Source organism: Plecotus auritus, assembly GCF_963455305.1.
Source record: "Plecotus auritus genome assembly, chromosome: 3".
Taxonomy (NCBI): domain Eukaryota; kingdom Metazoa; phylum Chordata; class Mammalia; order Chiroptera; family Vespertilionidae; genus Plecotus; species Plecotus auritus.
The window spans coordinates 26,385,856-26,530,034 of NC_137772.1; the positions used below are offsets into that span (position 1 = coordinate 26,385,856).

The 144,179-nt window shown below is 40.0% G+C and overlaps 2 protein-coding genes across 4 annotated transcripts; both read left to right on the plus strand.

The window, feature by feature from the left end:
* Positions 1-650: 650 nt before the first annotated feature.
* Positions 651-18,521, plus strand: IDO1 (indoleamine 2,3-dioxygenase 1; the record flags this gene model as incomplete). The annotated part of the gene is made up of 10 exons (XM_080659021.1): positions 651-746; positions 7,387-7,482; positions 7,596-7,712; positions 10,256-10,374; positions 11,379-11,393; positions 13,614-13,713; positions 14,265-14,382; positions 15,931-15,982; positions 16,438-16,586; positions 18,169-18,521. 10 exons carry the CDS (start codon positions 651-653, stop codon positions 18,519-18,521), a joined length of 1,215 nt encoding a protein of 404 aa, XP_080515147.1.
* A 13,096-nt stretch (positions 18,522-31,617) lies between these two features.
* On the plus strand, positions 31,618-82,398 carry IDO2 (indoleamine 2,3-dioxygenase 2). 3 transcript variants are annotated; one of them, XM_080662748.1, is made up of 9 exons: positions 31,643-31,865; positions 50,863-50,958; positions 58,560-58,679; positions 61,841-61,959; positions 66,837-66,936; positions 68,662-68,779; positions 73,611-73,662; positions 79,906-80,054; positions 81,305-82,398. In XM_080662748.1, the coding sequence occupies exons 1-9, from the start codon at positions 31,767-31,769 to the stop codon at positions 81,658-81,660; spliced, it is 1,209 nt and encodes a 402-aa protein (XP_080518874.1). In that variant the 5' UTR covers positions 31,643-31,766; the 3' UTR covers positions 81,661-82,398. The 3 variants fall into 3 exon arrangements, with proteins under 3 accessions (XP_080518875.1, XP_080518876.1, XP_080518874.1); XM_080662749.1 differs by lacking the exon at positions 58,560-58,679 and having other exon boundaries at positions 31,618-31,865; XM_080662750.1 differs by lacking the exons at positions 61,841-61,959; positions 66,837-66,936 and having other exon boundaries at positions 31,618-31,865.
* Positions 82,399-144,179: the final 61,781 nt, after the last annotated feature.

Genomic DNA, 144,179 nt, shown 5'->3' on the forward strand with positions numbered 1-144,179 from the left:
AGGAATATGGAGAAGGAAAAACATTATCATTGTGAACACAGATCAAAGACTGGGTAAGAAAAATGGAAAGGTAAAGAGGTACTATCTTTTTAAGTTTTTCATGTGCTACCATTTTTTTCCTGCTTCAGAATCATTAATAGTTCAGTATATTTCATGGCTTCTGAAACAAGACACTAATATGTTCAAAGAACCCTGATAGGCTAAAATAAAGCCAATGACAATAATAACTAAGTGATAGTTTAGGACTTTAGACTTGGTCCTATTTATCATTTTAATTCAGAAATTTAAAAGATTCCATAAAATAAAAATGTTTTCTTCTGGTTATCAATTTTCATGACTTTTTTAAAATTTCAATTATGTCCATTCTGACTTCCCCTATGGCAGTAAACAGATGATATTCCCAGTGATAAAGATTTGACATGATATAAATGTTTAGTTTATATTGTGAACAGTGATGCTTTTGTGATCTTATTGTTTATCAAGTTGCAAATAAAGAGAATGGAAAATGAAACTATTCCTCCAAAAGTGGAAGTAATTTCCTACTGCCTACATGAAGTGTTGTGGTCAAGAGCTATGGCAACCTCTGTAATAAATAGATGCTCTGAGACTTCTCCACAGACTAAGGGAGGCTGGAGAAGTAGACTGCAAGAATGGCACATGAAGCACCTCCTATGGAAAACTTTTTGGAAAATCTTGAAGACTATCATATAGATGAAGATGTGGGCTTTGCTCTACCAAATCCACTGGTAAGAGAGGGTACTGAATTATGGCGAAAACATTTTCTTATTATTACTTACCTGGGCAAACTAATTTCTATTTAAAAAAATGTGGATTAGTAATTTATACTGAACAAATGGATAAAGCAGAGTTTTAAAAATGGGTCTTACTTGACTTTCTTAAGATTTTCAACCTAGAAATTTAGTCTTAGATGTACTACTTATCTTACACAGATACAGAGGGTGATGAGATAAGGAAACAGTAGAAGTATTTTGGTTTAATACAATTGGGTTTTGAGAGTGCATTTTGAAAAAAAACAACACACAGTAATGACTGATTCATGAGTCAAAGGAATCCCTTTTCTTAGCTGATATACCTTAAATTGTACAAAGTGTATGTTTATGCTTTGATTAGGTTTCTGAGATGGCGCATCTAACAAATGTGTTGCATTAATATTACTTATTGTTACTAAGCATAAGAGTCAAAGGAGTCAGATCTAGCTTTTAAAAAAATGTTGTTTTGTCTGCACAGACTCATAAAGAGCAGGCAAATAGGTCTGTGTGGGGGTGAGGAGTTTGGGGTTGAGAAGGTTGAACCAAAAAGGAAAAGAGAGAGAGAGAGAGAGAGAGAGAGAGAGAAAGAGAGAGAGAGAGAGAGAGAGAGAGAGAGAGAGAGAGAGAGAGAGAGAGAGAGAGGACAACTCATCAACATAGACAACAATGTGGTGACTGAGGGGGTAGAAGGGGATGGGTGAAGGTGGAAGAGGGCATAGAGGGGATAAATGGTGATGGAAAAAATAAAATAAAAAATTTAAAAAGTTTTGTGTACAAAGTGAAATGCAGGTCATGTTTACCTTAACAACTACATTTCCCGAATTTGTGTTCCAAATACTGCCATGAAAACTATCTTATCATCAATATTTTTATTGTCAAATATTTATGTAACATTTTAAAGCAAGTTACAAATATTGATTTTTCCATCTTCATAACCGTCCTAAAATGTATGTTGTTATTAACCTGATGAAAAATGGAAGCTGTGCATAATTTAGGTAATTATCCAAACTCAGAGCTAGCAATGGCAGGGATAGGATGTGAGCCTAATCCCTCTGGCTCCAGAGTCCATGATCTGAAAACCATCATACTCTGTTGACTCTCTTAAGAGAAGAGATAACTAAGCATGCTTCCCTTCCTCACCCCCACTCTTGGATTTAACAAGACAGTGAGATTCTAGGAGAGTATTTCTAGGAACCAGTTACATGTTGCTACAATAATGTATGACAATATGTTCCTGTTTGTGGCTCAAATAGAGTCCACGCTTTAGAAAGCACCTTTAAATGCAACGAACACATTTTTAGTCAGAGCTTCTAATATAATTGTACTTGGAAAAAATATCCCATAAATTTCTTGTATAATACAGGCAAATCAAGAGCAAATTCTTCCTCCCAGTCCATTTTTTCTTCTTCAGATTATTAAGTTAATTTAAGAATACGAAGTATGGCTTTTAATTTTATTGCTAAAGACATCTAGTTTATATTTACAAATGAATTCTAGTCAGACTTGCCCCCTCCCCATACAAGCATACACAAATTACCAGATTGTACTTGGGCCCTAATCCAGGCAGGCTGGCTGGCCAAACTCTTGCCATCTCCTCCTCCCAAGAAGCCCAGCCCCGATTTTATCAATGGTAAAATTTTAAAAAAAATATTTTTCAGAATCTATAAAACCTCATATTTAGCCCCTCTCACCTCCCACAAAGAGTCAGTTCTCTTAAAAAATAAAACAATCACACTAATTATAGAGACCTCCACAACTGATTCCAAGGGTTAAAGCAAAACCCCAAACAAAGGCGAAACAAAACTCTTCCTGAGCTACTTGAAAAATAATGCTGCTACATGAGATGCTTAGGAAGTTAGATTCAATGATCTGAAACATACACCCAAACATTAAGCGTTGCTTTATGTTCTTTACTGAAGATATTTTCTGCAAATAATAAGCTCAAAAATTTCATTACATCTCTTCTAATCAATAAGCTTCCTATTTCAAGTGAAAATAATGTCTACTAATTCCCTGTGGATACAAAATACATTCTCTAATCTAGCATAATTGAATGGTCCTCCTGTTATATTTCATTTATTTGGATCATGCCATTTAGGCATCCTATGAGTCAGAAGTATATTATTGATAGAATTTTACATTTGTTGAAATTTCTATGAAATATTACACTAATCATGATATGTAACAAAACATGAATTTCTGTTATCTGGAGAAAAATAACAACCAATAATTTTGGTGTGCTATGCAAGGAAACACACAACAAAAATATATATGAATACTAAAAACATGAGAGCACAGCATTTTTGTGGTTAGGGAGGAGAATTCAGAGTAAACGAGAGAGTTGACTCACTAGCAAATATACTGTATAGATCTTTCTTTTCTAAAAATCTGTTCTAACAGATTAGGATTCTCCAATAGTCTGCAGCCCCTGAAATTGTTTGAATTTTATGGTATACTAGGGATCTTGTGCATGAATTTGTGCACCTTGAAAGGAGCTGTGGGCCATGAGGCTGAGGGGGCCACAGGGGTGAGTCTTGGCCCATCTTCTGTGGCCCCACCCAGCCCCTCCTGCTGAAGCCTGCCTGCCAGTGTCCATGCTCCCACCACCGCCGATCCCACGTGCTGATGGCACCAGTGCCGCTCATACCCACTGACAGTGTGGAGCATTTGGGTCATTGCCAGCAGTGGGTGCGAATGGCAGTTGCTGCCCTGATGACCCTGCAGAAGCAGGGGGAGGTGGAGAAGCCCTCAGGGGTAATTGAGACTGGCACCAGGCAACAGCAGTGGTTGCAAGTGGCAGCAATGGTGCTGGCTGCAGGTGTGGCAGGGCTGGCACCCGCAGTGGGTGTGAGCAGGGGCTCCAGTTCCAGCAGTGGGTGTGAGAGGCAGCTGCCAGCCCCGATCGCCCCTCAGGAGCAAGAGGAGGTGGAGAAGCCCTGAGGGGCGATCGGGGCCGGCAGCCGCTGCTCATACTCACTGATGTCACTGAGCAATAAGGGCTGGTGCCAGGTGTTAGCAACAGTGCGAGCAGCGGCTCTGGTGCCAGCAGTGAGTGCGAGTAGGGCTGGCACTGGCAGCAGGTGAGAGCGCTGGGTGGGACCATGGCACATGGGACCAAAGACTTTTCAGTAACCACCAGAGATTCGCCCTGATGACAGTGACCGGCACCCCACCTTGGTCTGGCACCCCCACTCACCTGCTCCACCATCCCACCACAGCTGATGTCTGTCATGTTAATGCCATGTTAATCACTCTGCTGCCTGCTGCCAATGCCTGCCATGCTCCACGCATGCCCCCTGGTGGTCAGCACATGTCATAGTGACCGGTTGTTTGGTATATTTGCATATTAGTCTTTAATTTATAGGACTAGAGTCCCAGTGCACAAATTCGTGCACAGGTGGGGTCCGGCCGGCCCAGTCCCAATCAGGGTGGATTGGGGCTGGGCCTGTTGGGAGCAGGAGATGGCAAGAGGTTGGCCAGCTGGCCTGCCTGGATTAGGGCCCAATCAGGGCCCCCTATCAGGGCTGGGCCAGCTGGGGGAAGAGGCTGCAGGCAATTGGCCAGCAAGCCGTACCCCCTAATGGGGTAAATGGGGAGTGCCAATACAGGGCCAGCAGCCTTTGGGAGGGGCCATGAGTGGTTGGCCAGCTGTCCCTGTCCCTGATTGAGGTGAGGGGCCAATATAGGGTGGGGCTAGCCTGGGGAGGGGCTGCGGGCGGATCAAGATGGTGGGGGCCCATCGGGGGCATGGCTGGCCAGAGGGAGGGGAGGGAGGGGGTGTTTGGCCAGCAGGCCCAGCTCTTGATCAGGGTGGGAGAGTCCGATCAGGGGCAGGCCGGCAGAGGGGAGGGTCCACGAGGTTGGCCGCTGCCCGCCCCCACCCTGATTGAGCCAGTTCACCAGCCACAGTGGGCATCATAGCGACTGGTTGTTAGGTCGTTATGGCCAAGAGGTGCTCCATGCACCTCCTGGTGACCATTCGTTTGGTTGTTTTGGTTGTGACACCTCTTGGCCTTTTATTATTATGACTAGAGGCCCAGTGCATGAAATTCATGCACGGGGGTATGTGTCCCTCAGCCCAGCCTGCACCCTCTCCAATCTGGGACCCCTTGAGGGATGTCCGACTGCCTGTTTAGGCCCTACTGGGATTGGGACTAAACGGGCAGTTGGACATCCCTCTCACAATCCAGGACTGCTGGCTCCCAACTGCTTGCCTGCCTGCCTGATTGCCCCTAACCACTTCTGCCTGCCAGCCTGAACACCCCCTAACCACTCCCCTGACAGCCTGATTGATTCCTAACTGCTCCCCTGCCAGCCTGATTGCCCCTAACTGCCCTCCCCTGCAGGCCTGGTCACCCCCCAACTGCCCTCCCTTGCTGGCCATCTTGTGGTGGCCATCTTATGACCACATGGGGGTGGCCATCTTGTGACCACATGGGTCAGCCATCTTGTGACCGCATGGGTGGGGTCATCCTGTGACCACATGAGGGAGGCCATCTTTTAGCCAAATGGGAGCGGCCATCTTATGACCACATGGAGTGGCCATCTTGTGACCACATGGGGGCAGCCATCTTGTGCAAGGATGTGATGTTCAATTTGCATATTACCTCTTTATTATATAGGGCTAGAGACCTGGTGCATGAAATTCATGCACGGGGGTTGGGGGGTCCCTAAGGCCGGCCTATGCCCTCTCACAGTCTGGGAGACCTGTAATCGATCACCCCACAGAGGGAGGCATCACCCACCCACTGCAGTGCCGCTGGTCAGGTAGCCTGGGCCTCCCTTTTTGAGGTGATCATGGAGCTCCCCAATTGATTGCCCTGCCAGCCAGTGGCCTGGGCCTCCTTCTGTGGGGTGATCATGGGGCAATGGTGGGGCCCCCCAACCAATTGCATCACACTCTCCTTGGCTGGCCTGGCACCAGTAGGTCGTCTGGATGGTTGTTCCACTGTTCAGCCATTCAGTTAATTTGCATATTATGTTTTTATTATTATAGATTTGTCTTGTTTTATAACTCATTTATAATATTAACTTTATTTTGCAGCTCAAAAAGTCACCCATGTTAGTTTGACTTTATCTCTTGATATGTACTCCATCCCCAGAGGTCAGCACTGGTTACACAAAGGGCATGTCTAGAAGTAGCTTAATGAAGAAGAGATAGGATCAGGGCATATGGGGAGTTGTCTGAGGATCTGAAACTCATTTTAGAGTGTTTCCTAGGTCTTTTGCTTCTGTTTCTCTTAAAATGAGATTATAAATATGATAAGATTCAAGGAGACACTTCCATTTGGGTTTTATTTGAACTTTTTGAGCAAAAAATGAGCCTTTCATGAACCAAAGCAGGATATATATGTCATTTCCTATGTGTCCAATACTGTGAAAAGTCCTGTAGGAAATATAGATTTAACAGCATGATAAGACCCTTTCCATCATGTAGTAAGATATAAAAAGTGCATGGGCTGTTGAAAGATAGAAACAAGCTTTAATCATAATAAACTCTATAAACAAAACAAGTTAGTAAACTGCCCAAGCTTTCCATATTTATGACATTGAGACAATAATGTTTTGGGTCACTACAATAATTAAACGAGAAATTACTGAGTGAAGTGCCTAGTCTACTACTGATACTGAATAAATCTCATTTTTCTTCTATTTAAAAAAAAAAAAACTTAAAATCTAGCTGAATAGAAAACAATATCAGTTATTAAAACACTAGAGGCCTGGTGCATGAAATTCGTGCATGGGGGTGTGTGTCCCTCAGCCCAGCCTGCACCCTCTCCAATCTGGGACCCTTCAAGGGATGTCTGGTGGGATCGGGCCTAAACGGGCAGTTGGACATCCATCTCACAATCCAGGACTGCTGGCTCTCAATGGGCAGTCGGACATCCCTCTCACAATCCAGGACTGCTGGCTCTCAATGGGCAGTCGGACATCCCTCTCACAATCCAGGACTGCTGGCTCCCAACTGCCTACCTGCCTGTCTGCCTGCCTAATTGCCTCTAACCACTTCTGCCTACCAGCCTGATCACCTCCTAACCACTGCCCTGCCAGCCTGATTGATGCCTAACTGCTCCCCTGCCAGCCCGATTGCCCCTAACTGCCCTCCCCTGATGGCCTGGTCACACCTAACTGCCCTCCCCTGCCAGCCTGGTTGCCCCTAACTGCCCTCCCCTGATGGCCTGGTCCCTCCCAACTGCCCTCCCCTGCTGGCCTGATCGCTCACAATTGCCCTCCCGTGCTGGCCATCTTGTGGTGGCCATCTTGTGTGTTGGAATGATGGTCAATTTGCATATTACCTCTTTATTATATAGGATTACTTAAAATGGAAAAGGTATATAATACATAGGGTTCATAATTGGGAATATGAGTGTAAACTGCAGTAGTCAGGAAGCTTTTAGAGGAACTTTGGAGGTGACCTTTGAAAAAGAGGCAAATGAGAGTGCTTGAGAGAAGAGGGGGGAATGCAGAGAAGGTGCTGGTAGAGCTAAACAGGCAAGTGTGTGTTGGGGCTTCATTGAGTGGAACTGATTTAGAATCAAGACAGACTATCAATGGGAGACAAAACTATTTTATAATAATTTCCACTGGTGAAAAATGTCCTATTTTTTTTTTAAAGGAGGAACTACCTTACCCTTATGATGCCTGGATTTCCATTGTTAAAAATCTTCCTGTCCTGATTGAGAATGGTGAACTACGTGAAAAAGTTGAGAAGGTTTGAGTAACTATTACATTGGCCATCTTTCTTATAACTTAATATTTTTGTTTGTTTTTGGAGATATAGTATCATCCATGTTGATTTGAGTCAACTTCTTCATTTATTTTCAGTTACCAATGCTCAGCATCATTGACCTCCAAGGACACAAGTTGCAGCGCCTCGCACATCTGGCCCTGGGGTATATCACCATGGCATATGTGTGGGGCCGAGGTGATGATGTCTGTAAGGTGTGGAGATTTTATATTTCTTTTACTACATGAAAAATTTACATCCAATTTACATTTTTATATGATGTAAAAAACATTCAAAAACTATTATAACTGCATTTTGTGAAGCTTGAAAAATAGAAAAAGAGGTAAAAAAATTATTCACTTACTTTGTAATTTCAACTGTGATCATTATTGAATTTTTAGTGTTTTACTAGTTATAAAAGAGTTGTTTCATTCTATGCAAATACATATATATCCTGCTTCTTTCTCTTAACTTATATTGTAAGCATTATTTTTAGTTACTATACTATCATACTAGTCATCATTTGAAATCACTTTATAATTTTTCATTAAGTTTATGAACTTTATTTATTGAATCTGGTATTGAAAAATATTTTACTTGTTTTTAGTGTTTACCACTGTAATGTGATTCTATAGTCAATACATTACTTTTGGGAGATATAAAAATTATATGGCTATTCTTAGTTAATGCTAAAATGCTATCTTGCATCTTTCAACAACTAATTCAAATTCCTCTTTCTTGAAGCATTTCATGATCATATCAACCTCACCAGTGCACGAATTTGTGCATAAGGCCTCTAGTTATATATAAAAAAGTATCCATAATGCAGCATCAATAATACAGTGCAGCATATTCTAGGTACAGAAGTATGAGAGTCCAGAGGAGTTAAATTAGAGGTTGATAAGATCATGAAATGCTTCAAGAAAGTGGAATTTGAATTAATTCTTGAAAGATTGGGTAAAGCTTATCCAAAGAGAAGGAGAGCAGAAAAGAAAGTGAGACTAGAAAAAAATGTGTAGACCAAAATGTACATAGCAGAATAAAAAAATAAATAAATTTACCAGGCTGGAGATCAGAATTATAAAATAAAACATAGAAATGTATTTTATAATGTATCCAGTTTTTGTGTGTCATATTATGTTGAAATAGATATTAGGAGCTGGCAATAAAAAATACATAAAAATATTTTAAAAATTTAGGTAAAGAAATTGTAGGAAGGAAAAAGTAAATGGACAAAAAATAAGCTACATCAATATAAAGCCCATTTTTGCTGGAGAATTGGCAAGAAATTATCAATTGAGTTTCTTAGCAGTTATCTGAGTGTCTATAATAGATTAGAATGTGTTTGAACATTTCCTTTCTTTTTCCTAAGTCATTTCAAATTAATTATTTGGTTAAATGTTTCCCCCTTTGTTCCCTTTTGATCTTTTCTCTAATTCAGAGAGGGACATGATTTATTTCCTTTTGAAATATGTGAAAAGCACTTGCCAAACAGAATGTTTCAGTTCTCAGTGGCACAAGGTCTGCAAAGGGAAGCGCACATCCAATTGTTCTTTTAATAGTCAATAATTCGATTCTAACATTTTTGTTATTTTCATCAAATCATCATTTCCAGATGTGTTAAGCTAATCTGATGCCACTTGAATTATAGCTCCCATGATTTTCACAGAACTGTGGAGTGGGCTACATAGTCATACCACCTTCTACTACTGAAGTCCCACCACCCACTGTGCCAGATGGGCCACATATTCCTGTCCTTTGCCTGTTAGATATGCTTATTCCAACCATAGGCTGCTGATGATAAGCATGACTGTAATTATTACATGGGGCCATCTAATTATTAAAGTTGATAAGAAGTCAGGCAGACAAAAGATAAAATATCAGCTTCATGACTAATACAGTAGTTGGAGAATGTGGCTTGAGCATGTGGCAACCATGGACCTGCTGAGTGCACTTACCCATCAGGATCACCCCCATGGAGATAGGAGCTTTTTACTATGTGGCCCAAAACAGAGCAGAATTCTGCAAGTAACGGGTTCAGGAAAAGAAGAGTTGAGGGGAAAAGGAGGGTGAGCTGTAGTTTCACTCCCAAACTCAGCACTTAAATAAGCTTCTGAGGAAGGGTGAGTGAAAGAGCTGAGAGATGCCAAGAATATCACTCCAGTTGACATATTTTGCATGGAAATATTAAACAAATGTAATTCCTCCAACCAACACAGGTAAGTATTCAAGACCAAGCATTAATGCCACTCTATGGGGAGTTTTTCTGAGAAATCATCCAGTAGAGGGTTTCTGTCAGCACTGTGCTCTAAGAGTCTTCTTACACTTTCAGTATGTATGATATCCAAATGCCTTAATTACAAATAACTTTGAACTTCTTTGAGACAATTAATTATCTTTGTATTGTGGATGGATAAAGAGTACCTTGCACAGAGTAGTTGCCAAACTGATATTCATGGGATAGATAAATGAATGAATGCAAATAACTCACAGGGTCATTAGACAGTCAAGGATACAGCCATTGTTCTCCTTGCCTTCTACCTATGTTTTTCTCTATGGTTAGATTATGACCACATCAATGCAAATCTAAAACCCAAACTTTTGACAGTTAACTGGGACTAAGTTATGAAATGAAGAAGAGAAATTACATTTGTTTGTTTTCAAAGTGCCATTCTATATAATAGCTCATATTTGGCACTCAGGAAGCAGAAGAAAAGGTAAGGCACTTCAAAGTCTACACTAAACATGCTTTATTTAGGTCCTGCCAAGCAATATTGCTGTCCCTTACTGCAACCTCTCTGAGAAGCTGGGATTGCCTCCCATCCTAGTTTATGCAGACTGTGTCTTGGCAAACTGGAAGAAAAAGGATCCCAGTGGGTATGTAAACAGTGATTATATTAAAAGCGAAAGGAGCACATGCTATTTAGATCAAAAGGGGGTTAGTCATTGGTTTAATTTTTGGCAATACAGCTTTCTTCTCTGTTTGGGGGTAAGGGTGCTTTGGTGTATCTATAACCACAAATGTATTATACATATATAAGAGAGAGGTATATAATTAACATACAATGAAATGCACAAATCCCAGGTGTTCAGTTTGATGAGTCTATTATAATCACTTATGTAACCCTAAAAAAGATACAGAATATTTCTATCACCTCGGGAAATCCCTTTGTGACTCTTTCCTTTCAATTCCCTCCTCCAACCCCAGTAAATATATTCTGATTTGTCATATCAGAAGTTAGTTTCCATTGCATTCTATAGTGATGAGATCATAGAATATGCAGTCTTTGTGTCTAGATTCTCTTGATTAACATGTTTCTGAGATTCTACAAATTTAATTTTTAACCATCAAGTTGAGTTTAAGAGTCAACATCTTCAGTGGTAGAAATGGCAAAGTCTGGGTTTCTTAGAGCAGCCTGCTCAGAATTTAGGCCCTTCCTAACCATTTAGTGTTGGGATCTGTTACAATAAAGGGATAAGAGAATTGTGGTACCTCATGGGTCTGTGTGTATATCTACAAAACAATATTTTACTCATGGGAATGGTCCAAAATGAAAGGACTTGATCTAGGAACTATTTTATTAGTTAAAACTAGTTTGACTATTTACATGTATTACATATTTAATTTTAGTTTTCTTATAAAATCCTAACATAAGTGTTTTTAATGACTACTTGAAAAATATAAAAATCGGATTTTTTATCTGACTATGTCTTACCTTTAGTAGTACAATTAAATCTAATAACAATAGTTTTATAATAGACATTAATTTTAATACTAGTAGTATTAAGTCTAATAACAATAACTTGAAACCATTTGATTTTTAAATTGGTTTTCTTTCTCTCTTCTGATTGGTCCATTGCTTTATTGCTGCTTTCATAAGGCCCATGACTTATGAGTAAGTATTTGATTCTTATTTTAGTCTAAGAATTATTTGTTATTTAAAGTGAATATAGGTTTATCAATATATTCCAAATGTATTTTTTAAAGGTCAATTTAATTCAGGCAAAAAGTAATTCAAGTAATTGTTTAAAGAGCAAATAATCAAAGTCCTGAATTATATCTATGACTGTGGTGTGACTGGCTGTTTGATATTATAGCTATAGATATATATGAAAGTAATACTTGCATATATATATATATATATATATATATATATGTAATTAATAGGCCTAAATACAAAATGCACATACATCTCTGTACCTATGACTTAATGAACTCATTGGCCAAAAACATTAAGCTGTTCTTTTTAACCAAATCCTTGCTTTATTTTTATCTATATACTAAGCAAAGGCTAATAGCTAGGGAAATAAGGTAACTGTCATAGATATAAGCATGCCCTGATGAATGGGGAGGAAAGGAGACATGTGAAAATTATGTAAATTGGTGTATGATTAAGAGAAGAGGTAAGAAGATAAAGTACTGGAAGCTCCAACCAAATAAAAGTGATGAAGGAGGAATCTCTATATTTAGTTATTTAAGCTGAGCCCTCAAAAATAAGTAAGAATTAGCTAGAAGGGAAAAAATAATGAGAGTGCTCATAGTGGAGGATAAAACAAGAGTGAGGATAAAGTAAGTGTATCCTATATAATAAAAGCCTATATGCTAAGTGTCCAGTCGTCCGGTCATCCATTCAACCAATCAAAGTATAATATGCTAATGATATGCTAAGTGTTCAACTGCTCACTATGATGTGTACTGACCACCAGGGGGCAGACTCTCCGACTGGTAAATTAGCTTGCTACTGGGGGTCTGGCCAATCGGGACTGAGCGAGATGGGCCAGACATGCCCTGGATCCCTTCTGCATCCCTCCCCAGCCCCGATTGTGCACCAGTGGGGTCCCTCTGCCTAGCCTGCACCCTCTCACAATCCAGGACCCCTCTGGGGATGTCAGAGAGCCAGTTTCAGCCTGATACCGCAGGCCAGGCAGAGTGTCCCCACTGGTGCATGAATTCGTGCACCGGGCCTCTAGTAATTTGTATAATTTGTTAACCAGTGTCACCCCAATCCTATCTAATAAAAGGGTAATATGCAAATTAACCATCATTCTGTCACAAAGATGGTAGCGCCCATAGCCACAAGATGGCGGCACCCATTCCTCTCAGCCTTACTGTAGTCCCCCCTGGCCGCGGATGGGCCCCTGGGCAGCAGAGAGCCTCTGGGCAGCAGGCACGGAGCAGCCAGGCCCTGCAGAGAGCTACTGGAGCATGGATTCGTGCACAGGGCTACTAGTAAATTTAATAAAAAGGAAAAAGTCTGGCACATTATCAGAACTGAAGGAAAGCTGGTGTTACTGATAAATGACTGGTGAAAGTAATAGTATGAGAAAGAAATGAAGAAATAAACTTTAAAAAAAGATTATTTGGATTTTTGGCTAGCATAAGAGGTTTAAACAATATCTTAAAGTAAATGGGAAGCTAAAGAATGTTTTTAAGTGAGAGGATATTATCAGTCTTATTTTACAGATGAGAACACTAATGCAGAAACAGAAGGAATATCAATGCTCAAAGTAACACAGCAAGCTACAGAGTGGTCTAGCTTCAGAGATCATGAATTTAACCACCATGAAACTCATGGATATACAGATACTGAGACCTGTTTATACCAATACAAAACTTCAATCAGAAAGAAAATAGGGTCTATTCAGTTATTTGAATTTGTCAGTCGATTCCTTTGTATGGCATATAAACCACTGAAAAATTGAATCAGATTCACAGATAAAAATATGGATATGAATGTAGTTATTTAAGCACAAAGACTACTTCTTAAAATTAGACTGCACAGATATCTCTGTAAACCCCGAGGTTGTGTATGTACACATGCATGTGAAAAATTAATGCAATAACATAAATGGTCTTGGAATTTCTAGTTCCAAGTTCTAGAATGGCATTTCAAGTCCCAGCTTAATCTTCTGTTAATGATATGATCTTAGACAGTGGACTTAACATTAATATTCCTGACTACATATTGGAGATAGTAAAATCTATAATACTTATCTCACAAGATTATTTTGAAAATAAAACAAGACAAGTAAGAATGTTTAAAAACTAGAAAGTAGTCAACAAATATATCCATATTCTTGCTACACCCTTGACTTTTTGGATTGATTTTTTTTAGGAACATGGACATTCTGTTTTCATTTCCTGGTGGGGATTGCGGTAAAGGATTCTTTCTGATTTCTCTATTGGTGGAAATAGAAGCTGCTTCTGCAATAAAAGTATGTCAATCACCCTGGAAAAATTTGTATCTTAATTCATATAAGAAGAGAAATCATTTAATAACTGAACTCTTTAATGTATGCATAAAGTGACTTTATCCTGATTAAACATAATATTTGATTATTTAATTTGAGGTAAAGGATCATCTGGCAGTAACAAATATTTTATTTATTTTTTGTGCACTGTGTAAAATATAAAATGTAGGAGCCATATATTTAAAATCAAATTTGAAACCCCAATAAAAGGAATATTTTCAATGCAACTTACATGGGAACTATACCACTTAGTGACATAAATCTAATGACTATAACTATTAGAAATAGAAATAGAAAGATATAAAACTCTATAAACTTATCTCTAAATAACAAATTCAGAAAGAGAAGACCATGCTTAAGGATATATAAGGAAATTAGTCAAACAATTAGAGAGTACTAAGCTCAAGAAAGAAGTGCAAAATCCCAAGTTTAATATAGGGATTAAGACTTAGGAGGATTTTATTCCATGCTGCTGTTTAATGCTAGAAAATCTTAAGTGTTTGTCTTTTTTTAAGGTCATTCCAACTATATTCAAGGCAGTACAGAATCAGGACCGAGATACTTTGCAAAAGGGACTGGGTGACATAACTACTTGTCTGTACAGAGCCCTTGAAGTGTTTCAGCAAATCCATAGTAAGTATTCCATGCAATGTGATGTTGTAGGCCTCCTACAAATGTTTCTTATTATCTAAGATATAGAGTTGTTGACAAAGTGGAAACAAAAACACTCTCACGTAGTGAGTGTGCTTTCATTTTGTTGTATCTCACTAAATCTTTATATTTTCCAACTGGTAGCTTTTATTATGCTCATAATATAGAGAAGGGAATCTAAATTCAGAGAAACAAGATAAATGATCTAATATTACATAGGTAGTAAATACTGTAGCCAGAATTTCAAGCTGCATCTAATTTTAAAATCTTTTTAATGTTTTTATTTATTTCAGAGAGAAAAAAGGGAGAGGGATAGAGAGATAGAAACATCAATGATGAGAGAGAATCATTGATTGGCTGGCTCCTGTATGCCCCCTACTAGGGGTCCAGCCTGCAACCAGGGCATGTGCCCTGATGGGAAATTGAACGGTAGCCTCCTGGTTCATTGGTTGACGCTCAAACACTGAGCCACACTGGCTGGGCCAAACTGTATTTAACTCAAAGAACCATTCTTACCTCTCATTAAAAACCTTGGAGAAAGTTGTCAAGGGTTCAGGCTGCTTTAAATTCTGAAAGACTTATCTTCTGCTTGATAGGAACTATATACAAATTCTGCTCTTTCACAAATTAAGTAAGAAACAACAAAGAAAACCATTGAACTCAAAAGTAATTGCAAAATTAATGGCTACAAAACAATAATGACCAAAAAAGTATGTAAGCATACTTTACAAAAGGAAATTTGCGCTACTGGGAGGCCTTAGCAAATATGTTATTGTGTCACTGGGATTTGAGTTATTGCTGAGTGGTCCTTGATGAGAAGACTGAGCCTCAAATCAGAGATATTAGCTGTCCTGGCTGGTTTGGCTCAGTGGATAGAGTGTCAGCCTATGAACTGAAGTGTCCCAGGTTTGATTCCAGCCAAGGGCACATGCCCTGATTGCGGACTTGATCCCCAGTCTGGGGTGTCCAGGAAGCAGCCTATCAATGATTCTTTCTCATCATTGATGTTTCTATCTCTCTCCCTCTCCCTGCCTCTCTGAAATCAATAAAAAATATATTTTTAAAAAATCAGAGACATTAGCAAGCTTTGTGTATGTGTATGGGAGGGGAGATAGGGATGTGGTCCGTAGGACTGTTGGGATTTTTGTTTCTTATTTTCTTTGTGCTGAGATCTGTTTGTTTATTTATGGAAGTAATTTATCTGTTGTGTTAGTAAGCACATGAAGTAGCCTTAAAGAAATGCTGACAGTTTAATTGATCTGAGGGTGAGTGGTAGGTGGATCCAGGCTTTTGTATACAAACTGTATGCTAGCCCTGTGGTAGGACCCATTCAGGAGGCACAAGAGATGAGTGGGCCTCACCTGGGAGAGGGCAAGTGAGTGAGAGGTTGTCCTCAGGGGCTTTCTCTACAAACACTGACATGCCTTTCCTGCAGCCTCTGTTAAAATTTACTGTCAGGTGTTTAAAGTATCTTCATTTACGCTTAGAACTCTGATGCTACTTAACTAAACACATTCTATCTTTTTACAGAGTATGTGGACCCAGACCTGTTTTTCAATGTTCTTCGCATATACTTGTCTGGGTAGGTAGCTTTATGCTTGAATTTTTTTTTTCTTATATAATTAACACAAAAATACATAAGTACCCACTGATGGTTCCCACTATCCATTGTGTTTAGAAAACATCTTTTTAATATCCTAAAATATGTGTTGTAGACAAAGAATAGACTATTGTCTCTGTTAATACTTGCCTAGGTATATGCTGGAGTATGGGCAGAAAAGCTAGTCATTTTAAAGAGAGAGGAATGATCTTTGCTAGTGCAAAGGTAGGTTCCATTCATAGAATACTCAGGCCAAATTTGTTCAAAACCATGTTATTTATTATTCTCACAGATGCGCATGGGTGGAAAGGGGAATATGGAAGAAGAAGATTGAAATCTATCTGGTGTCACCTTCCATTCTTCCTCTATTGGAAGACTTCATATCTAAAAATTTGGCAGTTAATCAAAATAATGATTTTCTTTCCTTCCTGACCTAGCTGGAAAGGCAATGCCCAGCTGCCAGAGGGGTTACTGTATGAAGGCGTCTGGGACACCCCAAAAATGTTCGCTGGGGGTAGTGCAGCCCAAAGCAGCATCTTTCAGTGCTTTGATGTTCTGTTGGGCATCCAGCATAGTTCTGATGAAGGTGAGTAGAAAATTACAAATAATTATCATCTCTTATATTAATAAAATAGTTTTTTAATATCTAAAAAATTACCTTCTCATCAACATCTTACCTGAGCTTATCTGTTACTCTTAGGAAAATCAGTAAAGTAGAGTTTGTGTTACCATCATCCCATTTCACAGATGAAGAAGCAGAAAGTTAAAGAGGATAAGTGACTGGCTCCCTGTTAAAAAGCTACAAAGTACTGAAGCCAAAACTCAAACCCAACTTTATCATCCTCTTGATCTTAACATTTAAACATATATTTATAAAGCTTAATTGACTATGGTAAAACCTATATCACAGGTTCTGAAAATGTACAATCAGATTCAGAAAGAGAAAGTCACCTGCAAATGAGATAGGACTGTGAGTAGAAATTGGGGAGGTGGAGTCTTCAGTGATAAGAAGAGGATTAACATTACTCTTATTCAGCCATCCTGCTGCCCCAGCAATCCAGGGGCAATGCAACCCAAGTAAGAAGATAAGTCACATTCATTACGCTCCTTCTAAGGACCTAAAAGAAGGACTTCTTTCTACTTTTCTCTTTTTTCCTAATATTATATTTAATAGGGCTAGGTCAGTGGTTGGCAAACTCATTAGTCAACAGAGCAAAATATCAACAGTACAATGATTGAAATTTCTTTTGAGAGCCGAAAACCGACTTCTGCGCATGGGCCACGAAGTTTCAATCGCCCGCACGTGGTATTTTGTGGAAGAGCCACACTCAAGGGGCCAGAGAGCTGTATGTGGCTCGTGAGCCGTGGTTTGCCGAACACTGGGCTAGGTGAAAATATGCTTTTTTTTCTTAGTTCATTCACTTATTTAAAATTATCCTTTAAACTTTCTTGGACTTGGTTTCATAATCTGTCAAGTACAAATTATATATATGATATAGGCAGTATTATATATATATATAGGCAGTATTATATATATATATATATATATATATGTGTGTGTGTATATATATATATATAATACTGCCTATATCATTGACATCTTCAAAGGATCAAATAGACTAGGAAAGTGGAAAAGGAAGCACACACAAAAATCAATATTATGAAAGAACTAGAGGCCCAGGGCACGGAATTTCTTGCACGGGTAGGGACCCTAGGCCTGGCCGGCAATCTGGACCAATTGGGGCCTTCTGGCTGCTGGCCAGGGCCTTTCTTCCAGCTGCCAGCCTTGGCCTTCCTTTGTTCCGTGCCGCCCCCTGCAGGTCAGTGCACATCATAGCGAGTGATCAAACTCCCAGTCTCCCAGTCAAACTCCTGAGGGGACACTCTGCATATTAGCCTTTTATATATATATATATATATATATATATATATATATATATATATGAGTGTAGCTCATGAGGCTTTCAAAATTAAGTATATTTTACAATAACTGCCATTACTGGTAAGAAGACTAACAGCTTTCTAGCAGGATGGTTATAAACTCATTGTCTTATGCCACACAGTTGGCCTGTGATCTTCCACCCGCTGTGACCTCCCTCTGTCCTTCCTCCTTGGATTGTGGAAAGCTTCAGTTTCTCTACTAACTCATCTTTCATTTGTTCCTTCAGCATCATCTGCTGAATTCCTCCAGGAAATGCGAACATACATGCCACCAGCTCACCAGAAATTTCTTCACTCATTAGAGTCAAAACCTTCAGTTCGTGATTTCGTCCTTTCAGAAGGGGATGATAATCTACAGGCAATTTATAATAAGTGTGTGGATGCTATGGCTTCCCTGAGAAATTACCATTTGACAATAGTAACTAAATATATTGTGATTCCTGCAAACCTGTCCAAAAAATCCCAACCATCTGAAGAGCCATCAGAAGCAGTAAATAAAGGAACTGGGGGTACTAATGTCATGAAATTTCTAAAGTCTGTAAGAAATACAACTAAGGCTGCCCTGTTGCAGGAAATGTAATCTACCCAAGCAAGAGTACATTTTGTCAAGACAAAGTATGTCTGTATGTACTAATGCTACTCATTTTATCAGACCCACAGATCAATATGTAGAAACGTCTTGATACTACATTATAAAAAATTTCAAAATAGTTTTTCTGATGTCTATGAATTCCTTACATAAAAATAATAAAAAGCAATTATATTAGAAGTGTTATGATCTATGTAATTAGAATATAATAATAAAAATTATGCATAATAAAATGTCTAAAAGTTGATTTATTCATAACTGCAATTAAATATTGCTCCAAATGAGACCTACTCCACACTGCTACCCATCAAACAGGGCACTTTCCATTTAGTAATATCACAACTTTTCATATTTACCTGTTTACTCATCTACAGTCTCATTACAATATAAGCTTCATGATACCAGGGACATTCTTGTTTATCAGACCCAGGCATCTCTAGTTCTTAATAGATACATAACAGATATATTAGATGAATATTTAAAAGATTGAGTGAATATGTGAATAAATCAATATGTGCTAATAAGAAGACACATTTGGAATTTTTCCTAGGAGGTCAGAGTTACCAGGCACTCACACTCTGCCATGAAGTTATTTAATAATGGAATCTGAGAAAGGTAAGGCTGGAGAGAGACTCAAAAATCATATGAGCCAAACTTCTTTTAAAGATGACAAAGTTGAGGCTCAGAAAACTGAAGTAACTTACTTAGGGTCACACAATTGTTATAAATGAGAGAATAACTTTACTTTTTTGATAACTCTCCTTTTTCATTTAACTTGGAGTAAACTAGGTTAGAGAAGAAGGGAATTTTGGAAGGGAGAGGGGGAGGAAATGACTTAGTAGGATTTCATGAGGTAGTAGATGGTTAGCCAGAAATTGGGTATTCTGTTAAATATGAAAAGAGGACCAAGTCAAGATTGTACAGGTGCAAGATTTACATGCACTTTCAATTTATAGAATGCCCAGCTCTGCGGAGATGGGTTGAGTATACCCAAGTAAATTTGATGAAGGAAATGTCATCATGTATTTCTAAAGTCAAACATACAAAAATTTTCTTAACATTGTTTCTCAAATACACCCTAACCCAAGGGTGTATTTCCTGCTTGCAGCAAAATTTCACTTGATCCCCTAGAAAATACACCAAGTGTCAATGGTATATGGTACACATTTTCTTCTTTACTTTCCAATCAATATTTCTGAAATGAGCACATATAAGTTTATAATGAAAAGTATGTGTGCTTTTATACATACATACCAAATATATATGTGAGTGTAATTTTTAAGGGATCACCAGAAAGATCACCATGTCTTAGAGTTTGGTGCTGTTCCAAAGCACTTAAACTGAAAGTCAGGAAACCAAGATCTGGGGTCCATTTAGGACATCCATCATGTTCATGACCTTAGGCAACACTTTATATTTCTGTAAAATGATTATAAAAATACTTCCTCTGCCTCATTCACAAGGTAACTGTGTGGACAGAATGAAATATAGTACTAAAGTGCTGGAAACTATAAAGTCGTACTAGAATATAACTAAGTAAATTACTAAGGATAATTTATTGGCTCCAAGTCAAGATTTTTTTTCTGTCCTTTTTCTACTTTGTTTACTCTGACTTCGCAGCCACATGTCACAGGACTACACATCAGGAGTTTCTCCTCCAGAGCTGGTTTTACCTAATTAGCATTGAATCACCTTGATTCACAGAGCATCTTTGGTCCCCTTAGCAAGATCCTGAATTATATCTATAACGTTTAGCAAATCACATCTATCTGATGTGGGTAGAGGAAGGGGGAAGCGAGGAGCACTGTCACGGACACTGCACTGATGCTATGTAGGTGATGAACAGACTGAAGCCTCGCTTCAAGTTCTCCACAGAAAGTGTACACACTTGTTCTCTTCTATCTGTCCAAATAAGAGGCACTAAGACTCCAAACACACTCAAAGATCCAGAGAACAAACTGATGGTTTCCAGATGGTTGGGAGGTGTGGGTGAAAAAGGTGAAGGGATTCAGAAGCACAAATTGCCAGTTACAAAATAGTCACATGGATGCAAAGTACAGAATAGGGAATATAGTCAATACTACTGTAGTAACTATGTATTTTGCCAGGTGGATGTTGCAAGAAATCCACCACCACTAGCAACCAGGGGAGGTGAGGACCTCTCCTCTCCATGAACAATTTCATATATCTAAACTTTACTTTTTAATCTATAAATTAATAGTGATCTATAATAATAAAAGCATAATATGCTAATTAGACCCTTTTCGGAAGTCCTTCAGTCCTTCCCTCCTTCCGGATGAAGCTGTGGCTGCAAGGGAAGCCCGGGTCCCAGGTGCCAGAGGGAAGCCAGTGCCAGCAGCTAAGGGAAGGAAGGCCTACACTTGCACAAATTGCGTGCTCGGGCCGCTAGTAGTTAATAATTACTTAATTTTTCTCTGTACCTCTTACTATTCTAAAACTTTCATATATACATCAATTCACTTACTCTTTTCAATGAGCCTATAAGTACTAGTTAATTTTAAGGAAATTGAGACCTGATGGAGTTCAGTAGCTTTCAAAAGCTACACAGCTAGAATATGGTAAAAGATTAAACCCAAGTAATCTGACTCTGGAATATGTCAAACCGCTACAAAATATAACCTTCCCTGAAAGAAAAAATTTCCTCACAAGTGAATTCTGCTCCTTTTTAATACTTGATTTCTTGGGCACCCCCGCCAAATTTCCAACTCCTTCATGACTTCTTATTGTGTTGTAGTAGCAAGAGAGTAGTGGAGGTGGGGTGGTAAAAAGACCTATATTTGTTCCCATTATTGTTGTGTGAGGCAACCAGCCCAAGCCTTTATTTTCTAATTTTTTATTGAATTTATTGGGGTGAATTGTTTAATAAAATTATACAGGTTTTGGGGTACAATTCTATAATATGTCATCTGTATATTATATTGTGTATTTAGCACCCTCCAAGTAAAGTTCCTTTCATCATAATGTATCCCCCCTTTACCCTGTCCTACTTCCCCTCACCATCCTTTTCCTCAGGTAATCAACATATTGTTGTCTATCTATAAGGGTATTTTTTTTTATTTTTACTTAATCCCTTCACTTTTTTCACCCAGACCTCCAATCCTCACTCCCCTCTGATAGCTGTCAGTTTGTTCCCTGTATCTATGAGTCTGTTTCCATTTTCTTTGTTAGTTTATTTTGTTCATTAGATTCCATACATAAGTAAAATTATATGGTAATTGTTTTTCTTTGACTGGCTTATTTTCACTTAGAATAATACTCTCCAGATTCATCCATACTGTCACAAAGAGTAAAATGTTCTTCTTTTTTATGGCTGAGTAGTATTTCATTGTGTAAATGCACCCACAACTTCTTTATCTATTAATCAACTGATGGGCACTTGGGCTGCTTCTAACTCTATGCACCCCTATGTTTATTGCAGTCCAAGCTTTTCAGAATGGGAGCTCAGAGGCGTAATCCTGACCTTTATGATGGCCCAAAGGTATTTTGGAGGGTGTGCTTCTGCCATGAGAGCTGTAGCCATGCAAGATGTGCCTGGTGGAAGCTGAGCCTGAGGGGAGCTGAACTTGATAGGAACAGAGCTAGTGCTTGGAATATGGTGACTTGCATGGGATAGAAGATGGGATATTTAAAAGTTTAAAATCTCCTCAATAAAATATCATCTGCTGATGTCTACAGAGCTGGTTTGGAAGTTACTGTCAAAATAAAAGATAAGAAAGTTGCAATAGTATAGAATGTCCAACAAGAGGTGAAAATGCATTGCCAATTGGAATATCCTTCTACTTTGGAGCTTTATAACTATTTTGAAGACAGGAGTTATGTGTATCTAGTATTAGAAATGTACCATAATAGAAAAAAAACCACAGATATCTAAACAACAGAATGAAAGCCTTCTTAAAAAGCAAAGCTTAAAATTTCATTCACCAGATCATCACAAGAATGTTGTATCTTTATTTTCATAATATATATTATGCCAGGAACTCACCTCCTACTTATGTGAACATTAAGATGGTTAATGTTGGGCTAGCAACTCAATTGAAAATGCTACATAAAATAGCACTGTACTTTATATGGAACTCCTAGTTCCACTTTCCCCAGAAATTGCAACTCAAAGTGCACATGGACTTAGATACTGTTAGGTCTATGGGCTGTATGCTTCATATATCACTTATTGGGAGGCCACCTTTTGACACTGACATAGTCAAAAACACATTAAATAAAGTGGTATTTTATATTTTGAAATGCTAACCTTATTTTTTCCAAATAAAGCAGAATGTGTGGAGCCACCATTGGGTTATCAGAAATGTACAGTGTAAACCATTATATCTCCTTTAATTGTTCACAGGTAAAAATCCATCAGACTGATAACCCAAAGGTCAGTAGTGAACATACTTCATTCAGAGGAGGTGTGTACAAAGTTTTTAAAAGAGTTATTCATATATCTAGTGATTAAAATGTGATTACTATTCCCTATTCAAATGATAGAAAAGATTTTACTTTGTTGATGGGCAGTGCTCACCTACTAGCAACATCAGTGCCATTTACCAGAAAAGTATTAGAAGAAATTGAACTGTACTTCCCAGTTTGTTCAGCGTGTAAGATCTAAGTCTCTAAAAAAAATCATCTATTTTACAGGGTACTGTAAATGCATTTTGATTGAAAATTATCCTGGTATTGATTTCGAAATTTGGTTTTATGATGGGGCAAAAATACCCCAAAGAGAATATTCAAGTCAGATGACTGAAAAAATTGTGAAATTTTATACCTTCATAGGAGAAAGTAAAGTTAATAGCTTGAAAGAGGATATAAAGATATGTTTGATCCATGCTAACAAGAGTTATTTCATCTGTTTAGCACTGGAATCTATAATTTGAGGAGAGGAAAAAATTATGTGCAGACAAAAACCTGTGTCAGATGTTTACTGCAACTTTATTGATAGTTGCCAAAATTTGGAACCAACCAAGACACCCTTCAATAGGTTAATGTCTAAACTTAGGTACATCCTGCCAATGCAATATTATTCAGTGCTAAAAGAAATGAGTGATCTGGCCATGAAAAGACATGGAGACATGTAACATACATACTACTAAGAAAAGAAATCCATCTGAAAAAACTACATACTATATGATTCCAACTGTATGATATTTTTAAAAAGGCAAAACCATGGAGTTAGTAAAAAGTTCAGTGATTGTCAGGGGTTAAGAGAGAGGGAGTAAAGAATAGATAAAGCACAGAGGATTTTAAGGGTAGTTAAACTATTCTGTATGGCACTATAATAGTGGATACATGTTATTATAAAACTAGAAGCCCGATGCATGAAGATCCGTGCTAGAATGTGCTTTCCTTCCCCTGGCTGCCAGCACCACCTTTCCACACTGGCCCAGCCCCTTTCGGCTCAGACCTGGGAGCCACCTCTTTCTGCTCCAGCCCCGCCTTCCCATGCTGCCCAGAGGCCCTGAGAGACCGGGGGTGGGGCAGAATGCCTGGGTCCCACCCGCCCCCATCACTCAGCGCCTGTGTATGCAAATTAACCACCATCTTTGTTGTGTTAATTTACGTATCACTCCTGATTGACTGGTGGCATAGAGGAGGTACGGTCAATTTACATGTTTGTCTATTATTAGGTAAGATTTCCAAAACTCATATAAGAAACAACACCAAAAGTGAACTCTGTAAATGATGGACTTTGATGATTATGAGCTGTCATTGTTGGCTCATCAATTCTAACAAGTGCACTGCTCTGGAGTGGCAAGCTGTGCTTATGTGGGGCAAAAGATTTATGGGAACTCTCTGTACTCTCTGCTCAATTTTGCTGTGTACCTAAATATTCCAAAAAATAAAGTCTACTAAAAACAAAACTGCTATGTGACCTTGGATAATTCACTTAACCTCTCTTGTCCATTTTTGCATATCTAAAATGATCAGAGGTAAATAAATAATTTTAAGTGCCTTCTAACTCTACAAGCCAATCATATATGTGATCTGCAAATTGATCCATAAAATAAATTAATAGACTAGATTAATCTAATAAATATTGTAAACAAAATATCAACATATGTTTAAATGTAGAATAACATTACTTTCAAATCATAAAGACAATAATTTTTATGTAATAACTAATTTTATCTATTTATATATTTTAGAAGTTTTCAGTCAATGGCATTGTTTCCTATGCCATTGTTTCGACTTACAGGAAGTTGAAACAGAAACTATTTTTCTTATCTTGTGGTGACTTTCAACGTGATGGAGGCAGGGTAAATGAGAAGTGGGAAATACCAGAATAACCTGGTATTTGAAGAATATAGATGCAAAACCATCTAATTCTCCAAAGGCAGTGAAAGCCTGCTGCATTGACCCTGTAAAGAGCTCCAATGATCATGCTAATACAGCCACCTCTCACCTATCCATTTCTATTTGAGAATCACTAATTTAGGCCATTGCTCAAACCCACCTATCTGCTGAATTAACTTGTAGGGAATTCTCTCACAACTCTATTTTCATAGATTTATTGTATTCTTCTCTAGTATATGTTTCTTCTGCTCTTTTATAGTAATTATGGCTCTCTCTGTGTGTGTATGTGTATCTTATTTCACTTGCTAATTTTTCAGTTCCCTATAGATAAGATATATGGCCCTTTCATTTTTACATAGTAACACTTAGCAATGTATTTAAATTATTGGCTGTTAAAAGAATATATAAACACCATGTTGACTCAGAGTATTATTTCATGGGGTTAGACCTAATCCTATAAGCATCCAAACCTTTACCCTAATTACTCATTTGTTCAGTAACTATTTAATAAGAAAACATATTATGCAAGTTCCTTAGTTAGAAAGATTAATGCCACCAATCCTACCTTCAAGGAGCTCACTAATGGGCAATTGCACAAATTAGTTATCTCAATACAATCTAATAAGGGCTATCTACAATAATAAAAGAGAAATATGTAAATTGACAGTCACTTTGTGACACCCACCAGCCAATCAGAAGTGAGTATGCAAATTAGTGGGACAAAGATGGCAGTGGCCACGGAGCCAGTCAGAGCAAGCAGAAGGCTTGGGTTGCCCCTGGCAATGGAGGAAGACAAGCTTCTTGCCCATCCGGGCCAGCCGCCAAAGGAGGGCCTGTGGGCGGCAGCCACGGAGCCGGCCCAGGCACGCGAAAGGCTTGGGTCTTCCCAGTCCACCCTGGCCACCACTGAAGGAGGGGTCTGTGGGCGGCAGCCACAGAGCCAGCCTGGGCATGCAGGAGGCTTGGGTCACCATCGCCCAGGCCGGCCGCTGAGGGATGGGCCTGCAAACAGCCCTCAGCCCCTTACCCAGGCTGGCCAGTCACCCCAGTGGGGACCTCCACCCTGAAGGGGGTGTAGCCAGCCTGAAAATGACCCTCAGCCCCTTATGCAGGCTGGATATGCCCCCACGGGGTGAGGGTACCCACTGGGGGCCATGGCTAGCCTTCAAACAGCCATCAGCCCCTCACCCAGACTGGCCAGGCACCCCAGTGGGGACCTCCACCCTGAAGGGGGTGTGGCCATCCTGCAAACTGCCCCAGCTCCTCACCCAGGCTGGCACTGTCCCCAGTTGGGACCCCCACACCAATGGGGGTGTGGCCGGCCTGCAAACCACCACAGGCCCCTTGCCCAGGCCTCCCTGCCTCCCCAAGGGAACCCCCACCCTGATCTGGGATGCCTTCAGGTCAAACCAGCCAGCCGCCACCCATGCATGAGGCCTCTATCTATACTAATAAAAGGATAATATGCTAATTAGACTGGAAGACCTTCCAGGAGACCTTCCGGACATTCTTCTGGACAAAGCCATGGTGGCAGGGCCAAGGTAGAGGCAGTTAGGGGCCAAGAGGGGAGGGCAGTTGTGGGTGATCAGGCCAGGATGGGATGGCAGTTTTGGGTGATCAGGCTGGTAGGGGGCCGTTGGGGGTGAGCAGGATGGCAGGGGGGGTAGTTGGGGGTGATCAGGCTGGCAAGAAGGCAGTTGGGGACGAGCGGGCCAGCAAGTAGAGTAGTTAGGGGCAATCAGGCAGTTAGGAGCCAGCAGTCCCAGATTATGAGAGGGATGTTGGACTGCCGGTTTAGGCCCAACGGGATCGGGCCTATACCAGCCATTGATCATCCCTTGAGGGGTTCCCAGATTGGAGAGGCTGAAGGCCAGGCTGAGGGACACCCCCCGCCATGCACAAATTTTGTGCACCGAGCCACTAGTGTAAGTATAAACAGGAGCACAGGACCAAACAACAATAGTCCCTAACCAAGACTACAGGACAGCAGAGGGAGCATGGGTTTTCCATGGACAAAACAGGAAAGCAGAGGGTGGTACTAGAAAATGTTGTAGCAATAGTAAACATGCCTAGATGAGGTACTATATGAAATAAGTAAATTTGTATATTTGCAAGTGGAACAATGTTGAAACATTTCAGGAAGAAAAAGAAGGATGTACAAAGAATAGAGGCATGAACAAGATTATTTGAGGAAGTATACATTGCTTAACACAACTGAAGCATGAAAGAATTAAGAACTGTAGGTTGATAAGGCTAAACTGTAATTGATTTCCAAAGCCATGCATTGAAGTAGTTTCAAATTATCCTGACAACAAAGGGACAGGTTTTAAACAAAGAAATAACTTTATTATATTTGCATACTTGAATAATATTTAAATGAAGGGCTGACCCTTGTAAATAAATATTTAAATGGCTCTGGCAATAGTTCAAAAAAAATACAGGGATGGGGTAAAATGGGGAGTAATAATAAAGGCAGGGCAATAAGTTTGAAAGTTGTACAAGTAATTCATGTCTAAAATGATTGACAAATATGAGATTAGATTTGAGGCAGAGGGATCAGTTAGAAATGTATTATGATATAACACTTTAATGGTAAATGGCATTGGCTTGAAAACAATGGCACTGGGATTGGAAATAAAGGGAAACATGCAAAATATTAAGGCAGTAAGACTGGCAAAATTGGTATTCTATTGGGTGTGATGCAGAATTGACTTCCAGGTCTCTAATTGGTCAACTGTGGCAACAGAGGTGCTAGGGCCAGCTTCATGGATATTCAACCTGTGCAGTCACATGGGGTCTTATATGCAGAAGGGCCCCATACTTGGCTTAATGCTCTACTGTAAGTGTCTTGAAATCCTTAATAATTTTGAGCAAGGTACTTATTTTCATTCTTCACTGGACCCCCTTAAATTATAGTGCTGATTCTGAGAGATACTATTCACCAGGACGTAGAATAGATGAGGAAAATGAGTTTTGTTCTTATGGAAAAAAAAAATGATAAGGACAGATTTGACTTTTCACTAGGTTGTGGGCTCTCTGCTAGACCTTCAGCTAGTTGCTATAGGTTTTATATGCCTTTGCCTCTGTTTTTATGTAAAGTATCTAGTATATGCTTGATACGTTATGATATTTTATATGAAACCTCCATAAAGCAGTCAAGTGAAGATGAAAGGAGAGATTCAACTGAAAACAATGTTGGGATTCATCAGCCTGGTGATGATGGCTGATGTCTTGGAGTAGATGAGATAACTCAGGGACAGGGAGCGAAGTGAAAAGAGAAGGAAGTCAGGACCTGAATTATGGAGATTACTAACAGTATAAACTGTAACCAGAAAAATGGGAGATAATATCCAAATAAGGCAAGTCATGGTTCAAATGGTTAAGAGCAATGACTTCAAAGTCAGATTTTCTGTGTTCCAGTCCTGACTCCAAAAAGTATGATGTTAGATTTTTACTTAACTTTTCCAACCTGCAGTTTCCTCAAATAAACTATGGAAATAATAATAGTACCTAACTCACAGGGTTGCTCTGAGGGTTAAATGAGACATTCCATGGAAGATGCTTATAATAGGATGTAGTACAGAAGAAAAATCAGTGAGTGTTAACTATTAGTTTTTTTTTCTTATTATTTTTAAGAACATACAACAAGGAGTAGATATCATAGGAGAAGACAAGAGGAGAATAAAGGGTTTAAAAGAAAAAGAAGTAGGTCAATAGCCAGATACCTGAATAATTAATCAAGGAACAGACTAGAAAGTCCCATTGAATTTATGAACAAAGAAGCGATTAATGAGCTGTACAAGAGTCCCAGTGTACCAGTACTGTGAGGGCTGATTGTTTTTGATATTTCAGAGTTTGGACTTTAACAACTTGAAACTAAATCTATGTATATCTGATGTTGCTACCAGTAAACATAAAATGATATCCTGTCTCTCTTCTTAATTCTGTTTGATCCATTTTTAAAAGGCCCCAATGCCCAGTCTGAGAGGAACAGGCCCTTGTTGTGTACTGATACTACTGTGATTTATGGGAAAGCTGAGACTCCAACCCCTATTGCGAAGAGAGGAAGTACCTGGGCACAATTATGTTTGGACAACTTCCTCTTGGTAAATAAGAAAGATGCAAAGCAGCCCTATCCGGTTTGGCTCAGTGGATAGAGCGTCGGCCTGCAGACTGAAGGGTCCCAGGTTCGATTCTGATCAAGGGCATGTACCTTGGTTGCGGGCACATTCCCAGTAGGGAGTGTGCAAGAGGCAGCTGATAATGTTTCTCTCTCATTGATATTTCTAACTCTCTATCCCTCTCTCTTCCACTCTGTAAAAAACGCAATAAAAAAATTAAAAAAAAAAAAAGAAAAAGAAAGATGCAAAGCAGAGCTTCATGGAGAGTGAGGCATCTGCTTTCCTTACTGCAGGGGCTGGGCTTAAAGTGGACCACAGAGACCAGCACAAAATTCTACCTAGCATTAAGACCCCAGTTCTTATAGAGTCCACAATAAGACTCTGACTGATTGTTCCTTTAACAAACATTTATTGAGCTCCAGACACTAGACTTGCTACTAAAGGAAAATGCAAAATTGCATTAGATGTAGGTTCTACAAGGAGCTTACAATCCAACAGAAAAGATGAGACAAATACATTAGTAACAATCAAGCCAGGTAGAACTTGAAATGTGACATGAAAGAAGTCCAAGGTGATGGTAGAATTTTTCACAGCAAGAAAGGTGTTTGGGTGGTCAGATGATGGACATTCTTGAACACCAGGCAAGGAAATTTGAACTTTATTTATTTTACAGGAGCTCTTCAAAGATTTAGTGGCAGGACCTGAGATGTACACTGACCAACAAGTACCATGAGTCTAAACCTAGGGAACAAGAAAAATAAAGATTGAATATGCTGACTTGGGGACCTGGAAACAAAATTGATAGTTAATATCAGATAGAAGCCCAGAAGCATACTGAAGTTGAGAAGTGTAGTTATAATTACACTGCAAATATTTATATATCCAAGGCTGAAATAGAACAAGGAGTCAGTGATTGAAACAGAAAAGATGTAGTCAGAATGGTAGGAGAGAAAATCTAAAAAAAACAACACACATTTAAAAAGAATTTCTAGAATGAGAAAAATAGCCCTTACTGTTATCTATAACATGTTACACTTATGCTTTCTCATTTATTCATCACAAAGTGTCTTGGATAAATATTACTATTTCCTACAGATGTGGAAACAAAGGCTCAGTATTAAAATTTTCACTCTTGTCTCCCACTTGTTGAAAAGTCACATAGCTAATGGGTAACAGAGTAGGGATTCTTACTGAGGTAGGTCTGGCTGAGTAAACAGTGGGAAGGTTCTGGGCTCAGAGGCAACAAGTCAGAATTCTAGTCCAATTCTGATGTGAACTCCAGGATGACATTTGCCTAGTCAGTTTACTTCCATAAATCTCAGGTTTTTCATATGTTTAATGAGGGTGTTCAACTAGATCATTTATTCTATAATGATCCTTTCAGTTCTGATATTTTATGATTCTATGCTTTTATAATGTTACAGTAATTTCTTGAGAGCGTGTAGAGAAGTAGATGAAACATGATGATTAGCATAAATAAAAATAACTGGGTCATCTTTTAATCAGAGATATTAGGAAAGTAGAAAAAGATTTAAACATACAAAATTTGAGAAATTCTATTTAGCATGCATAAGAAACTGAATTTGTAGACTGGTTGGATATTGGGCTGAGTGGAAGTAAAAATTGAAAATGGCTGTTAGGTGTCTGATGAAACATGAATCACTATATTTGACAAACAACCCTCAGAGCTAAGCCCTTCATGGGAACTGTTAAATGAATTGTTGGAGTACTTCTTACTCTTAGCTTTTATATTTACTTTAAAGAAGGGGAGGACAGAGAAGATGTGGATAAATTAACTTCCAAATAAATTTGTTTACGAACTATGACCTAGGTTCAAGGTCATAGGCAGAGTCTTCAGAATTCTCACAGTGCAGATCAGAGGCCGGAGCTTACCACTCCATATTGCAGTAAATTCAAACCCTGATGGCATCATTGATTAACAGCCTGGTGGCCTGATTTAGTAAATAGAGCAATGGCTTGGAAATCAAGATAAGTCAACTCTAGTCTTCATTCTGCTGTCAACTAGTGGTGTGACAATAGTTAGGGTTATTCACATGATTATGCCTCAGTTTGGATCTGGTGGAACCTACTTCATAGGTAAAATCATCCATCTTAGTGATAGATTCTCAAAAGATACTTGATAAAATTTGAGAGTTAACGCAAATGATCTGTTCAGTGTTCAGGCTCTTCTCAAGTTTTTAGTATCCATTATATCACTTGTTAAATGTGCTCAAAGATCTTTAAAAATTATGAACTATTACTTTTTAAAGTAAATCAAACAAATTATAATCTTAGAATATATTGTTCAAACTACATATGAAACACTTCTGGGATTTTGATACTCATTGAGTCCTCCTTCCTACCCTAATTCACCACCAGTCACTGAAATATCTACATGTAACTACCTTCTGGTTTACTCCTTTGGAATAAAGGCCCCATTGTCAAGGTTAATTGTGGATCAGATTCCTATAAGGGTATTTGGAATCAGCAATAACCAACTTGTCTCTGGGTTTAAAACCAATATTAACGTCTGTGAATAAAAAGGAGCAATCTTTTCTGAAGTGCTTTTGTTTGCATATTTGTTTTAATAAACAATCTTTAATTATTTACTCAGCCTTGTGTCAGAGAAAGTCCATGGCAGTCTGGATTTCAGCCTCAGGTCAAGGTTCTCCCCTGCTGCTGGGACACTAAGCAACTAACAGAAATGAAAATGCTCTTTCGAAGCTCTCTTAACCTGGGTCTTTGATATATTTGAAGCAGTTGTCTCTTCAGTAGCAGCTTCGGTGCAGATACTTCAAACAAAATTATGGAACTTCAAAGACAGAATTTAAAGACAACATCGTCATTATCTTTAGGACGATTTCACATTTCTGAAGACTGTGGTTTTCTTCTTCCAAAACCTCTGGTAAGCATAGAGCCTTTGATCAGGTCAGAATGTATTGACTGACATGCTGGTTTGTTCGTTTGTGTGATTGACTTATGTAGTTATTAAGAGAGATACAACACAAATACCAAGTTGTTGACTTGGGGAAAATGCTACAAATAATGCAAACCATAATTCCCATCAAAAGAAAAGTGATAGCTCCAGCATAGGAATGTTTTAATGCCATTTTTTTTTTTTTTTTTTTTTTGGTAATAGAATGTTGGTTCAATAAACTTATGAGAAAATCTAGAAGTTATCAAAAAAGATAGAACTTAGGTAGAGATCAATTATATGGACAAACCAATTTATCTTGACTTTCTAGTGGGACAGAAAAGAGAACACAAAAAACTTGGAGTGTTTTCAGGGCTGACAGAAGGGATTAGATATTTACAGAGAAGAGGAAGAAACTGTTGAGAAAGAACAGTACTTACTTGTTAATTCTACTTAAGGTTCAATGGGTATGTAATTCTATTTTATTGGTTAACCCTTTTCAACACTGCTTCCTCTTTGAACGTGGTCTGAGGCCTGCAGTGCTAAAACTAAGAAGTCATAGAATTCACAACCAGCAACTTTTACATTTGGGCCAGCTGAAGTCTAAAGGAGGTTGGTTTGCTCAAAGTCATATTAGTGACAAAAGCAGAACTAGTACTCAGGACTCTTGACATATTTTTTTCTACTACATCGTAGATAAGGGGCAAGACCACTCAGTTAAACTCGGGATCTGATATTACTATCATTGCAGTAACTTATTAGATCCATGTTTTTTCTTCCATAGGCCTAAATTGCCATTTAACTGTATTTAAGAATGGTCTATAAGTTAATAAGCTTTTATTGAACACCTACTGTGACACTTATTTACTTCTGAGTGTTATTAGAGGAATACAGATGAAGATAACATCCATTCACTAGTCCTAAAAGCTCTGTTGTAGAACTGTTAGTTGTGAGACCAAGTGGCAAATCTGTGAGTAACTTGAGCATTAAAAATAATAACTTCAGAGTGTTATGCAGTGTAGGATTGTAGCCCTGAGTACTGGATTATACTTTTTGACACTGCCACTAGGATCACCAAAAGTCTCCATTTATTTGAAACTGAGGGGACTCCAAAGATGTGGGATTTTACATGTTAGACCAGGAAAGCCCTGGGCAAACCAGAATGCATCAGTCACCCTAACTTGCCCTTACAAACTCTTGGCCCCATCAGTGAATCATAAGTATTGCCTGCCCCCCAATTCCATTTCTATTGGATGGAGATCCAGTGCCATCCCCACTTACTGGATTGCTATGGAGCCTGAAAGCACTTTGATAAATGCAGTGTAAGGACTAAGAAGCCATTTATCCTGATCCTCAGTCCACTGCTCCTTAAGAACTCCATTCTGTGTGTGTAAGTTGACTCAGAAATATTCCCATTATACCTAGTTCATAAGGAGGAAAGAGCCCAGAGGCAAACAAGCTCTTTTGGGGATTAAATATTTAAACTGAGCTAAGGAAAAAATATTACAAACATTGAGGAGGGCAACAATTATTGAGTTCCTCTCTTCGTTGTTTCTACTTTGTAAATTTAAAAAAATGAGAAACAATAACAACATCAAGTGTTGTCCTGAGTCAGACCATAATTGTCCTGTGATCTGGTTGATGGAGACCCCTTAGTAGAAATTTCCATTATTGTGCTCCTATAAAAATTCCCTGGCAAACTGGGTCTACTTTATTACAGTCATAGGCCAGATAGCAAAAAGTGTAGTTGTTTGTTTCAGTTTTCGTTTTCTCTCATTTGTGTGAGAAGTTTAAATATCTCCCTTTCTGGGAAGAGGTGTGGGAAGTAAGAATCCACTCTGGGTTGCTCTGCGGATGAGGAGAGACTGTTATCAGCCTCTCTGGGCAGCAGTACTGTTGCAACAGATCAGAAGGGAATATATCAGTCACCAACTTAGCCAAGGGCACGAATAAGCTTTGCTTTCCTTTCATTTAAAGCAAGTGATGGGAAGGCTGTTCCTCTAAGTCAGCTGGTTCAAAGATGCTCATTAATCAAACTTAATGTAAATATTCACTTCAAAGTCTCTCTGAAAAAGAGCACAGTCAAGCTAATGAATAAGCAAATATTCTAGCTTTGGGGAGAAGGGGCTGACTTGGTTTCAAATGCTCTACTCCACTATTTCCATAAACGCTTAAACATTTCCGGGGTCCAACATTTCAGTTTGGAAAATATATACACCTCAGACTCATGGCCATAAATATGACACAAAATCTTTGCCAGATTGTGTGTGTGCGTGTGTGTGTGTGTGTGTGTGTGTGTGTGTTTGGTTTGATTGGGGGGGGGGTGTCATTTTTCTTTAGATATAAAGAATCTGAGGAAATTAGCTTGGCAGTAAAGGAGGGACGAAGTTAATTATAGTGGAAGGTAAGATTGGAGTAGAACTGAGAGACCTTGAAAATTAGCCTCAAGAATTTGGATGTCATACATCTGGTAAATGACATGATGCAACTGGCATTTGAATATTTTTCTAGAAGAATGTTAAGTGCAGGGCAGATTAGAGCAGCAGTTCCTGGATTGCATACCACAATGGCTCAGGGAGCTTTAAAAAATACTGATGCCAGCCCTGGCAGGATAGCTCAGTTGTAAGAGTGTTGTCCCCATAAAGCCGAGGTTGCTGTTTGATCCTCAGTCAGGGCATATACAAGAATCAACCAGTGAATGCACAGATAAGTGGAACAACAAAAACTGATTTCTCTCTCTCTCTCTCTCCCTCCTCTCTCTTCCTTTCCCCCTATGAATATCAATCAATAACAAAAATTTTAAGAAAATACTGATGTCAGAGCCCCAACCTGAACAGTTAATTCAGAATCTCTAGTCTAAGTAGCTCAGTATTTGAAAAGCACGGAATAAATAGAGGACAGTGCAGGTCCAGGTCCAGATGAGAAAGGAAACAGAGGAAAGGACTTTCAAATGTGCCACAGAGCAGAAGAAAAGGACTGGTGCCAATAGTCCTGGGGATGTGGGAAACTTTATTCTTTATAGTGATCATGCAATCATTTAGGAAAAATAAATACATACATACTCTCCTGTAAAATTCAAGACACTTGATAGAAGCAATGGACTCCTGCTGCTTAAAAGGACGAGTAGCAAAATAATTGCCACAGGAGGCTATGGTTTCCAGATAGAAGATATACGTAGGAAGAATTCAGATACTTCCCTGAAAAATTGTCACCTCTGCTAGGATCTGGGGCTTGCCTGATCGTGTTGACTAGGAATTTGAGGCAATGATGGTCATATAGTAGCGATAGAGACAGAAAGATCAAACTTCACAGCAGTTAATGTTAATCCATTAAAATGTGTTTGCAGTGAAGGAGATTGGATGCCAAAATTTAAGAACCAAGAAAGGTGAATAGAGTGAAAGGGGAAACAGACAGAATAAGGAGAAGCGGGAGGAGGGACAGACGAGATAGTTTGCTAGAAACCAGAATTTTAAACAATGAAGCAACTTAGAGTTTCTCAAACAGAATATCTAAGCTGTAGAGAAACTTGAAACAACATGGGGAGAGGTGAGCAGGCAGACCCTAAGCTTAAAGGATGAAAACATTAGGCGTAGGAAAATAGACATCATTTCAGTCCAAATGAGGCTCAGGAAGTGTATTCGTTTCTTTGGGCCATTGTAAGAGGAGGCCAGAATTTTGGTGGCCTGAAACTATGGAAATTTATTCTCTCAGAGTTCTGGAGGTCAAAGGTCTGAAATCAGGGTGTCCCCAGACCCATTCTCCCTCCAAAGGCTCTCGGGGAGAGTCCTTCCCTCCTCTTTCGTCTTCCCGTGGCTCTTGTGGTAGAATGACTCCGTTCTCTTGCCTCCATCTTCACATGGCCGTGGCTGTGTCTGTCTTCTCCCCTCTTTCTGTCTTCCCTTTTAAGGACACTTGTCATAGGATCCACCCTAACCCAGGATGATCTCATCTCTTGATCATTAAATTACATCAGCAAAGACCCTTTTTCCAAAAAAAGTTACATTCACAGTTTCTAAGTGGACATATCTTTGGATGGGGTCATCATTCAACCCACTACAGGGAGTGAGGTAAAAAGATAGAGATAGAGAGAGGGAGGGAGCTGGAGAAGTAAAACATTGTTTTGCCCTGAGATTTCCCAAACCTGACCATACAGGCATGGGAAGGTGAAAGACCATGAAAAGTGAGGGTGCAAAATATAAAACAGTCAAGGAGACCCATGGCACAGTTCGATATCATTGGCTGGTTTTGTCAGCACAACGTTAACCCATGTTCTCCAGCATGACTTGGATATGCTGAAGAAAATTCATATCCTAAGCTGTAAAATTATAGCTTTAAGATCAGAGGAAACTCATAATATGAGACACAGTATGGGCAAAGGTAGGCAAGTAAGTTAGCCCACTTGAGCTCAAGTGCAGCCTTGTTTTTATATGTGACCACAGTAAGTATGTGACCACAGTTAAATGGGAAGGAGTATTCTCTCCTGCATAAATTCAAACAGATGAACTAGAATCATGTTTCTGAAAGTGTGGCCTGTGGAGTGGGAGGAGGGAAGAGGAGCAAAGACATTCTTGAGAGTGCATACATACTACGAAATTCAGTGTTTTTATTTTCTGACTAGATATAAAAACAGATTCTTATGGTGCAGTGATAACTTGCAATTGAAAGACACTTTTGTATGATTTTAGTGTTTATTTTTCAACTGAAGTCTTTTGATCCTTGGGAAATTATTCTTAGAGATTTATGAGCATTTTTTCTTTAAGACAATTTTATACATTACTCTAGTTGAGAAGTAGTAGATAGTCAACATGACAAATTCTTATTAATAGCAGAGGTAGAGTTCATAATGGTTATACTGGTTTCAGTTTCAATTCCAGGTAAATCTCTTTATCAGTTTTATAACGATCAAATCATATTTACTCTCTTTGACCTTATTTTCCTTATGTGAGAATAATACTGTATGGACATGTTATGAGCAATGAAGTAAGAAATCAATAAAAGTTAGATAGGGCGGAAGCCCCTTATAACTCTTACATGCTGGTTTGAGTCTAAAACAAAGTACCAGGCTAGCTCCAGCCCTGGGTCTTATTGACCACAGGGTAAATTAGGACCCTACAGCCCAGATTTCCTAAGCCATGACCTATTTGAAGTAGACTATTATATCTCATTTCATACCAATATATATATATGTGCCAATATATATCACACTATGTGTCTTAATTTGATTTTGTAACGTATAATTATTGTAAATATTACCAAATGCTTTTTTAAAAATCTTTATTGTTCAGATTTACAGATGTTCCTCTTTTTTCCCCCATAGCTCCCCTCCACCCGGTTCCCACCCCACTCCAGGCCTTCCCCTCCCCCGGCCCCCCACTGACCTCATCCATAGGTGTAAGCTCTTTGATCTCTTCCAGCACCCCACACATCCCCTTCCCCCCAAGAATTGTCAGTCTGCTCCCTTTCCATGCCCCTGATTCTATTACATTCCTCATTTTGTTCTGTTCATCAGGTTTTTCATTCATTTAATTTTTAGATTCACTTGTTGATAGATATGTATTTGTTGTCACTTTGTTGTTCATAATTTTTTTATCTTTACCTTTTTCTTCTTCTTCCTCTTCTTAGAGAATACCCTTCAGCATTTCATATAATACTGGTTTGGTGGTGATGAACTCCTTTAGCTTTTTCTTGTCTGTGAAGCTCTTTATCTGACCTTCAATTCTAAATGATAGCTTTGGTGGGTAGAGTAATCTTGGTTGTAGATTCTTGCTATTCATCATTTTGTATATTTCTTGCCACTTCCTTCTGGCCTGCATAGTTTCTGTTGAGAAATCAGCTGACAGTCGTATGGGTACTTCCTTGTAGGTAACTAACTGTTTTTCTCTTTGATGCTTTTCAGATTCTCTCTTTGTCTTTTGCCCTTGGCATTTTAATTATGATGTGTCTTGATGTGGTCCCCTTTGGATTTCTCTTGTTTGGAGTTCTCTGTGCTTCCTGGATGTGTAAGTCTATTTCTTTCACCAGGTAGGGGAAGTTTTCTGTCATTATTTCTTCAAGTAGGTTTTCAATATCTTGCTCTCTCTCTTCTTCTGGCACCCCCAAAATTTGGATGTTGGTATGCTTGAAGTTGTCCCAGAGGCTCCTTACACTATCTTCATATTTTTGGATTCTTTTTTCTTTCCCGGTTGGGTGTTTTTTCCTTCTTCGTATTTCAAATCTTTGACTTGATTCTCAGGATCCTCTAGTCTGCTGTTGAATCTCTGTATATTATTCTTTATTTCAGTCAGTGTATGCTTAATTTCTGATTGGTCCTTTTCCATATTCTTGAAGGTCTCACTAAATTTCTCAGAGGTTTCTAGAAGATTCTTGAGTAACCTTATAACTGTGGTTTTGAACTCTATATCCAGTAGTTTGCTTTCATCCATTTCTTTCATTTGTGGCATGTTTCTTTGTCTCCACATTTTGGCTGCTTCCCTGTGTTTGTTTCTATGTACTGGGTAGCTGCTAAGTCTCCTTCAGTTGATAGAGTGGCCTTGTGTGGTAGGTGTCCTATAGGGCCCAGTGACTCAGCCTCCCCAGTCACCTGAGGTAGATGTTCTTGGTGCACCCCTTTGTGGGCTGGGTGCACAGTCTTGTTGTAGTTAAGTCTTGATTGCTGTTGGTATCACTGGGAGGAATTGACCTCCAGGCCAATTGGCTGTGATGACCAGCTGTGTCTACACTGGAAGATCTGTTGCACAGGAGACACCCTTATGGGGCAGGACTTGCTTCAGTGGGGCTTTGGTGCTCACTGAGTCTGCCCCTTGAGTGTGTCACTTAAGGATGTGAAGAGTTGTAATATGGTATGTTCCCACACTGACCACTAGGTATACTGGCTCTTGGATCTCCAAGGAGGTGCAAGGTCAGCCTCTGTCTGGGGCCGTCCAGCAGGAGCTACAGAAACATCTGCAGATTCCTCCTCTTTGTATGGGGTTTGGAATTGCCCAGACAAGGCCCAGCTGTGAAGCAAGGTTGGCTGCTGCTGCCAGGGCTTGGGCCTTCTTTTGGAAGCTCTGGGGCTCTCTGACCCAGCTGCAGTTTGACAGGTTTTAGGCGGAGAAAGGACAGGCCATTCATATGCAAAAGCCAATGCACACAGCTTGGGTGGGATTGTAAATTGGGTGGGGCTGGGTCTCTGGGAATCACCAAGGCAGAGCAAACAGCAATGGCTGCCAGTCAGCCCTGCACCAGAGAGGTCCCTGGGTCTCTGTGTCTCGTGCCCCCTTGCAGGAACAATGATTGCTGTGAGCACCTCTGAGAGAAAGCCACCCTCGCATTCCTGTTCCGGGTCCAGACAGTCCAGTTTCTCCCCGTATGTGTCTGGGTCCCCCAGATTTTCGCCTGAAACTGGAGTTCAGAGCAAGCGGGAGCTTGTATCTCCCTCCTGATTAAAAGAGCAGCACATCCAGGTGCCAGCACTTTCCGCACCTCTGCACCTCTTACCAGTCTCAATGTGCTTTCTTCACCTCTCTAGTTGTGCAACTTCCACTCAGCCAGCTTTCCTGTGGTTCTGGGTAGTAGTTGTTCTGCCTTTTAGTTGTAATTTTGATGTGGTTGTGAGAGGCAGCAAGTATAGGTGTTTACCTATGCCACCATCTTGGTTCTTCCACCAACTGCTTTTAATAACATATTATGGACCTATTATTGAATTCAGGTTTGTGAGTCCAATTAATTAACAATCCACTGTTTTGAAATCTTACTTCACATTTCTCTTTATTGATGTTTATTTTATTATTAATCTCTAGAAATTGGAAGACTTCTGATACATGGTAGCTCATTATTAGCCACAATATTTTTATGAAAAAATATTCTAACTATGGAAATTTTATTACTAAATTTATAGAAGTACATTAAATAAAAATTGGAAATGTTGAAAAATATGAAACTATTTTTTTCATAGCTCTGCCACAAAATCAAAATACTTTTGGTGTTTTTGGGATAATTTGTCTGAGAGTGTTTATGTTTGTGTGTGTGTTTGAAAAATTATAAAGTTGTAACCTATATTATGTACTTTTAACCCAATACTATAAACCTTTGTCTGAAATGAATCAGTCTTAACATAATGTTAATGGTTGTATCAAATCCCATTTGTATGACATATTACTGAAATGTAAATGAATTAGATATTTAGTAAATTTCAATTTATTTTCTTCACAAATAAAACTGATATATAAAATTTGTGTCTATTCTACCTTTGATGTTTTAACTCAAACCAAATAATTTGCCCCAAATTTTACTATCTTGTCCTAAAAATAACTTGTAATAACTATCTAATTCTGAACCAATTATTTAAAACCCTTCCTCACCTTTCACTCTAACCTCCATTTGTTCTGTCTCTTTAGAGTCAAATTACTGTCCCCTGATGTACTATTATCTAAATTTATTCTGGCATTTTATTTATAGTTTCAATATAGTGCATATTTTTCCACTGCTCTTTATACTTAGTGGACTTAGGCAGATGCTTAGGGTACAGATATGAATAAAACCAATATGAGCTCTGTATTCCTAGACTGAAGAAAATGTTAACAGAGTATGAGAACAGAACAAAAACATGGTGCATCCTAGATGAACTAATTAATTTGATACCAATTAAAAGGCTTTAATATTTTCCCAGTATTTATTATGAGAAAAGATTGAGCTCTTTTTTTCTAGGTGGAGAGAGGGGTCTGAGAAGATGAACTACTCTCTGTGGTAGATAATATATTATGATTATTGAGACTGGAGAAATTTTAGGTGCTGAGCTTTTAATTATATTATCCATTTTCTCCATGCTACATTGGTTTATTTAGGTTTCCTATTTTTAGACAAAAAAATTTGATCTTTTACAATTAAAATGGGAATTCAATTCAGATTTTCAAATGTATTAGCAAAACTTATTTATACCATTCTCTTATACTTTATTAAAAATTGAGGTTTTTGGAGGAGAAACCAAGATGGTGGCATAGGTAAGCACCTAAACTGCTGCCTCGCACAACAATTTCAAAACTACAACTAAAAGACAGAACGCACACCATCCAGAACCACAGGAAAACTGGCTGAGTAGAAATTCTACAACTAGAAGGAAAGAGAAAAGCTCACAGAGAATTGGAGGTACGGCAAAGGGTCTTTGTGCACACAGAGAGGAAGGGCGGCTGAGAGCCTGGCTGACTTTCTCTGGCGGAAGGGGGAAGGAAGCCCCCGACCGCACTGAACCCGAGTTCTGACTGCACTGAACCCCAGTCCCGGGCGAAACCCCGTGGACCCAGGCTCATACAGGGGGAGTCTGGACTGTCAGGTAGAGAGAAAGGCACCCAGAGACTCGGGAGACCTGAGGGAGACCCCGGGGAGCCCCGGTGGGCAGGGGTCTGGAGACGCGAGAGCCAGTGTGCAAAAAGGCTGTGGAGGTTGCCACAGGCTTTCCCTAGTGGAAGGGAGTCAGAAGCTCCTGACTACACTGAACCCCAATTCTGACTGCACTGAACCCCAGTTCCAGGCAAGCCCTTGGGGACCCGCGCTCTTGTGGGGGGAATCTGGACTCTCGGGTGGAGACTTGGGAGCTGGGGAAGACAGAGGTCTGGAGGCGCGCATGCGCGCAAGGGCAAGGCTGACTGGAAGCCAAGACTGTCTGCTCCGCCCTGAGACTCCACCCCATCCAAGCTGAGCACAGAGGCTATTGCAATTTGGCAAGTCTAATCCTATAAGGCTGTCTCCAGCACCAAACTTCTCCCAGCATAGACACAGCCAATCCTTACAGCCAACTGGCCTGGAGGTCAGTTCCTCCCAGTGATACCAACAACAATCAAGGCTTAACTACAACAAGGCTGTACACACAGTCCACAAAGGGGTGCACCAAGAGTATCCACCTCAGATTAACTGGGGAGGCCGACCCACTGGGCCGTATAGGAAACCTAGCACACAAATCTACCCTACCAACTCAGGGAAGCAGTGAAAATGCGGCGTCAAAGAAACAGATCACAAACGAAAGAAATGGAGGAAAACAAACGACTGGATATAGAATTCAAAACCACGGTTATAAGGCTTTTCAAGAATATCCTAGAAAAGGCCGATAAATATAACGAGACCCTCGAAGATATGAAAAAGGACCAACTAGAAATTAAACGAACACTGACTGAAATAAAAAAATATTATACAGAGACCCAACAACAGACTAGAGGAACACAAGAATCAAGTCAAAGAATTGAAATACAAAGAAGCAAAAAGAAAAAAATATCCAAAAAGTTGAAGATAGTGTAAGAAGCCTCTGGGACAACTTCAAGCACACCAACATCAGAATTATGGGGGTGCCAGAAGAAGAGAGAGAGCAAGATACTGAAAACCTATTGGAAGAAATAATGACAGAAAACTTCTCCACCTGGTGAAAGAAATAGACTTACAAGTCCAGGAAGCGCACAGAACCTTAAACAAAAGGAATCCAAAGGGGACCACACCAAGACACATCATAATTAAAATGCCAAGAGCAAAAAACAAAGAGAGAATATTAAAAGCAGCAAGACAAAAACAGTTAATTACCTACAAGGGAGCACCCATACGATTGTCAGCTGATTTCTTGGCAGAAACTATTCAGGCCAGACGGGAGTGGCAAGAAATTTTCAAAGTGATGAATACCAAGAACCTACAACCAAGATTACTCTACCCAGCAAAGCTATCATTCAGAATTGAAGGGCAGATAAAGAGCTTCAAAGATAAGGAAAAGCTAAACGGTTCATCACCACCAAACCAGTATTATATGAAATGCTGAAAGGTATTCTTTAAGAAGAGGAAGAAGAAAAAAGTAAAGATAAAAATTATGAACAACAAATACATATCTATCAACAAGTGAACCTAAAAATCAAGTGAATTAAAAACCTGAGGAACAGAATAATCTGGTGAATATAATAGAATCAGGGGCATAGAAAGGGAGTGGACTGATAATTCTCAGGGGGAAAGGGGTATGGGGGGGTTCAGGAAGAGACTAGACAAAAATCATACACCTATGGATGAGGACAGTTGGGGGGAGGTAAGGGCAGAAGGTGGGGTGTGAACCGGGTGGAGGGGAGCTATGGGGGGGGGGGAAGGAGAAACAATTGTAATCTGAATAAAGATTTATTTTAAAAAAATGAGTTTTTTGTGCTGGTGAGGCTCAGTGGTTGAGTGTCAACCTATGAACCAGGAGGTCATGGTTCGATTCCTAGTCAGGGCATATGCCTGAGTTGCAGGTTCAATCCCCAATGTGGGCCATGCAGGAGACAACTAATCAATGATTCTCTCTCATCATTGATGTTTCTATCTCTCTATTCCTCTCCCTTCCTCTCTGAAATCAATAAAAATATATTTTGAAAAATTGAGTATTTTTAGTTCCTGTTAAAGCCCCTTTGTAATATATAATAACATAATAATAATTACTATTTAGTTAGTGCTGATCTTGACCTATATCTTATATTATTAACCTTAACTATACTTTTTTCATCAGCACTTCACAAATTATTCATTTGATTATAATGAATTCTGCCCTTTCTCTGAAATATACCTCTTAAATGCACACCTTTCTCTATTTCCATCCTAGTTCAGTCTGGCATCATTTCTCTTCTGGATTATTGCCTCCTACCTTGTCTTCTTATTTCCATGCTTGCCCAGCTGTAAAAGTCTCTCTGCAGAGCAAAGGAACTCTTCAAAGACAAAAATTAAACCAGGGCACTTTACTCTTTAAAACTTTCCAAAACTGCTCTTTACAACAAAAACAAATGTTTTAGTATAGCCTACAAAGTCCGTCATTCTACTGACCTATCTCATCAAAGTTACCTAATATCTCTTTCTTCTCACATTACTTTGCTGCAATGTCAGATTGGCTTCTTTCTATTGAATATTGTCTTTTATTTCATTTAAAACCAGCTGCTTCAAATTTTAATCTATCTGAGAATTTAAGTTCTAATTTTTATGATATTAAGATTGTCACCCTGCCCTAGCTGGTTTGGCTCAGTGGATAGAGCATCAGCCTGCAGACTGAAGGGTCCATGGTTTGATTCTGGTCAAGGGCACATGCCCGGGTTCTGAGCTTGATCTCCAATAGGGGGCGTGCAGAAGGCATCCAATCAATGATACTCTCTCATTATTGATGTTTCTATCTCTCTCTTCCCTCTCTCTTCTTCTCTGAAATAATAAAAATATGTTTTAAAAAAAGATTGTCACCCAACTTTTCTTTGTTGATATTTGCCTGGTTTATTTTTACTAAAATATTTAACCTTTTTAGCTATTATTTTAAGTTTAATTTATTGAGATGACATTGATTAATAAAATTATATAGGGTTTCAGGTACACAATTCTATTATACATCATATGTATGTTATTTTCTTAACCAAAAGTTTTAGTTACTTTAACTAGTGTTAATTTAACAAAGACTTTATTATTTTTATAAATGTTTTATTTTAAAAAGTCTATTCTCTTGTACCTTATAAATGTGTTGAGAAAAATTATCCAAAATAAAGCAAAGGATGGTTGTGCATTTATCCAATACTATCCCAGAGCCCTAACAGTAAAGATAAATACTGGAGACTTCCCTTTAGGATTATTTAATCATTTAAGGGCTGTCCCTTTGTTTGACAAGCTATATACTATTGGTTATGTCCCAATCTCTGAAGTTACAAATTAACTTGTAGTTTTTTAAGCAAAAGAGCTGCAAATGATTTCTGTTAGTTAGAAAATATAACCCTAAAACATATGATGGCACTGCCCTATAGGATATTTACCATTATCAAATTTAGCAATTTGATTTCAACATTATTTTTTTTAATTCTAAACACACAGTTTATCACCCTTTTGAAACTACTGTACCATCCTGCTGATTTCATCATTAATGAACTATCTATATTTTGGACACAAATTCTATATTAGCATGAGTCATTTTTAATATTTTTAAATAATACTTTGACAGGTGTAAAGTCTAGTAAAAGAATAACATAAAATAAAAAAATTGGTTTTAAAGGAAAGCCAAATATTGTATTATTTTTGTCCATCACACTCTGGGTCTTCTGATTATTAGAATCAGGGGGAGAAAAACATGTAAAATGTCTTTTAATTTCCTATCCCCTGCACCAACCTCCATCCTCTCTGCCCCTACCTCCCCCATTCTCCATGTGTTTTCTCTGAGAGGTAATTGAATGTACTCTGAACTTTGAGTCAGAGAGGTTTGACCTGGCCACTGACCAGATGTGTAATCTTAGGAAAGTCATCCAACAGCTTTTGGCTTTAACTTCCTCTATTTCAAAAAGGATATAATGAGATAATATGGCCTAACTCATAACATGTACAACACAAATGTAGATCGATTAAAGATGTGAACATCAACAATAAAACTAGAAGTACTCTAAAAGAAATAAGTGAAATAACTTCCTAAGCACAATATGAAATGTAGAAGAATAAGGAAAACGGTTGGTTCATTTGACTACCCTGTTATGAATGACTTTTAAAAAGTATATATTTTTTAATTGATTTCAGAGAGGAAGAGAGAGATAGAAGCATCAATGATGAGAATCATTGATCTGCTGCCTCCTGTACACTCCACACTGGGGATGAAGCCCACAACCCATGCATGTGCCCTTAACGGGGAATCCAACGCTGACCTCCTGGTGCATAGGTCGATGATGAAAAGGAGGAGGAAGGGAAAGATTCCTTTAGCAATCTAAAGAGAAAGATCCAGTAAATATTAAAGACTAGAGTGGCACCTCGATTGAGGTAGCGTTTAAGAATTTCCATGCAAGTCAGGAAGCAGAAACCCAGGTGCCTAATGTAATTATCAGAACAGGATTCCTTATCTAGGTATCAGAGGTGATGACTTAGTTACAACTTATTTTCTTAAAACACACTTTAAAAGACAGGAATATTGCCCTGACTGGTTTGGCTCAGTGGATACAGCATCGGCCTGTGGACTGAAGGGTCCCAGGTTCGATTCCAGTCAAGGGCATGTACCTTGGATGCAGGCATGTCCCCTGTAGGGATGTTCAGGAAGCAGCTGATCAATGTTTCTTTCTCATCATTGATGTTTCTATCTCTCTTCCTTCCTCTCTGTAAAAAATCAATAACATATATTTTTTTTAAAAAGACAGGAATATTGCAACTCTGTACCTTTTATTTCCTTTTATCAAGATTATATTCCGTTGTCTCTTGTAATTACATTCAATTTTTGCTCATAAAACATTTGAATCATATAGATGAGACAAAACACAAGTTGTCAGTTTTCCATAAATCTGTATTGATTCTTGCCAGCATTCTTTACTCTAGTCACTCCTTTTTTTTAAAGTTTAAATTCTTTATTGTTTAGAGTATTATGTCAGTCTCCTTTTCCCCCCATTGACCTCTCCCTGGCTACTCCCACCCCCCAGCACATGCCCTCACCACCCTACTGTCTGTGTCCATTGGTTATGCTAATATGCAGGCGTACAAGTCCTTTGGTTGATCTCTCACCTACCCCCCCCCCACTCCTCTGCCTTCCCTCTTAGGTTGGACGGTCTGTTCGAGGCTTCTATATCTCTGGATCTATTTTTGTTCATTGGTTTATGTTGTTCATTGTATTCCACAAATGAGTGAGATCATGTGATATTTATCTTTCTCCGACTGGCTTATTTTTCTTAGCATAATGCACTCCAGGTCCATCCATGCTGTTACAAATGGTAAGAGTTCCTTCCTTTTTACCACAGCATAGAATTCCATTGTGTAGATGTACCACTGTTTTTTAATCCACTCATCTGCTGATGGGCACTTAGGCTGTTTCCAAATCTTAGCTATTGTAAATTGTGCCGCTATGTACATAGAGGTGTATATATCCTTTCTGATTGGTGTTTCTGATTTCTTGGGATATATCCCTAGAAGTGGGATCACTGGGTCAAATTGGAGTTCTATTTTTAATTTTCTGAGGAAACTCCATACTGTTTTACACAGTGGCTGCACCAGTCTGCAATCCCACGGGCAGTACACAAGGGTTCCTTTTTCTCCACATCCTCACCAGCACTTGTCATTTGTTTATGATAGCCATTCTGACAGGTGTGAGCTAGTACCTCATTGTCGTTTTGATTTGCATCTCTCAGATGATTAGTGAGGCTGCTGGGAGGGGCTAGCTCTTCAGAAAAAATAGCTGCTTAGGTCTGGAGAGTCAGGAATGTCTCAGTGCTGGACTTCTGGTCACCTCTCCCGGACCCGCTCTCCTCCACAGCCTCTCCCCAGACTCCATAGATCCGCACCTCCACCTACACTGCAGCCATGGGTGAGTGTTTGTATTTGAAAGGTCATATGAACTGGGTTTAGTGAATAAAAGGGAAGACAAAACAGAGGCAAAACAACCACATGACTTCTAGTTTCTCCTCCTCCCCCAACCCCCGCCATCACTGCATGGCTCAGGCAGCTCTTCAGGATGCCTTTCTGGGCTCAGCCGCTCATGGCTGTGGACTTAGCTTTAGAATCCCCTACCACCAGCAGCCCTGTGGATTTCCTTTCCACAGTCAAATATTATGCCTGTCCCCAAGGGACACGGACTTGGTGCCATGCAGCTTCCTTCTGACCCTCTTGGCTCAGTGGTCTCACAACTCTCTCCAGCCCAGATCCCAGACCCGGCTGCAAATTGTCTCACCAGCTGTGTGTACTTTGCCAATTCTGGGTGGATGTTCTTCTATTTAGATGCTCCTTCTATCTGCTCCAGGATAAGGCTGGGGACATGTCTGCCAATTGGGCCACCATTTTCCCATCCCTCTCCATTGATTTTTTCTCTAGTCACTCCCTCTTTCAGTCACAGACTACAAATGGCTTAAGTTTCTCATTTCTAAGTGGTGACAGCTCTCAAACACAAATTAAACACAAATTTCCCCTTTCCTAGTGCCTATGGCTCTCCTAGAAAAGTAATTTACATTTATGGTCTCTATTTTCTTACTTCCTCAGCTCACTAAAATTTAAACCCTGCTTCCATGACTGTGACCTGGGTTTGCCATATATATTTAATGACTAATAGGTATTAGTGACTTCCTGTTTTGGGTTGTTCCCCCTCCCCCCCCCCCCCCCCCCCCCCGCCGCCAAAGGGAATAATCTTATTATAAGTTTCTAATGATGCATTTGACCTTCTGAAATTCTTACTTCTGTGAAAGTATCTCATGTCATGACTTCCCTAAGGGTAATTCTCCTCTGACTCACTGAATATCTATAAATGCCTTTTTGATTTGTATTGCTGGATTCAGTTCCTCTATCTTATAAATACCCCCTTTGTGTTGATCTAGGCCTCCTTCTCCTTTCACTTTGAAACTTCTCCCCAACGACCTTGTACATTTTTGTGGTTTTAACCACATGTGGAATTATTTCTACCGTTATGCTTCCCAGTTGTATATTTCTAATATCCATTATCTCCTGAATGTCAAATTGTATGTCCAAATGCCCAGTATACAAACATATTTTAACATTCCACATATATTTTAGGCTGTATCTATCTAAAAAAGAAATCCACCATCTTTACACACTCTCTTGGACTTGCTCCTGCATTTCTGTTTCATTGGTAATTAAGTATATTATTTTTTGATATATCTGATTACATTTTTTTTTCTGTCAGTAGATCATATGTTCCTTTTTTAAATTTTATTTAATTTATTTTTTTAATAAATCTTTATTCAGATTATTACAATTGTTTCTCCTTTTTCCCCCCATAGCTCCCCTCCACCCGGTTCACACCCCACCTTCTGCCCTTACCTCCCCCCAACTGTCCTCATCCATGGGTGTATGATTTTTGTCCAGTCTCTTCCTAAACCCCCCCATACCCCTTTACCCCTTAGAATTATCAGTCTACTCCCTTTCTATGCCCCTGATTCTATTATATTCATCAGATTATTCTGTTCCTCAGGTTTTTAATTCACTTGATTTTTAGGTTCACTTGTTGATAGATATGTATTTGTTGTTCATAATTTTTATCTTTACTTTTTTCTTCTTCCTCTTCTTTAAGAATACCTTTCAGCATTTCATATAATACTGGTTTGGTGGTGATGAACTCCTTCAGCTTTTTCTTATCTGTGAAGCTCTTTATCTGCCCTTCAATTCTGAATGATAGCTTTGCTGGGTAGAGTAATCTTGGTTGTAGGTTCTTGCTATTCATCACTTTGAATATTTCTTGCCACTCCCGTCTGGCCTGCATAGTTTCTGTTGAGAAATCAGCTGACAGTCGTATGGGTGCTACCTTGTAGGTAATTAACTGTTTTTCTCTTGCTGCTTTTAAGATTCTCTCTTTGCCTTTTGCTCTTGGCATTTTAATTATGATGTGTCTTGGTGTGGTCCCCTTTGGATTCCTTTTGTTTGGGGTTCTGTGCGCTTCCTGGACTTGTAAGTCTATTTCTTTCACCAGGTGGGGGAAGTTTTCGGTCATTATTTCTTCCAATAGGTTTTCAGTATCTTGCTCTCTCTCTTCTTCTGGCACCCCCATAATTCTGATGTTGGTGTGCTTGAAGTTGTCCCAGAGGCTTCTTACACTATCTTCAACTTTTTGGATATTTTTTTCTTTTTGCTTTTTCGGTTGAGTTTTTTTTACTTCTTTGTATTTCAATTCTTTGACTTGATTCTTGTGTTCCTCTAGTCTGTTGTTGGGTCTCTGTATAATATTTTTTATTTCAGTCAGTGTATGTTTAATTTCTAGTTGGTCCTTTTTCATATCTTCGAGGGTCTCATTATATTTATCGGCCTTTTCTAGGATATTCTTGAAAAGCCTTATAACCGTGGTTTTGAATTCTATATCCAGTCGTTTGTTTTCCTCCATTTCTTTCGTTTGTGATCTGTTTCTTTGATGCCGCATTTTCATTGCTTCCCTGAGTTGGTAGGGTAGATTTGTGTGCTAGGTTTCCTATATGGCCCAGTGGGTCGGCCTCCCCAGTTAATCTGAGGTGGATACTCTTGGTGCACCCCTTTGTGGACTGTGTGTACAGCCTTGTTGTAGTTAAGCCTTGATTGTTGTTGGTATCACTGGGAGGAACTGACCTCCAGGCCAGTTGGCTGTAAGGATCGGCTGTGTCTACGCTGGGAGAAGTTCAGTGCTGGAGACAGCCTTATAGGATTAGACTTGCCAAATTGCAATAGCCTCTGTGCTCAGCTTGGATGGGGTGGAGTCTCAGGGCGGAGCAGACAGTCTTGGCTTCCAGTCAGCCTTGCCCTTGCGTGCGTGCGCGCCTGCAGACCTCTGCCTTCCCCAGGTCCCGAGTCTCCGCCCGAGAGTCCAGATTCCTCCCACAAGAGCACGGGTCCCCAGGGGCTCGCCTGGAACTGGGGTTCAGTGCAGTCAGAATTGGGGTTCAGTGTAGTCAGGAGCTTCTGACTCCCTTCCATTAGGGAAAGCCTGTGGCAACCTCCACAGCCTTTTTGCACACTGGCGCATGCACCTCCAGAACCCTGCCTGCTGGGGCTCCCCCGGGTCTCCCCCGGTCTCCGAGTCTCCGGGTGCCTTTCTCTCTACCTGATAGTCCAGACTCCCCCTGTATGAGCCTGGGTCCACGGGGTTTCGCCCGGGACTGGGGTTCAGTGCAGTCAAAACTGGGGTTCAGTTGCGGTTGGGGGCTTCCTTCCCGCTTCTGCCAGAGAAAGTCAGCCAGGCTCTCAGCCGCCCTTCCTCTCTGCACGCACAAAGACCCTTTGCTGTACCTCCAATTCTCTGTGAGCTTTTCTCTTTCCTTCTAGTTGTAGAATCTTCACTCAGCCACCTTTCCTGTGGTTCTGGATGGTGTCCGTTCTGTCTTTTAGTTGTAGTTTTGAAATTGTTGTGCGAGGCAGCAGTTTAGGTGCTTACCTATGCCGCCACCTTGGCTTTTCCTCCTCATATGTTCCTTAAGCACAAGGATTATATATTAGTCATCTGTGTGTCTGCAGTGCTTAGCACAGGGCCCAGTTTATAGTGAAATCTGACAGCAGCTACTCCCAGCCACTTCTCAGAGAGGTCTAAAATACTGAGATGATTCTATTTTGAATGCAGAAAGAACTTCCAGATCATTATAGGCCCTGGATGGAAATTGCCAGCAAACTTCCTGACTTGATTGAGTGTCACCAGCTTCGAGCTCAAGTGAACGAGGTATGTATAAATAGTTATTTTACTTTTCCACCCCTTCTCACCACCCTATTAAAATCCTCATGCGACTTTTTTTCTCAGCATTGTGGAACTGGGTGAGTTCACTTAAGGATACCAATTATTGCCATTGAGTTTATTGACCCAATGTCTCACCCTTGCTGAAGAGCTGAATGACTTGTTCCTGTTTTGACACATGTGTTACCCTAAAATTTCCAGAACCTGCATAAAACAATTCCTGGAACACATATTAAGTACTCCACCCATATTTGTATTAAAAAAGAAAATAAGCCCAGCTTGTGTAGCTCAGCAGTTGAGCATTGACCTATGAACCAGAAGGTTATAATTTGATTCCCAGTCAGGGCACGTGCCTGGGATTGCAGGCTGTATTCCCAGTAGGGGGCATGCAGGAGGCAGCCTCTCAATAATTCTCTCTCATCATTGATGTTTCCAGCTCTCCTTCTCCCATTCCCTTCCTCTCTGAAATCAATATTTTATTTATATATATATATATATATATATATATATATATATATATATATGTATTAAATGAAGACAATCTGGTTGGGATCTGTAGGCAAGTTGCTGGGTAAGATTTAGCTGGGGAAGGACAAGCATAGAAATGCTCACCCTGTGTCATGTGGTCAGTGCTCCTGTGCTCTGAGTGAGTCTGACTTGAATGTACCAGAGGGGCCTCACAGAATAGTTGAGTCAAGAGAATTTCTGAGTTACAAGGTCAGTGTTGTCAGATTCTGGAGGAATGATTGATAAATCTGTAAATACATATGGGATAAAAATGAGAAATATTTGCCAAGAGTATTTGCCAAATGTATGTTCTTCTGATTACACCTTCTTGTCATTCTTTCACTGTTTATTCAAAGGAATAAACTTAAGTACATTTTGATTCTGGAACACCTGAGTTTGAATCCTGGTTTTATCAGTTAGTAGCTACATAACTTTGAACAAGTGACTTAATCCCTGTGCTTCTGCTTCCTTATTTATAAAATGGGAAAGCATGCTGGTCTCATTGAATTGTTGTGAAGACTAAATTATTTTTGGAATAGCTTTTCTGATTTCCTGTCACACAATAGTGTTCAATATATATTTGTATTTCCCACTAGTCCCTTGGCATCTGTTTTAGTCTCACAATTCAAAGTGCCATGTGAGGTCAAAGACACAAGAAATGTTTTCTATTCTCCAAACTTCTCCTTCACTGACTATTACATACTTAATGTCCATAATTAAAAATTCATTTAAAAAGACTCATTGAATGTCTGCTAAGGGCAAGTCACAACATTAGAGACATTGTAAAAGAAATGTGAAACACTGTCTCTGGTGTCTATAAAAATGGCAAACTAAACCAAAGAATTTATTTTCCTGCCACATAAAGGGCCCATTAATATGACCAAAAGAATACAAAAAGAAGAAAAAGGTAAGAAAATATCTGTAGTGCAGGAAAACAAGATAAAATTAAGATAAAATTTTAAGAATGTACATACCATATTAAGCAAATCATAGTGATCTACAAATGAGTGTATATTACCCATGCCAAGCATTCAACCACAGCAATAAGAAGACCCCCTCCAACCCCCACCTCTTGGAGCCTCTCTCTCCCATCTCAGTACCAGCGCACAAAATCAAGAGGGAGTCTAAGACGGTCTGTAGGAAGACAGATTCAAGTTTAGCTTGTGAACTGCAGGGTCCTTTGTACCAGGCTTTCCTCAGGCTTTTAGTTGATTAAACTGCCATAAATAAAATGAAGGACTTGCTGAATTGGTGTTCCTCATATGTTAAATGTCAATGAGAAAAGGCCAGGAGTGTCCTGCTAACTTTTGTCCATTGAAAACATGGGAGTTGGGGAAACAGCTGCAGCACAAAAGTGAAATTAATCCCCTGACACTTCCACTGGGCTGAATAGTTTCTCTTTAAAAATCATGTTTCCTCGGAATCTGTGAATGTGAGATTATTTGGACACTAGAGGCCCAGCACACGATTAAATGGTTAAGGTCCCAAGGCTTAGCTGCAATCAGGGACACGTCCTCCGCCCAGCATTGCTCCTCCACCTCCGTGGCCTCTGCCCCGAGAAGTGCCACCCTAACAGCCCCCGCCCCGCGAGGCTCCTCGGCCTCAGCAGCACACACCCTGTGACGCTCCTCCTCCTCAGCTGCCCCGCGAAGCTCCACGCTAACAGCCCCACCTCACAAGGCTCCTCAGCCTCACTGCCCCATGAAGCTCCACCCTCACAGGCTCCACCCCGCTCCTCTGCCACCCTGCCAGCAATGCTCCTCTGCCTCAGCCATCCCACGAAGCTCCATGCTCACAGCCCCTGTCCCACTCCTCCACCGCCCCGCAACGCTCCATGCTCGCTGCCCTTGCCCCACGATGCTCCTCTGCCTCAGCCACCCTGGGAAGCTCCACACTAATAGCCCCCGCCCCACGAGGCTCCTTGGCCTCAGCCACCACGCGAAGCTCCATGCTCGCAGTCCCCCACCCCATGAGGCTCCCGAGCTTTCGTGGCCCCACCCCACCACGCTGTGAGAGCCGGACCAGTCCTTTGGTTGTTGGGGCCCACTGTTCCCTCTTCCCGACGCAGCGCTTCCGGCAGCCGGGGGCCCACAGCTCCTGCTCTCTCAGCTCCCTAGCCTGCTGTTTGGTTGTCCATCCGGTCATTTTGGTTGTGACGGCACCTGGCTTTTTATATATTAGGATAAGGTCTTCACAGATGTAGACAAGGTCATATTGCATTAGGGTACACACTAAGTCCACTAAGACTGGTATCATTAGAAGAAGAAGGGAATTTGGACACAGACACACAGGGAAGAACACCACATGAAGACAGAGGCTTAGATTGGAGTTGGCATCTATAAAGCTACATTGAGTTGCTGGCAATCACCAAAGACTAGGAGACAAACAATGGAGCAGGTTCTCCTCCTCATAGCCTCCAGAGAAGCCGACTTACAAACACCTAAATTTCAGATTCCTAATTGTGGGAGAATCAGTTTTTGTTGTTTCAGCTTCCCATTTTTTATGCATTTGTTAAGGCAGCCATTGGAGACACTCTTGGCAGTCTCTATACTTCTAATTACTCACAAAACATCTAACTAGATAAGACCATTTTTAAGACTTTACCACCATAGGCTGAGACTAAATAATTTGGAAATCAGTTATGAGAAGCAAATATAACGGCTTCCAGGACCACACATGAAGCTACATATCAAATATTTGTCCTCTGTGTCCTTTACTTGGCACAGACAACGTAATAAGTGAATTTCCTGTTTGGATCTCACAGTACTTTAAGGACAACCACTTGTTCTTAGAAATCTGTATCTTGGTTACAAATAATAATCTATACTAATAAAAGCCTAGGTGGTCCTCACATGCAATGTCGTCACAAGATGGCCACCACAAGATGGCCACCACAAGATGGCCACCACAAGATGGCCACACATACAGTGGAGGCGGGGCCTGGAGGCTCCTCCACGAGGTGAGGCCTAGGGGTCCCATGGCTCCGCATGGCACAGAGGAGGCCAGTCCCGGAGGAGAAGGTGGGTGGCAGCAGAGGAGGGCAATTGTGGGCAATCGTACGGGCAGGGGAGGGCAGTTGGGGGCGATTGTGCCAGCAGGGGAAGGCCGTTGGGGGCCATCAGGCCAGCAGGGGAGGGCAGTTGGGGGTGATCAGGTCAGCAGGAGAGCAGTTAGGCATCAATCAGGCTGGCTGGGGAGTGGTTAGGGGGTGATCAGGCAGGCAGCCAGGTGAGCAGTTAGGAGCCAGCAGTCCCAAACTGTGAGAGGGATGTACAACTGCCAGCAGTTGGACATCCTCCAAGGGTTCCCAGATTGGAGAGGGTGCAGGTCAGGCTGAGGGACAACCCCGCCCCCATGCATGAATTTTATGCACTGGGCTACTAGTAATAATAATAATCTTCTTCCAGGAAAATTTGCCCTCCTCCACCCTCCTGCCATAAAACACTACAGTCAACTGACTTGTTCACAGGAAGCTAGGACACTGGAAACATTATTAGGGAAGCTATATCAGCTACTAATCCTGATAAAACTCACCTCCATTCCTGAACACAAATAAATAAGCCCAAATTATCAAAAGATATGCAGAGAATGAGCGAGTCAAAGAGCAGGAGGAAGGAATTGACATTTAGAGCCAATGACCTCCAATGCAAAACAAAATATGAGATCAATGCTTTTAAAATTTTAATGTAATTAATTTAAAATCATTAATTAAGAATTGATGTCTAAGTAATTACATTTACTTCATAAAAATAAGTGAAGTTGCTACATAAAAGAAATTATTGGAAAACAAAGAAAGAAACAAACAAAAACAGTAATAAAAACCCAAATAAATTAGAAAAAAAATGGTAATTTAGAGAATTCCTTGAAAATTTGTATAAAGCATAAAGCAAGAATGAAAGAAATACCCGTCAGAAAAATAAAAATATGTGAAAAAGAGAAATGAATGATTCAAATTTCATAAAATAGAGCTCTCACAAACAGATAGTGTAGGTGGGGGAAAAGGAAAGCTTTAAGCATATAAGAATAAAAATTTTAAAGATCTCAATTAATTAATTCTATTAGAAAGACAATGGGGTTAGGAGGGCACCCAGACATCCTGGTGAAATTTCTTATTTTCTAGATTACAAAGGAAAATTTGCAAATTTTAATCATGAAATAATAAAACTGGGTTACTTACAGAATAACATAAGACTATTTACAATAGTATTAAAAGACAATTTAACATCTTTGTGAATTGCTATAATTAAAAAAAAAATCTGGCAATACCAACTACTACTGAGGATATGTACTGAAAGAGACTCTCATTCATGTTGCTGGTGGGAATGCAAAATGGTACAGCTACTTTGGAAGACAGCTGGCAGATTCTTATAAAGTTAAACATAGATTTATCGCCTGACCCAGCAATCACACTCCCAAGTATTTAGCCAACTAAACTGAAAACTTATGTTTGTGGAAAACCTTGTGTGTAAATGTTTATAACAATTTTATTCATAATCACCCAAACTGGAAACAACCAAGATGTACCTCACCAGGGGAAGAGTTAAACTGAGTGCAATGGACTAAATGTTTGTGTTGCTCCCAAATTCGTATGTCAAAACTCCTAACTTCCAATGTGATTAGGAGGTGGGGGTGACGCGGTGTATTAGTCAGGGTTTGCCCAAGAAACAGAACCAAAGTGTGGCTAAAACAAATTAAGATGTAAAATACTGGATATTGAAGACTTACTAGAAAAAAGAGACTATTAAATAGCTTATTATTTTTCTATTGATATTGCATTTATTATATTGTAAATATATTGACTTAGACAAAAAATATTTTTAATAAAATGCCACCTGTTTCTTTTTTACTCTTTTTAAAATGTGGCTTCTAGAAAAATCAAAATTGCACATATGGCTTTCCTATTTATGGAGACAGTACCAACATGAGAGAGTAGGGCTGCGGTCAGAAGGGAAATTGCACCCTGGCTCAGTGCCCCCAGGCGCTGTCAAAGACCTTATCCTCTCTGACTCTGTGGGTTTGGGGGGAGGGAACCACCCTGCATGAGAAGATTTTAGCATTGTGCCTTCAATTCTCTTTAGTAAGAGTCTTAGGATAAATACTTAATAAATAAATGCCGTTATAATTCTCAGGCTGGTTCCAGTTAAAATGCAACATCTCAGCACCCCACTCCCCCCACCCTCCACACACACACACCCCCCTAGGGCACCTTAAGTAGGCAATTTTATCTCAGAGCCAGTTTATGAGAAGGAAACACGCAGACAGGTTAGGAAAGGCTGCCCCCTAGTGGATAGAGAGAGAAGGATTCCGTCGGACAGTCCCAAGCCCGAGCTGCACCTGGGCCTGGGTGGGTTCCAGCTCACTTGGCGGTGTCTGTAGCTTGAAAGGAAACCCTGTCACCGCTGCTCCTTCAGGGGTTTCTTCGGACCCGGAGAGGGGCACCAGAGAAGATCTAGACAGGCTGTGTCTAGGGTTGGGGAGGTGATGGAAGAAGGAGGCAAGCTGAGGGCACTGTGCCTGGAAGTGGAGCTCAGGGTCCTTGGTGTCAGCCAAGGCAGGCGGGGACGGCCCAGGCAAAATAATAAACTGACGGTATCTGTTTGGGTATTGCTGTTAGTGATGACTAACTTCTGCACAGGGTGTTGCCTTCAATGAGGACACAGCCTGTGTGACACGGGAAGGAAACGGGCATGCAGAGGTTCAGAGACCTAGCTAGGGTCACCGGGAGTGTTGAAACAAGGGCTGGACAACCATTTGGTCCAGTTTAGCTCCCCCTCTAGGAATTTGGTCAAATTCCTAAGTCCATAGGGCCTCTTTTTGTTAGGGTACACAGCTGGTTAGATCTCAGCAAGGAAAGGGAGCGCAAACAGGAACTGACATCTGACTAAGCAGGCAAATAGCCTTGGCGTCACCCCAGGAGCAACTGACAGGTCCACCAGCTCAGCAGGCCTGGGAAAACCTTACTGCCCACAGCGCAGGGCTGTTTTAGGGCTAAAGATACCAAGTAAGCAGAGGTTCTTTTATTTATTATTATTTTTTTATGATTTAAGCTTTTATTTGGGAAAGATACAACCCAATTATTTGAATAAATAATAAGATAAAACCTTATTATTTGAATACTCCATAAATTACATAGGAATGGCAATCAGATAAACAATTAATTTTCTCAGTGATAAAAGAAATTTTGCTAATAAAATATAAATCTTAGCAAAAAGGAGGGTTGAGTTGTTCCTTTCACTTAAGATAAAATATTTTTCAGCATCTTTTTTTTAAAAAAAAGTTATTGTTGAGAGTATTACAGGTATCCCCCATTTTTCCTACCTTCCCCCCCCCCCCCCCCGCCCAATTCCCGCCCCACCCTATTCTAGATCCTGCCCCTAGATCTTCACCACACTATTGTTTGTGTCCATGGATTATGCATATATGCATTTTAAATTATTTGGTCATTCTCTGCCTGACCCCACTCCCCTTCCCTCTGAGATCTGTCAGTCTGTGCTTTGCTTCCATACTAGCAGAGGTGCTTTGTTTTTAAATGATGTGATTGTAAAAGCTGCCATTGAAGCCCTGGCCAGTGTGGCTGAGTTGGTTGAGCATCATCCCGTACACCAAAAGGTTGAGGGTTGATTCCTGGTCAGGGCACATGCCCAGATTTCAGGTTTGGTCCCCAGTAGGGGTGTGTAATGGAGGCAACTGATCAATGTTTCTCTCTCTCTCTCCTTCTTTTCTCTTTCTAAAATCAATTAAAAATATATTTTTCAAAAAGTTGCCAGTGAGGACTCCCATGTAATAAATGATCTTATTTTAGGTAACCAAGTGGTCACCTCAGTGATGGAGACCAGTGCCCGGCACAACCATGGGCACAATTTAGGGACTTGGATGGGGCTGTTAGGTACTTGCAGAACAATATCATTTGGTCTACCTCCTCCTATCCTGCAGTGTCCTAGGATCGGGGAGAAATGGGTGTGCATGGTTCTTGCACTGAAATAGAACCCAATCCTTGTACCCAAAAAACCCTTCAAGCCACAGAACCCCTGTGCTCATCCCATCCCCTGCAACTGATCGTCTCTGGAACTTCTCTTGAACAGATGCCCCTCCTGAACTGCCAGTTTCTCAAGAGTTACAGGGAACAGCGCCTGGCTCACCTGGTCCTGAGCTTAATTACCATGGGCTATGTCTGGCAGGAAGGAGAGGCACAGCCTGCAGAGGTAAGGGATAAATTGATGCCTGTCTGCTCATGGGCAGCTCTGCTGCACCTAGGACATGCTGTCTGCTCGGCACCACAGTGTTTTTCTGGAAAATGGGTCCTTTCTTGTTCTTTTCTTTGGGAGTCAGTTGAAGAAAGAGCAAAGAGCCCATTTAAATGAAAGATGTCTTCCTCCTGACTGAGAGGTTACTTTTTTTACTTTTTTTTTTAGAACTGGTAGCCCTTTTATTACATTTTGAATCTATTTTTTTTTCTGCCACCTACTTCCAAGAATATTTGAAAAGTTGCGTTTGAAAGCAAGTTTGAAATCTCATAAAAAACTTACTGATAGCTCACATTTGACAGCATTTTGTACTGCTAATACATCACTTGTCTTGGTCAATTTTCACAGTCCCATAAGTTAGATAGATCTAAGCTGTGTCCAATTTACAGACAGATGAGGACTATAAAAGTCTAAGGTCAGATGGCCAGTTTATGGAAAATCCAAGGCCAGACTCCAAACTGTCTAATTTCACTAATGTCAACTCCTTCCTCCAGAGGCACACGTTGACATTTACAACACAACTGCTTGCTCTTTAACAATTATTGGTTTGACTCCTAATAATTCATGTAAATCTCTTCTGAATCTTTGCATAACATTTTACAGTTCAGCCCAAAACTTGAGGCATGAAATCTCCGAACTCCATTAATTGTAGTATAAAAGACGACTGCCTTTCATTTTATGTAAATGCATCTTTTCCAGAAATCAGGGAGTTGCTCAAGTTCCAGCATTCCATGGTCAAGGGAATGGCCCACACCTGTTTTGTTTGCCTGGTTAATTCTACCTCTTATCTTTCAAGTAGGTGCCTGAGACTCCCTATGAGAATAAAAAAAGGAAAGTGGCAAAGAAAAGTACAGAGCTGCTTTAGATTTTTTAAACATATTTTTATTGATTTCAGAGAGGAAGGGAGAGGGAGAGAGAGATAGAAACATCAATGATGAGAGAGAATCATTGATAGGCTGCCTCCTGCACACCCCCTGCTGGGGATTGAGCCTGCAACCCTGGCATTTGCCCTTGATCGGGCATTTGCCCTTGACCAGAATAAAACCTGGTACCCTTCAGTCCACAGGCCAATGCTCTATCCACTGAGCCAAACCAGCCAGGGTTGCTCCAGATTTTTTTTAAGTGTCAGTATAACTCTTCCCATAAGCAGTATCCTGAGGTGACCTCTGAAAATGGTTTGCTGTTCACTTGGCCCAGAAAATCCCACAAAGTCATTCCAATCAAGAGATTCAAATCTTCATGTTCACTTTAAGAACACTCGTGAAACTGCCCAGGCCATCAAGGGTATGCATATCTGAAAGCCACCAAGTATCTGTCACTTTACAGAAGCAATGTGTACCATTCCATCCTTACAATGGTGGAGTTAGCAGGTGTGCTCAGCCACACAGTGGGGCTAAACACAGGGTCTGTTGCTAACTGCTGAATTTAAGGGTGTAGATGTAGATTCTCCGGTCATTGAGAAAATCTAGGCGAACAGCGCTCCCAAGATGCAGCGCAGAACCCACAGAGCTCATAAGTGATGAACCTCCATACGAGCTCTCCCTGCCACATGGGAAGGATTCTTACTGAAAAAGAGCAGATTGTTCCTAAACCGGAAGAGGAGGCTGCACAGAATAAAAGTACATCCCAGAAGAAATGGAAGAGACAAAAACTTATGGCCCATGAATAATTTAGCATAAAATAAATGTTAATAAAAGTCAAATAAATGTCAGTACGTATAACTTTTATGAAAGTATATGTCTATTGTTAGAAAGTTTGATATCTAGGCCCACAACAGAGCATCCCAATTAGGTTTCCCTCCCTCGCCTGTTCTCCAAACCATAATACTACATCAGGGAAGGGGTAGAGAAGGGTGACAGGTGATGGAGTCTCCAGCTTCGAGGAGGGTCCATGTATTTCCAGGCCCCGTGAGCCCACTACTCTCCAGCCTCAAATCCTATCTTACTTTTTTGTATCTTCTCTGACTTTTCAGCTAAGTAGACACCTCTCTTCTGTTCTGTCCTCCTCATCTCTTGCCTCCTGAGGGAAGCTGACCTACATTTGCATTTTATAACTCTTTAAAGCTCTTTGTTGCTTCTACCTAAGAAACAATTCTATCCCAAGTTTATTTATAAATATTATAGGGAAAAACAAAGACAGAAGCAAGAATTCTAAATAGATATTTCTATCTTAAGGGTAAATAAAAATGGAAGTGGGGAGCAAGGAACCCCAAGGATGTTCTTTTGGATCTAGACTAGCCTTGTCCACAGATAGATCTGAGTTGCTTTCCTGGATTTGGGGGGCAGAGTGTTCCTCAGGTAATTCAGGGGTTGAATGGGGACTGTTTTGAGGTCACTTACTTGAAGTTGTTACTAAGTTTGACTTATAAAGTGACTAATTGAATCAGTGGCCACACATAAACACACATATACATATATGTACGCACACATACAAATATATAAAAGCCTAAACGACTGGACAGCTGAATGACTGGTCGCTATGACATGCACTGACCACTAGGGGACAGATGCTCAATGCACAGGATCGGGCTCCCTCCTGTCTGGATTGGGCCTGTGGGGATTGGGCCAAAACCAACTATTCGACACCCCCCAAGAGGTCCCGATTGCAAGAGGGCGCAGGCCAGGACAAGGGACCCCACCAGTGCACGAATCTGTGCACTAGGCCTCTAGTACATATATATGCATTTAGTTTTATACACACAAATGTACATATAGATATGAACATATCTATACATATAAATAGATAGGTAGATAAATAGATAGATTCATATAGATTTTATCCTACCGCTCATTACTTCAGCCCCAATTTATGCTTAAACACTTGGTAATGCCATTTTATGCATAATTAATATTCAGATATTATTTTATGCTACATGTATATGTGTGTGTTCCAATCTTATACTTTTCCACATAAATTTCAGATTGTACTCATAAACAGTATATTCACTAGGTTGTTAACAGAAAAAAACTTGAGAGTGAGGTGTGCATGTACAGATAATCCTAGTTTATCCCCAAGTCATTTCTCTACCACAGGATTGCTGGAGTAAAAGATAGCCATAATCACCACCCCTGCTGCACTCTTTCTAGGATGTGCTCATTTTCAAGATTTATATCTGATAGGTTCTCCCAAGAAACCTTGCCCTTCCCTTTGTGGAAGTCTCCAGGAACTTGGGGCTCCCTCCTATCCTGGTCCACGCAGATTTGGTGTTGACAAATTGGACTACAAGGAATTATGAGAGGTAAGAAAAGGAGAGTGCTTTGGACTTGAACAGATGGAAACAGAGTAATGGACAGTCTTGTGACCTGCTAGGAAGCTCCAGGTTTATTCAGCTATTTTGTGATTAAAGGTGTTCATATTTATTGTCTGCCATATGGTTGCAAAAAAGAGATGAACTTGAATACATGTTCAAAAATCACAGGTCCCAGAAATTTCCTCTCAACCCACTTTGACTGCATTGGTGCAGACCACTTTTATTTGTTTGCTTCCATATCAAATTTGCAGTTCTCAACCCGACCTTAAAGCTCCTGCATATTCATGTTTCAATCATTCCCTAACATGTCCTCCATTCAAGACAAGTTAGGACCAGGAAAGCAGTAAATGTTCTTTACATAGAGATTACAAATGTATGATTATGTATGAATTGAGAGTAGGTACTCTAGGTATGTCAGGATGAAAATTTAATTGCCCAGCTAGCGTGGCTCAGAGGTTGAGCATTGACCTATGAACCAAGAGGTCATGGTTCAATTCCTGGTCAGGGTATATGTCTGGGTTGAGGGCTCGATCAACAGGAGGCAACCGATCAATGATCCTCTCTCATGTTCTAACTCTATATATCTCTCCCTTACTCTCTGAAATCAATAAAAACATATTTAAACCCATATTTATTTGATTAATAATGCTATCTATCCCCACTAACTAGCATCATTCTTTCAACAGTTTAGGTTGAAAATATTGGCATTTATCTAAAGAAAAGTAGAAGGAGTTTTTAAAAACAAGAAATTCCAATAAGTAGAATGGGGTTAGAGTGGTGAAACATTTTTAAAAAACATTTATTGTTGAAAGTATTACATATGCCCCCTTTTTTCCCCATTGACCCCTTCTAGTCTGCTCCCAGCCCCCACCCTAGGTCTTCACCACACTATTGTCTGTGTCCATGGTTATTTATATAAGTTTCCCTTTGAATTTATTTTTACAGCCAAATTTATTTCAGGCCATAGATGCAAGAAACAGCACTTTTGTGACTTATGAAAATAGCTAAAGGGACATTTAAGTTAGATGTGAGGAAGACTTCCTTAGTATAAGGGTGTGGGTAAATACAGGATTGCCAGAGATGATGGGAATCTTTTTTAAAGAATTAAGTGCTTATAAGCCCTTAATTAGCTCTGTTGATTAGAGCATCATCTGAATATGCCCAGGCTGCAGGTTTGATCTTTGAATCAATGAATGCATAAATAAGTGTAACAACAAATCGATATCTCTACCTCCCTCTCTCTCTAAAAATCAATTAAAAATATTTTTAAATGATTAAATAAAGAACATTTATATATATAAAAGGCTAAGTGACCAACTGTCCATCCATCTGACCGACTGACTGACCAGCCAGTACATATGATGTGCACTTGCAATTTAAAAGTAAACATTGACTTGCACATGCGCGATACATATAAAGCTCTCACTGGTGCCAATCGCACATGTGTTTTAATTTTATAATACTATATTATATATACTAGTTTGACATGTAATGTTTTGCAGTAATGTAATTACCGCATGAATCTTTCTTCTAATTAGTTTTCTTTCAATGTGCACGAATCCATGCACTGGGACACTAGTAGCTTAATGAAAAACATAGCTTTTAAGACTAATTTATGTGTGCCCTCTCATCTGTGTAAGGACTTCTGAGCCTGGAATTTTTCTACAATTATTAATTACAATCTTTGACAAGTTCTGCTTTAATAAAAAAAATTGGTGACCAATATTCCCGTGGGAAGGTACTGAATCTGCCTCAAAATTTGGACAGAAAGAAAAAAATAAATAGATGTGAAGAAATTATTCTGTTCAAGACATTGAATATTTAATAATAAACTGAATCTCTGATTCAAAGAGAAAGAGAGGAGTGGGGAAAGTTAAAGGGGAAAAAATGGTAGATCAGGATGTTAAAGTCAAGAAAACAATAACAAAAAGCTAATTTCTCAGTGGGTGAGAATGCAGGGCTAGTTTAATCCCAGAGAGGCAGAGACAATCCCGGGTTCAGTCTTTATTCTTCTTGGCAATTATTTTTTGGTGTCTCTCTTAATATGCCTCACACAACACAAAGTACAATGAAGAAATGAAAGCAAAGTACAGCTATTTAATTAAGTGGTTAAATAACAAAACAAAACAGTATATGACAAATGTCAGAGTGACATAAACAGTAAACCCTTCAGAATTTCAAAGAAATTACATTATTGCAGACTTTAAAAATCAGGAAAAAGCTTGGTGAGATGTTGGAACTTGATCTAAAGTAGATATTAAAAGGTGAGTTGGAATAGCATATCTACAACAAAAATTGGGTTTGTGATAATTGCAAAAATATAAAAGGAGCAAGATGATTTATCACACTACTACAAGTTAAATGTTCTGGGGCTGATACAAGAGTTGGGATTTGGCTCGCTTTTTGTTGTCTAGTCATAGCCTATGTGAGTGTGTGTGCGTGCCTGTATACATGTGACCCTAGAAGGATGTCTGTTTACAAACTGATTTATTCTTTTATTTTCTTTTGTTGTTTGTGATTGTCAATAACTGAAATTTTACGAGGCCCCTGGACATCAGGTAAGTTCTCAGAAATCTCTCAGTCACTTGAGAATTCATGCTAACTTTAAAAGATTACAGCAAATGGGGGAATAAGGACACATATGTAACACCATAATCAATAAAGAAATTAAAATTAAAATAAAAAATAAAAGATTACAGCAAAACAAGAAAGAAGCATATCAAATTGTATGTATAGTATACAAGCTATATACAAATGCATGCAAAAATAAGGCTAAAAGTAAAGGGGCCAGAATTTATCAATGGTTGCCTCTTATATGTAGGGATTTGGGGATTAATTTTTTTAACTGGATTTTTCCAATCTGTACATAATAAAGCAATGCAAGGAAAGTGCAATGCAAGGAAAAAATTTTACCAATCCTATATAATAAAGAGGTAATATCCAAATTAACCCTCATAAGATGGCTGCCTATAACCAGGCCTGCAGAGAGGTTAGTGAGGGACGACCAAACAACTGAACAGCAGGCTGTGTGGGGTGACTAGGTCAGTGGGGGTGCTGTGAGAGACGACGAGGCCAGCAGTGGGGGGAAGTTGGGGGCGACCAGGCCAGTAGGGGGGCAGTTAGGGATGACCAGGCCAGCAGAGGGGGACAGTTGGGGGCAACCAGGCTGGTGGGGTGGGCAGTTAGGGACGACCAAGCTGGCAGAGTGGGGCAGTTGGGGGGCAATTAGGCTGGTAGCAGGGGGCAGTTAGGGGCAACCAGGCAGGCAGGGAGGGGGCAGTTGGGGCAATTAGGCTGGTAGGGGGGCAGTGAGGGGCGACTAGGCCGGTGGCAAGGGCAGTTGGGGGCAACCAGGCTGGCAGGGGGGCACAGTTAGGGATGGCCAGACTGGCAGAGGGGGCCAATTGGGGGCAATTAGGCCAGCAGCGGGGGGGGGGCAGTTAGGGGCAACCAGGCAGGCAGGGAGGGGGCAGTTGGGAGCAACCAGGCAGGCAGGGAGGGGGAGTTGGGGGCAACCTGGCCAGCAGCGGGGGACAGTTAGGGGTGACCAGGCCAGCAGGCGGGACAGTTAGGGGCAACCAGGCAGGCAGGCAGGTGAGCAATTAGGAGCCAGCAGTCCAGGATTGTGAGAGGGATGTCTGACTGCCGGTTTAGGCCCAAGGATTGGGCCTAAACCGGCAGTTGGACATCCCCCGAGGGGTCCTGGATTGGAAAGGGTGCAGGCTGGGCTGAGCAACCCCACCCCCACCCCCCATGCACAAATTTCGTGCACCAGGCCTCTAGGTCTTTAATGATCTGGAAAAGATCTCTCATTTCACCATAACTTTTATGAAGGCCAAATTACAGGCAGTAGTTGCCACAGCTAGAGAAGAATTCCTTTGAAATATTATGTCACCTGGACTGCAACTCTTGAGGCAGGTCTGGCCCAGACATCCTTAGGCTATTCTTTCTCTGGAGAGCAGAATCGGCCTCTAACTTTATTAACATTGCCTTTCCCATCACCAAACCTCAGTTCAATAAAGGGGTCTGGTATAAAAGCTGTAGCTCAGGAAATTGAGGGATGGAGGGGTGAAGACACCTTTTCTTACACTAATGTAACTGCTGGAACAATGGTATTCTTGACTGTTTTATTTTGTGTTTGTTTTCCTTTCTTCTCATGCTTAAACTATTAGAAGCAGGAGTGATTTATGGAGTAAAGTTTTTAAGTTTTGCAGATTGGCTCTATATCTGGGATATTTGAATCCATATGGCCACAGGTCATTTAAAAGTTATTCCTCTGTACAGTCTTCTAGCTCTTACCTTATCCTACAAAGCAACACAAAAATTATTGACTAGAAAGATCACTAGCATGAGTTATGAAACTATTCCCCACCTGGTCATGTGACTAACCAGCAATGTGACCTTGAGCAAGGTGTTTGCTTCTTTGGGCCATATCTATAAAAACAACAATAACAACAAAAACAAGGAGCAAGGGATTAGCTGTTGCCTGTGGTCACTGTAGCTCTAAGACTCTGTGCTCCTGACAGGAATGGTGTGATGGGCCATACGTTTGTCCTGAGAAGAATCAGAATGACCTGCCCACTCAGGCTTCAGCTGTTCCATTGGGGGGATGGTCTGGGACCATCAGGGCCATGCTGGACTCTGAGGGTCCTCAGAGCAGGTGAACTTGGACTTGAGTAGGTCTGTTCTCTTCCCTTCCTAAATGTCGCTGAAGGGAGATGCTCATCTTTGGGGCTTCCCTGTAGAAAGAAGTGTTCACCGATTCTGCCCTGTGCTTACAGTTCTCTAACTCTGAGGGGACCTGTGGGCTGTGCACACTCACGGTGTCCACGTCTCTCTAACCATATGGTCATCTCCTTCCCAAGGAACTTGGACACCATTTTCTCATTTCCTGGGGGAGAAAGCCTGCGTGGTTTTATACTGGTGACTGTTTTGGTAGAGAAAGCAGCAGTACCTGGGATTAAGGTATCCTTCCACCCACAGCACTTTTGTTTTGTTTTGTTTTTTGTTTGTTTGTTTGTTTTCTCAATGAGAAATCAGTCTGAGATTTACTTCCATGAATTAATCAATATAGATGAGCATAGGCCTTGACCTGCTGTTTTATATCTGAGGAAAGAGGTCATGTTCTAGCACATATAGATACTCGCTTCTCCCAAATCCTATAAAACATGGAATTGACCATTTGTCCATTCAACAACAAGCATTGTTCTAGGCAACGAAATATATGGGGAAACAAGACTGACATTGTTCTGGCTCCCAGAGAAGCTCCTGATATGGAGAAAGATGGGTTGATGTATAGGGTAATAAGAAAAAAATGCAGTGTTTTATAAAAAGAAATCTAAAACTCAATTCAGACCTGAAGAGTCAGGCAAAACTTCCCAGGGGAAATGACAACTAAAACCTGAGTGATATATAGGAATTAAGCAGAGAGAGAGAGTGACAGAAATAAAGGCAAACAGACACACATATTTCTGACAGTGAGAACAGCTGTGCAAAGGCTCAGAGGAAAAGAACCATCACTGAGATGACCTAGCCTTCAGAGTTCAGGCAGCTTATAGAAAGGTCAAGTTCAGTAAGACAAATGACCGTGGAGCCCAGCTGGTGTGACTCAGTGGCTGAGCATAGACCCATAAACCAGGAGGCCACTGGTGTGATTCACGTTAGGGCCACGTGCGTTGGTTGTGGGCTGGGTCCCCATTAGGGAGCCTATAAGCAGCAGCCAATCGATGTTTCTATCCCTCTCCCTTCCTCTGTCTCTAAAATCAATAAAAAAAATAATAAAAAAGACAGTCCAGCTGGCATGGCTCAGTGGTTGAGCACTGACTTATGAACCAGTAGGTCACAGTTGGATTCCTGGTCAGGGCACATGCCAGGGTTGCAGGCTCGAGCCCCCGTGGGGGAGCATGCAGGAGGCAGCCAATCAATGATTCTCTCTCATCATCGATATTTCTATCTCTCTCTCCCTCTCCCTTCCTCTATGAAATATAAATATAAAGACAGTGGAGCAGCAGGTGATCAGCTAGAGAATCCATGCCTTGCCTGAAGATTATTAGTTAGGTTTATGTCTTTCCTTACCACCTTCCCTGGTGAGCATATTTTAAGTCTTTACTGTGTTACCAATCCAGGTGTAAGTATTATAACATTCTCAAAAGTGAAACTATATAGTTACTTTACTTTCCATCAGTGTGTTTAGTCCATTGAAAGGTACAAAATTAAATATTGGTCTTTCAAATATAGCTCAGATAATGTAGAGACTGCTAGGAAGGCTTCATGTTGGAGGGGCCTCTGGAGCTGGGGGCTCTGTGGGCTCTATAGAATCTGCCTGATTTTATGAAAACAGAGCTCAGGGGTGAGGGTCTCCTAATTCAAGATACAGACGTAGACATTGTTATGATGTGTGATAAATACAGATACAGAAGAAGGAAGGAGAAAAAGGATAGCATTATAGCAAGTAGCAATCAGTGGAAAGATCTAGAAAAATATGTCCAAGGGTCTATCTGGGAGAAGCCCAGAAAGGTTATCCTCTCAGGCAGACCTCACAGCAAATTGAGTTTAAGGGAGCACTGGAAAACAGTCCAGCAGTCAGAAGGGTGCCCTTCCTGATTTCCATAGCTCTGATGCTCAGCTCACTCCACCTCACCGGGCCTTAAGTGAATGCTAATAGACTGAGTGAATGAACCTTCTCCCCAGGCACTTGTTGAAGCAGTGAATGCCATGCTGCAGCCCAGCCAGGACTCCCTGCTGCAAGCCCTGCAGCGGCTGAGACTCTCCATTCAGGACGTCACCAGAACCTTAGGACAAATGCACGGTATGGGGCTGCTGTAGGTTGAGGGTTCTGCTTGGGGCAGGGCTGGGCAATATCCACTAGATGGAGCTAGTGTATTAGCTTTGTTTTATGGTAACTCATTGCTGTTTTAACTATTGGAGAATGATCTCTCAGTTTGCATAGATGTTCTGTGGTTTTGTCTTTTTTTAGTATTCTCTTGTGGTTAGGGTAGTTTGCTCTCTTCGGTAGCCGTATATTTCTTTGCATGTTGAGATCTTGCATGAAGTTTCGGAAAAGGGGGTGAGGCAAAAAACAACAACAAAGGTTGTGTACATTCCATCCAGCAATGTCAGGATACTGCGGTGTTGTCCTTATACTCGCGTATGCCCCTTTTAGCCTTTTTTTCTCAAGTGGAACCTGGGATGATTGATTGCTTTAGGCTCCTTTTCTGTGGTTAGTGCAGAGATGAGGTTTCATAGGTAGCCAATTCAGTGGCTCACCAGTCCTGTGGTTAGTTACATTTTATTCAGGTGACTACATTCAATTTCCAATGTCAAGACAGCTCTTCAACTTCCTCTATCAGAAGAACCTTGAAAGTGTATAGTGTGTGTGTGTGTGTGTGTGTGTGTGTGTGTGTGTTTTGTTCTTTAAGTAAAATTGGTATATAGCATCATATGTTTCAGGTGTATAACATCACTATTTCACATCTGTATATACTACAAAGTGATCTGCACCAAAAGTCTAGTTAATATACATCACCATGCAACCAATTCCCTTCACCCAGTTCTCCCAAGCCTCAACCTCTGTCAACCACCAGTCTGTTCTCTGTATCTATGGGTTTGTTTGATTTTGTTTGTACATTTGTTTTGTTTTGTTTGGATTCCAACATGTATGAAATCATATGGTATTTGTCTTTCCTCATCTGACTTACTCACTTAGCATAATACCCTTGTGTTGTTGCAAATGGCAAGATTTCATTCATTTTTATGTTGAGTACTATATATATATACTAGAGTCCTGGTACATGAAAATTCATGTACTGGAGGGGAGGCGGTCCCTCAGCCTGGCCTGCCCCCTCTCACAGTCTGGGAGCCCTCAGGGGTGGGAGGTGACCCAGAGATCAGGGGAAGGTGATGCCCTATCATACCTCTGCTGCTGCCACTGTTGGCAGTGCAAGCCTCAGCTGGCCCTGGTTACCTGTGCCTCGGGCGGTCCTGGGCAGCTGGGGGTGCTGAGGGAACTGGGGGACTCCGGAGTCAGGCGTGCGGCAAGGCCGGGCCAGCCTTACTGCGTGCCTGCTGCCCTGGAGGGGCTGAGGGGACAGGGCGCCACCATCTTGTGGCTGTGGGTGCTGCCATCTTTGAGGGCGTGGCAGTTAATTAGCATATTCCCTCTTTATTAGATAAGATGCTGCCATGAACATAGTAATGCATATATCTTTTCAAATCAGTAATTTTATTTTTTATATGAATACCCAGAAGTGGAATAGCTGGATCACATGGCAGTTCTATTCTTAAATAGAACTTTGAGGAATCTCCACACTGTTTCCACAGTGGCTGCACCCATTTACATTCCTTCCAACAGTGTATCAGAGTTCCCTTTTCTACACATCCTTTCTAACAACTTGTTTCTTATATTTTTGACAATGAAATGTGCCAACAGGTGTAAGGTGATGTCTCATCATGTTTTAATTCATATTCCTCTAATAAGTTGTGATATTGACATCTTTTCCTGTGCCTGTTGGCCATATGTATATCTTCTTTGTAAAATATTTAGATCCTCTGCCCTTTATAAAATGTGATATTGCTTTTTGTTGTTGAGTTGTAAGAGTTCTTCATATATTTTGAATACTAACTCCTTAAGAGACATATGATTTGTAAATATCTTTTCTCATTCAGTAGGTTGCCTTTTTGTTTTGATGCTGATTTTATTTGTTGTGCAGAAGCTTTTTAGTTTGATGCAGTCCCATTTCTTAATTGTTGCTTTTGTTTCCCTTGCCTTTGAATTCAGACTAAAATATTGCTAAGACCTATGTCAGGGACCTCCTGACTTTGTTTTCTTCTATGAATTTTATGGTTTCAGGTGTTGCATTCAAGTCTTTAATCCATTTTGAGTTAATTTTTGAGTATGGTGTAAGATAGTGGTCTAATTTCATTCTTTTCTGTGTGGCTATCCAGTTTTCCAACACCATTTATTGAAGAGATTGTCTTTTCTCCATGGTATGTTCTTGATTCCTTTGCCCTATATTAATTGTCCATATATGTGTGGACAGTTAGACTTATTTCTGGGCTCTCAATTCTGTTCCATTGATCTGTGTATCTTTTTATGCCAACACCATGTTTTTTGTTTGTTTTTAAATATTTTTATTGATTTCAGAGAGGAAGGGAGAGGGAGAGAGAGATAGAAACATAGATGAGAGAGAATCACTGATCTGGCGCCTCCTGCATGCCCCACACTGGGGTTCAAGCCCACAACCAGGCATATGCCCTGACTGGGAATCAAACCATAACCTCCTGTTCATAGGTAGATGCTCAACCACTGAGCCATGACAGCTGGGCCTTGTGTTTTGATTACTATAGATTTATAGTATAGTTTGAAATCAGGGAGCACGATGCTTCCTACTTTGTTCTTCTTTCTTCACAAAGGCTCACTCTTTCCTTCCTCAGCTATGCACACAAGGAAGTGGCCACATGTGGATGTGTGGCATGTGGGTAAGGCACCCTGAACACTAAGGGAGCTCATAGGCCAGTTGGGGGATCTGCAGACGCAGCATTCCCATCAGCTCCTGGGAGGGTGTCTTGTCGGAGTCTGTGAGATGGTCAGTAAGATCTGCATCCCTTTACTACCCTCCAAGAGCCCTATCTGGCACTCTCACAGCTGCTCCTCATCTCCCCACCCAGTTCCTCAGTCCTGAAGCTCACCTTAGTATTCTGGATATGGTGAGAAAGAAGTGGGTCTCTGGATGCATTCCATGCATCTGGGGAAGCTGGGCACTCACATGCTCTCACTTTTCCTTGCGGGACAAATCACAGGCCAATAAGCTCTCTGTTGGTCCTGAGCTATGTCTCCTTGTGGTTTGTGGGGCGGGTGATGTAGGTAAAGTGAAATGCTCTTCTTACTCCCTTTAGTGCATTCAATATCCTCAAAATATTATTATTTTTTACTGTAGTGGTGGGCTGGGGCTTTGCTGGACTCCTGGACTTCCACAAATGCTCTCTTGTCCATGGCTGACTGTCTAAATCAGCATTCATTGGCAAATGACAGTAGAAACTCTTATTCCACTATGATAATGATGTCACTCCTTTGAATATTAACCTTAAATCTAGCATCTTGGTAAACACTCTTATTCATTGTAATAATTATGTAGAGATTATTTGGGTTTTCTATAGAAAAGTCATTTGAGAATAATGTTCTCTTTTTTCTTCATTTACAATACTTATAACTTTTATTTCTGTTTAATTTTGTTTCTCATTCTTCTTGCTAGGACTCCCAATACAGTATTGAATGAAAATGCTGATCCTTGTTTTGTTTCACATTTTAAAATACTTATTTTTTTATATTTTAACATTAAGTGTAATGTATACTGGAGACTTTTTTATGGATTCCTTTTATCAATTCAAGGATGAGTACTACTATTCCTAATTAGCTAAATCATTTTACTTTATTATTTTTTTACCATGAATGGATTTTTTCACGCATATTGAAATGTTTTACATCAAAATCATTTCACATCTATTGAAATGATCATTTGACTTTTCCTTATTAAATATGGTAAGTTGGGTGAAAAATTATTTCCAGTCATTACTGATTTAGAAAAATGTGTACCTAATATTTAGCATTTGGGAAGGGGGGCCAAAGAGCACCAAATGGGTAAGACCCAGAAATATCACCCAGAAAAAAAAGTCCAGAAGAGTATTGTCACAGAAGAATGAGAGACTGTAATACCATTCAGGATCACTGGGAAACCCTGAGGCTGAAGGAAGACATTAGTTACCTGAGTCATGGGGCTTCAGACAAAAACAAGAGATGGAGGACAGAGAGTAGGTGTGATGGTAGCAAAAGAAAAACTGATGGTATAGAGATGTCACTATTTAGGTATCATAAAAAGAGATGTGTGCTTTTCCCCTCTTAGAAACAAAGAGAGATAGACAGGAATATGCATAAGAGAGCATGCTTAATCACAGAGAGACCCCATTAGATGAAGAATGAGAACAACCCTCAAAAGTTGATTAAAAGAAATTTGTTACAAATGTGAAAACTTGCTTCCTTATATATAATTTTATTATCTAGTGAAATCAATTACCCATTAGCATTGGCTTAGATTCAAAATAGCTGCACAGCTTAATGAATGTAGCTAAATGTGGAGCTAAATGAATCTGTATTTGACCTAGTGTGGCATTCCCTAGCCAGACAAGGGACTCTCCACTCCTCTGTCCTTTGTTGGCTATACAGAACTCCACTTGAGCAGAGATGGCTTTAGTTTTCCTCTCTTGTGAAAGCCTTGAGAGAGGTGATTCTTTCTCTCGGCTTTCTCCTTTCCACTTCCCATATTCTCTCAAACATCATGTCTGTTTAAATTATTAATTTTTAAAAAGATGGCCTTCATCTCTCTTTTTGTTGTGGTTAAGTAGAGAAAGGGAAGTACCACAAATAGAAAAGGGCAGCATTTGGAATAGTTTAAAAGTTCTGCAAGCGCCAATGAGGACAATTACAGAAGAGAACATTCCATCCACCTCTTGCTTGTAGCTTTCATTCCAGGTTTCCATGCAGATCAGATAGAGAAGCAGCCCCAGGAGCTCAGCAGGGCCCATGCACATGTAACCAATTGCTTTTTTCGCCTGTAGTAAAGTTCACATTTTGATTGCTCCTCCAGATTATGTAGATCCAGACATATTTTATGCAGTCATCCGGATCTTTCTCTCTGGGTAAGTATAGTTCAACTGTTTTCCTGCAGGAGGTCTCTGTAGCATTTTCCAAATTTATGGGGGTGGAAACTGACATAAGCTTCCTAGAGTAAGAAACACACCAAATAACCTTTGTTAGCAAAGTAGTCACCTAGATCCACTCTTGGATAAAAGAAGAGGGGTAACATCTGCATGGCAAATGGCATTAAAGGTTGAATACTTAAGTTTAGAGTAATTGTCCTTAGGCTCTCATATTAGATTCATGTGTATTTACTTTCTTAGAACCCCATCTTGATGACAGAAAGGAATAAAAAAGCCCAATATGCCACACACAAAGCTCAATCATTTATATTTATTCCCTCCCCTTGTTATTAAAACAGATAGAGGTATAAACAGTAACTGGAAAGCTTTCTTATACCATTCCTAGGATGGCTACACCAAGCCATTTTCTCATATTCCTTTGTACCCTTTTTTTGATCACATGGCCTATAATCTCTCCAAAAATAGATCTCTACTCTTAGATGCAGTTCTTTTTTTAAATACACTAGTCATACATTGCCATATTTTAATGAGATTGTTTTCCTATTCACTTTAAGAAGCTGAGTTTGTTTGGGTGTGTGTGCTTTTAATGGTGAAAAGTGAAAGGTGGCAGTAGTGGATGGATGTGGTAAAAAATGTGAAGTCAATATCACCTAGTGTGCCATGTGTATAACTAGGAGATGCCTGAAGTGCTATTGATAGAATCTGAAGCTGTGCTTGGGTAGAACAAGAAACATGCCAAATACCCAAAGTCAATTAATTTATTGATTTAGTGGTATAATGCATTGGTGCAAGAGCAGAGTGACAACATGTACGGAGTATTTTCTATAGATTGGGTAGGTCTGGAATGTGAGAAAGTGACCTCCCTCTCTAAGGGAGGGCGGCCTGGGTGGGGATTTCTCATTTATTCTCACTGTAGAGAATAAAAGCAGGAAGGTTTCTACAGAATAACTTGAGAGTAATAAATACCTGGTTTATGGGGGGGGGGGGATGGGGGGAAATAGGGAGTGACAGATATGGAATTGGGACTGTTTCTCAAAATGCTCTCCAAAGAGAATATCATATAGAATTCTTCTCACTCTCTGTATGTTTTTCATGTAGTCAGGGTCAAGAAAAGATCTGATGGTAGAGAAAAGATTCTAGCAGCAAATATTAAGCAAAACATGTAAATATGCTTTGGTAGGATTAGACAAAAGAAAAAAGGGTCATTTAAAAATGTCTTAAAATAGACTGGGATTTAGGAAGCACCTATTTCTGAAAAATCTCTTTATGCTTTACTTGGTTCTCTAAGTTTGTATAAATTTTCCTAAATAACAAATTACCACGCATTTAGCAACTTGAAAGTACACACATTAATTATCTCACATTTTTATAGGCTAGGAGTCAAGGTGAGCTCAACTTGGTTCTCTGCTTAGGGTCTCAAAAGGCCAAGTCAGGGTATCTGCTGGGTTGAGTTCTTATCTTGAGAATCTGGGGAAGAATTCACTCACTCATGTTTTAGATAGAATCTAATTCTTTGTGGTTTTGAATCTGAGGTCTTTGTTCCCTTGCTGACTGTCAGAGAGAATCTGCTTTCAGTTTCCAGAGGCCTCCTGCATTCTTTGTCACATGGTCTCCTCTGTCTCAGTAATGACACTTCCTATCCTCCTAGTACTTCAAATCTCTCTGACTTCTCCTTTTTGGCACTAGCCAGAAAAAACTCTCTGCTTTTAAGGACTTATTGATTGGATTCAGCTCACCTAGATAATCTAGAATGACTCCCTATATTAAGATCAACTGATTAGTAACCTTAATTACATCTGCAAAGTCCCTTTGTAATATAATATATCATATCTATAGGCTTGAAATCTCATAATATTAACAGTTCTGGGAATTAGAATGGGAATCTTGGGGCAATATATTTTTTTAATACTACCTGATTAAATAGGCACCAGAAGGTGACTTTGTTTTCATTAAAATAATTTCTGGGTCAATGATGCATTTTATCAGTGTCTCATCTCTGTTTCTCATCCTCAAAAAATATTTCCCATATAGCTAAACTAAGTGGCCAGTACCAAATCCTAAGTACATTGATAAATGCAGATGTCCAAGAACATCTGGATTGTTGGTAATTCCCAATAGGGTTGTCCTGAAAAATCTAATTCTGCTCCTGTGTTCTTGATTTGTCCTATGTTTGATTTATTATTTTTGTTGACATTTTAAAGCATTTTTATTTAGGAGAGTTGAAAGATTTCATCTGTAGATGAAACATTTTATCTTTATTTCCCACTCATATTAAATTTCTCAGGAGGTTAATAGCCCCTGTGGAAAAATAATGTCATCTCATTTTATTTTCCTTTTAAATGTCTGCTTCTATTGGGTTTCCTAGAAATATGCTACAAGAAGACTAAAAATAATATTGCCTACAGAGATTTGAAAGAAAAATAATTCCTTTCCTTCACAAACAGCAGTTGGGGCCTGAGAATGCATGGGAGCAATCCGTGGGTTCTTCATAAGAACTCAATTTCCCGTCCTCATACTACTGTAATCATAGACAGAGAATATGTGGGTTTTACTAGTAAAAGTAGATGCCTTTCTCTTACTTTTTTGACTTTCACACTTGTATTTTCTCTTCTGGTATTCTATGGGGCTCCAACGTAACTTCTTCAGGTTAGGGCACTAAAAGGAGATTGATGTCTTCACCATTTGAGCATTTGATGGCTCTTTTAGGCTGACCAGGTCTTTTTAATAAAAGAAATATACTTGGGTCTAAATGTTCTAGATTAATCCATAATTATAGAATGCTCTATGTTTTATTCACTGATTCATCTTCCAGGCACAGTTCTAGGTGTTAGCAATGAAGCAATAAAACAAAACAGCAACTTCATTTTTGTGGAGCTTACATACATTTTAATGATGGGAGGCAGATGAAGAAATAAATATAATAACATCAAGTATACATACAAGATACGTTACAACAATAAGCAATATGAGAAAATGTGAAGTAAGATACAGGGCATCATGGATTGTGGTGGCCAAAGTTTATTTATTTATTGCAATCTCGGAATGCCACACTTCTAAGTGATATTTAAGCAGATACCTGAAAGAAGTAAGGAATAAGCAACCTAGATACTTGTTGCAAGCAAAAGGAAAAGAAATGACAATGACCCTGAAGCGAGAGCATGTTTGTCATGGAGGAGTAGCTGCAAGGAAGCCAGCAGTGCTTGAATGGAGTAAACACTGGGGAGAATGAGAACGATACACGTGCTGGTGGAAGACCAGGTCCTGCAGGGGCCCATTGGCTTCTTTTCTGAGTGAGATTGGCAACACTGGCAAGTTTGGGAGGACTGACATGATCTGTCTTAAGTTTCAAATCATCACTCTATCTTCTAAGTGGAAAATAGATGATTTCAACTCAAGAATGGAAGCCAGGAAAGTATTTAAGGAGCTGTTACTACAATTCAGGGTGGTAGCTTTAACTAGGGTGGTAACAGCAGAGCCATTGAGAATGGCCAGGTCTGGATACAGATTGAAGGTAAAGTTGACAGGATCTGCTAATGGAGTGCACGTGGAATGGAAAAGAAAGGGTTCAAACCAAAGGATTCTATGGTTTTGTCCAACTCTGCTGAAAAGACGTAACTGCCAGTTTTTCTATTGGGGAAGACTGTAGGCAGGGCAAGTTTGGTAAAAGGGTGGGGAATCAGGAGGTCTGTTTAGAACATGTTCATTCCTGTGCAGATGTCTAGCAGGCATTCAGATAGTATATGAGTCTGGAACATGGGGGAGAGGTTCAGGTGCAGATACAAATTTGTAAGCAGTGAGAATACGTTTTTAAATCTATGAGGCTAGGTAAGATCCCTTGGGAAGGTCGAGTAGTGAGAAGCCCAAGGACTGAGCCCTGAGAGAGCCTAACACTTGGGAGTTGTCATAATGGAAAGGAACTAGTGAAGGAGACCAAAACGCCTATGCAAGATCATCGACGGGAATACAAAGGAAACCTGAACAGGCTGGTCATTGTATTTGGTCCACTTACTGCAGAGTATCAGTCATCTTCCATATTCCTTCCACAGAGGATGTTGTTTAGAAATTTTATCCGACCAGTGTTCTGAACTCTGACGAGTCGTGAAACCTCCTGAAACCCATTCCTTTCTCCCAGCAGCTTTAGGAAGTTAGGTACAAATTAGGAGCAGAGGGTTGGTACAAAGTAACAGAATAATGAAAGGGAGAACAGGGATCCCACTCATTCTGAACAACATTCTAAAATGGCTGATATTTATTGAATGCTTAATAATGTATTCCAGGCATTGAACAATTATTCTTTTAATTAGTTCTCACAAAAACCCAGTAAGGTGGATACTGGTGGTATGTGGAGGAGGAAGTGGAGGCTCAGAGAGGATTGAATTAAGCCAAGGCTCACAGTTAATACACATCACAGTTGAGATTAAATTCTCTATCTGCCTAAAACAGAGCCCTCTTTCCTAACAGGCACAGCGTGTTACAGTTTTACCCTCAGAAGCCTTCCTTTGTTTTTCCTGCTTGTCTCCCCGACTGCTTTCTGTGCTCCATTCCTTTCAAGAGTGACAGGGCCCCACCTGCAAAGGCCACTCTGATATTCTTCCAGTGAAAACCAGAGTACAGCCAACCAAAACCAACACCAAAAGAAAACAATCCAGCTTCTTGTAGCATTTCCTGCCTCAGAGAAATATGTAAAAGAGGTCATGAACAGCACGCTGAGCGGCCTGTCTACGGCTTTCGTGTGTGAGATGTGTTTCCCTTCTCTGAAGCACAATGACTTTTCGAATTACGGGAAGAAGGCGAGACATGACGTAAGCCTGTTATTTAAACTGTTAACAACTGGAAGTAGTTTGTTCCCGGTAATAAGAGAAAAAGATTCTTAGAAAAAGTAGAAATCCACATGTGCAGGTTCTGAGAACATGAAAATAGAAAATGACAAGTTTGGGATTTAAGTTCTGGTTCTCCTGGTCCCTAGCACTGTGGCCCTGGAGAATGGACTGCTTAGCGTCTTTATTTCTTTATCTGCAAAATGGGCTTAAAAATACCTGCCTTGATCTACTCATAAGAGGTCAAATGAAAAACTGAATGTGAAGGTGCTTTATAAACTGTAAAGCATTGTAAGTGCAAATATATGTGTTCTTGGTGCTCTTGTTTTTGGCTCATTATGGAGCCACCCACTTACACTCTGTGACTATTTAAGACTTTGTAAAAAAGCAGACGGAAATGAGTATAATAGTTGAGGTAGAAAGAGGGGTATCCAGAGACAAAAAGATAAATGGAATTAGGGAGATTGAAGGGAAGAAAGGAGAGAAGAAAAGAGAGGAGAGGGGAGAAAAACTCAATCTGAGCATGATTAAGAGTCTCTCTTCCAGTCCTTCCACATGTCCTTGAACTTCGCTTCTGGCACTCTGCAGGCTTGTGTTGTGTTCTTTCAGGCATACCCTTAGTATGCATACATGTCATCAACAGAGCATTTGATAAAGGCATTCCCATAAAGTCAGGTAGCATTTAGAACTGATAGTTTAATGTGACAACTTTCATAACTGTTTCAGGGAAGGGCAAAGATGTATGTGTGCGTGTATTTATATGTATGAGTATGTTTGTGTGTGTGTGTGTGTGTGTTTTCAAATCTCTACTAGTGAAATTATCAAGTCATCAAGGCTATTTTATCAGGGGAAGTAAAGATTGTTCTGGAGCCCCTACTTTGTTCCTGTTGATAAGCACTGATGTCATCTTTATGATTGGATGAGAGATTCTTCTCTATTCTTTTTTTAAAAAAATAATTTTATTGATTTCAAAGAGGAAGGGAGAGGGAGAGAGAGATAGAAACATCAATGATGACAGAGAATCATTGATTGGTTGCCTCCTGCACACCCCACACTAGACATCAAGCCTGCAACCTGGGCATATGCTCTGACTGGGAATTGGACTGTGATCTGGTTCATAAGTCGACGCTCAACCACTGAGCCACACCAGTTGCGCGTTCTCTATTCTTTACTTCTCTGTAAACTCCTTTAAATGAGGGAGGAGAAGGGCTGAATTCTATGTCCTGTTATGAAATTGGGGTCAAGATGATGCTTAAGTACACATCCTACAAAGATATCCAGTCTTTTGCCCTAAAATTGCCATTCAAATCATGTTTGCTTTATTGCTCACTGTCTGGTTCTACATCCGAAAAATATACTCTTAACTCCAAGCACCTACTTCTTTCTGATTTTTACTCTTGCTTAGATGGAAAGATAACCCAGCAATGCCTGTGGGATTGATATATGAAGGAGTCTCCACAGAGCCCCTGAAATACTCTGGAGGGAGTGCAGCTCAGAGCACAGTGCTTCATGCCTTTGATGAGTTCTTGGGCATTCGCCATAGCAAGGAAAGTGGTAAGCCAGACATTTTTCTTTGTCTTTTCTTTTTTTCTTTCTTAACAGGAAGAAGAACAGAGGTGTTTTTACAAATTGATAAAACCAAGTGTAACTTAAAATGTCACCAAGTCTATACTTTTCCAAATTAACTGGGAAACTCTGTGCCTGCCACATGTTATTGTGTCAAGTCAATTAATATCAGGTTTCAGCAGGAAATTGGGTTTCATTTCCAAATCTTAAAACATTGCTATATTTCCAGCTGTTCACTGAAGTTTTGTTTGGATCTTTAGGCAATGGCTTCTTTGCTCTAAAATGAAGGAGAGTTCTGGATTTTGGAGGGTCTGGGATTTTGTTGATAAGTCTGGGTGTTGCCCATGATGGTTCTAAGCTCCTCCATGGAAGCCTTTCCCCATGAAAATGGCACAACCTCAAGCCAATTCTATTTAGACCAGAAGAGAGAAGAGCCAACCATTTTAGAAATTTGAAATTGATCATTTCCTTACCTGTCAGTCTTGATCCAAATGTTTAATAGCTGCCAAAACCACTTCATAGTACAGAGTTTTCAAGTTGAATTAGAAAAACAAAGACTAGAATTTGGTGTCAGAGGGTCCAGTCTCATCTGCAGAAGACAGTTCTCTAGAACTATAACTTTGCATGGATTTTGACTTGGTGATGTTAGTAGGTGTCATACCATGTATAATATTAAACACAGAATGGGTTTCCTATAGATTATCTATCTATCTACATTTCTTATAAATATCAATTGATTAGGTTTTTAAACAATTTGACTTCAAGAGGTTGTAATTAAAACAGTTGCTCATTCTTTATCTTTTTGCTCTTATAAACCTTATTACTTTCTTCTTCCTTAGCACTCCTTCCAAAACAAAGCATTTAAGAAATAAAATTCAGCAGATTATCTAGCTACCTAGTTTAAGAGTTTATGCTCACATCTGTAAATATCCTCTCAGAATGATTAACAATATAATTTGCCCACATTTGACATATGGTAAACATTTATACCATGATAGAGGTAGTTCCAACTCAGTTATCTGAGCTGTGCTTACTTCATTTTCCCTTCCCCATCACCTACCAATAGTCAGGAGTGTGCATTTGTGTGTTTGAAGTCTACTAGCAAAAGAGCCAGCAAAGTAGATTGGACAGTTAGGATGATAACAACACTTTTTGCTACATTGATGTCTGGAAAAGCAGATCTGCTCTCTTACCTTTCCATGTGGAGCTTTGACATTGGTCTGGACTATTTCTTTCAGGTGACTTTCTGCTCAACATGAGGGACTACATGCCACCTTCTCATAAAGCCTTCATAGAAGCCATCCAGTCGGCTCGTTCACTGAGGGACCATGTCCTATCCTCCGGGAATGGCCCACTCATGACAGCATATAACCAGTGTGTGCAGGCCCTGGCAGACCTGCGCAGCTATCACATAACCATGGTGACCAAATACGTTATCACATCTGCAGCCAAAGCAAAAGGCAGGAAGCTAAGCCACCTCCCAGGGCCACCTCGGGTCTTAGAAGACAGGGGCACAGGAGGAACCACAGTTCTGAGCTTTCTAAAGAGTGTCAGGAATCAGACCTTAGAGGCAATCCTCCCCCAAAGTGGTTAAGAAAGGCCTCTCCTGGTGATGCCAACCAGCAAATGCCCTACCGGAGAGCATGAAGGTCATGCTCTTGGCCTGGAGAATGAAGGTCAGGGTCTGTCTGGAATAATCCAAAATCAACCTCAGCCTTGTTCCTGTTCCTATTCTATAGAACTTCATCTTCTTCTTTGTTGAGACCTGTTGGCCTTCACAGAGGAGAATTTTCATGGCCATAAATTTTCTTTTCTCCACATGAACACTGGTTGGTAGCAAATAGCTTTGGACACTCCCTCATTCAGAAACCTATAAAGGAGCAAGGGTATCCCTATTCTATTTGCAAAGTGATGGAAAACCAATCAAAATGTCAGAAACTAAATAAAATTGCCTGTGGACAGACCACTTTGTAGATTTCTTGAAAAAAAACTAATTAAATATTCATGCATTCCTTCATTCACTTAACAATGTAGTAAGTTCCATTCCAGCCCTTGCCTCCTTGCACCTGTTGATTTGTGGAGATGTAGAAGATAGAGGAGGCTGAGCTGACAGGGAGACATGGAAGTCACCAGTATGAAAATGAATAATGACATGGGAACGGATGAGACTTTTCCACATGGTTCATCAATGTGCAAATTCTATTTTAGTTTCCTTCTTTATTTTTAGGAGAATGATTCTTTCTCCTTACACTGAAAGTTTAAAATAACTTTAAAATAACCCTTTCGAAGTAAATGAGCGAAGTGGGAATAAAGAGTAAATTCACATGTTTACAAGGTCTCATTCTACCTGACAATACAAAGCTAGAAAATGTTCATCTTGTCTATTTAGGATAAACTCCACTAATCTAGACTTGTTCCTCATTATGCACACATACATAGCTGGGATAGTATATAAATTCCACAGCACTGATCTAGGATTGGGGCATCAGGGAGAGGTACCTGACTGGGGGGTGGGGGGTTCTGTCCAAATTAGTGTCTGCTAAGCAGTCCCCTTCTCCATGTAGGCACTGGTCAAATGGAACTTACAGCATGTCTTATACTAAGAGACCTTTCAGATTCTTGGCCCTCAAGGTCCGATCATGCTACTTAGAGAAAACATTTTACTAGTTCCCATATCCCCAGGAGTATTGGGAGATTATAAGGTTAGCTCAAAGTGTCTGCCCACAACTCATTCTCTAGTGTCATGGTGGTGTGTGGGGAGGAAAGAGGACTTCTGGACTCTTGTTAACTCTCAGGGTCCTTGGTAAGAAGCAATGAACCAGAATCTTCCACTTGGGGTTCCAGGAAGGCTCCTATTGCCCCATATCCTTCAAGGGGTTGGTCTGGCAAAAAAAAGAAGGAGGTAGAGCATGATAGGAGCCAGACCTTCTAGTCTGAATGGGCCAAGGGAAAACCCTGGGTTTTACAGCATCATTTCTGCCTACTGCTTAGGTCAGGATCTCAGCTCAAAGACCTAGGCTGTCATAACTCAAAAAGCCTTTCTCTCCATATGTTCTTTGTCTTGTGTTTGAAAAGTCTGTTATGAAACTGAGAAAATGAGCATGGATATGCTTACTTCTCTTTGGTTTGCTTTTCCAACTGCTCTACCTTGGTATCAATAAACCCAGGCTGCCTTCACTGCCTGGGCTGGGTGTATGCTATGGTCCAAGGAGGTAGACCAACTAGACTAGATGGGGGGATAGGAGAGAAGCACATTAGTTAATGATTCAAGACATGGTCCCTTCTCTATATCATCCTCAGGTGAAAAGACCATGACCTTTAAAATAATATCTGTGTTTGATTTCTGATGTCTCCATTTTTAACAACAATGTGGCTTTTGATCAATTTCAGAAAATCATGAATCCTCAGCTTCCTATTTATTATAAAATTGAAATGATCAGATTTGTCTCAGGGTGCATACAAGTAACAGAAGGGATGGTTCTTGGCAAGGAGGAAAAAGGCAATAAAAGTTTATTTGGTTGTGAGTTGCGGCCCAGGGCTTCTGGAGAGCACACTGTATTCCTCAAGCTTCTTGGACTCACAGAGTCTGCAGAGCAATAAAACAACCATTTATTATTTATCATTGGGGATTCTGGAAAGTAGAACGTGACAAAAGTGTGGGCTTAAAGAGCTGAAAAGCCTGGGTTTGTGTTCCAGCTTTGTCACATTTTACAATGACAAATTGATTCACCTTTCAGAGCCACGGTTTACGCTCTTGTTAAAGAAGGGACATCATAATTACTGTGTGGAGCAATAGAATAATAATTTTTGATGATATAAATGATACTTTTATGCTTTACAAATCTCAACATTAATGATGAATTTTACCTTCTTTGAAGCCATCACTTTCATATTAATAAATAATGAAAACATCAGTAGAAGCTCACTCTTCGCACTTTTGTTTGTATACAGAATTCAAACAATAAAATCAAAACCTCATTTCTCTCAACCTGTGAACAAAGCCTCCTTGGTAAATTATTTTTCTTCCTAAGCACACCAATAAATATTTATATCAAAACCACAAGCATAGCTATTTTCATGTAATCAGATCCAACAGAAGAATTCATTTACATAAATCTTTGTAAATAAGAAATGTGTGATTTGCTGTGTATATTCCAATCCCAACCTGTCTTTTCTTCAGAGTTTGAGAAGTGATACCATGAAGAGCTAGTCTACCAGCTGTGCATCACAGGTGTATTAACGAGGTCGGTTACAGGACCTTAGCATCACAGCAGCTGGTCACAGGGTCACAGAACTCCCAAAGCATGAAGCCGGGGATGGTGTCCCCATCTCCACACACTGAACACCAGTCCCTGTGCTCAGGAGATGATGTCCCCACATCCACACACTGAACACCAGTCCCTTGTGGAGGACACAGGCATGAAGCAGGGCAAGAGCATGTCTACACTCATGACAAGTTTCTTAGGGACATGCAGGGACAATCTATGTACTGACTGTTCACCTGAGGAACCGAGAGTTCTCAAGCTGGCTATTTCACTAAAATTATACACCTTCCCCTGCACTGAAAAACAAAACCCCACCAGTTCACAGTGCCAACACCACTGAAAACTTGTCCTTGGTCAAGTAAACATCTTGTTGTATTACCAATATAGAGAGGGATTAATAGACAGTTGCTTGATAGATGACAGATATAGACTGATGACAGAGAAAGGGAGGGGAAGGAAAAGAAAAAGAGAGAGAAGAGAGAGAGAGAGAGCGCGCATGACCTTAAAACAAGCAAATCAAGAAATCAAGAAATAACCTGGAATTTTCTTAAAATAATGTGGGCACATGTGGACTTAAGGCTTTAAATCTAGATCTGTACCAAACGGGGCCCTGATCTGTCCCTCAGAGGACAGGACTCCAAAGAATCATCTCAATTTGTATACTTTCAACAGATGCAAGCCCCACTCAAAGAGACCACAGAGCCTAATTCAGAGCAGATTTCCTATAAATGTTGAATCAGTGGAAAACCAGATAGAATAAATGGGGTGGAAAAAAGACATTTACAAAGTCTTATCTTCCAAAATTTTCAGATATGTATAGTTTGTTGTCATGACACAATGATGATACAAATGAAAACAAATGTATTTTATTTCCCAATGAACTAACTTTAAAAAATGTTTTTATTGATTTTTTAGAAAGAGAGGAAGGGATAAAGGGAGAGAGAGAAGCATTGGTAGGTTGCCTCGCACATGCACCCCTACCTGGGATGGAGCCTGCATGTGGCCTGAGCATGTGGCATGAACAGTAATCAAACTGGCAACCTTTTGGTGCATGGGACGACGTTCAACCACCTGAGCCACACTGTCCAGGACCCAATGAACTAACTTTTAATTCATGTGTCAAGGCTTGATTTCTTGGGCTAGGGAATGCCATTTTTGGTTTTATACTATAGTGGTACAAGTAAAGATACCAATACAGAAGAAAACACATTTTTTCTCAAAATTTCTAGTGACAAAAGGTATTCATATCAGTAAAAAACAAACAAACAAAAACCCCCCAAAAAACAAACAAACAAAAATACCTTATTGCAGGTAGAAATTATTTTACTAGTATTATATGAGGACTAGTGGCCTGGTGCATGAAATTTGTTCATGGGGGGGGGGGGGAATGTCCCTCAGCCTAGCCTGCACCCTCTCTAATCTGGGACCCCTCACCCTGGTGGGGGCGTGGCCAGCCTGCAAACAGCCCCCACCGCTGGCTCCTAACCGCTCACCTGCCTGCCTGCTTGACCGCCCCTAACCACTCTGCCTGCTGGCCTGCTCACCCCCAACTGCCCCCACTGCCAGCCTTCTTGCCTCCAACTGCCCCCTCTGCTGGCCTGCTTGCCCTCAAATGCCCCCCTCCGCCAGCCTGATCTTCTCCAACTGCCCCCCCCCCCCCCGCTGGCCTGCTTGCCCCCAACTGCCCCCCCCCAGGCAGCCTGATCACCTCCAACTACCCTCCCCTCATGGCCTGATTGCCCTAACTACCTCTGCCTTGGGCCCAACACCATGGCTTTGTCTGGAAGGACATCCAAAAGGTCTCCCAGTCTAATCAGCATATTACCCTTTTATTAGTATAGATAGAGGCTTGGTGCACAGGTGGGGGCCGGCTGGTCTGCCCTGAAGGGGGTCTCCTTGGGGGGTGGGGCCGGCCTGGGTGAGGGGCCTGGAGCAGTTTGCAGGCTAGCCACGCCCCCATTGGGGCAGGGGTCCCCACAGGGGCTGGTGCTGGCCTGGGCAAGGGGTTGGGGCAGTTTGCAGACCAGCCACACCCCCAATTGGGTGGGGGTCCCCACTGGTGGTATGGCCAGCCTGGGTGAGGGGCTGAGGGCTGTTTTCAGGCTTGCCACACACCCTGGGGACGTGCTGGCTTGGGCGAGGGGCTGATGGACGTTTTCAGGCTGGCCATGCCCCCATCAGGGTGAGGGTCCCCGCTGGGGGGGTGTGGCTTGCCTGGGCAAGGGGCTGAGGGCTGTTTGCAGGCTGGCCACGCCCCCACCAGAGTGAGGGTTCCCGCTGGGGGGCGTGGCCAGCCTGGGTGAGGGGCTGAAGACCATTTGGGGGTGGTTCGCAGGCCGGCCAAGGCCCTGGCTTTGTCTGGAAGGACATCCTGAAGGTCTCCGGAAGGTCTCCTGGTCTAATTAGCATATTACTCTTTTATCAGTATAGATGCTATTGCAAGTTTGAAGGAATGGCAAGTAAGCTTAGAAATCAGACAAATACAGGTTTGAAGTCTCACTCTGCTGTTTATTTACAATGTAAGCTATTCATCTTGCTTAATATTTGAGTCATAATAACCACATGTGTAAATGAGGATAATAATGTCTACCTTGCAGTGCTTTTATGAAAAGTAAAGTCAATGCAAATTTGTTGGCTACCAGATTACCCCCTGGATCTGGATAAGAAAACAACTGTAGACAAATGAAACAGTAAGGGGAGTGGGAAACTTGCTCTCTCCCACTCCATAGGTTCCAAGGAGAATATAGAGGAGACCCAACATACTTGTAACCAAGACGTCTACAGAAACCCTTTTCTTGAAGCACATGTGGAAGAACTTGTTTATGTATATGGGTGTAAGATGCAAATTATGACTGAAAACAAAAAAATTGCCAAACCAGCCCAGAATCAGATCCAAGGACAGGTTCACCCATCTCTAGAATTTGTAATTTTGTTTTATAATGATAAGAACCACAAAGGGCACTGTGACAGGATTCTATTTTGCACTTACCTGGATATAATCAAAATCAGTTGTAGTGTGTAACACATAGTAGTTTTACAATGATTGTAGAATAAATCAACACCCTGGTCGCCCCCAACTGCCCTCCCCTGTTGGCCTGATTGCCCCTAATGCCTCTGACTCAGCCCCCACCACCATGGCTTTGTCTGGAAGGAAATCGGACATCTGGAAGATGGCCGGTTGACCCGGTCTCATTAGCATATTACCCTTTTATTAGATAGGATGTTCTAGCTTGATTTATAACTTTTAGATAAGTGTAGAAATGGCTTTTGGATGTTCATCTGTACTTTACCCCAGACCCTGACTAACATCAGGGGTGGAGATTGCCTATCTGTCTCATGCCAGAAAAGTATGAACTTAGCTTGTAAGTCTGCCCTCTGACCAGCAGATTGAGTGTGACAGCAGGTGGTCTACAAATTCTGGCCTTCAGAAAATAGTTGCTTTCAGAATACTCAGCCTTACTGCCAGGGACCAAGTGGAGGTGGAGGGAAATTCATACTTTCTTCCCAGCTTAGAGAGGTTGTATCTTCAAGTATTGCAGAGGTCCAGTTCTGCATACAGGTGGAGCATGTACCATTTAAATGTTCAATTTGAAGGTTCAACAAATGTATGCTGACCCATAGATTCCTTGTCAATGCCTTATAATTATTTGAGCTTTCTTAATTAGTGACTTATATTAGTTTGGGGTCTCCATATAAACAGAACCAATAGGGTGTGTGTGCGTGTGTGTGTGTGTGTGTGTGTGTGTGTGTGTGTGTGTATGTGTTTTGAGTGGAGGGAGAAAGAAGAGCTATTGTTTTAAGGAATTGACTCATGTGATTATGGAGACTGGCAATTTCAAAATCTGTAGGGTAGACCAGCAGGCTGGAGACCCAGGAACAAGCCAATGCTGTGGTTAAAGTCTAAAGGCCAACTATTGGCACAATTTCTTTTTGCCTAGGGGAAGTAAATCTTTGTTCTATAAAACCTTTAACTGATTGGATGAGGCCCACCCACATTATGGAAAACAATCTACTCAAAGTCCATCAATTTAAGTGTTCACCTCATCTAAAAACAAACAAACAACAACAACAACAATAATAACAACAACAAAAACACATCATAGAAACATCTAGAATAATGGTTGATGAAATATCTGGACATCATGGTCCAACTAAGGTGATATATAATATTAGCTATTATAAGCCTCCTTTAGAAGGGCCCAATAGGATAAGTTATGATATCTAGCACACAATCCCTATTAGAGCAGGAGAATCCTCCTTTGTAATGATGGAGAGAAGGCAAAGAAAGGTACAGAGTATAACTACTGCCTATCAGATGCCTGGATGGGATGCAGTAGTGGGTTGCATAGAAGCTACCAGAGAGAAGTGAGAATACCATCAAGGAAAACCTTACTTAGTTTATAACTCATAAGTGGAATCCAAAGAACAATGCTGTATAAACAACGAAACAGAACAGAAACAGACGTATAGATACAGAGAACAAACTAATGGATGCCAGAGAGATGGGGGCTTGGGGGATTGGGTTAAAAAAATGAAAAGATTAAGAAGTACAAATTGCTAATCATAAAAGAGTCATGGGGATGTAAAGTAGAGCATAGGAAATAGAGGGAGTACAGTCAATAATATTGTAATAACTATGTATGTACCAGGAGGATACTGGAAATATCAAGTGGACCACTTTGTAAGGTATATTAGTATGATTGTCTAAACACTATGCTGTACACCCAAAAATAATGTAAAATAATAATGTGAACTGTTACTGAAAACAATTTAAAAAATTTAAAAGCTTTATCCTGGTGATCTATGTGAAATAAAACCATTGTCTCTCTTCATAAAAATAACAACCCACTCCCCTGAGGTTGAGAATATGGGGCAAATCTTCACCTGGGGAGAGGGAAGGGCCTTGGAACCTGAAAGCTTGTGCACAAGATTGGCCTTCACTTTGGCTGCCCCACCACTTACCACTGCTGGTGACGAGGGAGCGCCAATTCCTTTCCATCCTGTGCTCACATCCAGTCCAGCTGGAATTAGTTGGGTAATTTTCAGGAGACTTTATTAAAGACTCAGCGATAATTTTAAAAGCAAATGAACAAAATTGCATACCAGGAACACCAGCTAAATGTCATGACTAACATGTAATGCTTGCTCTGTGGGCCTCACAGGCCCTATCGTGATTTTTGGGTTACCTGCGGCAGGTCAGGATCCCTCAAACCTGGACACAGCCGAAACCGGTTTGGCTCAGTGGATAGAGCGTCGGCCTGCGGACTGAGGGGTCCCGGGTTCGATTCCGGTCAAGGGCATGTACCTTGGTTGCGGGCACATCCCCAGTGGGAGGTGTGCAGGAGGCAGCTGATTGATGTTTCTCTCTCATCGATGTTTCTAGCTCTCTATCCCTCTCCCTTCCTCTCTGTAAAATATCAATAAAATATACATTTAAAAAAAAAAAAAAAAAAAAAAAAAAACCTGCACACAAAGATCTCTCACTTTATTGTGTCAAGACCAGTGAGGCTCAGAACCTAAGTTCTCCTTTTGCCACTAGTCTGAAATTCTTTTTGTTGTCTCAATACAAGGTTAAAATAAAAATAAAACCAAACAACAACAACAAAGACATGCTTAAAACCTATGAGATCCGATCCAGTTTAAGATATGGGATATAAAATGTTTGGTACCTATAAGCCAGTTATTCCTTCCACAACAGTAAATTTCACCCTCCAAATTTTGTCTTGCATTTTCTTGTGCACAGATGTCCTATTTGCTTGGGTAATGAAAAAAATGCTCTTCTCTTTCTTTGTTCACTTAACAGTAAACTTAATATAGAAATCGGGTATCATTGCTTTCTGAAATACAATCTCTAGTTAATTTTTGCAGTTTAGCATCTGCTTCCAGTGATATTGAAAAACTGAGTTCTTGAATGTAAGCATCATCCAAAACAAATGATTTTTTTTTTTGCAAAGTAATTTCCTTTGTAAACTCACAAATCTTTAGGCTCACATGGTTCTGTGGCAGCTATATAGATTTCAAACCAAACTCAATTATGTATCTGCCTTTAATGGTCCATAAACAGGTTCTTTTTTTTTCCTTTCTAAAGGTTTCAATCAGAGATTTAACCTGAAGCCTGTGTTGGGAGTCCTTAGACACCATACTTGTCCTTAGCAGGCCATATCCCTCCTCACCAGACGAGGAGTGCTGGGGCCCATGGGACTTTTCTTTAGAGTGACCAGCTTTTTAGAAAATTGATCAGGGACACAGCCATACTGAACAACGTAAGGACAGCAACAGTGATAATAATGATGATGCACAAGGTATTATGAATGTATCATTAAAATATGAATGTATGTCCCTTGGCCCGGTGGCTCAGTTGGTTGGGGTGTTAGCCCATACACCAAAAATGCCGGATTCGATTCCAGGCACATGCGGGAGGCAACTGATAGATGTTTCTCTCTCTTTCCCTTCCTTTCTAAAATCAATTTAAAAAATAAATAAATAAAATAAAGTGTCCTCTTCAAAGACAGTGCCAGTATTGAGGTATTGAGGACAACCTAGAGAAGGTACATCTTAGCACAGCCACACAAAAAAAGAGAAAAAAGAAAATATGCATCTACTTGAAATCATATTCTATTAAGCATTACTTACTTTTTGTTACATAAATGTTATTATTTAAACAAAACAATTTGCTAGTTCACAGTGGCAGTTAGTAATAATAAATAGGAGGGCTATTAAACACTATGTAATAGTTCTTATTTTAGTGATCTAAACTTTTCAAATGAATTCAGAAAACATGATCACAATACTCACCATGTGAAAAACAAACTCAATACAAAGCATAATGTTAATACACAAAGTCACAGACAGACAGTTAACATTTAGGATTACAATGCACTTAAATTGCACACTTTAGTCACATCCATTATTGCAAACCACAAATCACAGCTGCCAACATCAGCCATCAGGGGAAGCACCACTGACAATGAATATTTGTACCATATTTGACCCTAATAAGAGTGTTCATCTCAGCCCTTATTTGGGGGGGGGGGGGGGCGGGGCGGGGTTCATGTGAATATTTCCCTTTAATCGTTTGGTGCACGATCAGAAATGGGACTTGTAACATCCTGATGAAGGACTTCCAAGGTCAGTGGACTTTCATTGCTAAAAGCAGGACAGATTTAGGCAAACCAGTGTATTCAGCCTATTTGCCCTCCATTAACCCACAGCCCCTCCACCACCACTGCTTTCTAGAGCATACTCTGCATACCCAGAACTCCAGAATCCCAAGACTGTTTGTAGAACCTGCATAGTACTCTCTCCTGTGTCTACTCCCAATTGGTATTGATTTGCCTGGGCCCAGAGTAAGTGTGTAGGGAGGGGGCTATTTGCAGATATGTGGTTGGAGCTTAGCCAGGTGGCTGGATGTCTGCAAGCATGATGGAGCAGTCCCTGGAAGTATGTGCCAAAGTGGGCTGGGAAGAATGAGTCTAGACCTGAGGCTGACTGTCTTCACGTCTCCATGGAATTCTAAGGAGTCTGAGAATTTTAACTTGAATATGGACTCTCAGGTAATAATGAAAGTATCTTTTTTTAGTTAAGCTAGAACACCTTTTATGTAATAACTAGAAGCCTGGTGCATGAAATTCATGCACAGGGGGAGGTGTCCCTCAGCCCGGCCTGCACCCTCTCCAATCTGGGACCCCTTGGGGGCTGTTCAACTGCCAGCAGTTGGACATCCCTCTTGCAATCCAGGACCACTGGCTCCTAACCACTCACCTGTCTGCCTGCCTAATGCCCCCAACGGCCCACCTTTGCCAGCATCGTCACCCCCAACAGCCCTCCCCTGCCACCTGGTTGCCCCCAATGGCCCTCCCCTGCTGGCCAGTTTGCCCTCAACTGCCCACCCCTGCTGGCCTGATCACCCCTAACTGCATCTGCCTCAGCCCCCACCACCAGGGCTTTGTCTGTAACGAAGTTGGACGTCCAGAAGATGGCCAGTTAACCAGGTCTAATTAGCATATTATCCTTTTATTAGTATAGATTAGCGGCCCGGTGCACAAAATTTGTACACGGGGGGGGGGGTCCATCAGCCCAGCCTGCAATGATGCCAGCGTTCCACGCCTCAGCCGGCCTCTGGCCAGAGGCCTACCTGCCCGCCCTCCCTCCCTCCGCAAACTGGGGTGCACGGGACGCTGGGGCTGGTCGCCAGGGCAACGCTGCCCCAGCATCCTGCACGCCCTGGCCTGTGGAGAGAGGGAGGGCGGAGGGCACCACCATCTTTGTGATGGAGTGACAGTTAATTTGCATATTACCCTTTTATTAGATAGGATGTTCTAGCGTGATTTATAACTTTTAGATAAGTGTAGAAATGGTGTTTGGATGTTCATCTGTACTTAACCCAGACCCTGACTAACATCAGGGGTGGGGATTGCCTATCTGTCTCATGCCAGAAAAATATGAACTTAGCTTGTAAGTCTGCCCTCTGACCAGCAGAGGGCAATAGCAACCTGCAATATACTTCACCAAACTCCAAGCAAGGCCTGGATTCCCCAATCATCTGAGACCCAAATACTTTCCTATTTTTTTAAAGTATCTCTTTCTCTACAATAAGACTGGGAGGAATCTTGAAAGGTTATTATCCAGAACCATGCCTCCTGATAGCACCACACTAAATCAACCCAGATAGATCTGTCTGTGCCCAAAAGCAAATCATATTTCATTTACTTATACATTTCAATAGGGATATTCTGGGTGGTACAATGGTAAATAATTTGTATTCCTCTTTTTATATGTTTCTTTATGAGAAGGAAAACTAATTCATGTGTTTTTAAGAGTTGGAGGGGAATTCATTCTACATCAGTGACAAGTGTTATCAGAGAATTTTTACTGTCAGGGAAGCTTAAATGTTGCCAAATGATGAAAAGATTAGTAACAGGACTAAACATGGAAAGAAAAATCACATAAATACTACTAACAGGAAAAGCCAAATAATTGCCCTGGGCTTAGAAAGAGATTAGTTGGGGTTTTGTTTACAAGAAAATACAAATGTTATCACTGATTAAATATTTCTCTACCCATTGCCCCCCTCACACCCCTGCCAACTCTATTATACTCAGCCGTGTGTGACTCCTGTGAAATGCCTACTATCATAAGAGTCCAGTTATGTAGTTTGCACATGCAAATAGATAGTTCACTTAAAAACGTCCTATTGTGATGATCAGTGAAATTATATTCAATCCTTGGAAGGAAAACTATGGTTGGACTGATATACCAAATGGAATAGGCAATGTGACATCTAATTAATCTGCTCATTGCTACCCAGTTCAGCCTTATTTTAAAATACAAAACAAGCATTAAAAAAAAAACACAAATTTAAAGAGTCCTTATCCTCTCCCTTGTACATTAATTTCCAATGATTGATAAACATAATGAACAGAGAATTTAAATTTTTAATATGAAACTAATGAAAACAACAAATCTAGACTATATATTACACAACCTCCCTTAGCCACATAGCAAACATAAATTTAGGATTAGTGTATGAAGACCATAAATATCTTCTACTCACAACATTCCTCCTTTTTAGTCACTTGCCTGGGTACAAATTTCAGTTCCTCCATCCAACATATTTGTGACATCTTTGTGTGTCCATTTTAGGGTAATAAGAAAATTTACATTATAGGTAATGATAATTATATTAGTTAATATATGTGAAGCATTTAGACTAGTGTATATAAATATAGCAAACATTATATAACTACTAGAGGCCTGGTGCACGGATTCATGCACCGGTGGGTCCCTCGGCATGGCCTGCACCCTCTCACAATACAGGCCCCCTCGGGGGATGTTGGAGAGCCAGTTTTGGCCCGATCCCCACAACCCAGGCTGAGGGCCATTGGGGGCAACCGGTGCACGAATCTATGCACTAGGCCTCTTGTATGCATATAAAATCTTTAGTTAATCTCTTCCCACCCTCTTCCTTGCCCACTTCCCTCTGAGATTCATCAGTCTGTTCCATGTTTCCATGCCTGGGTGTTGAGTGCCTGCCCCCTGGTGGTCATTGCACATCATAGCTACCAGCCAGTAGGCTGGTCGCTTAGGCTTTTATATATATAGATTTGCTGTGATTATTATTGCTATTCTTAATTGTCAGGGACTGTTAGACACACTGTTGTGCAGTGTGGAAGGAAAGCTTGCTTTCTTAAATCCAAGGCATAGTCATGGAAGAGTTCTGCTCATTTATGCTCTCTTGGGCTTCATCTGGAAGGGAAAATTTGTGATCTGACAACCCCAGAAGAAGGCCTTTGTAAACACTGAGAAATTTCTATACTATAGCATTCTCTTCTTTTTTGGGAAACATTTTTATGATACTGTTTGATTACTGTCATGTTCAAGCTGCCTCAACTTCTCTAATCCCATTCCTAAATTCTAAAGGCCATGAAACATCTCATTTTGAAATCAAACTAAAGGCACGTTAGTGTTGTGAGACCTTATAACACTCTTTGAGAAAAGTGGAGATACTATAAGTTTTGAAAAAATAATCAGGACTACAGTTTACAGAGCTAAAGACTCGTAAGTATGTTGGTAGGGGGAGCTAATTTTCTAGGAGAAGAGATGTAATATGCTACAGCCTGACAGGATTGGTTAAGCTGTAAAATATCTGAAATTTAGCTTCCACACTTTTAATCTCTCCTTTTTGTGCTGACAATCCCCATTTAGTGACATATATCAGGAGAATGTTATATTTTATACTAGAGGCCTGGTGCACAAAATTCGTGCGGGGGGGGGGGGGGCGGTGTCCCTCAGCCCAGCCTGTCCCCTTCAATCTAGGACATCCCTCTCACAATCCAAAACTGCTGGCTCCCAACTGCTCGCCTGCCTGCCTTCCTGATTGCCCCTAACTGCTTCTGCCTGCCAGCCTGATCACCCCCTAACCACTCCCCTGCCAGCATGATTGGTGTCTAACTGCTCCCCTGCCAGCCTGATTGCCCCCAACTGCCCTCCCCTGCAGGCCCAGTTGCCCCCAACTTCCCTCCCTTCAGGCCTGGCCCCAAATGCTCTCCCCTGCAGGCCTGGGTCCCCCCCAACTGCCCTCCCCTGCAGTCCCAGTCACCCCCAACTTCCCTCCTCTGCCGGCCTGGTCATCCCTAACTTCCCTCCCCTGCAGGCTTGATCGCCCCCAACTGCCCTCCCTTGCAGGCCTGATCCCTCCCAACTGCCCTCACCTGCTGGTCATCTTGTGGCAGCCATCTTGTGTCCACATGGGGGTAGCCATCTTGTGTGTTGGCTTACTCTTTTATTAGATAGGATAATCAAAAAATCCTCAAGGATAGAAGTTTGTTTCTCCCTCATGTTTTAAATTATCCAGAGGGTGAAATGGTGGCTCCATAGAGTCATTAATAAATCAAGTTGCTCTTTCTCTGCCTGGATATCCTCTGGAGGTTGCTTCACCTCATAGTTTAAGATGGCTGCAGAAGCTCCAGCCTTGGTATCTACCTTCCAGCTTCCAGGTCACGGGACGGAAGAGGGGAAAGAAGGACAATGTTCTCCTTTTTTGAGACTTCCAAGAAGTCCCCTACATACCATTTGCTTTCTATTGGCTCTATCTTACCTCCATAGCTTTTCTAGCTACAATGGAGATGGGGAAATGTAGCCCTTTAATAGAACAGTCATACACCTGGCAAAAATAGGATTCTGTCCAAAAAAGGGAAAAAGAGGCTGACTGCATATTGAGGTAGGCAATAAAACTCATTTGTGTTACAGCTTCCTTATGAGTACACTTTTCTCAGTAATCTTTATGTTTCTTAAAACTTTTTCTCAGAAAGAAATATAAAACTCATTCCATTGCATAAGAGAGGGTAAAGTATGAGAGTATTAACTCTACTTAAGGAACTGGAACTATAATAGCATTAAAGCTTTAAGTACAGTCAATGCTAATAAAATGTCAAGGGAAGGAGAAGGGAATAAAAGGAGCAGAGGCAATGTTTGATAGAACTGAGTATGCCATCACAGCACACAGGCAACTCACACTTCACCATAGTCCAGTCAGCTTGCACTAAAAGTTGTAACATTATTTTCAATTTGTAGTTGTCCTGATATGGGAAAAGTCCTGTGAACATACCTGCTCTCACATTAGAAGAAATTCTACCTGTTTTCATAGTGAGGAGTAAATTCTTTAAATGAATTGGATTCCATAAGTTTAGAGTAGTCTGTATATGAAACTTTAGCCCTACATCAGAATTTCCTGGAAATTGATAAAGCACAGTAGGTTTGGGGTTCAACCTGAGAATCTTCTTTTCTTTATTTTTTTAAATATATTTTTATTGATTTCAGATAGAAAGGAAGAGGAAGAGAGATAGAAACATCAATGACAAGAGAGAATCATTATCCACTGCCTCCTGCTTGCCCCCTACATGTGCCCTGACCAGGAATCAAACTGTGAACTCCTGTCCAGGAGATGTTGTCCAGGTGAGAATTTGCTTTTCTAAGAAGTTCCCAGGTGATGGCATTACAAGCTAAAGTTGGAGAACCACTAGTTTATGCTGTTTTCTTCTTTCTCATGTTATCAAAGGCACCATCCACCACTACCTGTAACTCATTTCACACTTAATGAAAGAGAATTTTGCTTTCTGAAAGGGGAAATCTTATGTTCTTTATAATAATCTGAATATGCAGCATAAAATTCCTAAGTTGTTTTGGTGTCTCACATACCTATCCCTCAAAAACACATGTAGAAAAGTGTTTGCATATGTTACAAAGGGAGTATTTCTTTTGATCCATCTTTTGCACCATTAAGTTTCAACAGAAATGGAAAACAAAATCAAGTTTCAGGAACAAGGCAATGTTATTGTCAATAAAGGACAGAATAAAATTCAAGATAGCTTGAGCCAATAGACACAAGAAAGAAGATGGTTTCCTCAAAATGGCAAAATCCCAAATCAATTGCTGACTATGATTTTATCAGAGGGAAGATTGGTTCTCAGTCTTGAACTGAAACTAGTTTGATGTGTGTTTTAAGTGAAGTTAAAATTAATGGATAAAATATTCCTTTGAAAGTTAGTGAGAATAGACAGAGCTGGAAAATGTTTAATACATACCAGGATTCTTGTGCAAGTAAATATACACTGTGTAGCTAAATGATTATATTACTCCTCTCTGCCTGCCCACCTTAGGCACAGTGAGTCATCTCACTGAGCCTCATCGCCTTCAATGGTGAAGTCAGTGTGCTGGATTGGATGATCTCTAAGGTCACTCTCTTTTCTAACATTTGATGACCTGGTCCTATGCTGAGTACACGGGGAGTTAGTTCTATTTGTAAAATGAATCAGGAATTATTCTAACCTCTAGTTTCTTCATTGCCATTTAGGCTGGATTCTACCTACTTGCATTAAACATAGGCAATGTTTATGACAAAAAGAATCTATCTATATATATAAAAGCCTAAGCCACCGGCTGACCAGCTGACCAGCTAACTGGCCAGTAGCTATGACACTCACTGACTACCAAGGGGCAGATGCTCAACGCAGGAGCAGAAACCACAGGCATGGAAACATGGAACAGATTGATGAATCTCAGAGGGAAGGGGTAGCGGGGAGGGCAGGAAGAGATTAACCTAAAAATCTTATATGCATACTAGAGGCCCTTGGCCCGGCCTGCGGGATTGGGTCAAAACTGGCCATCCGACATCCTCTGAGGGGACCCGGATTGTGAGAGGGCACAGGCCAGGCCGAGGGACCCCCACTAGTGCGCAAATCCATGGACCGGGCCTCTAGTGATATTAATAAACCAACTAATCAAACTTTAACAATGAAATTTATTAGAGAAACCCACCTTCTTCCTTACTTGAAACATCCAGCTCCCAACTACTAGCTCCACTGAGCAAGTCCTCATTATACCATGGCCATCTGCTCTTTTCAAACGATATCACATTTGAGCGATGATTGAGATTTTAAATCATGTTTTCTTAACCTCTTCATAATTTATAATAGTTAACTACGTCAATCTGCCTCCTGCTTGCTCCCTACATGGGCCTTGACCAGGAATTGAACTGTGACTTCCTGTGATGCTGGCCAATCTATTCCATTTCAATCTACCCAGAAAGCTTGGAATTTCCTCAGCACATTCCCTTTCTGTTTTTTCCTACATATCCCTAAAGACTCAGTTCAGATGTTGGCTCCAGGAGGCCATTCCTAGGCCACTCTGCTTCCCCTCCCCCTGCCCACCTATAAGCTGCCTAACACCTTGGTCTTTCTGTCATGATTGAACTTGTCTCATGGAGTAGTTGTGATGATCTGTTCTCTAAATGTTTCCTTCACTCAACTATAAGCTTCATGAAGTCACCTCTGTATTCCCTATGCCAAGCCTGGGTTGTGCTCAGTAAATATGCTTTGAATGAGGAATGAATAAGCTCAGAGGGTGTATGAAGAGAGCCTGTTAGAGGTGGCGTCATCAATGTAACCACTCTTTAAACTTATGTTACAGGGGAAAACAGCTATCTTACCAGGAAGCAGAAGTCTACTTGCCTCTATAGCACCAGCAGCCTGGAACAAGCTACTTTTAACTAGTAAAATATTATTTTTTTTTATATTAAACCCAGCTATGAACCCTGAGAAATATAGGGCATACACACCACTATCATAATAATGATGTGTATAATTTATGAAAGGCTTTCACAAATATGATTTCATTTAATTTTGATGACAGATTTTTACCCAATTTGTTTAGTAAAGAAAACGATGCTCTAAGGAATTAGGTGACTCATCCAAGCTCATGAGCACAGTAAGTGACCCAGATTTTTTGGCCCCCAAATGCAATGGTCTCTGTATTGTTCTTTCACAGTGTATTTATCAAAAGAGAAACAATTTCCAAAACTGCATGCATGTTGTCTGGTGGAGAGAGAGAGGAGTCTGTTGAAGGCAAGCCTGTCTCAGTCCCTCCTAAGTGGCTCAAAGAGAATTCAGTCCTTTAGCCTCAGCCTTTAGTAGCTTTTCTTCCTTTCCCAATGTTTCATCTCTGAACTTCTGTGCCAATCTAGCAGTGGAAACCCAGACACACAGGATCCCAAAGCGATGGTCCTAATTGGCAGATCTACATTAACGGCTTTGGGCAGAGATTTCCCCTACCGTGAATCACCCTTCAATCACCAGTGAGTCAGGCTATTTAACTCTAATCTTTAATTCATACTTCATAAACAGCTCCACTAACTTCTAAAGTCTTTAATTAAAAGCCTGAGGCAATGGCAACAGCAATGCAAGGAGTCCCCTCGCAGAGTGTAAAGAGAGGAAAATGAAAGCAGGTGTTCCCTTTTGCTCTCGGTAGAAATTACCATTACTATAGTATCTCCTTCTCCACCTCCATCCTTGTGGTCACCTCCAGTGTTTCTCATGATGATAGAGGGAGAAATACAAAGTGCATTTGCAATCTGCCCTCTTAGCTCTGGGATTAACCCAGAGACCGAAGTTACCATAAATCACAGTGATGGGGGCATTCCACAGGTATGGCATTGAAATATCCTCCCCAGCTTTTAGCAGGACCTGGCTGGAGAAAGCAGAAGAGGATTTGATTTGGGGCCTCTTTGGTGCCCATCACTGAAACCCTAATGATATCACAGATCTATACACCAGGACTGTTCTGTCCAAAGGATACAGAAGGCTCAACTGTCCCAAGCATAGAAGAGCCTGGACTGAGATTCTCAGCAATGCTGTCAAAGAGCTCATGATGTTGGTCTTACTTACAGCAAAGGGGCTGGAGCACTGTCAGCATAGAAGCTTTAACATAAGGCATAGTAAAATAATTAAGTGGTTTTAATTATTTAAATTAAAGTGATAAAAACAGTAAAAACAATGGAGACTTCATTTTATGCTTCCCAACGAAGGACATACTTCAAATACCAGATCCTCAGAACATTCATTTCTAAACCAACTTTTACATATACAGGGTGGGGCAAAAGTAGGTTTACTGTGGTAAGTACGCAAAACACAGTTTCTTCGCATATTACTATTTATTGATTATAATTATTTTCCATATCAACAACTGTAAACCTACTTTTGCCCATCTTATATGTAGTCTCAAGGAATGTCCTCAGAGCTGTTAGTCCACCCAGAAAGTCAAATAATTAGTGAGGGTCACACTGCCTTTCAGACACCAGAACTAGCTCTGAGCCTTGTTTGGTACTTAGATACCATGAGCCTCGGGAATAAAATGATGCATTGATATTTGGTGTCACTACGAGGTAAAAAGCTTCAAAGCATCAGTCACTTCATCCATAGTAAGCATTTTAATGGGACTTGCACTGTGGACTACATTCCTGGCTTACTCCTGTGCTATTTCACTCGTGGTTTTAAAGCAGCTGAAAGCTCTGCCAACATCCAGATTTTCAGTTTCTTTCCTGGTGGGGCTCAGGAAGATATACAGGCTGTCCAATCACAATCTGTTTTTCATTTCTTCTGGAGCCAGGAGCTCTTTACTTCCACATAAGCATTCCTAGGGTTAACTGTTGTGTCCAGACAGTGCAGTGTGGTTGTAGGGAAGTTCAGACCTCCTATTTTTCCTCCTTTGACCTTCCGTGCAACTACCCTAATGTGGTATCTATGTCAACATTATTCTATGTGAGGCCTCCTCCATACATATCTCTCCTGGAAAAAATGCTGAAGTAATTTTTTTTTTTTTTTGTCTGCAGTGCCCTCCTCCATCCTGTTTCCTGTTCTGCAATCCTCTCAAACATTCTTGTGCTATTATACCCAACTCCTCACTTCCCACAAGCCTGGCTCTATCTTACCGGCAAGAGCACCTTTCCACTCCCATTAGTATTTAGGATCAAGGTCAGAATGCCTTTTTTCCCATTTCCTGTATTACCAGTGGGGCCAGTTCCAATTCTGCTGTCCACAGGTGTGGGTAAGTGACTTGGTCATATTTGGACATAGGACTCTATTACCTTGGCCACAGGACTACATATGTGACTCAAACGGTCCCAATCAGACTCTTCTCTGACATTGGGCATCTGGGTGCTTAGAGAAGTTTATGAAAATGTAGGTTTGGGGATGGCTATAGAAGGAGCCTGAGGACAAACTGACAAAAACAGGGAGCCAGTGTCAAGAGGGAAAAGGAAAAAGGGAGGAAGAGGGAGAAAGAGAGAGAGAGAGGGAGGGAGAAAGGGAGTGAGAGAGTGAAGGAGAAGGAGAGAAAGAGAAAGAGGAAGAGAGAGAGAGGGAGAGGGAGAGAGAGCGCGTAGAAGACATGTTCCAAGCTACTGTCAGCTCTACCCTTGGACTTTCCAGTTACCTAAGCCAATGCATTATATTAAATTAAAAAAAACACACAACTGGACACAATGAACTGCTGTCTACAACTATTTGTCCTCACTGCCCACTAATCACCTGTCCTGGAATCTGTACCTGGCTTCCTTGTTTAACTCTGCTGATGTGACCTCAGAGTTCTTAACAGAATTTCACACTCACAGATTTCCAGGTAAGGCATTATATTCTCCCTGGTGCTGAGCTGGCCATGCCCCTGGCTCAGTTTTTGCTGTATAATTACATTTTAGGTTCACACTCCTGATCTGCCAGCTACAGCAGCCGCAGCCCATTTAAGCCCACCACACTCTGCATTCTGTCTAATACCTTTCTTGGTTTTCTTTGCTAGTCCCACTTGGCCAGAAGGCACACAGCAACTCTACAGATGACATGAAGAGCTGAGATTGGAAAGAAAACACCTTAACTGCAGGAGTATGTCCATATTAGTACTTCACCTGTATCTCTGCATTCGGAAACCCAAGACACTTTAACTACAAAAGAATGCAGGTGCGATTTTAAGCAGTGCCACAGGTCCCTGTGGTTTGAAGCTTTCCCAGCATTTAATAAGCAAAGCCACACTGAGTGATATTGATCATTTCCTGCTCTGTTCACATTCCCTTCCAAGGAAATCTGCTCTGTCTACAGTCCTGCCTACCTAATGGGCCATGTTTTGTGCTGTGTCACCCAGTCCTCTTGAGACCCAGTGTCAAGAAGATGAAAGTAGAAAAGATAGAAACACCTACATTTTGAATATTTGACTCACACTGAAGGAGGAACATTGTAAGACATCAAAGAAAGGCCATGACTCAACACCTTAACTCAGAAAATACAGCCTGAAGATCTTGATTTTGAATATCTACAAAAAGCTCATTTCCCAAACCACACTGCATGGAAGAAATTAATATTCCCCAACCCAGTTCCTGGTGCTTACCTAACTAGGTGACTCTCAGCCCCTTGCAACCAAAGGTAAACATCTAATAAATGATATAAAAATGTAGTGCTTTCTTTATCAAATATAAGGATAGCTCTGATTGTCCCGATAGAGTAAGACAGAGGTGGGGTGGCAGTGGGGGTGATGATGTGTGTTTTAAATGTGTAATTGTGTTCAGCAGAAAGGAGAATCTAAGTCAAATTTAACATAACTTGACTTAGACCTAAGAGAAGAAAGAGACAGGTAACTCCAGTTTCTGATCCCCTTTACCAATGCACATCTTCTAGGAAACTTTTTCTTACTCTTCTAAGGATGAGATGAATCATTTACATAAATATTGAATATCAGTTAGAATAATTTGGATGAAAGCAAAACATGGTATATTAAAGAAAAGAGGGATTTACTGAAAAGATATTAGGCATTTTGAAACTGAAGGAAGGCTATATTTCCAGCTTTTTCAAAACTGTTTTCATAAACTTATAGATACACAAAAAATTGCAAAGATAGTGTTGAAAAGGTCCATGTAACCTTCAGCCACTTTCCCTCGATGGTAACATTTCATATAATTATAGTATAATGTATTGAAATAGAAAACGGACATTGGGCATTGGTGTGGGTGTGTATATTTCTACGTTGTTTTATCAACTGTAGATCCATGCAACCACCACTACAATTAAGTCACCACAAAGGGATCTCTTTTAAACCTTTCTATAGTCACAGTTCCTCCCTCCTCCCCAACATCCTTAACCCCAACAATCACTTTTCTGTCCTTCAGCTCTATAATTTTGTCTTTTCAAAATTGTTATATAATTGTAATTACACAGTCTGTGACCTTCTGAGATTGGCTTATTTTCACTCAGCATTATTCCCTGGGGATCCATCAAAATTGTTGATGTATGAATAGTTCATTTCTTCTGATTCCATGACATTGATGGAGCACAGTTTGTTTAATCATCCACCTATTGTGGGGCATGTTAACTGTGCCCAGTTCTTGGCTATTACAAATGAAGCTGCTGGGAACAATCATTGCACAGGTTTTTGTGTGGACCTCTTTTCAATTCTCTGGGATAAATGCCCAGGAGTATAATTGCGAGGTCATAAGGTAAATGGATGTTTAGTTTTGTGTGTGTTTTTTAAGAAACTGCCCAACTATTTTCCAGAGTGACTATATCATTTTACCTTTCCACTATCAACGTAGGAGAAACCCAGCTTTTCTGCATCCTTGCCAGAATTTAGCATTGCCACTATTTGTAATTTTAGCCATTCTGGTAGGTATAGGGATACCTCTTTGTGGTCTTAATTTGCATTTCCGTAATGCCAAATAATGTTGAACATCTTCTCAGTTCTTATTCGACCACCATAAATCCTCTTGGGTGAAATGTTTCTCTATACCTTTGCCAAAGTATTGTTAAGTAAAGATATAGTGAAGACCCAGGACACTTCTCACCACCAGGCGGTAATGAACCGTTCCACCTTACATGGTGTCAGTGGAGACCATGTGGGAGCCTGGATTTCCACCACCACCTGTTTCTCTGTGCCAGGGCATGAGAGGTGCCTAGTGGAGAATCAATACCCAGTGGAAGAGGCCTTTCCCATCACCATGACCTCACTGAGGAGCAATAACAAGGTGCCCCTGCACCTTTTCCTCCATTGGCCGCGGTTGGCAGGTGTGAGAGTGGGACAGCAGATTTTCTGTGTGATTTGGCCGGAGTAGACTGGCTAGTTTCTCAAAGTTTTCTGTTTTGCCAGCTGCCCCTTTCCTGACCCTTTGGTTAGAGACAACAGGCATTTGTTGGTGCTTTTACTATCTGTACCCATTGGCTTTTCTGGGTTGCTGGCTTCTCCAATTTCCAGTCAGGTATAGATGAGGCAAAAAAGCAAACCTAGTGCACTCACTTACTTGGGTCCTGAGATCCCTAATCTGCCTGATTTTAATCACCACTTTTCAGGGTCTTATTAGGTTATTTTACATATGAAGTAAAGGGATTTTAGTTATACTAAAGAGAGAGGATTCAGGGATTATGTTTTATTTTTATTTTTTCAGTTTTTCTGTAATTGAAAGTCCTATAAACTAGACTTTAAAAAGGCAAGAAGCAAAACATCTCAGCTGGAAGTTAAGGAACAAGAACTCCAATAATGATCTTTGTCAAGCTGGTCAAGTTGCCAGCATCAGGATGAATAATCTACTACTATTAAAATTTAAATACAGAAAAAAAATCATATAGCCAAACTTAGGACATGTGCTCACCCCATCATAAAAGTGAGTCATTTTGTCCCTTACAGCTTTCATTGTTGAATTAGTTTTCTTTAATTCTTGTTCCACCAAAACAACAAATTTTCCCAAAAGGAAAATAGGATGCTTTGAGGAACAGTAAATGAGTACTCGGAAGATCTCACTCACACACAATATCCATCAAATGGGATCTGCAGATTATCTATTTTGCAATCCAATCATACATTTTCCCTTTGGATACACTTTCTAAAATATTCCATCCCATTAATATAATACATCTCATAAACATACAATAAAAACTATGTGAACTGAAGTCTTATAAATTATATACCCATATCCAAATCAAGGAATTCTGTTTAATGAGTATTCTTCCTCCACTAGCTCTGCTGTAATTTCATCTTTGCATTATCTAAAATAATAAAAGGGTAATATGCTAATTAGACAGAATGTCCTTCTGGATGAAGCTGGGGCCTAAGGGAAGTCTGGGTTCCAGGTGCCAGAGGGAAGCTGGTGCCGGCAGTTGGGGGAAGGAAGGCCTACTCTTGCATGAATTTCATGCATTGGGCCTCTAGTACAACATAACAGCCAATGACAGAGAACAGAAAAGGAAATAAAATAATTTAACAGAAATATAAAAATTATTTGTAGTATAGTGTAGACATAACACAATAAATGCCATATCTATAACAAGACCATAAATAATATTCCTTTTTCCCTTTCTCCCATACATGTGCTATATTCTTCTTGCCATCTGCCAGCAATGAGTTCATCAGAGGATTGATTGCTTAACATGGTGATCAAAACCTTTGTCTTACTGAGACCTTGGCAGCCCTTCTATTAAGGACTTCCATTAACCTTTACTATTAGGCCTAGTTGTACAAAAATGCTCCAAAGGTAATAACTTAGGTCTCATCCATATTTTTTCCTGTGCAAATGCATATGAATAATTTAATTTATCTTTATAGTTAAAGCCATAACATCCTTTTTGATCTATTCATCTAGTGACATGGAGAACCCAAGTTCTCAAGTAAACTAGACCTCCAAGTCCTGAGAACTTCTGGAAATAATAATGTAGATGGAAAGTAGATATGTAACATTGTGAAACACCAAGTCTGTTTCCATCTTTTAGTTCTAAGAATATTAGAATTTAGTTCTTAGAATTTAGTTCTTAGAATTTAGTTCTAAGAACACCAGCATATTTTGGGCCACTGCCTTATAGCATTAATTACACTCTTCAAGACAGCTGCACAACATGGCAAGGTTTTGTCTCTTAGCTATGGTTAAACCATTTCTTCAGGCTGAAAAGATACAGAAGATTATTCAGTGAATACCATTAGGGTGGAGTCATTGCCTTACTGCTTTGACATTGAGGCAATAGCTTAGATGTTATAAAGTATAAGATATCACGATTGTGTAAGAACTTCTATAAAGTCATGGATTAGAGTGCTGATAAAGCATGACAGACATGGAAAACAAATCCAAATCTAGAAAAAAAAATTTTGTTCCAGTAGAAGCTAATCTCTGCCTCCTTCATAATGGAAGGGATCTAATGTGGACAATCTATTGCCATTGTGCTGAATTCTCTTACCAGCAAATGCTGCTAAACTGTGCTCAGCAATGGGGGCCTACTAGATAGACAGCAATAGTCAGTTGCATATCAGTCTTGGTAATGGGATGTCCTTGTGGCTGAGTCGGTGCACAGTTTCCATGCCTGCCAACATGGCTACTTTGATCAGAGTGTATTGAGCAAACTCTGGGGTAACCAGTAAAGGAACTTTATACAAAGCAAGTCTGTCAATCTGATTATTAAGATTCCCTTTGTAGTGCTAAACTGTTGGTGATGATTTATATGAAATAGAGTGTTGATTTTTATTTATAATATCAAACCATCGGCTAATAAAACTACATTTCCTATTGCCATGGTACCTACTAAGTGTAGCCATGTAACTAAATTCTGGCCAATGAGATGTAAATGAAAATATTGCATAGAATTTCCAAGAAGATGGCTTAAAAGAAGTTGACCTAGCATGGAGGCACTCCTCTTTTGCTTTTCTCCTCTCCCTCCTCCTTTTCATTGCTTAGAACACGATTGGCTGGAATTCTAGCAGATGTCATACACTATGAAGTAAGCATGATGACCACAGAGTAGTTATGTTAGTCCTTGATATCCACCTACAACTTCTATTATGTTAGAACAGAAATCAAAACAAATGAACAACCTTTCGCATTGTTCCGTCATTATTTTGTAGAGTTTCTGTGGTGTTAGCTGAAACAAATCCTAAATAATATAGAATTAATTCTTCAAGATTCATCCACACACTATTCTCCTCAAAACTTCCTTGTCACCAATTTCCTAATCAAGCACCTTCCAAATTCCTCACCATCTGACCAGACAATTGGCTACTGCCCATGGTTAAGTAAGAATCTTATCTCATTCCAGCTTTCCTAAACTAAGTTGATGAAATAAGCTCTTTAGAATTTGGCTCATGGAATGACTTTCTCCATCGTGCTTCAGGGTTGTGCCTGAGTGAGGTTATAGTGATGTGGGAATCACAAGAATAATCTCATAGCAGGAAAACTGGATGGAAGAGAAATGAGATTAATACATTCCAATCATATACTACCAGTAAATCAAGTTTCAAGTACCTGAGGGAAAAAAAAAAGGATTCCAATTGATAGGAAAGGTAGAAACACGGATTCACTGTCCAGCACTCCATATAATTGAGAAGTAATCTCCCTTTCCCCCTCCAAAAAAAATGCAAAATCAAGATGTCAGTAAGAAGGAGGAATGGATGCTATCAGACAAAAATGATAAATATCTGTTAAGGATACTTTGGCAATTTCTACCTTACTAGACATAGTTAAGTGTTATGGGGTTGCTAAGAAACCTTCAGTGTAAGACAGAGCTTGTTTAGGTCCAAGCTCTTCTACCTAGTTGTTGGTCATCTATAGCAAATCACACGACCTATAGAAGCTCCAATTGTCTCATCTGTACAGGAGGTTAAGGTATAGAGTTTCTTAGGTATATACCTAAATATTAGATGAGACAACTTATATAATACACTTAGCATAACATCTGATGATAACTGTTATTATTCCAAGTCTTATTTTTTCCCCTTTATGATCTCAAAATGAAAGTTTTTTACTTGATTCAAAATCTAAGGGCCATAAAAGAAAATATTTATCAACTGTTAACCTGAATTTTAGTCTTCTTAAAGTATTCCTGTATATATACTAGTAATTAAGAGCAAAGGATTTTGAATCAAACAGACCTCAACCAGTAATATGATACTGATCAAGTTAGTTGTCTCTCTAAATTTCTACTTCTTCATATGTAAACTGAAAATAATGAAAAAATACTTCAAAAGCTTAATCCAAAGAATAAATAAGATTATGCATGTAAAGCAAGCATGTCAAACTCGAGGGCTACAACGAATATTTTTGCGGCCCAGCCAATATAACAGTACATAAGAAATGTTTTAGTAAAAATTTTGTAACTTAATTTTTACAATATCCTGTTATACATAATTATTAATAATGAACTACAAGGTTCGCTAATGACTGATGACTATAATTGTGTTGCATTTATTTCCCTTACTCGCCTTATGCGCAGGCACACCATTTCTCTCTACTAATACTAGCAGCGAATATTTCAGCAACCAATTGCCATGTCACTTGTCTTGGACTTACTTGTTTGGTGTGCACAACAGGAAATATTTCACTTTCAGAGAACAAGAAAAATAGGTTTATTTGCATTATGCTTATTAATTTTTGCAGTTATTCAGTGTCTAATAAATTAATGTTCAAGAAAAAATATTAATTTTTATTAAAATGTTCTATTATTTTATGTTAATGATGACTCATTTATTTCAGCCCTTTGTATTCAGCATGTCTCTATTGAAATAAACCTACATTTCTATGAAAATTGAAGCTTTTGTGGTTTCTTTTTAAGCCCACATAAACTTAAACCTTGTTTATTTGGCCTGTGTTAGCCTTTGAGTTTGACATGCTTGATGTAAAGCATTTAGTATAGAGCAGTGGTCGGCAAACTGTGGCTCGCGAGCCACAGGTGGCTCTTTGGCCCCTTGAGTGTGGCTCTTCTACAAAATACCACTTGCGGGCACGCACATACAGTGCGAATGAAACTTCGTGGCCCATGTGCAGAAGTCACTTTTCGGCTCTCAAAAGAAATTTCAATCGTTGTACTGTTGATATTTGGCTCTGTTGACTAATGAGTTTGCCAACCACTGGTATAAAGTATAACACACAGTAAAATGCTTTAAAATGGGAACTGCTATCACTATAATTATTATCATTATTATTAAACATAAGACATGCTGACTCAAGGTATACTATGTATACAATTTTCTGGAAACATTCAATGTTATATGAGAATAGAAAAACAAATTATCTCGATTCTACAATATCATTATAAAGAGGGGAAAGAAAAGGGTGTATTTAATATAGCACTCTGAAACAGCTTTAGACAGGTAATGATAACAATCAATGATTGTACTATTACTCTATTATGGCTTCATAAAATGGATTACATGCCCATAGTGTACATAGATAACATAGCTTGTACTTCCCCTTGGGGACTAACTGCCTATACTTAAGACCACAGACAAACCCTTATTCAATTAAGAAACTTGTCTGAAATCTATTTCTAGCCCTGGTCTTTCCCCACTCTTTAACCCTGCTAAGATGCCTCAAAAGACTAATACAAAACAGGATATGGGAAAGTAGCACAACTGAAAGAGAAAGCTCAACTAAAAGATGCATAACCACTTTCAGCAGTGCAAGTTATCACAAGTCACTTAAATGATACTATAATAATTCATTGGGTACAACATCCAAACTACCAGCAGCAAGGTGAGTCACAAGGCTCCATAGTGACTTATTCTCTGCAAAGCTCTTTTAGCACATTACTAATTCATTAATTCACATTTATTGAACACCCACTATGCACAGAGCTAATTATTCAGGAAACAGAATAATAACATTAGCCAAAATCTTTCAAGCTAGAAGAATTATGCATATGCTCATTAATTCACTGATGCACTCATCCAAGTATTCAACATCTATTTAATGAGCATGTACTAAATGCCAAACACTCAACTTAGGAATGGAATATGAAGATAAATAAGGAAAAAGTTCTGGAGGTGCCCAAAGTTTGATCAAGTGTTATCTCCTGCCTATGAAACACATTTGCCTGCTTGCACCTGTGCTTTCTTTCTGCTAGGGTAATGTGTTGTGGAGCAGTCATCAGGTTAAATAGTTAGGGGTGAAGAAAACAGTATATTGGTGCCCAGGTCCTGCTAGGCAGGTAGGTAGTCACCATTATCCCCAGAAATATGAGGTGAAAGAAGGATGGAAGTCAGAAGTGCACATTTTATGGTGGAGGTGGCATGACACTAATCAACTACATTGACCTTTAGAATTTAAAGAAATGTTCCTTGAACAAATAATCACTTTAGCAACTCCGGGGAAACTGGTTTCAGAAACCTGTTGTGTAATAGTTGATCAAGGGCATTTGGTGTGCTTCTTGTTTGCATTGTGCTGCATGAGTATGTTTTAGTCTGTGCACTCCCCACCCTTCTTCATGGACTGTCTAAAACTTAATGTGTATGTCTGGAAGTTAATGCTCTACTGTGCTTCTGGCTTTGTCTGCTTCAGCTAATGGAGTGTAGATAGCCGTGGTTATTTGCAACTTCTGTCCTCCCTTTAGGGATTCCAGTTAGTAATTCCAGCCAGTTCTGATAAACAAAGGACAGAGAGAACTGGCACAGAGGTTGGAAATTACTTGCTCTGTGCCAGTTACCAGTCTGCCACGGGTCAATGTCCTGAGGGTGCCTGTGCAGCTATAGGAATGCAACATCGGGAAGAAAAATTATCACCGAGCTTGGCATTTGGTGAACAGGTATACCTTGAATAGAATGAGTGGCCTCTCAGAGATGGATGGAGCACCGAAACATTATCTGATGAAGAGGTAGGCGAGGAACATGTCAGGAGAGTGTCTCCCAAAGACACTGAACAGTGGAGACAAAGCTATGTTATTTTCCAGACCCTTCTTGTTATAGACTTATCAATATCTTGGACTGGTTTTTTCCAAAAGAAATCCCTGAGACAAAGACTTGGATGCCAGTAATTTATTTTGAAGTAATTTCTAATAGCACAAATGAGAAAGTGATGACAGTGATTCAGAGAGGAAGAAAATCCATTAAAGCATGTTATTGAGTGGGCTAAGCTCTGCAGCCAACTGGGTCTCAACTCTTATGAAGACACTGCAAGGCACCATGAGAAGGGAGCACACCGCAAACTGTCCAATCAGGGAGTGTGGAGGCTTCATGATTTCCCCAGTGACTCCCATTCCATGAATTGTGGTTTGCTCCAAAGGACATCAACCACCTACACATACTTCTGGGTTGCACTGGTATGCAGGGGACAAGCTCAGTGGTACGGAAGAAAACCCTCAGGCAGAGAGAGAAATGCAGGTGCTTGAGGTGGAAAGATTCTGGAAACTATCTACCACCACCATAAGTGAACTCAGATGGGGACTGTGGGGATATGGAGGAGCATCAATAGTGTCTGCTACAGTCAGCAGACACACACAAAATTTGAATTTGGAAAGCAATGGATACCTAGAGAGGAAAACTCTTCTTTATATGAAACTAGAGGCCCGGTGCATGAAATTCGTGCATGGGGGTGTGTCCCTCAGCCCAGCTTGCACCCTCTCCAATCTGGGACCCCTCTCACAATCCAGGACTGCTGGTTCCTAACAGCTCGACTGCCTGCCTTCCTGATTGCCCCTAACCGCTTCTGCCTGCCAGCCTGATAACACCCTAACCACTCCCCTGCCAGCCTGATTGATGCCTAACTGCTCCCTTGACAGCCTGTTTGCCCCTACCTGCCCTCCCCTTCAGGCCTGGTCACCCCTAACTGCCCTCCCCTGCAGGCTTGGTCACCCCCAACTGCCCTCCCCTGCAGGCCTGGTCCCCCCAACTGCTCTCCCCTGCAGGCCTGAGTTCCCCCCAACAGCCCTTCCCTGCAGGCCCGGTCGCCCCCAACTGTCCTCCCTTGCAGGCCTGGTCCCTCCCATAACTGCCCTCTCCTGCTGGCCTGATCATCCACAACTGCCTTCCCCTGCAGGCCTGATCCCTTGGCTTCAATAGGAAGCCACGACATGAGGTATGGTAATATAAACAAAAGCTCTAAGAGTCACTCCACCACCTTCTATCTGCATAGCTCTACATTATTGCCTTAATTTTTTTTTTTAGACCTCAAATTCTACATCTGTGAAATGAAAGCTATAAGATCTATTTAATCTTGCTGGCAGAATTTTTAAGAGGATCAAATGAGCAAGTGTTTCTGTAGATATAAAACTAAACATTATTATACACCAAATTTATTTATTTAACCAATATTATTGAATGCCTTCCCACTCTATGTTAGGCACTATGCTAAGCATTGAAGACATGACAGTAAATAAGACCAATGAAGTTCTTATTCTTACTGAGCTTATTTTCTTTGGAGGGATCTAGAACCCCCCAAAATTTAGAATGTGTCTAATAATCTGAGAACAATTTAGTAGGACTGGAGTTTAGGAAGAGAGGAGTAGAAAAACAGGAGAGAGGTGGGGCCTTAGAGATCCCCAGGGTTAGACTACAAAAGGCCTTGGAGCTACAGTTAAGGGTTCTGACTTCCAAAGTGTCTGTTTCAACACCATGCTTCCTTCCCTCACAGCTCCCATAGTCCTCTCACCAACCAAGATCTTTGCCTTTGCTGCATGATCGCAAATATATTTTTTAATTGTGGTAAAACACACACAACATCAAATTTACCAACTTAACCATTTTAAAGTGTGCAGTTCAGTGACAGTAAGTACATTCACATTGTTTTTCTACCATCATCACCATCCATCCACAGAACTCTTTTCATCTTACAAAACTGTAACTCAGTACCCATAACACCTCATTTCTTCTCCTCCTTAGCCCCATGCAACCTTCTGTCTCTATGGATTTAACTACTCTAAGTATCTAATATAAGTTGAATCATATGGTATTTGTTCTTTTGTGGCTGACAAATTTCACTTAGTGTTAATGTCAAGATCCATGCGAGTTATAACATGTGTCAAAATTTTCTTTCCTTCTAAGACTAAATAATATTCCATTGTATGTATATACCACACCTTGTGTATCCATTCATGACCATTTGAGTTGCCTTTGCCTTTTGGCTTTTGAGAATAATGCTGCTATGAGCATGGATGTACATACATCTCTTCAAGTCCCTGCTTTTAATTGACACCTTTTATCTATTACCACATGTTGTTTTTGGACCAGTTTCACATTTACACATCTTTTCTTCTTTATTAACGAATATGTGGAATGTTACAGGCCATTCTTCTGTTTGGAGATATTTATCAAAGTCCCTGTCTACTGTGTTTCTCATAAGAAATGTAGAATAATAGAGAATATATAGACTCTAAAACTAAACCTTGGTTTCAATTCTAAAACTTCCAACTTACTAGCTGAATAAAGCTGAGCAAATTCCTTTATTTCTTTAAGGTTCAGCTCACTCTTCTCTAAAATGAGGAGAATATAATTAATTGAACAGATGACTATACACAAAAGTAATTATATACTATATTATACAACCAAAGTAGTTTAGGAACTCAGCACATTAAAAGTGATCTTTTAAAAATAGTGATTATTAATCTTGTGGGCACTTATTAAGCTATTTTGAATTCATAAGTGTGTGAATCAGTGAGGAAATAAGTGGAGTTGTTTGAATGCCCAGTATGGACTAATTTGGGGCATCCTGACTCCTGTGATCCCCTGAACTGAGGCAGAGAAAACAATATTGAGAGGGGATCTCCTACCCCATCATACTACAGTGTCACCCCAGCTTCGGGTGACTCAGGACCTACATGGTGCCTTTCCACACAGGCCACTAATGTCAACTCATTAGCTCTGGATATGGAACTGGGGTGGAGAGGAAGAGATAAGAAAGGTGAAACCTACTCACAATCAAGAAGATCCTGGGTAGGAGTTTTTCTCAGGTATGTTGCTTTGTTTCTGTTCAGGCTTTTTTCAACCAAGACACATTCCCAGTCCAATAATCCAGGAGATTCTTCACTGCCTCTCCCCACAAACTTAATCTTATATTTCAGTCAAAAATTTCCCTTGAAATTTTGCAAGCTGACTCAATTCTTTTGTGAAATGAGACATAATACAAGTACTAATACCATGGTGCTTAGATGTCAGAATTATTAAATATATCATTTTAATTAGAGATTGACATCCTGCAAAGCCAATACTATTACAGTCAAAAATACTTCCAGGCTCTAAGAAATATTACTCTGATTTCTTTCAATGTTTGATTAGACTAGAAATCACTGTAATGCAACTAAAATTGTAGATGATAAAATTTCTGGTAAGGTTACCAAATCTCAGTCTCTCAGGTAAGTAACAACTTGAGAGGGGCATTGTACCACTCATGAGAAGTAACTTCACAAGACAGAAACAGTTGGCTACTTCATTACTCAGATTTCAACCTAAAAAAGAAATCAAAACCGCAGCCCCCAAATCCAAAAGTCAGTCTACCAGGGACTATAACAGGGTCATTACAGAGTATTTCTTTTAGTCCAAGGTGTATTTTCTCCAAAGTTTCTAGGGCAAACAGTCACCAAAACAAACACCAATGGATTGTACATAGAAAAGCACTGTGTATATACACTTCCTTTTAGAAAGTGCTAATCAGCAGGTGACTCAACCTGTTGACTCCTCACAAAGGTGTGCCTTTCGCTCCAGGAAGGAAGGGCCAACTGACTTGGTGACACTAGGTCTCAGACTTGAGTGGAGGCACTTAATAAGAAAGAATGGGTATCAGATATCTTCCTCAATACACCCAAATAGAAAAATGCCTATTCCATTAAGGTCCCCTTTTGTGAGTACAGATTGGTAATATGCTTCTTCAAGAGGTATAGCTGTGGTAAGGTAATATAGGGGTGGGCAAAAGTAGGTTTACAGTTATAATACACATAACTAATGTAATTCTATATAATAAAAGGGTAATATGCAAATTGTCCCCTTGACCAGGAGTTCAACCAGGGCGGGGCTGGCCTGCCAACCACCTGGGGCCCCTCCCCCCAGCCAGCCCTACCCCTTATACCCCCCACCTCAATCAGACCCCACCCGGGCATGAATTCGTGCACTGGGCCTCTAGTAAGTAATAAATAATAATACAAGAATAAACTCTGTGTTTTGCACAATCACAACTATAAGCCCACTTTGCCCAACACTGTAATTTCAGACACAGAGAAAGGGGAAGGTGGAGAAGACTAGGGGTGTTAAGATTTAAAAAATTATCCTTCCCCTTCCATAATTCTGGATGGGGCTTTGTTTAGCAATAGATACAGCAAATCATATGACATAGGGGTTATTATTTCTCCTTATGTTTTAGCTTTTTTGTGATGCTTATTATGTGTATACTTTGTGTGGATGTGTAGGCAGCTGGGGCAGGACCTGAAACTAGAATACTGAAGAGTGCCCTCAAGTCAAGAGGTATGCTTTCTTGAGTCAGATTATTGTGGATTCACATCCCTCCATGAAATCTACTGCTGTGATGTTCAGTTTTCTCATCTGGATGTAAATATTATATAATCTTTTATTCTTTTTTTAGACACTGATATTGAAAGTAAAAACATCCACCCTAGTATTTACCTCATAATGAGCTGAAATAAATGAATAAGATGAAATGAATGAATAAAATTAGGTGTGAAAGCCCTGATATATAGGAAATATCTAATACATAAAAACATTATTATCAGTTGTAGCAGTAGTGGCAGCCCAACCTCCCTGGACTGGCTGATCTAAAGAAGAGTTCATTGTGATCTTGCCCTAAAGAGATTTGTTTTCAGTTTTGTAATGTGGTTCATACCTCTGAGTCCTAGAATCAGAAAATCATCCAGCAGGCTCCTTTGGAGGTGGTCTCTGGGATGAAGTATGTCAGGATAAGACAAGAATAAGACTTACTCGTATTTCTGGTGCACACATCTCAGACCATCATTAAAGGTCAAGGAGTAAACAGAGTGTAATGTTCCAAGAAGGGTAGAGGACATCCATGCAAAAGGCAAGCCTGGCATAAGCCAAACAGGCTAAAGAAGGAATGCATATCAAAAGGACACAGAAGCCAGACTGAATGGCCAAACAAGGAACAATTTGGGCATTAAAGTTAAATTATAGTAACAGATTATAACCCACTAAATACCATAGGAAATCATGAATCTTATTTCAGCATGAATTTATTGAATATTTAATTTGAAATGGAATGTTTATATACTATCAATGTAACTACATACAATTTATTCACTTTAGCAGGAAAAGAATAATTTTACAATGAAAAATCCTGGCAGACATGAACTCAAATGTTTATTTACATTCAGTCTTGACTTTCCCTCTTTCTTTTCTGTCTTGAATCTACTGGATACATTTACCTCTTCATCACTCCTTTGAAATCATTGTCATCAAGGTCAATATGACCTCCACAAGATCAAATCTAATGGTCAATTCTCAGTCATATCATCTGACCTCTCAGGAGGGTATTACACAAATGATCACTCACCCATTCTTAAAAGCCTTTTTAAAAACATTACATCTGTACCGCCATTCAGTTCTGGTTCTCCTTATACTACACAAGCTGCTCTTCCTTATTGTCTTTTGCTGGGTTCTCTCTTCTCCCCCACTATTAAATCTTGTAATGTCCCAAGGTTCTCTCCTCAACCCTCTTTTCTTTTAAATCTAAAATCACCCCTTAGGTAATTATAACCAATGCACGGTTGCTTCCTAAGTTTATATGAATTAACTGTCAAAGACATTTATCCAATTGTCTACTCAACATCCAATCCAATTAAATATCTACTAGAAATTGCAAATTCAGCAAATCCAACACTGAATTCTTAATTCCTTTCTCTTCCCCAAAACCTGCTAATCTCCTAGTGTTTCTTACCTCAGTAAATGCTGCCACCATTTATCTTGTTGCTTGAGCCAAAATCATTAAAATCATCCTCAATTTTACCCTTTCTCTTTCCACATTCAGTAACAATAGTTTACGCCCATAGAGCATTTACTGAGTACTAGGCACAGTTGCAAGTGCTTTGCATAACTAATGTAACCTTTACAAAAATTAATAAACTAGGTTATTTTTACCTCTACCTTACTGATTTTTACTCATTAGGAAGATAAGGAAACAAAAAGACAAAGGTTGTCATTTCACAATGCCATAGAGATAGCTCGTGCCCAGAAAGGGATTTCAAACTTGAGAAGCCTGTCTCCAGAGACTATGATCCTAACCATCATTTTACACTGCCTAGATTGCCATAATCCACTAATTTATTCTCCTGTATTTACTCTTTTTCTCCTAAAGAAAATATTCCACATAATATACTAATCATTCCCTTTTTAAAAAGTCAGCTAACATCACTCTTCTGCTTTAAAATACTCTCATGGTTTTCTGTTACATAAAGAATAAAATCAATCTGTCTGCTATGACCTACAAGGCCTTATTGATGTAACGCATGCAGTATCTTATCTCTAACTTTTGTGAGACTAGGTCAAAAGTATATTCATGCCATATGTCTAAATATGAAACTATACAAAATCAAATTACTTAAAAAATGTAATTTTTTCATGTTTTTTTTCAAACATAAGTAAGCTTTATTAAATAATATTGCAAAAGTAAAACTATTTAAAGTTTTAACAAACATTTAAGATCCATTTCATTGCAAGGATCAATAAGAGGCATCACTCTTCATGCATTTTATATCTAGTCTAACATATGCACAAATTTAAGAGCAATATGAATTGTCTTACCAGTATATGGCATAATGTTCCTCAGACACTATGTGCAACTTATGCTAGTACCATACTCCGTGTTTGTTTATAAATAACTTAAGAACCAAATTGGAAACAAAGAGAAACAAAAAATGGACAGTACACACTTCTGGGAAATCATTGCATTCATGCTATCTAACGGGTAGAGTTTGACAGGTTAGATAATGTATCTAAACACTTCTTCTCAAATCCACTGGGCAATTCACAACAGTGCCCTTCACTGATGTCAGCAGCAATACAACTTTCAAATCTGTAAAGAATTTGAACAAAATTGCCCACTCTTTCCAGTATATAAAATAAGAGATGTGAAAGAGTTTCCTTGGGTGGTATTAGTCAGAGCAAATGCTGGCAGTTACAAGTAGTGCTCTGCCAACATTGGATGTGGGATCCCAAATGACAGAGTTGCCTAAGGCGGGTTAATAATTGTAACATTGCTATTGTTTTTAAGTTTATTGTATGAGGGAAATCTGAAGCATGGTTTCAGGGTATGGATCTTTCCTGTCAGGGTCTAAAGACAGTAGTGGGTCACTGGCATCTTTTGCCCTTGATTCTCACATGGCATCTTTTGCCCTTAATTACTACACTCAGAATACTCTCAGAGAAAATTGGCTTGATTATCCTTATTCTGCTTAAATCTCTGGATTCCAGCTTTCCTTCAGAACTTTTCAAGGAAGTTTACACTATTTGGTGAACTCCTTAGTGCTTTTTAAGGAGATTGTTATAATACTTAAGTCTAGATTTGAAGCTGCTTTCATTGGGAGCATTAATCTCAAAAACCATTTTTTTTTTCAAAATCCAGTGCAGATTCTTTCTAATTTGGTTACTCCATACCTACCCTATTACCCCCAACACTCTTCTAAGATTTTTATTGTAAAAGGTACTTAAAGACCTCTGTGTTGCCAACTAGTCGATATCTTATTAAACTGTTTGATTCTCTGTTATGTCTTATGCTTCACCAAGTATTCTTTCTCAATATTATTTTCCAGCTCCCTCTACCTTACAAACTTGAATTTACTTAAAGTTCAGTCCTTGATTTTTTATCCTCTGTTTTTACACTCTTTCATATAGGACCTTATGAATGCTTTTGGCTCTAAGAATAATGTATATACCAATGATTACTAGATTTTTATCTTCTAACTAGAGGCCCGATGCACGAAGATTAGTGCAAGAATGGGCCTTCCTTCTCCTGGCTGGCGGCACCACCTTCGTTCTAGCCAGAGCAGCCTTTCCGCCTTCTCACACTGTCCAGAGGCCTGGAGCAGCTGGGGCATTGCGGAATGCCTGCGTCATCGCCATGGCAACGATGCAAGTGTCCCGCCCTGCTCCTGGCCACTTGGTGCCTGCATATGCAAATTAACCCACCATCTTTGTTGGGTTAATTTGCATGCTCACTCCTGATTGGCTGGTGGGCGTCACAAAGGTATGGTCAATTTGCATCTTATTCTTTTATTAGTGTAGATTTTTTACCTCATTCCCAATATTAACCGATTAAAATGAAAATTTGTATGCTTTTCTCAAAACATTTAGAAAAAATATTTGATGAAATACAATATTCATTCATGATATAACTCCCAAACTAGGAGTAGAAGAAAAACTCTTTGATATCAGAGAAATTTACGTAAAACCTATAACAACAATAGTGAAATAGGAAGAGCTTATCCTCTGAAAGCTGAAACAAGATAGGTGTATTATCACTGCTTCTACTCAACATTTATTGAGAGAATAAGGCAAAATAAAATATTAAGCATTATAAAGATAATAATGAAAGAAAGTAAAAAGCAGTTATACAAAAATAATATAATTATATATATTTAAAACTATAGATAAATTATTAAAATTAACAGTTGTTTTTAATGATAGCTGAATATTGAAACAATATAAAACAACTGATTTTACTTCTATATTATAACAAAAATATGAACATGTAGAAATTAGAAGTTATAAAATTTTGAAAAATATATATTGCTTATATAACATCAAATAATATGAAGCATGTAAGAAACATATAACAAAATGTATGATAGACTTCTACTGAGAAATTGTGAGACATTAAATGTTTTTGAGAGATATTAAAGAAGAAAATATAAATAGAAAAAGGAATAGATCCTATTGACTACTTGGAAGGTCTGATATTAAAGGATTCAATGCAATCAACCACCCAGCAATTGTTCTTGGTATTTTATTTTATTTTTTAATATGATGGGTTTATTGTAAAAATAACATAGAAATACAATTGTCAAATAAAACAACAGCATTTTTTTAAAAATATATTTTTTTATTGATTTCAGAGAGGCAGGGAGAGGTAGAGAGAGACAGAAACATCAGCGATGAGAAGGAATCATTGATTGGCTGAGAGGAAGGGAGAGGTAGAGAGAGGTATAAACATCAATGATGAGAGGGAATCATTGATTGGCTGCCTCCTACATAGCCCACACTGGGGATCGAGCCCACAACCTGGGCATGTGCTCTGACCCAGAAGTGAACTGTGACCTCCTGGTTCATAGGTCAACACTCAACTACTGAGCCATGCCAGCTGCAGAAAACAATGGCATTTTAAGGAAGAAATACTTATTCAGAAGAATTTTCCAATTTCAAATAATTATCCATATATATAAAAACCTAAGCGACCTTTATGACGGAACGAATGAACACATGAATGACCGGAATGACCAGTCAACCAGTCGCTATGATACGTACTAACCACCAGGGGTCAGATGCTCAATGCAGGAACTCAATGTGCTCCCACCGCCAACCTCCCCCAGCCCCTTCTCCCAATCAGCCCCCCCTTTGGTCCCAATCAGGGGGGGCAATCAGCCAACTTCCTGCAGTCCCTACCCCGGCCGACCAGTCCCCCAATAGGCCTCAATCACCGGCCAGGCTGAGGGACCCCACCAGTGCACAAATTCATGCACCAGGCCTCTAGTAAAACTATAATAATTTAAAAAGCTTTGTATTTGCTCTGGGGTAGTGCAATGGAATAAAATAGAGGACACTGGTAGTGGGCCATGAACAGAACATGTGAATACTTAATAAATGACAGAATTATCATTTTTTGACTATGTGGTTTTAGAACAATTGGGTTTCCCATGTGGATAAAAAATATTTCAACATTACTGCATACCATACACAAAACATTGATAAACTGTATAACATTGATGTTTCTATCTCTCTAGGTTAACTCAGCTCTAGGTGAGTTAACAATATAAATGTAAAGAAAAATTTATAAACATATTTTGTATAAAAGAATATATTTATGGCCTGCAATAGGGAAATACTTACTAAACGAGATATCAGAAAGAAGTGATTGAAAAATTTAGCTACTATGAAATTAAGTACTTCTGTTACCAAAAGACAACATTTATAGAGAGAAAAGGAAAGCCACAGAGTATAAGAAATATTTCAAACCCATATAACTGGTCAAGAACTACCATGTAAAATATATTTAATAAAACCTCCAATAACAACAACAACAACAAAAACATACATCAGGAAGTAAACAAGGTATCCCAATTTTTAAAATGAAAAAATATGTGAACATTTTCTATTTTATAGAAGTAGAAATCAAAACAGCCAAAGACATTTGAAATGAATCTCAATTATAATCAGGAAAACATTACCTAGAACCACAATGAGATACTCTTATGTATCAAATTGGCTAAAATCTGGCATTTCACAGTAATGTTGGCATGGATATGAAGCAATAGGAAATGTTACATTATTTGGTGTGAGTATAAATTGCTATATATAATTAGAATATAAATTTTCAACAATATTTTCAAAAGTTGAATATATGCATATTAAGCAATCCCACCCTAAGTATAAACTCATGAAAATGTACACCAAGAAATATGTTCATGAATGTTCCTAGAAGAATAATAATAACTGAAAATCTGAAAGAAAACTCCAATGCACATCGACATTAGGATGAATAAGTGTAGACTGCTGTATAGTAATACAAATAAATAACTATAGTTGCCTGTAATAACATAGATCAAATGTCAGCAAACTATAGCCCATGGGCCCAAAAAAATCCACTGTGACCTATTTTTTCATGGCCTACAAGCTAAGAATGTTTTTACATTCCTATGGCTTGTAAAACAAACAGAAAAACAAACACAAAATAATATATGTCAGAGAATGTACATAGTTTGAAAAGACTAAAATATTTACTATTGGGCCCCTTACAGGAAAGGTTTGCCAATGCCTGACATAGATATTAAAGGACACTCTTGATCAAAAGAAGTAGGACTTAAGAATGAACAGAAAACTATTTCAATCAAATAAAGTTCAAAATCCAGGAGAAGTAAACTCTTCTGTTTTATCAGTAATGTAAGTAGTAAAACTATAACAAAACCCCCAAAAATGTCTATCACAAAAGTCAGATTGTAATTATTATGTGGGAAAAAGAGTGTGATCACGTGGAGAGGTACACAGGAACTTCAGGTACTGGTATTAAAGTTTTTTTCTTGACCTGTAGGAGTCTGGAGTTCACTTTACGTACACACACACACACACACACACACACACACACACACCCCAATATATGTATATATTTATTTTACAATGATTTTTTTTTTAAAGAATAAGTTGGACTTTTGGTTTTCACAATATGGCATACTGAGATATGTTCCAAATACATATAATTTTTTATAATATCTAAACAAATATTTTAATATATTTGACATAAAAAGAAACATGGTAAAATTATTAGATGCCAGAAACAAAGAAATATCTTAAAGTCAGAGAGGAAAGCTCCTGCGTGATGTGAATTGTCAGTCTGTTCCTTTTCCAGGCCTCTGATTCTATTTTATTCACCAATTTATTCTGTTCATTAGATTTCTTTTTCATTTATTTTGATTTTTAGATTCAATTGTTGATAGGTATGTATTTGTTGCCATTTTGTTGTTCATATTTTTTATCTTTTTCTTCCTCTTCTTAAAGAATACCCTTCAACATTTCATATAATACTTATTTGGTGGTAGTGAACTCCTTTAGCTTTTTCTTATCTTATCTGTGAAAGCTCTTTATCTGACCTTCAATTTTAAATGATAGCTTTGCTAGTAGAGTAATCTTGGTTGTAGGTTCTTGCTATTCATCACTTTGAATATTTTTGCCACTCCCTTCTGGCCTGCGTAGTTTCTGTTGAGAAATCAGCTGACAGTCAGTCATATGGGCATTCCCTTGTAGGTAACTAACTACTATTTTCTTGCTGCTTTTAAGATTCTGTCTTTGTCTCTTTTTTAAAAAAATATATTTTTATTGACTTCAGAGAAGAAGGGAGAGAGAGAGAAACATCAATGATGAAAGAGAACCATTGATCGGCTGCCTCCAGCACGCCCCCACACTGGGGATTGAGCACCAACCCGGGCATGTGCCCTGACTGGGAATCAAACCCATGACCTCCTGGTTCACAGGTCTATGCTCAACCACTGAGCTATGCCAGCTGGACAATTCTCTCTTTGTTTTTAGCCCTTGAGATTTTAATTATGATGTGTCTTGGTGTGGTCCTCTTTGGGTTCCTCTTGTTTGGGACTTTCTGTGCTTCCTGGACTTGTAAGTCTGTTTCTTTCATCAGGTAAGGGGAGTTTTCTGTCATTATTTCTTCAATAGGTTTTCAATATCTTATTCTCTCTCTTCTTCTGGCACCCCATAATGTGAATGTTGGTTCACTTGAAGTTGTTGCAGAGACTCCTTACACTATCTTCATATTTTTAAATTATTTTTTTCTTTTTGCTTTTCTGGTTGGGTGTTTTTTGCTTCCTCATATTTCAAATCTTTGATTTGATTCTCAGAATCCTCTACTCTATTATTGAATCCTTGTATATTATTCTTTATTTCAGTCAGTGCATACTTAATTTCTGACTGGTCCTTTTCCATTTTTTTGGAGGTTTCTAAAATATTCTTGAGTAACCTCATAACTGTGGTTTTAAACTCTATATCCAGTAGTTTGCTTTATTCCATTTCTTTCATTTGTGACATGTTTCTTTGTCTCTGTATTTTGGCTGCTTCCTGTGTTTGTTACTATGTATTGGGTAGAGCTGCTATGTCTTCTTGAGTTGGTAGAGTGGCCTTGTGTAGTAGGTGTTCTATAGGGTCCAGTGGCTCAGCATCACCAGTCACCTGAGCTGGGAGCTCTAGGTGTGCCCCTTTGAAGGCTGTGGGCATAGTTTTGTTGTAGTTGACACTTGATTGCTATTGGTGTCACTGGGAGGAATTGACCTCCAGGCCAATTGGCTGTGAGGACCGGCTGTGACTACAGTGGGAGAGCTGCTGTGCAGGAGACACCCCTATAGAGCAGCACTTGCTTCAATGGGGCTTTGGTGCTCACTGAATCTGTCCTTTGAGTGTGCTGCTTATGGATATGTAGAGTTGTAATCTGGTAAGGTCTGACACTAACCACTGGGTATACTGGCTCTTGAGTCTCCAGGGAGATGCAAAGTCAGCTACTTCCTGGGGCCACCCAGCAGTAGCTACAGAGAGATCTATATATTCCTCTACTTTGTATCAGGTTTGGAAGTGCCCAGATGAGGCCCAGCTGTGAAGCAAGGCAGGCTGATACTGGTGCCAGGTCACAGGCCTTTTATTGATAGGTTTGAGGCTCCCTGACCCAGTTGCAGCTTGATTGAGAGCTTTTAGCCTGAACAAGGACAGGCCATTCATATGCAAAAACCACTGCACAGCTTGTAAATTAGATAAGGTGGCGTGTTAGGGAATCATCAGGGTGGAGCAAACAGAAATGGCTGCCAGTCAGCCTTATGATCCAGGAGATCCCAGCATAGGAACAATGATCTCTGAGATACTTCCATCTGGGAGAAAGTAGCCCCCAAGTTCCTGCCCTGATGCCAGACAATCCAGTTCCTTCTATGTGTCTGTGTTCCCCAGAGCCTCACCTGCCGCTGGAGCTCAGAGGAAAAGAGACCTTGTAAGTTCAGTTCATACTGCCGACCTTTTAAGAGGGACATCTGGGTCTCCAGCAGCCTCTATGTCACTGAGCCCCAATTCACACTGATTTTTACAGCTCGTAGTTCTTACTGCCCTTAGGGACTTCTTTTCCCAACTCTGGGACCCTGGGCTAGTTGTCTGGTGAGGGGTTGGGGTCCCTTGCTCCTCTGGGTGGCCTCCGCAGAGACAATTTCCCTCCCAATTAAAAAAGCGGCCCATATGGGTGCCAGACCAGCCTGTTCCACTCCTCCACACCTCCTACCAGTCTCAGTGTGGTTTCTTCTTTACTTCTCTAGTTGCAGGACTTCCATTCAGCCAGCTTTCCAGTGATTCTGGATGATAATTGTTCTGTATTTTAGTTGTAATTTTGATGTAGTTGTGGGAGGCAGCAAGGACAGGCATTTACCTATGTCGCCATCTTCCTTTTTTCTAGGAGGGTATTTTTGTGTGCAGCACACACACACACACACACATATTTTAGCTAAATAAAAAGGCACACACAAAAAATTACAAACTACATTAGAAAATAATGTATGCCAAGGAAGAATCTGTTAATAACAAACAGTAGAAATAAAGGATTAAAATTAATAGATAAATCACAAAATGTGCTTTAAATTGTTAAAGAACTAAAAGATATAATAAAATTATGATAAAAAGCAACATTTCACAAATCATATTTTGGGGAAAAACAAAAATAATTTTTAAAATAAAAATAAAATCATTGAAATAAATACTCAAAGTTTTAGTTAAACATCATGCTGAACATAATTGAAAAAAGAATTTTGAACAACTAAATAAGAATTAGTGAACTGAAAGATTCATCTGTGGCAATTCCTTTAGGACATAATTACCCAGTGAGATAAAGGAATGGAAAATGTAAAGATTGAACATCACGGCAAATAGAATAAAGATGTCTGATGTGTGCCTAATAAGAGCTCCAGAAGGAGAGAATAAGGGGAAAGTTGGGCAAAAATATGTACAAAATAAGTAGCTAAAACTTTTCAGATCTGATTGAAAAACAGTGAATCTTCATTAAAAAGAATCACATGAACTCCCAAACTGGATAAATAAAAATAAATATTCATTGAGATGTATCATAGTGGAACTTCAGAGGAAAGAAAAAGCAAAATTTCTTAGAAGCAATCAGATAAAAGACATTTTACCTGCAAAAAAAGGATCAATTAGTCAATTAGATAAGCCACCAACAAAAATCCTATCCAATAAAAGAGTAATATGCAAATTGACCATCACTCCAACACACAAGATGGCTGCCCCCATGTGGTCAAAGATGGCTTCCCCCATGTGGACACAAGATGGCCACCACAAGATGGCCATCAGGAGAGGGCAGTTGGGAGGGAACAGGCCTGCAAGGGAGGGCAGTTGTGGACAATCAGGCCAGCAGGGGAGGGCAGTTGGGAGGGACCAGGCCTGCAAGGGAGGGCAGTTGGGGGCGATCAAGCCTGCAGGGGAGGGCAGTTGTGGGCGATCAGGCCAGCAGGGGATGGCAGTTGCAAAGGACCAGGCTGCAAGGGAGGGCAGTTGCAAGGGACCAGGCCTGCAGGGGAGGGCAGTTAGGGGTGACCAGCCCTGCAGGAAAGGGCAGTTAGGGGCAAACAGGCTGGCAGGGGAGCAGTTAGGCATCAATCAGGCTTTCAAATGAGTGGTTAGGGGGTGATCAGGCTGGCAGGCAGAAGCAGTTACAGGCAATCAGGAAGGCAAGCAGGCGGGCAGTTGGGAGCCAGCAGTCCTGGCTTGTGAGAGGGATGTCCGACTGCCCATTTAGGCCCGATCTTACCTGGATCGGGCCTAAACGGGCAGTCGGACATCCCTCGAGGGGTCCCAGATTGGAGAGGGTGAAGGCTGGGCTGAGGGACACAACCCCCCATGTATGAATTTCGTGCACCGGGCCTCTAGTAGAAGGATAAAATGAAATAATATTAAAGTTGTTAAGAACTATAATGTGAATTTAGACTCTTTTGCCCAGTTAATTTTCTCTTTCAAGAGCAAATGTAAAATAGAATATGTTCACACCGATATTAATTTTACCACGCAGATATTCTGCTGAAAGTATTACTAAAGATGAAAATAAAACCTACGGCAGAAAAAGGAAGGAAAAATGAATGGCCAGGAAAATGTGACTAAATCTAAATAAGGATTATTGTAAAAGTTAATGACTATACTTAAAATAGTGCCTAATTGGGAAGGAAGGGTAGGAAAAAGGGAAAATATAGAATGTTACTAACATACTACACAACAATAATATGGAAGATATGGCCATTTCACAGTCCTTTATTATTCCTGAGAAGAACCAGTTAATTCAGGTATGCATTAACATTACATCATACTATCAGACAAAATATATAGAATAACTTTTAATTTAGTACAGGGGGGGAAAAGCAGAAAGAAAATCTAATCATCCAACAGAAGGATGATTAAGAAAAGTAAAGTAAAATAAAATTTAAAATAGTATGAAAACACAAGAAATAGTTATATAAATAATTCTAAGCATATTCATAATCCCAATAAATATAGAAGATGCTCATCAGTTAAAAGATAAAGGCCCTGTAATTGGATAAACAAAAAGTGAAGTTTTATATAATTTACAGGCATGATTCAGACAGGATACAAACAAAAAATGGGAAAAGATATATTAGGCAAATGCTAACCTAAACAAATGTTAAATTGTATACCAATATTAATGTCAGCCAATTAGATTTAAAGGTATAAAGAAATATTGGTAATAAAGATAATCATAGAGATTATAGAATAAACAATTCCCTAGGCAAATAAAACAATACTAAAGCCATCCATCTCTAACAATATAATCTCAGTTTTGAAATATATAAAACTAAAAATAGAATCAGAGGAAAACTGATAAAATAAAATCATAGCAAAAGACTTTACTTATCACTTGTCAGAAGCAGGACAATTGGAAAAAGTGGAAAAAAGCAAAAAATATCAAAGAGCATATTTAACAAATTTGCTTAAATTGTTATATAAAACCCTGTACCCCCAAATTAAGATACTCCATGATTGATCATGTCTAAAGATATGCCAGAATATGACATAGTATGGACAAACATTAAAAACAAATTACAAGTAGCCAAATAACTTGTTTTAAAAATTTAAAATTAGAAAATTTGAGTAGTTCATAAGTCAAAGAGGAATTCAGAATGGATATTACCATGTCTAAAGAACTGCAAAACCACATATCAAAACTAATGAGATGTGACTAAATTAATAAAGATTAGAGCCATAAAGGTACAAATAAACACAGATTTTAAAATTTAGTGAGCTAGGTATTCATTTACAAAGTGTGAAAAGACTAATAGAGTGAATAAAAAGAAAGGAGAAATGAATAAAAAGGAAGAGAAAGACAAGAGCAAGGAAAACAATGAGGATTAACAAAAATTAAATCTGGTTCTTTGAAAGATTAATGATATAGGCCAGTGGTCGGCAAACTCATTAGTCAACAGAGCCGCAAACTGCAGCGTGGCTCGCGAGCCACGGTTTGCCGACCACTGATGTAGGCAAATCTGAGAGAAAGAGAGAGAGAGAGAGAGAGAATCCTGGTTAGAAATTATGTCATTAAAATTATTCAACTGATGGTCAAATATCTACCTAGTCCTCATTTTTCCCCTAAAAAAATTCATACCTAGAAAGTTAAATTAGTCTTAATATGCAATATATTCCAGGAAACAGGCAAAGAAAAGCAGCTCTCCAAATCACTTTATGAAGCCAATATAATTTCAGTTCTAAAATTGTGCCAAGAAAGTATGAAAAGGAAGATTTGTTGGGCAATCTCACATAGGAACACAGATGCAATAGCCTTAAATAAAATATTGTTAAAGTCTTTTGAATCCTGGCATTTTTTCAGTGGACAAGCAGGGTGGAGCTCAGTAATTCATAGATAGTTTAAGATTAGAAAATATAAAATTACTAGAGGCCTGGTGCACGAAATTCATGCATGGGGGGTGTCCCTCAGCCCAGCCTGCACCCTCTCCAATTTGGGACCCCTCGAGGGATGTCCGAATGCCCATTTAGGCCCGATCCTACCTGGATCGGGCCTAAACGGGCAGTCAGACATCCCTCTCACAATCCAGGACTGCTGGTTCCCAACTGCTCACCTGCCCACCTTCCTGATTGCCCCTAACTGCTTCTGCCTGCCAGCCTGATCACCCCCTAACCACTCCCCTGAAAGCCTGATTGATGCCTAACTGCTCCCCTGCCAGCCTGTTTTCCCCTAACTGCCCTCCCCTGCAGGCTTGGTCACCCCTAACTGCCCTCCCCTGCTGGCCTGATTGCCCCTGACTGTCCTCCCCTGCAGGCCTGGTCCCCCCCCAACTGCCCTCCCCTGCTGGCCATCTTGTGGTGGCCATCTTGTGTCCACATGGGGGCAGCCATCTTTGACCACATGGGGGCAGCCATCTTGTGTGTTGGAGTGATGGTCAATTTGCATATTACTCTTTTATTAGACAGGATAATGCACTACCTTATTAATTATGATTAAAGGAAATAAACTATGAGATTATCTTAATAAGTACAAAAAAAGCATGTGTTAAAATTGAATGTTAATGATTTTTTTAAAATCTCTTAGCAAAGTAGACATAAAAATGGCATCAACTTTTATTACTTTGTCAATTAAGATCTGAAATTGAATATTGTATTTGATGTTAAAACATTAAAGCACTTCCCCAAAGCAAAGAAAAAGATAAGGACACCAACTATCAGCAAGTTTCTTCAGGATTGTACATTCAGTTTAGCCAGACCAATAAGATAAAAAAATGTAAATGATGTGCAATTTGGAAGAAATTAAATGAACATTATTCAAAGATGACTTGGTTATCTACACAGAAAAGAAAGAAATTGCATGAACTATTATAATTGATAAAAGTGCATCCATGTTACTGGATAGAACAGTAATGCTTTTTGCTGACAACAAAAATTTAGAAATCTTATTCATAATAGCATCAAGAGTATATAAGAATATATTTATGCAAAGTAAGGAATAAACTTTATGGAAAATTCTAAAAGTTTATTGAAAGATATGCTAAAAAATCAAATTATCTGGTGCTATAACTCATGTTCAGGAATAGGAACACTCAGTATCTAATTCTAACCATTTCACCATTTTTGTTTATTGTTTATTTGTTGGATTTTTGTTTATTTGTTGTTTTTTATAAGAATTTAACTAATGGATTCTAAAATTAACATGGGAGAATGAAAGGCCAAGAATTGCCAAAACCATCCTATATAATAAAAGGCTAATATGCAAATAGACCAAACAGCAGAGCAACCGAACAATCGAACAATTGAACAACCAGTCGCTATGATATGTGCTGACGACCAGGGGGTGTGCATGGAACATGGCTGGCGTCGGCTGTGGCAGGATGGTGGAGCAGGTGAGTGGGGGCACCAGACCAAGGTGGGGTGCCGGTCGCTGTCATCCGGGTGAGCCTCTGGTGGTTACTGAAAATTCTTTGCTCCGCACAACACAGTCCCGCACAGCACTCACACCTGCTGCTGGCACCAGCCCCACTTCCACCCACTGCTGGTGCTGGAGCCACCGCTCACACCCACTGCCAGCATCCAGCACCAGCCCTGATCACTGGTGCCTTCAGTGGGTGTGAGTGGTGGCTGCCCACCTTGATTGCCCCTGAGGGCTTCTCCACCTCTCCCTGCTCCTAAGGGGCGATTGGGGCCATCAGCCGCTTCTCGCACCCACTGCCAGTGCCGGCCCCAGGTGCGAGCAGGCTGTTGCCATCAGTGTGTGGGAACGGCAGCAGCAGGAGCAGGGCTGCCAGCAGACAGGGGGCCGGGGGCCACAGTGGGAGGGGCTGGGCGGGGGTGCAGAGGATGGGCCGAGACATGCCCCTGTGCCCACTGCAGCCTCACAGCCCACAGTTAATTTCAAGGTGCACGAATTCATGTACTGGGCCCCTAGTACAAAATAAGAAGAGGAGGATGTACTAGTAGCTATCTCAGATACAAGATTTATTATAAGGCTACTATAATTAGGACAGTGTGGAATAGATGCAGGAATAGGTTATCAGAGCAATTGAACAGCAGAGAGACCAGAACAGACACTTGCATATTTAGAAACTTGTTTATGAGATGGTTTTAGAAACCACTGGTGGGAGGAAAATTACTGCATAATAAATAGTGTTCGAGTAATTATCTATTTATAACAAATTAAATTAAATTTCTACTTTATGTGATAATAACAGTAGCAACAACAATTGCAATAATAATTAACATTTGTTGAGTGTTTTTTATAGGGCACCTTGTAGGTCTGATAAATGCTATACATGAGTTAACTCATTTAGTCCTTTCTACATGCCAATGAGATATTATACAGAAGAACTAGAGGCCCGGTCCACGAAATTCGTGCACTGAGGTGGGGGAGGGGGGTGTCCCTCAGCCCAACCTGCACCCTCTCCAATCTGAGACCCCTCGGGGGATGTCTGACTGCCTGTTTAGGCACAATCCCTGTGGCCTAAACAGGCAGTCAGACATCCCTTTCACAATCTGGGACTGCTGGCTCCCATCTGCTCGCTTGCCTGCCTGATTGCCCCTAACCGCTTCTGCCTGCCAGCCCGATCACCCCCTAACCACTCCCCTGCCAGCCTGATTGATGCCTAACTGCTCCCCTGCAGGCCCGATTATCCTGAACTGGCCTCCCCTGACAGCCCGGTCACCCCCAAATGCTCTCCCCTGCATATTCCCTCTTTATTAGATAAGGTTTTTTCTTTAACATATTGGACAGCCCTAACTGGTTTGGCTCAGTGGATGGAGCATCGGCCTGCAGACTCAAGGGTCCCAGGTTTGATTCTGGTCAAGGGCATGTACCTTGGTTGGGGGTACATAACCAGTGTGGAGTGTGCAGGAGGCAGCTGATCAATGTTTCTCTCTCATAGATGTTTCTAGCTCTCTATCCCTTTCCCTTCCTCTCTGTAAAAAATCAATAAAATATATTAAAAAAAAAACACACCATATTAGACAGTGTACCTGCCATGGTCTTGACAAACCAGTAAAAATGTAAACCCAAACTAAAAGTGTCATAAAATAAACTCCTTAAACAGGAATTTCATGAGACCTTGGAAAGGTGATATCATGTGGTTGTTTCTTCCTTTTTTCCTTCTCTTTCTTTTTCTTGATGTTTCATCTTTTGTCCTTTCTTTCTTTTCTCCTTTTATTCCTTTTCTGTCCTATCTTTCTCTTAACTTTTCCATTGGTAGAATTGTCAGTACTTGAATCTGTCTTGCTTCCAGAAGACGAAGAAGGGGGAAACACGCCGTCATCTGAAGAAAAAGATGATCTATGTTGGGATTGGTGGTGTTTCTGGTTTTGCTCTTTTCCTGGTTTATTTGTCATTTCTGCCTCCCGGGCATCTTCAGGACTTGTACGTGGGCATTTCTTATTCATGTCTACAAAAACTCCCTGCCTTGGTGAAAAGTGTAGGGGAAAAGGCCTTCCTGGGTGGGCTCAAGACCTGCCCGAGGTGCAGAGGAACCAGGGTGGGGAGCGCCCGCCACCACCATTGCAGAGCCAACCTCCAGGGTACTCTCCAATAATGTAACTGCAATGTCGCCGTTTGCCTTCAGAAATTAGTTGTAAGTTACTTCCGATGTGAAACCCTACCTCAGACATTTCCTTTGCAGTTTGTAAAGATTTTAAAACCCATTTACCTCCCTAACCTGGTCTGAAGTTTCTACCCAATGGGAGAGGTTTGCTGGGCAGCATCGCCCAAATACGCCCCCCCACCCCATCTCTAATCACTTGGCTTGGGGCAAGGGAAGTTCTAAGTGGACTCCCCTAGGCTGCCAGTGGGGCAGGATCACTTGCCAGGTCGCAGGTGCTTCTGAGGCTGAGACCCTGAGGCTATAGGTGTGTGTGTGGGGGATCACTCCATAAGGGCATAGGCGCTTTCTAGGCTGACTCCCAGTCTGCCGCTGGGAGGGGATCCCTCCGTGGGGATCCCAGGCTGACACCCTGGGCTGCCGCTGGGAGGGGATCACTCTGTGGAGGTTCAGGCACTTCCCAAGCTAAGACACGAGGCTGCAGGTGTGTGTGTGGGGGATTACTCTGGGGAGTGAATTTGTGTTTGTTTTTTATAAAGGGTCAGGATGGCCTCTGGGCAGCATTCCGCCCGGCTGCTTACACTGCCGGCTCTCAGGGCCAGCCCTCCCTGGGACTGGAGGACTCTGGAGGGCCTGAGAGGACTGGGTACTGCCATCTTGTGGCTATGCGTGCCGCCATTTTTGTCCTGGAGTGACGGTTAATTTGCATATTACTCTTTTATTAGATAGGGTAAGTCCAGGCTCAGAAAGAGGCAGAACGTGCTCACAGTCACACAGCAAGTAAGTGTCAGAGGCAGAATCCTGCTTTGTTCAGGGGCAGTCAGGCTCCAACCCTTGCTCTTAACTATCACAGGAGACTGTATTGTGATGAAGATTAATTCCCCATGAGTCAAGGTCCTAACCGTGAAAATAAACTTTAAAACACCAAGAATCAATTTTAGGACATATGACACTAGGTTAGAAAAAAATTCTAAACACATATTTACTAAATTTATAACCATAAGCAAGGAATGTCATTTAACAACCTCAAAATAATAGCTATGTATTAGATGGGAGGAGGAAGGGTGGGATAGCTCAGGGAATTTTTAAGTGTTTCTGTGATATTTTGTGTGTGTTTTTTTAAGCGATAATCTATGGCAAATATGGAAAAATTATATTTGTTAAATCTGATTGGTGGATATGCATATGCCAGTTTATTTCTCTATATATTTAGCATTTTCTAAATATTTGCATTTTTATTTTTTTAATCCTCACCCAAGGATATTTTTCCCTTGATTTTTAGAGAGAGTGAGAGAGAGAGAAATATCAATGTGAGAGAAATGCATCAATTGGTTGCCTCTTGCCTCGACCAGGGCCCGGCTGGGAGGAGCATGCAACTGAGATATGTGCCCTTGACTGGAACTGAACCTGGGACTCTTTGGTCTGCAGGCCGATGCTCTAGCTACTGAGCCAAACCAGCCAGGGCTAAATATTTGCATTTAAAAATAAAACAGACACAAAGTAGATATTAAAAATTAAATTAGAGCCAAAACCGGTTTGGCTCAGTGGATAGAGCGTCAGCCTGCGGACTGAAAGGTCCCGGGTTCGATTCCGGTCAAGGGCATGTAACTTAGTTGCGGGCACATCCCCAGTAGGAGGTGTGCAGGAGGCAGCTGATCGATGTTTCTCTCTCATCGATGTTTCTAACTCTCTATCCCTCTTCCTTCCTCTCTGTAAAAAATCAATAAAATATATTTAAAAAAAAATTAAATTAGAGATGAAATGAAGTCAGTGAGTGTAGAATATTCTTTTTTTTTCTTCAACTTTCAATGACTTTATTTATTTTTTACTTTACAGACAGTTTAATTTTAATATTATTTTATATTAGTTTCAGGTGTACAGCATAGTGGTTAGACAATCATATACTTTACAAAGTGTTTCCTCCTATATTTTAAGTATTCACCTGACACCATAGTTTTTACAATATTATTGACTATGTTCTCTATGCTGTAGTTTACATCCCTGTGACTATTTTGTGATTACCAATTCAGACTCCTTAATCTCTTCACCTTTTTCACCCAGGACCCAGACCCCTCCCCTCTGGCAACCATCAGTCTGTTCCCTATGTTTATGAGTCTGTTTCAATTTTGTTCTTTAGATTCCACATATAAGTGAAATCACATGGCATTTGTTTTTCTCTGTCTGATTTGTTTCACTTAGCATAATGCCCTCTAGGTTCATCCATGCTGTTTCAAATGATAGGATTACATTCTTTTTTATGCCCGAGTACTATTCCATTATATATATATATGTTCCACAGCTTTTTTATCATCTATTGATAGGCCATTTGGTTGCTTTCATATGCTGGCTATTGTAAATGCACTGCAATGAACACAGGGGTGCATATAACCTTTCCAATTAGTGTTTTGATTTTCTTCTGATATATATCACTAATGTGCACACGAATGTGATAAAATTACCTACAACAGTCCATTTTCAAACACGCATATCATATTCTGGTCATCACATGAGGCATCTACTGCCTTGTGCACTACAGTTCCTCAGTAAATACTTGTTGATTTACTATGGTATTAAACTGTAATAAACCAAATTAAACTATACTAATTCAGAAAATGCCTAACAGGTATTCCTTTGGTACAAAATTGATTTCCTCTGCATATTATTAGAAAAGAAAAGCTGGTGGCCCTGATTTCACTACTTTCAGTAGAAAAACTGATTAGAAAGCTTTGTGCAAATTGTGCTTTAAAACAAGCTTCCTTGGAAATTCTGGGATGTTTGTTTACTCTGTGAGCATCTCTCTCCCTGCTCACAGAGAACTAACATCTCTCCTCAGCCAGCTTTGGCTAACCTTGTGTGCTCTTTCTCCCCATTTAGAATTCCATGAAGCTCAATTTTTATTTCAAGCACAATCTGGTGCCTCTGAAATTACTCCCATCATTTAGAGTAGTTTTCTCATCCTCATGATGTTTTCATTTGCTTTCCTCAGGCACCCTACCCTCCCGGAGCTGAGACTGCACAAAACAAAGGGACCCCCACAGAGGGATCCCCTCCCAGCTGCAGACTGGGAGTCAGCCTCCTGCTTCTCTTCTTTTACATTTATATTCATGCTTATTTACAACTAGAGGCCCGGTGCACAAAATTCCTAGCACGGGGGTCAGGGGGGGTTGTCCCTCAGCCCAGCCTGCACTCTCTCCAATCTGGGACCCCTCAGGGGATGTCCGGCAATTGAACATTCCTCTCACAATCCAGGACTGCTGGCTCCCAACCGCTCACTTGCCTGCCAGCCTGATCACCCCCTAACCACTCCCCTGCCAACCTGATCGACGCCAAACTCCTCCCCTGCTGGCCTGGTCACCCCTAACTGGCCCTCCCCTGCCAGCCTGCTCGCCCCTAACTGCCCTCCCCTGCCGGCCCAGTCACTACTAACTGCCCTCCCATGCCAGCCTGGTCACCCCCAACTGCCCTCCCACGCTGGCCATCTTGTGGTGGCCATCTTGTGACCACATGGGGGTGGCCATCTTGTGCAAGGGTGTGATGGTCAATTTGCATATTACCTCTTTATTATATTATTATATAGGATGGGACTAGGTCGGAAAGACTTGGATTTTAGATGGTACCCAATTTTCACAGTTTCTATCACATATGGCTGATTTCCTAGAACCAGGTTGTGTAGATGCTGTAGATGATTCAGGCTTTGCTGTTGATGGTACAGTGGTCTTTCAGCAAATTGTGTGGTGAGTACTTCCACCCTAGCTTTCAAAGTCAGGTTAGTTTTGTCACTTACTTGCACTGTTATGACACCCATTCATATTAATTAATATATTCTTTTTAGCCTGGCTCTTAAATGTTTGAAAGTCTTTTCCTGTTATAGAAATAATCCATGGTTGAAGTTCTTGAGGTTTCTGAGAGGCTTCTAATGTTATCCTAATGTTCTCTAAATTATTCTCTTTGTTTTTTAAATCCTTACCCAAGGGTATTTTTTTCCATTGCTCTTCATCATAGAGAGTGCAAAGGAGGAAGGAAGGGAAGGAGAGAGAGAAAAAGAGAGAAACATTGATGTGAGAGAGACACATCAACTAGTTGCCTCCTGCATGCACCTGACCATGGGCAGGGAGGGAAACCAAAACACAGGTACTTGCCCTTAACTGGGAATCAAATCCAAGACCCTTTGGTGTGATGGTTAATGCTCTAACTAGTGAGCAACATTGGCCAGGGCCAAAATATTCTCTTGATTTATGTTTTTATCCAAATTAGTATTTGTTCAGAGTCAATGTATTATTTTTCTCTGCAAGTCTTTGGTACTCTGAATTTTGCATTCTTCTTTTTGGCTAATTGTATTGGCAATATCTTCTACTTTTACCTGTTTTGAATCAACTTGCCACCTTGACCACACTATCTCTTTGCAGTGGAAACCATGAAGGCTGTGATGTTTGTGAAGCATTTATAAAAACAAGCCAAATAAAAAATGCCCAACAATTTCAGTTTTCAACAACTCTATAACTTCCTTTCCTGTTGTCATTTCTAATCTCTATTACTTCTTTTTTTTTCTTTTGGAAACACACACAGTATCTCTATAAAACATCATCTTTACATCCACACATAGTGTTACAGTGTTTTTTACCATTTCTTTTTTGAAATTGTGCATACTCTTTTTTTCTCTCTCTCTCTGTCTCCATCTCCTTTCACTGTGGACAATCTTGTGCTTTCACACTTCTCCCACATTTCTTTTACCAAACATTTGTTGTCTTGCCTGCCACTATGTTCAGCAATGATTTCCAGAAGAAAATGAAAAGGTCAATAAGATACATTACCTAACTTTCAAGAATTCGTAGTCCATTCAAAGAAAGACATGTGCAACAAATAGCTATATTATACTAAATTTTGTAAGAGAATGTTGGGCAAAAATTTATGGGTAACTTTGTCTTAAGGTGCCAGAAAAATAACCTGTATAGAAGTAGGAGTTAATATAGATTTCATTCAATTATCCATCCTTTCTTATTTATTTTCAGTTTAATAATTTTTATTGACATTCTAAGTCAAAAGATGTAAAGATAAACAAGACTTATTCACTCCTGTCTCCCAGAAGTTTTTGCTGACTGATAGTAAGTAAAGAGAACATATCCATTTTTTTAGTTCTAATTATTAACCACAAAGAGCTATTGTCAGAAAAAGTCCAAGAAGCTAAGCCTTGTTATTTTGAGATTTGACTGGTGTTTTGTTTTCCCATCTTCCAAGCTCAGTGGGTTATAAAGAGTTCCCTTTTGCACATGACCTCCTGTACTGAGGGCTAAATTAGTTATTTTTGGATGACCATGAAAATTTCACAAAGCAACTTGGGCTAAATCCCATATCACCGGTTCCTTCTTTAGACAAGTCTCTCACAGAGAAGGATCATCTGCATTTCTTCTTTAATTTTAATTCTCATAGACATCTTTCTGATCTGCCCTTACTTTTATTAAAAAATGTAGCTATATACAAAGATTTAACTGCATTTTTATTTAAAAATATATCACCACTGTTGATAACTATTGATTAATTTAATATTTTCCTGAAAGTATGGTTAGTTTTTCCAATATCTTTTAATGTGTTAGAATTTCTCCTTAATATAAATAAACCACTTGTAAGAAATTCCCTTATTTAATAAGTTCTGCTTCTCAACTTTCTGGTCTGTTCTATTAGCCTATTTGTATTTATCTGTTCTATTAGCACATTGCTTTGATATTTAAAAGTTTATATGTCTTGGTATTTGTTAGGACAAAAGTTTCCTCTTTTTTTCTTTCCTTTTAAAAGCTTAGTTATTCTTACACATATCTTTTTCACTTGAATTTTAGAAATAACTTGTCAAGTTCCATGAAAAATTCCTCTTTTATTTGTGACTTATGCCTCTCTCTCTTGGTCACAGTTGCCAAATATTTATTCATATTAAAACCTTTAGAAAATACATATTTTCTGGTATAAAGTCACAAACCCAAAGATTTTTTTCAAAAGCTTCGTGGTTTTTAGTCCAAATAGATTTTTATTTTTTTCAAGTATTGTATCAAATCCAATTTTATATTTTCTCTTTATATTTGTTGTGATGAAATGTTTCTAAATGTGGATTGAATGGGATTTTTAAAAATTTTGTTTTTATTTCTCTTTCTTGAGGTTCAGCAGGACTTTAATTTTGAGAATTTGTATCTTGACTTGGACTTTAGGATATCAGAACTCAGTTATGTAAATTTGTGTGTGTACATTTGTATACACACATTTAATCAAAATCCATACTGAATATGAATATCTCTACTAATAAAATCCTAGGTGGTCCTCGTGCCCTCACACAATGCCCTCACATCATCACAAGATGGCCACCACAATATGGCCGGCAGGGAAGGGCAGTTGGGGGCAAACAGGCCAGCAGGGGAGCAGTTAGGCATCAATCAGGCTGGCAGGCAGAAGCGGTTAGGGGTAATCAGGCAGGCAGGCAGGCAAGCAGTTAGGAGCCAGCAGTCCCAGATTGTGAGAGGGATGTCCGACTGCCGGTTTAGGCCTGATCCCGCAGGACATCTGGCAGTTGGACATCCCATGAGGGGTCTCAGGTTGGAGAGGGTGCAGGCTGGGCTGACAGACACCACAGCATGCACAAATTTCATGCACCAGGCCTCTAGTCCTATATAATAAAGAGCTAAGATGCAAATGGTCATCATGCCTTTGTGCCCTCATGCCCTCACTCTGGTGCCAGGGACCTGAGGCCATGCCCCTCGCCCTGGCACTGGGGCCGGGAGCCCTGAGGCTGTGCCCCCCACCCGGCGCTGGGCTGGGGGACCTGAGGCTACTCCCTTCTCCCTGCAGGGCTTGATGGGGGTGGGGCCGGCCAGGGACTTGACTCTGGGTCCTGCGGGTTGCCCTAGACTCTGACAGAAGGGATATTTTCATATACATTTTCCTAATTTTCTTTCATCTCTGACACTTCTATTATAGAGAAAGGGCAAATAGCAATATTAAAATATTTCCTCTAATTAATTCCCTTTTAATGTGCATGAATTTCATGCATTAGGACACTAGTAGAAAATAAGCACATGAATAATAAGTAAACAAACAGATAAGAGAGGAAAGTTCTTTATAGTAGAATGGCAAATAATAAATATAGATGGCATAAATATATTCAGAAAAATCACCATTTGACAACAACCATAGTAATAATTGTTTTTGTTAAGAACCATCAATAGATAGTAAAATAAATGTGCAAGAATTTTATGAGAAACCTTAATAAAGTGAACAAAGTTAATGAGACACATAGTTAACATGAGCCTCCTGATGGAATGCAATGAGAATAACAACACTGCTTATGGGGTGTTCCTGCCAAAAATGTATTTCATCAATATAACCATAAAGAAGCTTCAGAAAATTCCCAACTGAGGGTTATCCTACAAAATAAATAGCCACTACTTTCTAAAAATTATTAGTCCTGAAAGACAAAGAAATGTTGAAGAACTATTTTGAATTAATGGAGAATAAAAAACCATGAAAATCAAATGCAACTTTAATTGTGGATTGGATCCTGGACTAGAAAAGAAATTCTTATAAAGAATTTAGTGAAAAAAAGATAAAGCTTGACTAAATTCTATAGATTAGATAATAGAGCTGTACTCATGCAAATTTCCTGATCTGGAAAATTATATTCAGGGTAGTGAAAAAATGCCCTTGTTTTTAGGAAATACACACTAAGATAAGGGGTATTATCTTTGCTACTTACTCTCAAATGATTTAGAGAAAAATGTACATATACCCACACACACACTGAGAGAGAGAGAGAGAGAGAGAGAGAGAGAGAGAGGGAGAATGATAAAACATGGTGTGAGTATAAAATTATTTCAAATCAAATAGTTAAAAGAAATTCTTCAAAATATACATTATTGAGAAATTATCATGCAACATCTGGGCCCAGTAAATAAAAGTATGCAGACTGTAAAAGTCCTGTCACAAAGGGATTCCCAGATGCAAAACTACATGTTGTCCCCTTCCTCTGAATGATAGAGTCAGCAGTAACAATGGCCAGTTTTCAATGATGCTATCTCTACACTGTGTTGGCAGAACAAGGATACAGTTTGAACAAATGCATGGTTTTGGCATTTGCCAGCTGAAGACAGGCAATAAACAAATGCCATGTAAACAGTTATGCATCTTGGTTCAGTTTACAACAAAGGAGATCTCTAAAAGGCATCAACCCAGGTAGACCCCATGTTGGACTTAAAAGTATGCTTTCCAAAGCCGTGGGCATGGAACGAAATGAAATATTAGGCAAGTGCAGTATCTTTCCTTATGGAACTACATGACACAAAGAAAACATGAGTTTTGCCTCAATATGTCCTCCGGGTTACTGGCAGTGACATTAATGAATTGCATTCTGAAAGAATAGGGCATTGGGGAGTGGGTGCTACCTTTATGGGAAGGCCACCAAAATGAATATTTTCCCTGAATCCAGTGACAAATGTTTTACATAAACAGGAAATGGAGTTATTTGAGCTTCCTTATTACTGAAAATGTAGACTTGATTGAAGAAAGATGTTCAATGATTTTTTTTTCTTAGGTTCTGGAAAGGAAACTTATTTTAGAATGCCTCTTACAGACTTTTTATTGTCCATAAAGGTCTATTAATGTAGGGATTCATGTTTATGAAATCATGCATTTTTCTTTTGATGTTATCTCATTTTCTTTGCCATGAGTTATTTTGAAACAACTGAGTTTCAATCTCTAAAGAAAGCTCAGAGCTCCATGGGAAAGAGCGAATGCTGAGCCAATACTTTGCTCTGAGCTGATTCTTTGCTCTATTGCTTGGGCTTTTCCTCATGCTTCTTCCAATTATGTCTGCAACTGTTAGGTCAGTGCACTCACTCACTTGTTCATTTATCTATCAACCTATATGTTCACCAAATAGGACCACCCCTTTATAAACACTGAAGGGAGAAAAAAATACAATACATTATATGTTTAGTGGGCCTGCTCATATTGCTATTATACAATACACACAAGAAATAATAATGTTCTGTTCATTTGTTGCTCATTAATTTCTAAGTAACTTATGCAAACTAAAAGGGGTCAAAACTCAAATGCGTTTATAAACCTACTATAAATTTACAGGAGGGATAGTAGAAAGAGACCAGAGTGGATAGGAAAGTCATCGAGGAAAGGCCATTAAACGGTCCTGACAAAGAGGTGGAATTCAAGAGTCAGAAAGGAAAGGTAATCATGATGAGAAAGTCAGCTTAAGTACAGTGCGTCCAGGAAACAGTGACAAGGTTGTTCTGGGAGAGACTAATGTGAAAAAAGTGAGAAAATGTTGATCTTGTAATCTCCACCACACTGAGCTTCATGCTGGCCATACCAAAAGAGTTCAACACAGCATCCTCCCCTCTCTTCTTCTCTCCCTTCCTCCATTCACTCTCTTCTTCCAATAGATTTCAGGATAGAACACAATATTATTCAAGAATTTATATCACTATTCTGAGGATGTGGGAATTTAGCCTACACTATTTAGGAGATCACTAGCATACCTTCCATTGTCTTTTCAATTTGCAAAAAAAGCATTTGCTAATAGATCAATTTTAAAAAGAATTTCATTTGCCAAATTGTTGAGAATTTTTGTGTTTTTCAGCTCCTATGCAGCACTTACATCTACATTCCTTGTTCTTATTCTTGCCATGTTTTAAAAGACACAGAGAGAGAAACATTGATGTGAAAGTAACATTGATCAGCTGCCTCCCACATGCCCCTCACTAGGGATCAAGCCCCTAACCCAGGCATGTGTCCTTGACCCAGAATCCTACTGCAACCAACTGAGCCACACTGTCCAGGGCTTATTCTTGCCATTTTATATGTAAACTAGAGGCTCGGTGCATGAAATTCATGCACTTGGGGGTGTCCCTCAGCCCAACCTGTGCCCTCTCACAGTCCGGGAGCCCTCGGGGGATGTCCCACTGACATCGGGGCCTGGGAGGGACCATGGGAGGACTCCAGGGCATGTTCAGCCCATCTCGTTTGGACCCAATTGGCCGGACCCCAGCAGCAAGCTAACCTACCTGTCAGAGTGTCTGCCCCCTGGTGGTCAGTGCACATCATAACGAGCGGTTGAGCAGCCTTAGCATATCATTAGCATATTACACTTTGATTGGTTGAACAGATGACTGGATGACCAGACACTTAGCATATTAGGCTTTTATTATATAGGATGGATATTATTTCTTTTTATGCTTTTTAGTCATGCCCTTTTTTGTGTGAATTTGAGTCCTGCTCTCAATTCTGTACCTACCTAAGCCCAAGACGTTATCAGAAATGTTACACTTACACAGGGTCTGACACTATATGACACAGCTCTCTTTATGCCAGTGTTTAAAGAAAAGCCCCTTATTACCATAAAAAACAACAGAAGCAAATGCAAGGCAGGGCTGCTGGAAGGGGTTGTCTTCAAAGTAATTTTTGGAAGGGTTGCCTAGAATTTTCCTTTTAGCACCACATATTTTAGGAGTTTATTTACAATATTACAATTGAAAAATAATTTAAATTCTGGCAAATACACAAATAAGATTAAAATATGTTTCTGCTCTAATTTTTAATTGCATTTTTAATTTTTTGCAAAGTTTAAGGCAATAGTTAAAATCTAGTACCCATGGAATACTTAAAATGAATTATTCATGACTCTTTGGGACTGAGCTAAGTGGGAAAGGATAGGGACAAAGTTAGGTGTAGTTATTCTGTTCTGGGAGTTCTCAACAATGTGAGACCATTATTTTCCTTCCATAATTGTATCTCCCCTTTGTTTCTGAGAACCGTGGGCCTCAGCCCCCAAGCCATCCATTTCTGTGGAATAATTTGCTATTGTTTGCAGGATTTCATTACACTGAAATCCATAGTCCATAAATTAGACTTAATGAAGAAGAGAGTGGGCAGATGACTAGGCTGCTTTTTCTAAATACTTGGACAGCCTTATTGTGGCAGCATCCAGCCTATTAATCACCAAACTTGGCAGGATGTTAATGTTTCCCTTTATGAGTACCCACATGTATAGGTTTAACTCGAACTTGTAAGCCTAGTTATTGAGAGGGCAGTCAACAAGGCAATCACGCACACTGTAAAGCTACTTTGTTTAGTTTTGTAAACATTAACAAAATGTTGACAAAAACATAATGTTGACAAAACTCAGCACGTGCAAACATTTTTAAAATAAAACTTTAAATTTTTGAACACTCTTAGATTTATAGTATTATTGTGAAGGTAGTACAGAAAGATCCCAAATATTCCAACCACTCCCTCATATTGTTACTATTAAGATGTTTTATTAGTATAGTTCTTTTGTCATAATTAGTGAACCAATAGTGATATATTATTCACTAAATGCTTAATTCAGATTTGCTCAGTTTTTCCATAATATCTTTTTCTGTTCCAGGATCCCATCCAGGTTACCACATCATATTGAGTAGTCATATCTCCTTAGGCTCCATTTGGTTGTGACAGTCTATACAGCTTTCCTTGTTTTTCATGACCGAGGCAGTATTAAGGAGTACTGGATAGGTATTTTTTGGAATGTTTCTCCACTGGAATTTGTCTGGTGCTTTTCTCATGACTGGAGTGGGATACTGTGTTTTTCAAAGAAAGAACACAGAGGTAAAGTGCCCTTCTCATCACATCAGATCAAGGTTACCCACATTCAAAGGTATCACATGACCATTGATGTTAATCTTGATACTCTGACTTGAAATGGTGTTTGTTAGTTTCTCTACTATGAAGTTACTCTTTTTTCTAATTTTATTGGGAAATAATTGACAGACATCACTGTATAAGGTTTAAAGTGTATAGCATAACTATTTGATTTACATAAAATGATTACTATAATAGGTTTAGTTAACATCCATCATCTCATATTCTATATAATAAAGAGGTAATATGCAAATTGACCCTCACACCCTCACAAGATGGCTGCCTATGACCAGGCCGGCAGGGGGGTTAGTGAGGGATGACCAAAC

What these genes read in the sequence shown, in the direction of transcription:
- IDO2 (XM_080662748.1), top strand. Translation starts at nt 31,767, where the DNA reads ATGGAACTTCAAAGACAGAATTTAAAGACAACATCGTCATTATCTTTA. An exon ending in CAGCAGTACCTGGGATTAAG is followed by an intron (nt 66,937 to 68,661) that starts GTATCCTTCCAC and finishes CCTTCTCCCCAG; the next exon opens with GCACTTGTTGAAGCAGTGAA. An exon ending in TCGCCATAGCAAGGAAAGTG is followed by an intron (nt 80,055 to 81,304) that starts GTAAGCCAGACA and finishes TATTTCTTTCAG; the next exon opens with GTGACTTTCTGCTCAACATG.